Below are 144,179 nucleotides of genomic sequence, written 5' to 3'. Positions count from 1 at the left end.
AATTTTATTTGCTGGGAGCTTAAATTTGTCATTTTTACTTTCATTACCTTTTATTGTTCCACCTGTTCCACATTTTCCTTCGTCTATTTCAGTATCATGTTAAAGATAGAGATCAAAGTTTTTGCAGGTTCTTATATTTATTTAAAAAAAATCTATTTCTACAGAAACATGTTTTTGATGATGAGTTAATCTAATAGTAAGAATTTACAAAGTTTGAAAAAACTTTATATTATTTGGAAAAAATAACTCTAAAAATTCAAAATTGTCTTCTTTTTCATAACACTGCAATACAGTTTGTAACTCTTCATTAATATTGTATCAATATCGGGGTGCCTGGGTGGCTCAGTCGGTTAAGCGTCTGGCTTCAGCTCAGGTCAGGATCTCACGGTTAGTGAGTTCAAGCCCCACGTTAGGCTCTGTGCTAACAGCTCAGAGCCTGGAGCCTACTTTGAATTCTGTGTCTCCCTCTCTCTCTCTGCCCTTCCCCCACTCACTCTCTGTCTCTCACAAATGAATAAACATTAAAAAAAAATTTAAAAATATTGTATCAAGATCATGGTATTATTTCCCAAAGGGCTTGGGGATGAGGCTACGTAAACAATTTGATGATGACAAATTAACATTATACAGTACTCTCAATATGGAAGGCATCATTCAGATCAGTCTTGCTCATCACAAGATGTCTCCATAATAAAGCAAAAAATGGACATAGCGATGTTCATGAGGCAAATAGGCCAATCAAAACTTAAGGCACTTCCTCTGTGGAATGAAGAAATGTTACCTACCCCCAAAATCTTTCAAATAATTGCAGCTTAAAAAAATGTTGAGGAAGGGAAAGAACAGATGGGTTTGTAAGCATGGAGTGAACAGAGTGAGCAAACCCAGAATTAAACCCAGAATTAAAGAAGAGGGCCTTCAAATCTGTGCAAGATTTATAGTGGGAAATTTGTTAACTTTTACTGAGAAGCATAAAATATACTTGAATGAATACAGGAAAATTAAGTGGGGATGATCAGTGCTATAAATCAATAATCAATGCTTTTCAATATTATAGGCTTTAGTTGCCTTGATAACTCAAATAGTACCCCTCCATACCACCCAACATATCCTGTGAGCCTATGTTCATGGGCACTCATTCTTCTCCTTTTATATTATAGGGGATGTTCTTCCTTGGCAAAGTTGCCTCTTTCCCCCTTTTTTTTAGCAGATTCTGTTCTCTTCTGTCTTTTCAGGGAGATTTAACTATTGAATATTCTTTCTGTTACTTGCCTCTCAAAATAACACTTCCCCTTAGCTTTAAAAATACTCAGTTCCTCCCATATAAAGAAAAAAAAACACTTTATTCTGACTTTTTTCTACTTTATAGTTAAATTCTTGAAAAATCTTCTTTGAAAATATCTTTGTTTCCTTAACTCCCATTACTCATCCCACTCGAACTTAGCTTTCTTTTCCCACCCTTCATCGCTCTTGTTAAGGTCACCAATGACCTCTAGGTCTCTGAAACCAATGACCTTTTACATGAAACTATGTTGCTGCCACGCATTCCCTTGAGCCTTTGTAACTATTACATTTGGCTTCTTTGACCATCTCTATGCCTAATATTTCTAAATTTGCATCTCCAAATTTCTCACTTGAATTATAGAGCTGTATATTAAATTATTTTCTCTCTTTAAATGCCCAAAGGTACCACAAACTCTGTATGTCCAAATTAATGATCCCCTATCCTACTCTATCACCACATGTATTTTTTAAAATTTCTGTTTATTTATTCATTTTTCATACCATAGTGTTCAAGAACATAGGCTCTTAGCCAAATGTCTGAGTTCAAGTGCTAATTCTACCACTTAAAAGATGAAAATCTTGGATGATTTATTTAATCTCTGCCTTGGTTCTCTCCTTTGAGAAACCTTCAAATTCATTTTCAAAATTAAGTGACTTAAAGTAATTACAGTTGAGAACATTATCTGGCATAATAAATATTTTATTTTATTTTTTATTTGAGAGAGAGAGAGCACATGAGCAAGGGAAAGGGGCAGAGGGAGAATGAGAGAGAGAGAAAGAGGAAGAGAGAGAGAGAGAGAGAGAGAGTGAGAGAGAGAGAGGAAGAGAGAGACAGAGAGAGAAAATCTTAACTAGGCTTCACACAGGGCTCGATCTCACAACCCTGGGATCAGGTCCTGAGCTGAAATTAAGAGTTGGATGCTCAACCGACTGAGGCACCCAGGTGCTCTTAATGTAATAGCTGTTTAATAAATATTACTTATTATTAGTTCCTATTTCACCTTTCCTATGCTTCTTAGCTAGTTACATGAGAGAGATCTGAGAATCATGTTTGAATTGTACCAACCCTTACTTCCGTAGCAATTCTACCACCCAGCCTCAGGATTTAATGCCCTAAAGAGCTCTCAAAAGTGTCCACTTCACTCTCTCTCTACAAATCCTACTGGAGTACAGCCATTATAAGTCACTTTATTCTTTCCTATTCTTGCCAAACCCATTTGCATTTTCCGATCAGAGTATTTCTGGAGGAAATAAAATCTATTCACTTTGTATGTCACTGTGAGGCCAATGAAGAATTCAATTCAAAACTCTATGTAAGCAGTGCAAAATTATTTGCAATGTGCAAAATTATTTGCATATAAGGAGCACCTACAAAGAAAAACAAAAGATTTTTATAGTCGAGCAATTTCGAAAAAACGTTGTATACTATTCCATTTCATAGAGATTCACTATCAGTTAGATCTAGAAGAGACACTAATTACCTTTGTGTGACCTAGTATTTCCCAATGTGTTTGGCTATCATACTTTGATGTGAAGTAATACTACAAGAACATGTTGGGAGATACAACTCCATATAATCAGGATCTATAAATATTTTAGCAGGGAAGGGACAGGAATAGAATCGTGTTTTAGAAAGACAACTGGTATGGTCCCTGCCTGGCTCAGTTAGTAGAGCATGTAACTCTAGATCTTGAGGCCCACGTTGGGTATAGAGATTACTCAAAAATAAAATCTTTACAACAAAAAAAAGGGAAAAAGAGAAAGACAACAGGCAGTAACATGAAGAATGAACCTGATGCGATATAAAAGATATGTATATCACCAAAGGCAGCATTCTATACTTTTCCTTACACACTTTCATGTAAACTACCAATTCATCTTTTTCAAATGCCACCCTAAACCACTTTCTCAGGCACTATATCTGGATTCTCCTGCACTTTCCAGATACTTCCCAATCTCACTGCTGTTACACCCTCCAAGCTCTCATTACCTTTAAAAAAGGCATAATTAGCATAATATTCCAATTTCAACCTCTATTCATATTGTACATCTGAACTGCAATAACTTTATTAAGGCAGCTACTAAATAGATAACTTCCCTATAAATATTGCAAACGGCTTTTCAAACTTAGGCTGTGGGAGGAAAGCAGGTGTGGGCTGTAGGTGAGGAGTAAATCACTTTTGGAAGAGGCTGACTATAAGGTGGGAGTGGGGCGGTCAAGAAAACACTTCAAGCAAATTCAGTGAAGGCTAGCGAAATGTCAGAAAAAGGAATTGTGAATATTGGCGTTCTGGAAGAAATGCATTCAAATATTTATATCTAGTTATATCCCTCCATCTTCTACCTTACTGCCCCTTCGAATGATAATGCTTCCATCCCCAGAGTGTTACAATGGTACAAAGAGCAGCTTCTGAGGCTCAAAAACAAGTGGGCTGCCATTGCTTGTGAGATCAAGATCCCTTTGCCCAAGAATCAACGTTCACCACAATCTAGCCACAGTCTAACGTTTTAGCTTATATTTTCACAGTGACAGAGCACGAACTCCTCTCTCTAGCCAGTTGTATATGTCCACAGAATAAAAAAGTCTAGAATGCATCCACATCCGGCTCTCCTTTCTTTCTTAGTTTCTTGGAAGATGAAGCTCCCCAGTGTTCTTGATAGGCAGGTCATTGCAACAAGTTGTGGCCAATGAGTTGTAGGTGGAAGTGATGTATATCAGTGCTAGGCCAAGCATGAAATTGCCAAAGCAGTACCTTTCAGTTTCCTCTCTCTCTCTCTTCTCTCTCTCTCTCTCTCTCTCTCTCTCTCTCTCGCTGCAGGGACTGAGAAAAACACCTATTCTACATAGCCCAACTTCACGATGGTTGAATTTTGGCAGTCAGCATCCATGAGTAACACTGTATAGCAGAATCCCTTGTCGACCCTTGTGGGACACATAGATTAGAAAGAAATACATTTTGTCCTGCTTAGCCACTGAGATATGGGAGCAGTTTGTGATCTCAGTGGAATCTAGCCTACCCTAATAAAAGAACTTTATTAATACCACCTCTAAATTTTTTTTAGAAAATGTGGCTACAAATTATTTGCATCTCTTCCCCCGTAAAACAGACTCATGTGATTTGGGGCAAGGAGAAATAGGTATCTTAACTCAGAAGAGAAAATGTAACACATCATATTAAAAAGAGTCCTAAGATTATCCTGGGAAGTACCCTCTAGGAAAGGCCGGTATATTATCAGTAAAGAAGCAACGTGAGTTCTTTTTTTCTTGTCTTATTTTTTTTTGTTCTGATTCTATATGGCTACAGAAATGACATCAATCTTAACAATATCAATCTTCAAAGTAATCAATTCTACCCGTTTTATGATAGTCATTTTACTTAAAGAAGTTAGTTCTTAAAAATATCTGAAAGAAAAAATGCTCACAAGAGACACATCAGAAAAATGTCAAAAAGCCAGATACATGAAAAAAAGAAGACTCTTCTCTGTGCTTATAAGAATGAACCCTACACCTTCTTTCCCGAGCTTTAGGACAGTTTAAAGTCGGTATGGTTTTGTTATCAAGGACAGAAGACTTAATTCTTTTCCTCTGGTGATTTAGGTGGCGGTGTTTTGTCTGACATGAAGCCGATATTTTTGCTTCTTATTTGTATTTATCATAAGGATTCCTTTTGTACTTAATTATTTGAAGTATTTGGGGGGCAATGTGATTTGAAAAGGATTACCACTCAGTCTTTCTTCTCTCTGTCCTATTTCTTGGAGTCCTTTGCTAGAACTAAAATGGCTTCACGCCTTTCAAGTCTGAAATGATTCTCAGCCCACCTTTTAAAAAAATCCACACTACTTTATTGGAAATTGCTTTATTTCCATTGCTCTGCTGTCATAATTTTATGTTCGACTACCTGAGCTCCCAAGAAAACCAGCTGGGCCATGCCCTAGATGAGATAAAGAGAGACCACTGCATGCTTCCGTGGTTTCTCATTTAAGGATATGGGGAACAGAGAAAGTAGATCAGTAGCAACAACGTATAGGCAGATGAAGTAGGGAAATCGTTTCTGGTGCAGCAGCTCCAACGGTCTCCTCCATATCTGGATCCTACTAATTTGCAAAACTCTACAGTGTCCCTCCTCACTCATCCAGGGCAAAACTGGGTTGGATTATTTTGAGAGAGAAATTCTCCTCATATATGAATATTGAAACAAAATTGGGTCATTTTATAAATCTCATTTGGCTTTAATAGCCTTAGGTTAAAGATGAAAATTTAAAATATGGCCTTGGCTTGACCTTTGCTGTCTTATTTCAGATGGTCATTGTGGAAGGTTTTAAATAAAAGATGATCATATTAACTGAGTCTTCTTCAAAGGTCAGCTTGTCTATTTGTCTGAATAGTATTGTTATTTTAAGAGACAGTCATGTTTTCATTTGGGGGCCATCCATATGCATGGCTAAATGGTATCCATTGTTTCAAAATTGTGATTCCATGGTTTTGTTTAAAATATAAAACATCAGTTAGAAAAGTCCAATATGCATTTCCTGCATTCTTTGCTGCTATAGGAAAAAGCTTAGGAAATGAGGAAATAGTGACTTCCTTGGGAAGCAGAGGGAAGTGCTCAAAAGGATGTGCAGGGAGGGTACAAAAGGAGATTTTGCCTACTTCTCAGTTCTTTTCTAGGAATAGTTCTCCCCACGTTAACAGTGTTTCTTTATATATACTTACATGTAAATAAGTTGAGATTCACACAATACAGAATGGCTGAAACAAAGTCCAATCTGAAAATTAACTCCATATTAAAGGAAATAGGACCATGAATGGGCTGGAGGAGAGACAAGTTGACTTTAAAATACTTGGTTTGTGACTATTGACCAGAAATATTTATTCAATGTCCCCATGAGCATGAAGCTGTGGTAAGTTAAACACCATGTGGGGGGAAAGGTAGGGAAGAACATATTTAGCATGGTTTTCTGAAAAATTTCCTTGAAAGGAGGAACCTCACGTAATTCTGCTTTTTAACCAAAGGAAGCAAGTAAGATTATATAACTACAGTAATACTCTCTTAACTTGAAAATGTTACAGTTTGGGTTTTATATATTTCCATTCCATTTAGGAAACACTCACCAGTGCTGTCATTCAACACATGGAGTCAGGGGAGAGAGGTGCTCAGAGATGGAGAGGACTGACTTCCCTCAAGGCACTTCGAGTCAACAGTACCAACAGCCATGGCCACATCGACAATAAAGGACTGTTATTTTCAGGTATATGAGTTCATCTTCCATGTGTGAGGCTTTTATTACTATGTTGTGAGCTCTGGGATGCATCTTCTTTTAAAAGTATGATAACTAAATCATTCTAAACCCATCTTATTTGATTTAAAAGAGCCTGACCCAGCAAGACGGAAATAAAAAGAACTGTAATTTTATACTGTTTCAAAGTGCTTTCTGTGACTGCAAAAGTGCCAACCTGAGAAGTTAGAATTGATTTCCAAGTGACTTCATATTTTATTCTTCTTATGTTCACATAATGTTCTAGGTCGCAGGAAGGGAAACAAAATGTGTCAGAAAAAAAATTTTTTTTTAAATCTATCTACCCATACTTAGTTTTAGGTGGATTAAACTCTACTCCGTTTTGAGGCGGGTATCAATTTATGGTGTGTGGAAATCATCTATAACTAAAAATGAAAGGTATTTTCATGTTAAAATTACAAATAAAAATTTCTTACACACCATTCTTGAATTTTATACAAGGTGGGCTTCTTATATGCCTAGGATACAGGGCTAGGGAAAATCATTTCAGCTTTCTTTCTTATAGTAGTACAATATAAATGTTTGGCTCAAATTTTATTTCAAGCCCATTATATTTTCATGTTACATATTTGTATTATACCTTATACACATTTATAAAATCGTTCAGTGTGAGTGAATCTATAGTAAACTGCCATTCTGAAGAATAGCACTGTTAATCAGTTCAGGAAAGGTCATGCTTTGTTTGCTTGTTCTATAAATCATGCATACATTTCTTCTAAGTGGCTTAAAAATGTGCAAGGCCTCAATTCCACCAAGCAAAGTAACTGCATATTTTTGAATGAAAATTTTCAACAGCTATCATGGAAGAAGTGACATGGTTCACATTCTACATAAAAACAACATAATAGAACTTTCAAGGGCAAAATCAGCCTGTGAAGATGAAACCAAAATGACTGGAAACAGAAGGCACACACTAAGTTAGTCATTGATTGATTTAGTTGGGAGGGTCCCAGTGAAACGCTGACATTGATTTATCTTTTAATCTAACAGAATAACAACAAATCTTAAAGCAATCAGTTTTAATGGTCTTAATAACTCCAATCAAATTATTCACCTTCCACATTAATATAGGAGGTTGGCTTCATATTTATTAATCAGATTTGTCAAATAAATATCACTGTGTGCCAAACTAAACCCTAGCCCTTCAGTTCTAATAGATTCTATTAGCGTTCCATTTTTAATTGCCATCCCCTTCACAATTAAGATGACCAGAGGTCTCAGTTTTCCAGGCATGGTCATGGTTCTGGGTTATGCTCTCTGCACTGGCGTAATTTTAAGAGACTCTCTCCATTTTCTGAAGTGTGCTGCTTTGAAAGATAAGCTCTTTGGCCACCATGATCAGAAACTCTGCCTTTATTATTCCCTGTGTCTGTAGGGTGGATTAAAGCTAAAATTCTTCTTTAAGATCAGTGTGAGCAAATGTGTGAAAAGACCAACACCTACCAAATCTGATATTTCCTCACCTACCTAAAGAAGGATCTTTTCTCAGTCCTACCACATGTCTGAGTCCTCAAAAGAGAGTAGCCTGGCAAGATAAAACTTTGCTGACAGGCTGCCCGAGAAGCTCTTCTTTTCAAGGACTCTATTTGAAAAATAAAAGGTTTTGAGATTTTTTTTTTTTGTCCTCTGACAATAGCAAAAATGGTCCTTGTGAATGAATTTAAAAAAAGGAAAGTGCTTGATTTTGTTTATTTGACCTGAACTTTCCTCATGTTAACTTTAAATATCTAAGATGGTGATGTAATGAAATCTTAGCACTGTTTACTAATATTGATTACATTTTGCATTGGTTTTATGTTCTGTAACTCCAGGGGTTCTATTTGTGATGAAAATGGTGAGCACACAGGAATTTTCAGGACACTGCAGGAGTCACACTGAAGCTTTCACCATCAAAGTCATGGTTCTACTTAGAGATGTGCTAGAGGGGACACCTGGGGCTCTCTAGGAGGTTTATAGGTGAGTTTATAGGTGAGTAAAAGGGACAGATGGACAGGAAAGAGGGTGGGCTCAATGGATATAAGGCAAGGTTGATACCGGGAAAGAGAAATCAATGCCACAGCAATACAAACTTCTTCAGAGTTTCCAACCTAATGGATTTCTCATTTAGCTAGATTGTAAATTTGATCCTGTGCAACACTTACTTTCTTTATTTAGATCAGGATTAAAACGGAACACCTAAAAAGGCCACGTAGGATAAAGAGACTGTGAAATGCCTTCAAAGGGATAAACATTTCCCAGAGGATAAAAATAGATTGTTGTTTTGATCCATTTAAAAGGTCATTAGTCAAATGTTCTGTTTCTTTCTCTCTCCCTCTCATTTCTCTCCATCTCTCAGGCACAGAGGCATACATTAGGAAAAAAAAAATCAAAATCGACAACCTATGCATAGTTCTAACAACAAAATACACGTTTGGAATTAAATTTTTAAAGGTTTCAAAATTCAAGTTCCACATGCACTTTAGATAAAATAAATCTTTTTATTTAACTAAAATGCACTTAAAATGATTCCAAAATTAAGGATATAATGAACAAGGGCCCTCTTTCAACCATAAAAACTTGAGAAATAATGTTGGCAACTTCTATACTCTTTTTAAAATTATACTTTAAAAGATAAAGTGATTAACTTGAAGTGTTCTCCTCCTTCATTTACATTTTATGGAAAGCATCAAATAAATAAATAAATAAATAAATACATAGATACATACATACATTTTATATAAAAGATTTAAAAAAGTCCTAATAACTGATAATCATTAGGTTTTACCTGGCTTAGAGATGATTTTGAGGTGCTTTAGGCTCCAGTGAGGAAATCAGTCCTTGGTTAAATAAACAAATCATTAGGTTTGCAGTAGAATATTTAATATGGACACACAATACAAAATGGATAGTCTCATCTGCAGACTAAAATATTGCTCGGTGAATGCTATAAAAATTATATGAACACTATGTCAGGGAGGATGGGCAATGCCAAAAAAAGAAAAGATATAGTCCTTGACTTTGACTTATTTATATTTAACTGGAGACACATGCATAAAGCAACAGAGAGTAATTCCAAGTGAACTATCCTTTCACTAACATTTGATTATAAGCCCCCAGTGTGCATGACCCATGTCTTAAATAAACATCATTTAATACTTAACAAATGTTTATTAGCTATTTGTTATCAGGCACCACTTTGGGCACAGGTGTTATGTCAGCAACAAAGATCAAGTCCTTATTGAGGAACTTATCTAACCTTAGTGGAGAGAATAATGGCCAACAGGGAGCTTCCCTGTGGAGGTAACACACACACTGGGACCCTCATTGAGGAGGGGAGAAATCAGAGAAATAAAGAGCGTTCATGGCAGAGTAAAGGAAGGACCAATGAAGTATACGATTTCCCAAAGGTGAGAGAGCACGATTAGTGCAACAGAAAATTTGACACATCTTGATAACAGCCTTGAAGGGACACAACATGTGCTTTTGTTTGTACTGAGGTGCAGAGCAAGGATTATAGTATAAAGTAGATCTTCAAGGAAAATGTTTGAATTAAATTGTGACTTTCTATTTTAAAAAGTACCATGTAAGTTCTATGGATACTTTAATTTTTTTTTTTTACATTTTTTGATTTTTTGAGAGACATAGAGAGACAGAGCACAAGTGGGGGAGGGGCAGAGAGAGAAGGAGACACAGAATCCAAAGCAGGCCCCAGGCTCCGAGCTGTCAGCACAGAGCCAGACACGGGGCTTGAACTCATAACCGGTGAGAACATGACCTGAGTCGAGGTCGGATGCTTAACCGACTGAGCCACCCAGGCGCCCCTATATGGATCATTCTATCCTGCCCTGGATGGTGGCATTCCCAAACCCCCTCCCATGTGTTTTGTCCCATACAAAGCCACCTTGTTTTCTTGATCCTTCTATAAGCCACATATAGCCTCCTGACTATCCCACAGAAGTACCAGTCTTGACAAGTCTAAAAACTGGGCTCATCATCTGTTACTCCAAACCTGATCCTTCCCTTGTTTCCCATAAACTGGACATAAACTATAAGAAAACTTATATTCACTTTGAATCTGAGCAGAGAGCCAGTAATCTTCCCAGGCTCTTCCCTCTCCCTTGTCTTGCCACATCATGGATCACAAAATTATTTCAATTCTACCTCTGAAATATTGCTTCCATTAGGTCTTTTTCTCTCCATCTGCACCGACTACATTGGTTCAAACCTGGTGTCTATGATTGTCTCCTAAAATTTAATTTTGCCCACTATTTTGCAATCTACCCTGCTAGAAAAATCTTTCTAAAATGTAAACATGATCAAGTTATTTGTTTGGTGAAAGGCTCAGATCTGTGCAAGATCTACAGGATTCTATGCTGGGGTGCCTGGATGGCTCAGTGGGTTGAGCGCCTGACTCGATTTCAGATGAGGACATGATCCCAGGGTCATAGGATCAAGCCCCTTGTGGCACTCCACTCCGAGTGCGAAGCCTGATTAAGATTCTCTCTCTCTCTCCCTCTCCCTCTGCCCTTTCCCTCCCCTCATGCTCACTCTCTCTCTCTCTAAAATAACAATAACAATAATAACAATAACAATAGTAATAATAATAATAATAATAGAGGATTCTATGCAGCCTCATGATTCGAATGCCACAAGGCATCAAAATGCTATAGCTTTTCACACCCAGGTCTCCTTACCTAGAATCTATTGCATCATATATGACACAACTCTATATACTTCTATCATAACAGTAATCAATGGGTTCATTTGTAATTTAAAAAATTTAAAGTATATTATAATTTAATTTAATTTAATTTATTTAAAAAACATTTTTTAATGTTTATTTATTTTTAAGAGAGACAGAGACAGAATGTGAGTGTGTTAGGGGCAGATCAAGAGGGAGACACAGAATCCAAAGCAGGGGCCAGGCTCCGAGCTGTCAGCACAGAGCCTGACGTGGGGCTCGAACTCACAAGCTGCGAGATCATGACCTGAGCTGAAGTTGAACACTCAAATGACTGAGCCGTCAGATGCCCCAAGTATATTATACTTTAATTTTAAAATGTAAGGACAAGTGACAAGAAAAATATAATATTCATTAACCAAAAACCTGACCACTTGAATTTCAATATCTTTCTGTATTTCTTTCATGACTTTTATTAATCTGAGTTTTCTGGAGAAACAAAACCAGTAGGATAAATAAGTAGATAGGTAAATAGATAGATAGATGATAGAGAGATAGATAGATTGATAGATAGATATGAGAGAAAGAGAGAGAGAGAGAAGGGATTGGTTCATATATTTATGGAAGCTGAGAAATCCCAAGGTCTTCAGTCATTAAGCTGAAAAGATCCAGGAGAGCAAATGGTATGGCCTTTTATGACTTAGGCTCAGAAATAACAGAACAATTCTGTCATATCTTTTTAATTGGTGAAGCTGTCATAGACCTACCCAGATACAAGGGAGAGGATAGAGACGCAAAATCTAGGTGGAGGAAATGCCCAAAAAAGTTGCAGTTGTATTTTAAAACTGCCAATATTGACATGTCTCTGATTATGAATGTGAATCTTCTTATAATCTTCATATAATCTCCTCTATGTATTCATTCTTTTGTAAATTGCCAATTTATAGAGCTGCTCTTTACTATTATTAGGTTGTTGTTTATTTCATTCGTTAATAGGAATCTTTATTCCATATGAGTTGGGAAGGAGACTAATGTAAGTATCTTCTTTTTGTATATTAAGTTTGTTTGTGATGTCTTCTCTGGCTTTAAATCCTTTAAGGATTATACATTTTATAGCTTAACTTTCCCTACTCAGAGGTAATAAGGTTATTTTATTAAATTCAATATCAAAATTTTTTTATGTTTTATTTAATTTATTTTTATGTTTCATAGGCTCTATCTTCTGCTTCTTTGGTCTATGAATTTCTCTCTCTGTCTCTCTCTGTCTCTCTCCGTCTCTCTGTCTCTGTCTCTGTCTCTCTCTCTCTCTCTCTCTCTATATATATATATATATACAATATCAGTACATGTACACATGAGAGAAAGTGTGTATATATACACACATACATACAGTATGTATAGCTATATACACACATAATATGTGCATACACATATGCATGAGTGTATATTATCACATGATGTGTATTATTATGTGTAGTACAGGTATATACATATTTGTGAATGCATATATACTTCTGTATATATGTATATGTGTATCTTTGTACTAATACTGTATCTTTATCATAAGTTTTGCTACCTGATAGTGCAAATAATCTTCTTTTATTCTTTAAAATTATCTGTACCCTTCTCTTTCATATTAATTTCAGGATTAAGTTATCTCTGCCTATTTAGAAAAAGAACTCTGTTAAATTTTTAAAAACTAATTACATTAAAAATATACATTAATTTAAGGAGAATTGACATATGTGTGGTATTGAAACTTCTCATCTGCAAACATGGCTTATCTTTTTATTTACTAAGTATCTTTCAACGAAGTTTTACAGTTTTCTCCTCCCAGATGATTTTGCATATTATGAAGAAACATATTTTTTGAGTAAGGGGATGTTTTATTATTGCTAGTATTTAAAATTGTCTAATTATTGTACTTGGTATTAATGCTATTCACTTTCGCATACTGATTTGGCTAAAGTCTTTTATTAGTGCTAATAGCTTGTGTGGCTAGCTTGGACTTAAGCAGACAATCCTTTATCTGTGAATGATGGCAATTTCACCTCATTGTTTCCTATCTTAAAATCAGACCCGCTTTCCAGAGGCATCATTCCATATTACACATGGTATGACCCTTAGAGTTATTCATTGTGGCAGTACTGATTATAACTTTTTTTTTATTTCTTTGTTCTTTTGTTTTATGGTGATAGATAAGATTCAGTGATACTAGATGCTATTGTCTTGGCCTTGACATTAAACAGATTACATCTATGGATTCACCACTGTCTATGATGAATTGCTAGATATTTTTTATAAAAAACCTTCATATAGTTAAGGAAATTTCTGCCTTTTTCTATTTTTCTAAATGTCTTTTTGCCTGAATGTGTGTTCTCCTGTATCTAATAAGATTTTTTTTAATTAAAAAGTTTTTTTAATGTTTATTTACTTTAGAGAGAGACAGAGAGACAGAGCACGAGCAGGGGAGAGGCAGAGAGAGAGGGAGACACAGAATCTGGAACACGCTCCAGGCTCTGAGCTGTCAGCACAGAGCCCGACGTGGGGCTCGAACTCACTGCGAGATCATGACCTGAGCCGAAGTCAGAGGCTCAACCGACTGAGCCACCCAGGGGCCCCTCTAATAAGATTTTTAATCAATGGAGATGATCATTACTTTTCTTCTTTTAATCTATATAAATGAATAAACTGCATTAAAAGATGTGAAACCATCCTTGTATTAATGGAATAAATGCTACTTAATCAGGATATAAATATACCTTTTATATATTAGGAGATTTAGTTTGCCAAAAATCGTATTACACTTTTATTATTTCAGATTTCTGAATCTTGGAGCCTCTGGGTGGCTCAGTGGGTTAAGCATCCAACTCTTGATATCAGTTCAGGTCATGATCTCACAGTGGTGAGACTGAGCCCTGCATTGGGCTATGTGCTCAGCGTGGAGCCTGCTTAGGATTCTATCTGCCCGTCCCCCACTTGCGATCTCTCTCCCACCTGTCTCTCAAAATAAATAAATAAACTTTAAAAAATAAAATAAGAAAGATTTCTGAATCTTTGTGAGTCTGATTGGCCGATATTTTTCCTTTCTTGCACTTTTCTGTGCCTGTTTCTGGTATCAGTGTGGCCTCATAAAAGTAACTGGGGAGATTTTTGTCTGCAAATTTTTTTGGAAATATATAACATTAACAACAACAACAGCAACAACAATAATAGATATACTTTCCCGGTTCTGATTATGTGCCAAGCATTCTAAGCTTTTTATATGTATTACTTAATTCATTCAATCCTTATAAAAATCCTCTGCCTTCTATATTATTATTATGCCAATTTTAAAGATAAAGAATATAAGGTACTGAAAATTTAAATAACTTGTCCACGATCAAATAGATATAAATTCAGTTCTCCAACTCCAAACAATCTTGTTCCATAATTTATAGAAAAGAGAAAGCATTACCGATTGAATTACACTAGGGTCCTTCCGGTTCATAAGAGTTAGCTCCTGGAAACTGATTGGGTCACTCCTTACTTTTTTCTTTGTGATCTTGTCTTAAAATGGTTGCATTTTGTCGTGATTTCTGAAAGATAGGTTATGGGGCTTCTAAACTTGTCTGGCATGTCATTTTTTTCTGGGAACATTGGAACTTGAACATTACTACTTTGGTTTATGGCTGTTAAAAAGTCAGCCATTACTCAAACTGTTACTGTTTTGTTTTTGTTTTTGTTTTTGTTTTAATATAATGTGCCCTTTCTCTCTCTCTCTCTCCTCTCTCTCTCTCTCTCTCTGTTTTAATATCCTTGTTCTATTTCACATTTCCAAGTTTCACCTCCTGTACTGACATATAAATTTCTTTTACTTTTTACTCTTTGGTAAACATTGTGCTTTTTATGTTTGGTTTATACCTGCATTTGTTACATAATATTCCCAGCAGTTATCACTTTGAATATCGGTGTCTCCCCATTCTCTCCCCCTGCTTTTTTTTTAAGGAATTCCAATTAGATATATGATAACTTTTGTCAATCTAACCTTTCTATCTTTTTTTTAAGTGTTTATTTATTTTGAGAGAGAATGTGTGTGTGCATGTGTGGGCAGGGGGCAGAGGGAGAGGGAGAGGGAGAGTGAGAATCAGAAGCAGGCTCTGAGCTGCCAGCACAAAGCCCCACCATAGGGCTTGACCCAGGAACTGTGAGATCGTGACCTGAACTAAAACCAAGGTTGGATGCCCAACCGACTGAACCATGGAAGCATCTCAAATCTTTCCATCTTTTAATCTCCCTTTTTAGGTTTTCCATCTCCTTATCTCTGTGTCTTACTTTCTGAGCTATATCTTCAATTTTATCTTTCAGTTTGCTATTCCTTTCTTTACAGATGTCTAATCTGTTCACCACATTCATTGATATTATTTTTAATTTAAGAATTATAGATTTTACAGATAAAATATATATGCTTCTTTAAAAAAAATCTACGTGGGGGCACCTGGGTGGATCAGTCGGTTAAACCTCTGACTTCAGCTCAAGTCATGATCTCGTAGTTCATGGGTTCAAGCCCTGCGTCGGGCTGTGTTAACAGCTCAGAGCCTGGAGCCTGCTTCAGATTCCGTGTCTCCCTCTCTCTCTGCCCCTCCCCTGCTCGCTCTCTCTCTCTCTCTCTCTCCCAAAAATAAATAAACATTAAAAAAATGTTTTTAAATCTCTCGGGTCATTTTAGACAGTCTCTAAGTACCCTGGTTATTTTTCATTCTGCTTTTTCTTTCTGCACACTTGAAAAACAGAACTTAATGGTCTATACAATAATTTCATTATGAGAACTCGTGTTTTGTTCTGCTGAAACTCAATCAGGATAGCTTTCCTTCTATGTTTGGTAATTGTTTTTCTCACTGGGAACACATATTTGGTGGAACACAACCTGTGGGAATCTGGAGAGCCCTTACACCAGCCAGGATTTGTGCTGGCCTCAGCTTAATGGCAGATAATGCCCCCAACCTAACACCATGTTAATTTAATATCTCAGCTTGAGGTTTCCCTGACTAAACAGTTAGTGTAAATTTGAACACCAGACTTAAATGAGAGCAGGCTAATGACTATAAATTGTCTGTAAAGAGTGCTATTAATAATATTTTCCCCTGTAGCAACCTTGGAAATGACAAGTTTCCTGTTAGATCTATTTTTTTCTACAGACTTTTTTTTTCCCTAGCCCATTATTTCACTACAGGGATAGCCCCATGGGGCGTCCAGGCCTAACTGAGGAAAGGCTTGAATCTTCAACTTTGCATGGACTGCAAGGCTTGTCTCCAGTTTGTCATGTTTTCAAAGTCATCTATAGTTCACATCTCTATTTTCACCTGCTTCCTACTTTTTTATTTACGCATTTACTTGTTTATTTTGGTCTCTATTGAGTGCGGATACATTGCTCCTACTTCAGCAGTGAATTGAAATACGATCCTGAATCTATTTACATTTGCAGCATGAGAACATTTTTGAAGATTCTAGCTTGCTCTGTCACCAAAAGCTCCTCTATTTTGAGTTCCTCCAAGTGGGGGACTATATTTTGTTTTGTTCTGTTTTTTAGTAGTATTTCTAGCAACGTGGAGTAGAGTGAAACCAAAACAAGTTGAAATATAGAAAGAAATTTATAATTTCTTAACCATGTTTTAAAATCCAATTTAGAAAAGTTTTACCATGTTTTAAAATTCTTTTTAAAAAAGTTAACAGCTTTACTGTGTAATTGACCTATAAAACTGTTGTTATTTAGGGGCGCCTGGGTGGCTCAGTCAGTTAAGTGTCTGACTCTTGATTTTGGCTCAGGTCATGATCTGACAATTTGTGAGACAGAGCCCCGTGCTGGGATCTGTGCCGACAGAATGGAGCCTGCTGGAGATTCTCTCTTTCCCTTTCTCTCTCTCTGCCCCTTCCAGACTGGTGCAGTGTGCATGCTCTCTCTCTCTCTCTCTCTCTCTCTCTCTCTCTCTCAAAATAAGTAAATAAACTGAAAAACAAAACCTGCAATTATTTAAAATGTACAATTTGATAAGTCTTGACATATGTGCACATCCACGAAAACATAACTGCAATTTGGATAATGGACATATTTGCCACACCTTAAAGTTTCCTTGCGTAGGCACGCCTGGGTGGCACAGTCAGTTAAGCGTCCATCTTAGGCTCAGGTCATGATCTCATGCTGGTGAGCTCGAGCCCCATGTCCGGCTCTGTGCTAACAGCTCAGAGCCTGGAGCCTGCTTCGGATTCTGAGTCTCCCTCTCTCTCTGCTCCTTCCCCACTCACACTCTGTCTCTGTCTCTCTCTCTCAAATATAAATAAACCTATGTTATAAAAAAAAGTTTCCTTGTGTAACCATTGATCTATTTTCTGTCCTTTTATATTAATTTTATATAAATAGAATCAGCCAGTTGAGTTTCCCCAACATTGTAGTGTCAACTTCCTTCATGTTTGTTGAGGAGTAGGACCCCACTGTAGTAATATAACAGAGTATGTTATATTAAATTGTGCATCCTGGGTAAATTCTAAGGAGAAGAGTGGCTAGATCACATGGTGGGTGTGCATTTAACTTCATAAAAGGCTATCAACCTGTTTTCAAAACTGGTTTTTATCCATTTTATTCCCCCCAGAAGAGTATGAGGCTTCTAATTACTTCACTGCCAAGAGAACACTTGGAAGGGAACCATTGGAATAGATATGTAGTTATGCCTCTCTGTAGTTTTAATTTCCAGTTCCTAATGATTAATGATGTTGAATATTTGAACATGGGTTTGATCAGATGGCATTTGCCATCTGGATGTCTTCTTTGGTCAAGTGTCTGTTTAAATCTTTTTACTCATTTTGTAAAATTTTACTTTAAATTCCAGTATAGTTAACATAGAGTGTTATATTAGTTTCAGGTGTAAAATAGACTGATTCGACAATTCCATACATCACCCCAGGATCAGCACAAGAAGGGGACTTCTTAATCCCCATCATGTATTTAACCCATCTTCCCACCCAACTCCCCTCTGGTGCCTATAACTTGTTCTCTATAGTTTGTCTGAGAGTCTGTTTAATGTTCTCTCTCTCTCTCTGTTTCTCTCACTCCCTCTCTCTCTCTCTTATTTTTGCTAAATTTCTTGTTGTTTTTTCTTAACTTCCATGTATAAGCAAAATCATATGGCATTTGTCTTTCTCTAACTGATTTATTTCAATTAGTATAATACTCTCTAGCTCCATGCATGTTGCAAATGGCAATATCTCATTCTTTTTTATAGTTGAGTAATATTCTATTGTGTATATATATATGCAGAAGAGAACACAGGCCGTAATTTCTCTGACATTGACTATGCATAGCAACATTTTTATAGATATGTGTTGTGAGGCAAGGGAAATAAAAGCGGAAATAAACTGTTGGGATTACATAAAAATGAAAAGCTTTTGCACAGTGAAGAAAACAATCAACAAAACTAAAAGGCAACCTACTGAATGGGAGAAAAGATTTGCAAATGACATATATGATAAAAGGTTACTATCTCAAATATATAAGGAACTCATACAACTCAACACCCCCAAAACAAATAATCTGATTGAAAATGGGCAGAAAAAGGGTACCTAGATGGCTTCATCAGTTGAGCGTCTAACTCTTGATTTCAGCTCAGGTCATGATCCCAGGGTCATGGGATCAAACCTCACATTGATCCATGCTCTACAAGGAGCCTGCTTAAGACCCTCTCTCTCTCCCTCTGCCCCCTTCCCCAGCTCATGTGTGTGCACACTCTCTCTCTAAAATAATAATAATTTTAAAAGGCCAGAAAAAATCAACAGACATTTCTCCAAAGAAGACATCCAGATGGTCAACAGACATATGAAAAAATGTTCAACATCACTCATCATTAGGGAAATGCAAATCAAAACCACAATGAAATGTCACTTCACACCTGTCAGAATGGCTAAAATAAAAAACATAAGAAACAAGTGTTGGTGAGGATGTGGAGAAAAATGAACTCTATTGCACTGTTGGTAGGAATGTAAGCTGGTGCAACCAGTCTGGGAAAAAGTATAGAAGTTCCTCAAAAAGTTGAAAATATAACTACTTAGGGGTGCCTGGGTGGCTCAGTCGGTTAAGCATCCAACTTCAGCTCAGGTCATGATCTCAGGGCTGGTGAGTTTGAGTCCCGCATTGGGCTCTGTGCTGGCAGCTTGGAGCCTGGACCCTGCTTTGGATTCTGTCTCTCTCTCTCTCTGCCCCACTCCCACTCCCCACTCCCACTCTGTCTCTCTCTCTCTCTCAAAAATGAATAAACATTAATATATATATATATTATTAATATATTATATATATGTGTGTGTGTGTGTATATATATATATATATATATATAAAACTACCTAGTTACATTCTTGTAACCATACTATTAAACTACTATAAATACCCCCAAAATCTCATTTCTTATTAAATTCTTTTCTTGTTAAATTTGAGATATTCTTTTACATATGCTATAATAAGTCCTTTGTCAGATTTATTACCTGTAAATATTTTATCCCATTTTCTCGTTTCTTTGTCTGTCCTATTAAAAATGTCTTTCGGGGCGCCTGGGTGGCGCAGTCGGTTAAGCGTCCGACTTCAGCCAGGTCACGATCTCGCGGTCCATGGGTTCGAGCCCCGCGTCGGGCTCTGGGCTGATGGCTCCGAGCCTGGAGCCTGTTTCCGATTCTGTGTCTCCCTCTCTCTCTGCCCTTCCCCCGTTCATGCTCTGTCTCTCTCTGTCCCAAAAATAAAAAAAAAAAAAAAAGTTGAAAAAAAAATGCCTTTCAAAGAGCAGAAGATTTTAATTTTAATGAGATCAGGTTTAATAATTTGTTCTTGTACGAATCATACTTTTGGTACATATCTAAGAAATCTTTACCTAACTCAAGATCATCAGAAATGTTTAATTTTAAATTTTGCATTAAGCTCATGATTATTTTAGTTAATATTTGTATATGGTGCAAAGTATAGATCTTTTGGTATGTGGATATACAATTATTCAAGCAATATTTTTGAAAGATGATAGATAAACCTGTTTTTGGTGATACAAAATTACAATGGAAAATAAGGACAATATTATTTGCTTTACATTCACATCATAGAAACTCTTGCCAGAAGATATCTCTTCCATTAAGTAAAATGTATGTAGAACTAAGAATTGTCAACAAAAGCTGTGATCCTTCCAGAGAAGATCAGGGAGAAGTCTATGTTAAGGGAATTTGAATTTGCCAAAAAAAAAAAAAATGTATCTCGAATCACTGCTACATATGGGGGTTTCATCCTAAGTTCAAAACACTAATTTTAGATCATTTTTAGAAGAAGACGTCTTAATGATTATGTCATTTCCATTTAAAAATTAAAATCAGTAACTTTGCAAAACATCACTTTGTTTCCTGCATCTTTCTCTAATTTTTTTCTATTATATTCATCAGATTGGAGCTAGTATCACAGACAATTTTTTTTCTTGCTTACAAACATCCACACTTTGCAGAAACCATACACTATCTATCTACAATCCATCCATGTTAGAAAAATAATGTGTCTCAGATGTTAAACTGCCTGAAATCACACAGTCAATTAATTATAAAATAAAGATTAAAAGCCAAGTGTAATAATGTAATAGGACACTTAGAAATAGTATAGACTAACTCTTCTTTTGTTTTTACCCAATTTTATAGAGATATAATTGACAATTAATATTCTGTATGTTTAAGGAGTACAGTGTGATAATTTGATACATTATTTTGTATAATTGTATATATAATTGTACATAATTGCATATATTATATGCAATTAGTGTGTTTTTATGGTTTGTGGTCTATTTTTTAAGCAACTTTCAGTTATATAATACAGTATTGACTATAGTCACCATACTGTACATTAGATCCTCTGAACTTACTCATCTCATGACTGGAAGCTGGTACCCTTTGACCAATATCTCCCCACTTCTGCCACGCCCCAGCCCCTGGTAGCCACCAATCTACTTTCTATTTCTATGAGTTCGCTGTTTTTAGATTCCACTGTATAAGTGAGACCATACAGTATTTGCCTTTCTCTGTCTGAATTATTTTACTTAATACCCTCAAGGTTTATCCACATTGTCATGAATGGCAAGATGTCCTTTTTCTTTATGGTTGAACAACATTCCATTAAATGTGATATATATATATATATATATATATACACATACATATATATTTTATGAATATATATAATATACATTATATACTATGAAATTACTATTTTGAAGAGATATCTGAATCCCCATGTTTATTGCAGCATTATTCACAATAGCTAAGACATAGAAACAATCTGAGTGTTCATTGATATATGGACACACACACACACATACATATATATACACACACACACACATATATACATATGCATGTATATATATATATCTGATATGTATATACACCATATATGTGGTGCCTATGATATATGTTACATATATATATGTGTGTGTATGTGTATATATATGTATATATGTATATATGTGTATACATATAAGATATATATACATGTAAGAGAGAGATATATTTCTTTGTCCATTCATCCACCAATGGACATTTAGATTAGTTCTGTCTTATATTGTGAATAATGCTGCACTGAACATAGGGGTTCAGATATTTTTTCAAGATAGTAATTTCATTTTTTAAATTTTTTTAATGTTTATTTATTTTTGACAGAGAGAGAGAGAGAGAGAGAGACAGAGCATGAGAGGGGGAGGGGCAGAGAGAGAGGGAGACACAGAATCCAAAGCAGGTTCCAGGCTCTGAGCTGTCAGCACAGAGCCCAACGCGGGACTTGAACTCACAGACCGCGAGATCATGACCTGAGCCAAAGTTGGACGCTCAACTGACTGAACCACCCAGGCTGAAAAACTTCATTTCTTTTGGATATATACCTAGAAGTGGGATTGTTGGATCATATGATAGTTCTATTTTTAACTTTGGGGGGAACCTCTACACTATTTCCATATAGGTATTATCAATTATTTTTCCTTCATACCAATTTTATAACCTAATAAAGCTTTTTTGGTTAGCTACTAACAATCAAATAAAAAGAAATTAAAAAGAGAAACAGCTGAAGATATTGATTAAGACTTTCTGAATATTCCTGAATTTCGAAATAAAATAAAATAAAATTTCTAAAAAAATTAATTATCTGTTATCACTATACCTCTCTTTGGGTTATTTTAAATTTGTTTAATATATATTTTAATCTTTTTAATTTAAAAATCATTAATAAGTATTCATTATTTAAAATGTGTGTTTCAAAGCATTATTTTATTTTAAGAAAGTCTATCAAATTAGTAAAACACACAAATGAAAATGTATTTTCTTCAAGATTCTGGTTATTTATCAGAAAAATCTGAAATAATCTGTTATACTAAATTTCCTAGGGCTTTTATAATTATCTTAATTAATATGAACAACACCATTCACTCAATAGATTTTAATGTGTGCCTACTGTGTGAAAAATTCTCTGTAGGATAATATGGGGCAATTCAAATTACAACAACATCTCTGTCTTTGAGGATGTTACAGTTCAAAGGACAGATGAAACAATTTCATAAATGGCTGATTTGTAACACAACATGTGGTTGGTAGCAAAAGAAAAGGAGAAAACATCTTGTGGAGGCTTTGAAACGAAATTAATGAAGACTTCATAATGGAAGAGAAATTTATTTCTCTTTACACTTAAAGTCCTTTCATACATTATCTATACCACCTTGAGGAGTCACTGAAGAATCTTTGGTATGACCAAAACCCTAACAGAAACAAACCAACTAACTAATGAGAAAAGAAAGAAACCGTTGCTGTCGGTGCACTGTGCCTATGCAACACTGTCTCACCCACAAAACCTGTCCTCTAAACTTATTCAGAAGACCCAAAATCAGAGCCACTATTTAGATTATATACGTACTTCCTCCGAATTTATTCTCCCCTATTTTTTTTTTTTACATTGTACAGAAATATTTCTACAAAGATGATATCAGGAGTGCCTGGGCGGGTCCTTCAGTGAAGCGTCCAACTCTTGATTTTGGCTCAGATCAAGATCTCAGTTTGAGAGTTTGAGCCCTGAGTCAGCCCTGTGCTGATAGCATGAAGTCTGCTTGAGATTCTCTGTCTCCCTCTCTTTTGCCCCTACTCCACTCCTCTCAAAAATAAATAAATAAACTTAAAAAAACAAAAAGACAAGTGTTATCAGGAGATATCAATATTCAAAAATGATATTGTACTCCATTACTTAGTCCCAAGTATTTTCTATGTTTTTAATGGTTTGCCATGTGGACCAGAAGTGTGACAGGCCAATGAAGACCTTAGAAAAGTACTTGTAATTTGCTTTCTGTCCCAATGCCTATTAAAGGTCTGTGTATAGTTGCAAAACACTAGACACGTTATAATTCCACAGATTTCTTTCCAACTCAAAAATGGCTTATTAAAACACAGGTAAAAGTGATGTGATCATAGGAGTAACCTCGGGCCAAATTTAATTCGTAAAACTAAATCATTTAAGAAAACTTCACTTCTTTACTATTGATAACAAATTACTTACGATTTGTTTCACAGATGTTAGAACACACCATTTCAGAGTCACTGCTGAGAGACAGAGGAAGGGTGCCAAGATCAGCTGGGAGACTGTGCCCAGAGTGAACTCACAGTACTCCAGTGTCTGGTACTCTGCCTTGCATGTCTACAAGCGTATTTCTTAATTTTTGTTAATGTTTATTTATTTATTTACTTTGAGAGATGAGAGAGTACGAGCAGCGGAGGGGTAGAAAGAAAGGGAGAGAGAGCATCCCAAGCAGGTTCCGCGCTGTCAGCACAGAGCCCCATGCGGGCTCAGTCCCACAAACCGTGAGATCATGACCGGAGCCAACATCAAGAGTCAGATGCTTAACAGACTGAGCCACCCAGGGGCCCCTACAAATGTATTTCTAATTAATGTCCGGAGGATATTGGGCCTAGGGAGAAAGAAGTCATGTTAGCCTCTCTTATAAGAGATTGGCATGTAAAGCCAAGAGTCAAATGCCCTTATTTACAGAAAATAAGCTCTTAAAGGATGATCTTACTAACTTCTTCACGGGTGCATATTTTCCCCCATTTTATTTTACTTCTTTAAGTTTTTATTTATTTTTTTTGTTTTGTGTTTCAAGTTTTTATTTAAGTTCCCTTTAGTTAGAGTACAATATCATATTAGTTTCAGGTATAAAATTTAGTGATCCAACACTTGGTGTTCATCACAAGTGCAGTACTTAACCCCATCACCTACGGAACCATCTCGCCACCAACCTCCCTTCTGGTAACCAGCAGTTTGTTCTCTAGACTTACAAGTTTGTTTCTTGGTTTTCTTGTCATTTTTTTCCTCCTCTGTTCATTTGTTTCTTAAATTCCACATCGGAGTGGAATCATATGGTATTTGTCTTTCTCTAACTGATTTCCTTTGCTTAGTATAATACTGTCTAGCTCTACCCATGTCATTGCAAATGGCAAGATTTCATTATTTTTTATAGTGAGTAATATTCCATTTTATATAAACCACACTTTATCCATTCATTAGTTGGTGGACATTTGGGCCCTCTCCACCATTGGTCTATTGTTGATAATGCTACTATAAACATTGGGGTACGTGTGTCCCTTTGATTTAGTATTTTGCTAGATCATAAGGTAGCTCTATTTTTAACGATTTTTTTAATGTTTATTTATTTTTGAGTGAGTGAGAGAGAGAGAGAGAGAGAGACAGACAGAATGCTAGCAGGGGAGGGGCAAAGAGAGGGAGCCACATAGTCTGAAGCAGGCTCCAGGCTCTGAGCTTTTAGCACAGAGCCCGACGCGGGGCTCAAGCCCACGAACCATAAGATCATGGCCTGAGCCAAAGTGGGACGCTTAACCAACTGAGCCACCCAAGCACCCCTATTTTTAACGTTTTGAGGAACTTCCATACTGTTTTCCAGAGTGCGTGCACCAGTTTGCATTCCTACCCACAGTGCATAAGAGTTCCCCTTTCTCCACACACTTACCAACACCTGTTATTTGTTGTGTTATTAATTTTAACAATTCCAACAGGTGTGTTGTGATATTTCTTTGTAGTTTTGATTTATATTTCCCTGAAGATGAGTGCTGTTGAACATCTTTTCATGTGCTTTCATTTTAAAGTAACTGATAAACTGATAATAATCCAAAAGCTGCTTGCTGAATGTAAATCAGAGGAAGGGTAAATTATCAGATCAAGGAAACATATGATTAGACTTTCTGGTCTTCTCAGTCCAAACGTTCTTATTATCTAGCAATATTTTTATCCTTTTGATTCAATGTCTCCTGTTGGATAAAAATAAAAATATTTATTTTACTGAATTGGATCTTCTACATTTTCAAGTTGACTTAATCAATATATGTAATCAATATATGTATGTAATCAATATATGACTTAATCAATATATGTAATATCATGTATCAATCAAATCAATATAATGTAATATCAAAGCCCTCTCAAATATGTGTTCCTCACAGTTCCTTTCTGGGAATGTTTGTTGCTTCCATAAAAAATTTTACAATTGGAAAATTATCTAATTGCGTACGATTATGGTCATTTTTGTTAATGTGTCTTGCGGATACCTTACGATGAATTTTTTAACCACTCTCTGTCCTCTTCGTTCTTCAACATATTGCCAACCTGCTTGTACTCACCTGTGAATGCTAGTGGATCTTGAGCTATTTTTATTAATGGTCCAAACAGAAAAACTAAATCTACATCCAAAGATAAACAAGTATAGTTTTGTATTCCAAAGCCAAATGTTTTAACTTCTCTAATTTTTTTAAATTTATATAAAAGAATACTACCATCTCTTACCATACGTAACAGAATATTAAATATATTTCCTTTTTATGGGCTTAATGATGACCAAAAGAGTCTTAGAAAAGTTCAGAAAGGGGCGCCTGGGTGGCGCAGTCGGTTAAGCGTCCGACTTCAGCCAGTTCACAATCTCGCGGTCGGGGAGTTCGAGCCCCGCATCAGGCTCTGGGCTGATGGCTCTTCAGCCAGGTCACAATCTCGCGGTCGGGGAGTTCGAGCCCCGCATCAGGCTCTGGGCTGATGGCTCGGAGCCTGCAGCCTGTTTCCGATTCTGTCTCTCCCTCTCTCTCTGCCCCTCCCCCGTTCATGTTCTGTCTCTCTCTGTCCCAAAAATAAATAAACGTTGAAAAAAAAAAGAAAAAGAAAAGTTCAGAAAAAGACTAACATAGCCCTACTCTAGGAGATCTGGATTCATGTGCAGCCTTCCTGGGTGGGTTCAAATGAAGGTTAATAGATCACTGAATGGCCATGTATCTTGGGTGGATTTAGAAAGTTACCAAATCTCTCTTAGCTGAAGTTTCTTTACCTATTAAAAGGAGATAATAATAACATTACCATCATTAACATTATAAAGATTAAAATAATAACATATATTGAAGATTTAGCATTTAGCATAGCATTCAACAAGTGCTAGTTACAATCATTAAAAGAAAATTACACAAAACAGTTTCACAAATTCACCTGAATTTCAAATGTTAAACCATGTCTTTAAAGACTTAAAACAACATATTCATGGTTATCTGTTAGTAAGCCCTTTACTGTTAATGAGGAAAGAAAAAATATGCTTCCCTCACAATATAAATCCTTTGGCCATAAATAAAGCAGAATCCAGGAATAAATTTCTTTTTATGCCTAACTTACTTTGATCAAATAGTCACTAACTTAGATAAAGATTAATGGTAAGCGATGGAAAGAAAATATGAGTGAATAATATATCCTGAAAGCCTACTAATTAGTTCAGAAAAATATAACTTCTCTTTAAATTTAATAACATGTTTGTAAAAATGACTAAGGCACGAAGCAGTCATATATCTAAACTATGTTCCATATTGACAGGATACATAATCACTATGCACAAAAGAAACAAAGCATTTTGTAAGAGGCTAAATACTTAATTTCTATTGTTCTTTCTAAAGGAAAAGAATTCCCAGCATTAAATATTTGTATATATTGCTTAGTTACAGAAAAATCTTCATGTGAGCCAAAATGTAAGTGCTTAGAAAGTGATTAAATGCAAAGCAACATGAAGACAAAGTAAGAAAGAGTCCTAAAGAAAGAGAAACAAAAGATTTCCATTTAATCCTTCCTTTCAAAGACTGTCGAGTCAATATTCCTGAAATTCTTTAATCACCAGGGTAGATGATTTAAAGTGAAAAATATGATAATGTTCACAGTGACTCGTAAGAAGTGTCTACTTCTATTCTTTAACATAATTTGGCAAAACAAATCTAAAGCCCCCATGCCTGTCAAAAACAAAACCAAACCTAATTTGATGTAACATAATAGAAACACAGCTTTAAATGATTTTTCTAGATGTATGTGTCCTAAAACATGAAAAGGTTTCATTCTCTTGAAGCCTTTCTCACAGTCTTAGCTCAACCTTCCTGAACCTTTTCATTCCTATAAGCAGCTCTAATTTCCCCTCCAAAGGCAGATGACACAAGTCTCTACATTCCAATTTGCTCTTTCTCTCACTGATGGACGCGTTGAAATAAAGATTTGGGATCATGCTTTCCCTAGAGTTATGTTTGGGCACAGCCATAAGTTTGCCTCATAAGAGCCCACTAGGCAGGCAGTTTTTCAACATTTCCACATGAAATCCACGGTATACTCCTTTCTCCTCCATATGTGATAAAGACAACCCTTGAAACTGAAAAAGTCTTGGAAGAAGACTTATCAATACCCCTGCCCACGGTGCCCATCATGAAAATACCAAATTCCATCCAACCAAGACTGCTATCTCTGGATACTCTAGAAACTAGCAGCAGTCAGATGTCAGACCAGTCTGAGTATGGAGCAAGTTTGTCTCCATATAGACTCTGCTCTGGAATTTAGAAAAGTTCATGAAACCTTAGATTTATAGTCCAAAAAAACACATAATTCATACCTTTGGTTTTATAATAGCCCTCTGAGGCTATACACAGGTGGAAGGAAAGGAGGAATTATGCGTATTTCAACTAATAAGTCAGGGTGGGGAATCCAAACCCATGTTTTCCTTTTTTTTTTTTTAATTTTTAATGTTTATTTTTGAGAGAGAGAGAGAGAGACAGAGCACAAGCGGGGAAGAGGGCGCGAGAGATGGAGACACAGAATCCAAAGGAGGTTCCAGGCTCTGAGCTGTCAGCACAGAAACTGAAATGTAGCTCAAACTCACATGATCATGACCTGAGCCGAAGTCTAATGCTTAACTGACTGAGCCACCCAGGCACGTCCCCCTCCCCACGTTTTCCATTTTTAATGTTTGTTTTCTTTTCACCTTTGAATAAACTAAAATGTATTAGTAGCTTGAATAACTTTTTTTTAAGTTTCATTTTAGCAAAATTGTGTTCAGAAAAAATTCATAGACATTTATCATTTAAAATAACATAAATTTACCACATTAATATATTAAAATTTTTCAGAAAAATATCTTGATGCCAATAATTAATAAACTTTTGCCAATGTAGTATTTCTTCTGACTTTCCAATATGTCAAAATTTTTAAAAATAATTTTCAAAATCACTCTAATGTTTTTGTTATAATTTTTCTGTGAATAATTTTAAATGTGTGTAAGTCATTTAAATACTTTGTTGAATTAAATAACTTTAACAAACTTCATCATTGTAAATTATTTAGTGTTAATGAAAATTATACCTTTCCTTTATAAAATACGAGGAAAACTCAGGAAAAAAATTTAGAACTCTAACTGATTTAGATACCGAGTTCCAAAACATGGCTTAACCATTTTATTAAGTCCTTTTACACTGGAATAGAGAATATAGAAGCATTCATGCTAATAAGATTAAACGGATATGAAACCTTAGGAGACTATTGTTAAAACAAACAGAAATATTTTAAAGTACAGACAGAAAACTTGCTTAATCTCATTTTATTATACTGTAACTTAGAGAAGGAGTAGAATTTTAGATTAATCACCAAATTGTAGCTATCACAGATAATGACTGTCTATTGAACTATTTATGGCACATTAATAGTGGCTGTCTAAAATCATAAGAAATTGAAAAAAAAAATTTCCCCTGAGGGTGAAATAAAGGTACTAGTGAAAACAGAGAAAGGAAAACAAAAAAGAAAGTGAGCACGTTTATTATAAATAACTGAGTAGGCAGTTGTGTCTGTGTAACAATGAACAGTGCACCCTTGTCTCAAATAAGTACCCCAGTGACGTGTTTTATGATCTGTAATCCTACTATTAGAAATCTGTGGTCCGAAGATCTTAAATATATTTTCCTATTGAATTAGAAAACATCCTTGAATGTAACAATTTAGTCTTTATTAATATTTTTACCAGAGGCTCAGATTATTTAGTGAGGACCCAGCCGTGCGACAATGAATGTAATGTATCAAATAGGAAGGATGTCTTCCTAAGAAGCAAATAAATGACAACAGCATTTGATGCAGTTTGCTTCTTCAAGTCTGTCCTCTGAGTTCAATTATCGTATTAATACTATAGAATGTGTACGATGTGAAAGTCCACATGCTAATCCTCAGCTAGATGAAGGAAAACACAGGAAAAAAGCATGTCTTCCTAAGGAATTTACTTCCGTGTTGGAACGATAAGATACATACATCTGAAAAAAGATCTTGGCAATAGTAGACATTAACTGGTAAGTTATGGCAGTGTTCATGGACAATAATAACTTTTAAGAATTGAAAGGCATGTCTTATTTGCATGCATCTGGAATACCTCATTGCAAAAAGGGAAACAAAAGTGATCCAGTGCTAAATGAATTTAATTTAATTTAATTTAATTTAATTAATTTATTTATTTATTTTAATTTTAGAGACAGGAGGACAGAGGGGGAGAGGGAGAGAGAATCTCAATCAGGGTTCGATCCCACAACCCTGGGATCAGGACCTGAGCTGAAAACAAGAGTTGGATGCTCAACCGAGCCACCCAGACGCCGAAGCGTTTCTTAATTAATTTAAATTGTGGTAAATGAAATTATTTAGTATGATTTAGAAGATCGTGTACCTATATAGATATCAAGATACACACATGGATTTAGTATAGGTATTATGATACAGATATAGAAACCAAAACAAATGCATCTATGGTAATTCCTACATAATCACATTAGCCCAAGGTCAGAGGATCCTGTTAAAACTCTGATGGCTTAAACTTGCATTTCTGGTTTGATGTCAAAATGAAATGACCTCCTATGCCCTCTTGCCCAGGGAAATGTGATTCTTGAGGGAACAGGTGAATCTTGTGTTTCTCAGTTTTTCAACATGTCTATCTTTGTTTTCCTAGTGTGGATGCTGCTTTAATTCTTTTTTTTATTTTTTTTTAATGTTTATTCATTTTTGAGAGAGGGAGACAGGGCACAAGTGGGAGAGGTGCAGAGAGAGAGGGAGACACAGAATCTAAAGCATGCGCCAGGCACCAAGCTGTCAGCACAGAGCCCAACGTGGGGCTCAAACTCAGGAGATATGAGATCATGACCTGAGTCAAAGTCAGATGCCCAACTGACTGAGCCATCCCGGCACCCCAAATTCTAACATACTTTCCAAATGATAAATGATAAATTGATAAATTGATAAATGTTATTACTACTGTTATCTATAAATGCCAAGGTCTGATGGGCTTTTGAAACTGAGAAAATAACTGATTATAGATCGATGCAGTTAAAAAGTGAATTGGCACCCGAGATAGCTCCACATTGTACTGGCACCTTCCTTCCTATTTTGCAATCTCACAATAGGTGTGAATCACTACTGTCTAGTTTAATCAAATCCCACTCAAATATACCTTGCACAGTTTTGGAGAGTTGATATATCTTACAAAATTGAAACAGTTCAGGTCTAATTTGATCACTTTAAGTGGAAAATCAGCCATCACAAAAGCAAAGCACAATTGAATTCATCAATAGGATGTTTTTTTCAATATGGACAAAATAATCACTTGTCATCCTAACTGAAGCCATATTAAGTCAAAAGCCTAACGGTGTTTTTTTTTTTCCTATTAGTCCTTCAGCTGTCTTCCCCCTACACTTTATAACTCGATTTTTCCAGTTGAACATATTCAGAGTTTGCTGCAAACAAAACTCTAATTTGATTTTCATGGCACTTCGTTTCCAATACTAGAATGTTGGATCTGCTATTGCTAATATTGACTCCAAGGCTAAAGGTCATAGTGGGGTCTGATTCTTGGTAGAAATGCATCATCTAGGGATGAACAAGTATCTGGCATTTTCTTCTATGAAATATGGCCAAAGCATGATAGATCCTCAGTGAGTTCACATGAAACACTGACACGCAGGGAATTCATCACCACACTTCATTTAACATGGGGGAAAAAATGTTGTTGGGCCCTAAATTCATAATTTTGAAAATGCTAGGATTTATTAAAAAGTTATTGTATGAAACTTTCATATATTTTCAACATGACAGCATAACTCAATGAATCATTATTTTAAATCTAAGTTTTATTGTTTTCATTGACAAGTTTGTATCAATAAATAACTAGAGCTTGCTAAAAAAAAATTCTGTGATAAAGGAAAAATAGGAGAGAAGAGAGAAATGCATTTAAAACATTTTTAATCCACATATAGTATTAACCTACCATCAAGATTGTAAAACCAGACTGGGGGCTTAAGTGGAAAAAAAGAACATAGATATGGGTGAAGAAAGAGAAAAGAAAGTTGAAGGCTTTATTTTGTTCTGTCATGTTTTTCTTGCTGTTATCATTGTTCCTTTTTCTTTTCTTTTTTTAATGTTTATTTATTTTTGATAGAGAGAGACAGAACGTGAGCGGGGGAGGGGCAGAGAGAGGGAGACAGAGAATCCCAAGTAGGCTCCAGGCTCTGAGCTGTCAGCACAGAGCCCGACGCAGGACTTGAACTCACAGACTGCGAGATCATGACCTGAGCTGAAGTCGGAGGCTCAATCGACTGAGCCACCCAGGCGCCCCATTGTTGTTCCTCACTTTTAAGAGCTGAGATGCTAGAACTTGATTTTAGCCCAAAATAAAGGAGAGAGAAGGTGAAAATACAATACAAGGAAGGTATCATTAATGGAGCAAGGCTCTTGGGAAAATGAGCCTAAAGAAATCCATTCGGAAGGATCGGCCAGGTGCAGGACAATGACCATCTCTCCTGTGACTGGGACAGAAGGGATGGACAGCACTATGGACAGAACACTAGGATTTGGGAAAGATCATGCATTTGAACAGGTTCAGTTTGACAGTCTCATGTTTTAAGAAATCAAAGCCAAGTTCAAGTGCTAAAAGAAGAAAAGTAGAAGTCATGTTTTGAAGTCTTTAGACACATAGTAAAAACATAAAATAGGTCTTGAAAAGAATGGGAGTTGGCTATAAATAAAAGATTAAAAATCATACAAAATAAGCCACACTGCTATTTCAAAGGAAAATACGATAAAGTCAAAGAATTGTATCCTTGTATAAGTAATAGAATCAATGTTAACGACTAAGTAAATATTTAGGTACTAGAACTTCCTGCATAATTGGAACGAATAGAAAAACAAGTGATAAAGCTATTTAAAGGCAAAATATTTTCAATTTTTAAACAAGCTATATTTATGTTTTCTCTTTTTTAAATTAATATATAACAAGGAGAATAAGAGAATGTCAGTGAGAAAAGCATGGAATTTTAACAGAAGGCACCAAGATTTTTCACATAGTTTATAATTTTCATAGTTTTATATTCTTGAGTCATTTATTTACACTCTCATGGTGCCCAGGTTCTTAAGCTATAAAATTAAGAAAACTTCCACTCTTCAGCCACTACATAAGGTTATGGTAAATGCTACAGTGTAGCCTAGAGCTTCACAAAAATTGAGAGGAAAATTTCTTGTAGGCTCATTTTAGGCTTACAGCTAATTTGGTATTGCCCTCTGTACTCTGCTCTTTACTGTTTGAAAAGCCTACTTAAAAGATGTTGTGCAAATAAATTTTATTACATATGTGATTTTTGTGGTAAACAATTAGTATAAATACAGATACAGTAAAATTCTAACTTTGTAGTGTGAAATTGTCCTCTTAGCGTAAATGCTCTCCATGAATTATTTTTTGGAAACTGGATTAAAATTTAAGTGCATCAGACTGTTTATTAGAAACATTATCTCTATGACCAGAAAACAAAAAGTTTTGAAAAATGGCTCTTTCTCCTCCCCCTTTCTCTTTTGGAGCCCAGAGAGAAGGTCAAGTATTTATTTCAGCCATGTGATAGGGATACAGATGATTGGTTTTTATTGAGGTGTAATTTGCATACACGGAAAGTCACCCTTTTTTAGTGTATAGTTCCTCACGTTTTGACACATCAAGATATGAAATAGTTCCATTACTCCCAAACATCTTTATAGCCAACCCTCATCCCTTATTTCCCAGCATCTGCAACCACTGATTTGCTTCCATTCCTATAATTTTGCCTTTGCAGGAATATCATAAAAATAAAAATCAGTCACATATAGCCTTTGAGTCTGACTTCTCTAACTTAGCATAACACATTTGAAATTCATCCAGGGGCGCCTGAGCAGCTGGGTCAGTTACAAGTCTGACTCTTGATTTGGCCTCACGTCATGATCTCAGGGTTGTGAGATGGAGCCTCCATCGGGCTCCACACTGGGCAGAGAGTCTTCTTAAAATTCTCTCTCCCTCTCCTTCTGTCCCTTCTCCACTCGCACACTCTCTCTCTCTAAAAAAAAAAAAAAAAGGTGAAATTCATTCATATCATCAGGTGTATTAGTAGTTCATTCCTTTTTATTGCTGAGTAATATTCCATTGTCTGGATATACTACATACAGTTTGTTGATCACCATTTGAGGGATATTTGGATTGCTTCCAGTTTTTTGCAATTACAAATAAAATCAATGTGAATATTTGCATAAAGATTTTTATGGAAACATAGATGTCCTATTTACTGATTTATCCCTTCATTTTTGGGCGTTTTTGTTCCACTTGGATAAATACTTCGGAATAGGATTGCTGGCTCCTACAATAAATGTACGTGTAATTTTACAAGAAACCATCAAACTGCTTCCCAAAGTATCTATGCCATCTTACAATTCCACCAATAAAATATTAGAGCTCCAGTTGCTTTGTACCTTGTCAGCACTTGCTATTGTCAGTTTTACTTTTTGGAGACATTCTTATAGATATGGTCAATATAATAGGTTTAACTTTTAAAGCTAGTTCCATAGGGATGCCTGGGTGGCTCAGTCGGTTGGGTGTCTGACTTCGGCTCAGGTCATGATTTTGCAGTTCGTGGGTTCCGGCCTTGCATCAGGCTCTGTGCAGACAGCTCAGAGCCGGAAGGAACCTGCTTTGGATTCTGTGTCTTCCTTTCTTTCTGCCCCCCCCCCCACCTTCTCTCTTTCTGTCTCTCAAATATAACAAACATTAAAAAACTGTAAAAAAAAAAAAAAAAAAAAAAAAGCTAGTTCCATAAACTCAAGCCCCTCCAGTTAATGCAGAAAAATTATCGGGACTATTCAGTGAGGGTACTATTTCCAGGTGCAGTGAAATGTTAATGATCCCTCTTGAAACATGACTGGAATGCCAGACAAACTCCGTTTTTCCGTAGTTTGTCGTGCAGTGATTGAGGCACCACATATCTCGAAGGACTAAAGCTGTTATATCTGAAGTGTGGGTTTAGTTCCTTCTTAGTCCAGTTGAGAGAAGCAGTGGTTTCTTGTAAGTACTATGTAATGACACAATGTACCGAATACATAGAAATGGAGAAACTTTTATAGCCAAAAAAATTAATTTCTGATTATAAAATTCAAGAAGCATAAACTATCACTGAACATAAACATTAACTCTGAGCCTTCTATCTCCTTTTCCCAGCGAGATAATCACAAAATATTCTTTAGAATATTCTCTTACATAGTAAACATTCTTATATTTGCCTTACATCTCAACATGAGATATGCATAACTTTTAAGCAAAAGTCTGCTAACATCTCCTTTGCACATGCTGATACAAAGAGAACATTTTCTGTGGAGTATCAGTACCAGAAGGCAAGTTGCAAAGATTTGGGAGCCTCAAATAATGGAAGGATGAAGGAGAAAATGACAAAGTAATCAGTCCTGTGTTAGTTTTCAACTATGACTTAAGAATTTGTTATGGCCTTAATGACACATTACGGCAACTATTTATTCATCCGGGATCTACATTAATCAATTTCTAAGTGCCTTATTTAAACAGTCAGGTCCATGGATTTCAGGGGGTTCATAAATTCCCTGAAATCATACGTAATATTTATTTTTGTGTATATGTAAATTTTTTCAGTTGGGGGGGGTGGTATTTATTTGTTCCTGGAGGGAAGATTCTTAACTGTCTTGAAAGAAGTTAAAAATCATTACTTTAGAAAATATCAAGGCATATTCACATCATAACTTCCCAAAGATCTAGCATTGCATTAACATCCAAAATGTGGTGAGAGCAGTATTATGGGAGGACTGGAACACCTATAGCAAACCATCCAGAGAGTAAACAGTCTTTCATGCCTGAGCAGCAGAGAAAAGAAATACAATGATGGTAGGCACTGTCCATCTCTCTCTCTCTCTCTCTCTCTCTCTCTCTCTCTCTCTCACACACACACACACACACACACACACACACACACTGTGGAAGTTTTCCTTCTTTTCCTGTTTCTTTCTTTGTTTCTTTTTTTTTATTTTTTATAACTCTAGCAACCATTAAACAATAAAACAAGGAAGTATAGCTAATAAGATGTTTCTTACCCCTTTCTTTTTGCTTTCTTAGGTCTGTCTACCTGGAATAAATTTTTCTACTGCTTTTTCTTTTCCCTACCACCTCTATACCTCTAACCTTACTTTGGAATTTCAGCCGTTATACATATATAAAAAATTTCATATTGTCTGTCCCCAATATTGAGTTATGTGGCCAACCATACTTAGTGTTCACACCTGTCTTAGGGACTACAGCATTATTATAGCATTTTCTTTGATGATCTAGACACTGCAGTAGGTACTGGTGTGTGGCAGTGAACAAGTTAGAAAGAATTGCTATTCTCACACAGCTATATATTCCATGAGTAAGAACAAATATTAACTGTGTGATAATTATAGCTAAAGAGAATTGCAGTGAAACTCGTACTTATTTATATTTGTTTTCCTACTGCCTAGTCCATTTTGAATCATAGGAAATGCTCAGTAAATAATTATTGGCTGATTAAGGAATGGAGGGATGATTTAAATGCTGTTCCCTGGGAAGGTCTTCTTTGACTTCTCCAGGAAATATGAGCTTCCACAGCCCTTTGTTCATGTCACTTCTTAATAGCCTTTATCATCATATTGATGGTAATTTATCTGCTTAAATAACCATGAGCTACTTGAGGGCAAGTTCTGTACATTTTCTATGAATAATCTGGATATCTCCAAATTAATAAACATTGTGAGCTCACTCTTTCTTTATTATTATTCTGAATTGCTCTGACTGATTTTTCGAATAGACAACCACCCTTGTGTTACTGAAATAAAGTCTAATTGTTCATTATGTTTCATGGTTTCTATATATTGTCAGAATCCATAATAAGTAAGGAATTTTCTACTCTGTTTTTTATTCCAAGGAAGAGTTTGTGTAAGATTGGTGTTATTTCTTCTTTAAACATTTGGAAGAATTCACTGAAGACAGCACATGGACTTGGAATTTCCTTTGCAGGAATATTTTAATCAGGCTTTCAATTTTTTTAGTAAATATGAGACTAATTACATTTCTGATTTCTTATTGTATCAGTTTTCATTTTGGGAACATTTTAGCTTCTGAAGAATTTTTCCATTTCATTTAAATTGTAAAATGTATGGATATGTAACGGTTTATATTATTTCTTAAGTAATATTTCAATTATTGTAGAAACTTTATTGATCTTACTTTTTTATTTCTTTTTTTACTGAGGCATAATTGATATATTGTTATATTATATTATATTATATTATATTATATTATATTATATTATATTTTTCCTGTTCTTTTTTCCTAATTGTTAGATTAAGTTCTAATGTGTGTATATTATATTATATTATATTATATTATATTATATATTTATTCCTAATTGTTAGATTAAGTTCTAATGTGTGTAGGATATAAATTGCCATACCTAGTGACCACTTCAAATACTTCTGGACATTAATAGCCTTGGAAATTACTTTATAAAGAAATCAAATTAAACTAAGATAAAAGGATCCTTCATAACTTCAGTGATTGAAGATATAGTTTGGTAACATCTACCTGGGATGATACTGCGTGCTTGTGAAGACTTAGGAATAATTTGTTCAATTTACCACACATTTAACTTCGATGCTAAAGGAATACAGGGCCCAATAAAGAACACACTCTGCTTTCCCAATCTGAGTTCTAAACCATTAGCTAAATGTGAAAAAGAATTAAAGTAGATAAAGAGCAAAACAGGATTTATTATCAATGAGGACTAGGTTACAGAACATGGCAAATGTGTATGTTGCAACAATAGCTTCCTAATGACAAATGGTATAATTTGACAGACATTATATCTCACATAGTCAATGCCATAAAATTCCTCCCTAACTCCTTTTGTTTATAAAACTTACTAAAGGTACAGTGTGGTGGAGCAGTAGCTATTATGTGTATGTAGCCAAAGACCTTGAGCTGAAGCGAGGGAGGAAAAGGCTGATCTACTCGTGCACTGTTTATCTCTTAAACTCCCTAATAAGGTAGGTCACTTTCTTTCCCTGGGAGAAACCAAGAGTTGTAGATCCCTCTACACCAACAGAAACATCATGTGTGACAAATAATTACTGTCCTCTTACAGGAAAGTGTCTTTTAAGCTCTGGTAACCCCAAACCATGAAGGAATGGCGTTCCCAACATAGCTGTAGACCCTCGCTATGCTTTCTCCCAGTACAATATTTTAAAAAGTGTTTGCAGACGTAGGAAGAAGAGGAAACTAACCCTAGAGCAGCTGAGTTAGCTACAGTCACCAAGTATAACCACTTCTCCTGGGATTTGAATGATTTGAGAGAGCAGCTGCTATGTTATTCTAACATTGGTCTAAGAACATGGGTTCAAGGGAAAGTCAAGAAAATTTTCTCTTTTGAATTCTCCAAGGAAAACTCATAGCTAGCATCTTCCTAAGCTTGAAGGGAGGGGATAAGGATTGTGTTCCTCAGACTGAATTAAAAAGTGTTCAATCTAGATATTCCTATAAATGTCTTTCTAATATTTGAAAACATCTACCACTTTTTTCTCCTACTGTTTAATCTGAGTATTGTTTCTTACATTCAAACCTATTACTTTGCTGCTTTGCCTTGGTAACTATAGTAAATGCATGTTTTCCATATCACCTCAAAAACAAAAACAACAATAACAAAAAAGACTTTACAGGCTTGTGGGTTGCTATTATGCATCTGTGTGGACATCTTTCCATTGCTCATATCATCGCTATGCTGTACTTTCTGTTATCCTAAGAGTTCATAAAAACATTATTAAGAGAGTTTGGTGAAATACTATATTTAGGAACATAACATTTATTTGTCCATTCTCCACATGGCTGTTTGGTTGTTGTTGTAGTTCAGAGTCACATGTGTGTAGATTTATATCATACAGTAGAAATGCTGTGAAGAGTAAAAGGACTGATAGAAACAACCTAGACAAAGGAATTAAGGTGGGGGTCTCAGAAATCAACAGGAATGTTTCCAAATTATTTTTGGCTTCTGTTTTTAAAAAACTTATCGGTTACTATTAAAAGGACATTTCAACACCGTTGCCCTAAGAAATACAAAAATTGAAACAGAAGATAAATGTCAGCTAGAAGGTGACAGATTGACGTAATGTTCTTAGTCAAGATTAGTATAAAGACAGTTGTGCTGGTATAAGCAATCAGCTCCCTAAGCAAAACCAGCCAACAATTGTTTTAGTCTATTCCTTGAAGATCCCATCCGTGAACTCAGTGTCCAGGTACTATCCGTTCTATCCCCTGTCAACCATTAGCTTTGTTCTGCTTCATGGAGCCTGAAAAAATTAGGCATGGATCTCTAAGACCTGTAGTCTGAGAAATGTTTCTAAGAACCATTGGCTCAGTTGTGATCATGTGACATTTGGGATCACAAACTACTTGTATTGCAAGACCTTGCTTGTTACCTGCTGGGATGAGCACTGAGTGTTGTATGGAAACCAATCTGACAATAAATTATATTTGATATAAAAAAATAAAAAATAAAATAAATAAATTAAACTTATTAGAAATATTTGCTTGTCTGGTAGAATACTCACAGATCAAGTTACTTGCAATGCAAGGTTTTACTGTAACTCCCATGCAATTGTTTCATGGACCAAAATACATATTAATATATGAATTAATATATGAATATATGAATTAATATATGAAGATTCTGCTTCAACTCATGCTTTTGGGAAACAAAGAGACTCATTATATAAGAGAAAGCTGTAATTAACCTATCTGACTGATTTTGTGAGAATGCATAAATAACAGAGAAATCAGGAAAGAGCTTGGTTAGTTTGAGTAGCATAAAATCAGACAATCAGAAAGATCCTTGCCCAGTTGGGAAATGGCTCCTTCAAAAAGAAGATACGCTAAAATAAGGGATAGTCTAACACTTCCCAATATTCACATTACATTCGAAGCATAGGTACCCCAAGGTGTGCTGAAACTGGCCTGGGAGTGACAATTGTTAAATGTTCAGAAGTGTGAAGACCAGTTGGTGTCACTTTGTTATCTCAGAGTAGGCCAGAATGGGAATATCTACATCTTGGGGGAAAAAAAAACAAAAAACAATACTATAAATATAGGCCAGAATGGGAATATCTACATCTTGGGGGGAAAAACAATACTATAAATCAAGGCCATTTTCTTTTTATGAGAGCTGGTTGTTAGTGGCACCTGGGTAGCTCAGTCAGTAAGTATCCAACTTCAGCTCAGGTCATGATTTCGCTGTTCATGAGTTCAAGCCCTACATAGTGCTCTGCATTGACAGTGTGGAACATGCTTGGGATTCTCTCTCCCCCTCTCTCTCTGCTCCTCTCCTACTCCTGCTTTCTCTCTCTCTCAAAATAAATAAACTTAAAAAAAAAAAGAAAGCTGGTTGTTAAATACTTACCAGGATACCAATGGTAATACCCTAACCTAAAACAATTAGTTATTGTATTCATTAGGAGAATACATAATACCACAATATCTACAACATAACAGCTATGTTAAATAGCTAACATATGTGTTTTTGGTTGGCCAACAAAAAAAAAGGAATATTTGGTCCTTCCTCAATATCAGCGTTAAAATTGGCCCTATTCAGTCAAAGAGAGGTACTAAATCATGTAAGAATATAATTATAAAACTATCTAAATGTGTTAGAAAATAGTTGACTAAGGTAAAATAGGAAGAATGGTACCCAGTGGGAGTATAAATAACACACTGTGGAAATGTTACAAGGCTTTACTTGTGCCCCTCCCTCAGGGGTAATGAAAATATGAAAAACAAATACACCTGCACACGAAACTATTTGATCTAACTGTTATTAGGAATTAAATAATGCTGAAACCCAAAGATTGTTTTATCTGGATTTTATCCTACATGTAATAGAAACAGAAGATGCTTTGTCAAGTAAAAATAGCACAAAGCAATTAATTTATAAGAATAATGGCATAGAATAAATATGGCAGTGTTGACTCTCTCAGAACAAGTCACTTTCTTACAAGTCATAAAAATTATGCAGAAATATTTTACCTCCTGAAACCCAGAAAATGCCAGAAAAGCTTGTAACCTGAAAATACACTATTGAATAATGACTAAAAAGTAAATTATTTTATTAATCTCAACTGAACTGCTACATAAAAGTGAAATGATGACTATTCACAAGGATAATAAATATACTAAGCTGAGAAAATATTTAAAAATGTCTTTTGATTCCCTTTTAAAGTCATGATTTAGGAGCAAGCCCATTTATTAATAGAATGAAATTTATCTTGAAAGAAGAAGAAAATATTGCAGGGGCAACATACATTTTGAACAGTTTTACTGTTAGGTGCCTATTAACACACTGTATAAACTATTAACAGATTCAGACTCTATGCCCAGTATATTTTACTGAATATTATTAAATTAGCATTTATTTTGGTAGTTTAATAAAGTTAGCCAACTTTGTGCCAATAAAAATGAAATAATAACAGGAGAAAGAACTAAACAATATGGAAGAGTATAAAAAATAGGCCGAACTCCCTCTATTTTAAGATTACCATAACTATATGTACATGAATCTTTTTTAATGTGTGAACATATACATACACACATGCTTTTATGCAAATTATTATATGTGTTTTTCCATGTAGAACTTTGATTATATGTAATTTTTATTAAGTTTATTTATCTTGAGAGAGAGAAAGTGAGAGAGAGAGAGACAGACAGACAGAGCATGAGTGGGGCCAAGGCAGAGAGATAAAAAGGGAGAAAGAATCTCAAGCAGGCTCCGCGTTGTCAGCCCTCATGGGGCTTGAACTCAAAACCCAGGAGATAATGACCTGAGCCAAAACCAAGAGTTGGGCACTTAACCAATTGAGCCACCTGGGCACCCCTACTTGTATGTAATGTTTAAGATTAATTAAAGTCCACAGTTCACATGAGAGTATGCTTTTTGTGTCAGTGTCATTGTATTAGTTTTGATAAGCTTATGTTTTATATCCATCGTCCCAGTATCGTAGAGAATTTTCACCAGGTTAAAAAATCTCATGTTCCACGTTTCAATCTTCACTTCCTTTCCCAAGAGTCAAGCATGTACTTTTAAATGTTTCTATATTTTTTCCTTTTCCAGAATAACGTATAATTGGAATCATATGGTAGGTGACATTTCAGACTTGCTTCTTTCAGTTAGCAATGTACATTTAAGCTTCCTCCAATTTTTTTCATGTTTGGTAGTTTCTTTTTTTCTTTGTTTTTTCTTGTCACCGAATTACATTGTGTTGTGCAGAAAGATCAGTTTGTTTTATCCATTCAACTACTGAGGAACAATGTTGTTGCTTCCAGATTTTTGGCAATTACAAGCAAAACCACCATAAACATTTGGGTGCGGTTTCTGTGTGGACTTACGTTTTCAGCTCCTTTGGGTAAATATCTGAGTGCAATTGCTCATCATATGATCAGACTATGTGTAACTTTGCAAGAAACTATGACACTGTCTTCAAAAATGGCTGTGCCATTTTCCATTCCCAGCAGGAATGAATGAGAGTTTCTGTTGCTATGCAATCTTACCAGCATTTGGTATTGTCATTTTTTTTTTTTTTGATAATAGCTATTCTAATAGATGTGTAGTGATAGCTAAACATTGTTGTTTGAATTTGTATTTCCCTGATGACATGATGTGGAGCATTACCTCCTATGCTTTGTACATTGCCATCTGTACATCCTCTTTGGAGAAGTGTCAGTTCAGAACTCTTACTCAGTTTTTAACTAAATGTTTAAGAGCTAAGTTTTAAGAGTTACTTGTATATATTAATAACAGTCATTTATCAGTGGCCTTTTGCAAATATGTTCTTCCAGTCTTTTTTGTCTTTCATTTTCTTAAGTGTGTTCTTCACAGAACAGTTTTTATTTTTATTGAAGACTAACTTTTAAATTGTTTCTTTCAGGGGCGCCTGGGTGGCTCAGTCGGTTGAGGAGTGTCTGACTTCGACTCAGCTCATGATCTCACAGCTCGTGAGTTCGAGCCCTGGGTCGGGCTCTGTGCCGACAGCTCAGAGCCTGGAGCCTGCTTCCGATTCTGTGTCTCCCTCTCTCTCTGCCCCTAACCCACTTGCATTCTGCTCTGTCTCCCTCAAAAATAAATAAACATTAAAAAATTTTTTTAAAAAAATAATAAAAATAAATTGTTTCTTTCATAGATAGCTATTTTGCTGTTTGTACCTAAAAAGGCACATTAAACCAGAAATAACTTAAATATTCTCCTTTATTATCCTTCAAAGTTCTATACTTTTGCATCTTATATGTAGCTCAATGTTCCATTTTGAGTTATTTTTTTTAAAAAGTGTGAGATGGGTATCTATCTATCTATCTATCTATCATCTATCTATCTATCTATTTTTTCATGTGGGTGTCCAGTTTTCCCAGCACCATTTCTTGGAAAGATTATCTGCTCTCTAAGAATTGCCTTTGCTCGTTTGTCAAAAACCAATTGGCCCTATTTGGGTGGGTCTATTTTTAGTCTCTATACTGTTACATTTGTTTCTTTATTGTTCACCAACACCACCATTGTCTTTATTAATATATTTACAGTAAGTGTTGAAGTAGGGTAGTGTCAGCCCTCTGTTTTTGTTCTTTCTTAGTATTAGGTTGACTATTTGGATCTTTGCCTTTCCATATAAACTGTAAAGTAAGTTTGTTGATATCCACAAAATAACTTGCTAGGATTTTGATTGTGTTGAATCTAAAGCTGTAGTTAGGAAGAACTGACATCTTAGCAATATTGAGTCTCCTTATTCATAAACATGAAATATCTCTCAATTTACCTAGATATTCTTTGATTTATCTCATTACAGTCTCTAACAAATTATACTTACAGTTTTCTGGTGTTAATATAAATGACACTGTGTTTTTAATTTCAAATTCCTATCATTCATTGCTATCATATAAAAAGCAGTAGACTTTTCTATATTTGTCTTGAATGTTGCAACCTTGCTATAAACAATTCCTAGCTCCAAGAGTAATTTTTTGTTGAGTTTTGGGGATTTTCTACAATGAGAAATATGTCAGCTGCAAATAAAAATAATTTTATTTCTTTCTTTCCAATCTGAATATTTCTTTATCTTATCTCACTAGCTAGTCCTCACAGTATGATGTTCAATATGAATGGAAATAAGAGATATCCTTGCTATGTTCTGGACATTATAAGGAAATTAGCATCATTGAGTATATTAGCTGTAGGCTTTTTGTATATCTTCCTTATCAAGTTGAGGAATTCCCATTCTTTTCCTAGTTTACAGAGTATTTTTTTTAATAAATGGTTTGAGGTAGTCTCAAATGATTTTTCAGCACCTTTTAATATTATAATTTGATTTTTCTTCTTTAGCTTGTTGGTGTGTTGGATTTCATCATCTGATGTTTGGAAGTTGAATCAGACTCACATACCTGGAATAAATGCCACTTGTCTGTGGTGTATAAATTTTATACTTTGTTAGCTTTGATTTGTTAATGTTTTGCTGGGGATTTTTACATTAATGTTAATAAGGGATAGGTCTGTACTTTCATTTTTTATAGTGGCTTTATTTGGTTTTATTATTAGAGTAATGTTGGCTTCATTGAATGAGTTACAAACTCTTCCCCCTTCTATTTTCTTGAAGAGATTGTAGAAAATAAGTATTATTTTCCCTTAAAAATTTTGATAGAATTTACCGGTCAAACTGCATGAGCCTGGTCATTTCTTCTGTGGAAGGTTATTAACAATTATTTGATTCCTTTGATAGATGTGGGCTTTTAGGGTTATCTATTTCTCCTTGTTTGAATTTGGTAGATTGTGTCTTTCAAGGGACTTGTCCATTTCATATAGGTTATCACATTCGTGGGAATAGATTTTCATTCTAAGGACTATCTGGTTGCATCCCACAAATTTTGACTTTTCATTGAGGCAAATGTATTTTAAAATTCCTACTGATATGTAGTCTTTATCCATGTGTTATTATTATAAGCTTTTTTTTTTGAGAAAGGGAGAGTGCGCAAGCAGGGGAGAGGGGCAGAGGAAGAGAGAAAAAGAGAGAGAGAATCTTAAGCAGGCTATCTCAATTGCTTAACCAACTGAGCCACCCAAGGGACTCAGTTATATATTTTATAGTTGGGGAACAAATCATAGAAAATCTAAATCATTTATCAAAGTCAAATAGTAACTGGAAATAAAGAATTCTAACTCAATTAGTAAAATTCAACAATGAAGCACTTAGTTGCTAAGCTAATCATGGAGCAAAATCCTGGCATATGTTAAACTGTAGGCTTTTTGTGTATCAATAGATGCTTGTTTATTTGTTCTATCTTTATGTAATGATTGAATTGATTCATGGAACAATGTCAACCTAGAAGAGGAAATCTATCAGCAAACCACAGTACTGTCCAGTTTAACACTTGCATTAACTAGTTGGATAAGAACACAGAGGGGAAGAAGTTAATTTTACTGGAAGGTATTAGGACATGAAATGAATGGAGTTTATTCAAATGACAAAAAATAAAATATTGCTGAGATATCCAGGGTTTGATGTCATAAATGAAAGTAGATATAGAACATTGTTAAGGAATCATAGGTTAAATTTGAATGCATGTATCTATACTCAAGATTACTAAGAACAAATAAACAAATTTCAACTTTATTTACACACCTTTGGCAAAAAGATTAAGTGAAAACCAGACAGGGAACTTAAATAATCTCATTAATCACTCTAGACATCTTTGATAATGATATGACTCGTGCAGGAAACATATTTTTCAATTTTTAAAGACCTTATGTGATTCACGATATACTATATAATTAAAGTAGATTAGTTTCTGTAGACAGAACTATGTGACATATTTCAACTGAATTCACAGTATCAAAAGATTCAGAATCAAACTTTATAGGAAACTCAGCAAATTTTATGTGAGAGAGTTGAAATCATTTTGTAAGACACAATGGGAAATACTGTGACCATATGTTCTAATGCATGTTCTAATATTTTGCTGGTGGGCCAAGTAACTCAATGGGGTCAGATAGCAGCATGGACTAAGGGCTAACTTAAGTTCTCTTGGTCAAGTCTCTTGTCTAGAAACTTATATTTCAAATAAACTAAAATGTTACGAGAAATTTATTTTAAATAGATTTCATTTTTCAAGAGTACCTAGCTTTTGGTTTTCCCTTTTATACATAGCAGAACTTAAAATTAATGATTTTACCATCCTTCTATGAAAGACCTTTGAAAATAGTAAAAAATTACAGGTTAATGATCTTGTACAGGGAAGGTCAGATGCCAGAAACTTTTTATAGCACTTTCTAAAAACAACTATATATTACATCAAAGCACAGTCAATGAAGCCAGCCCATAAATTTGCAAGGTGCCTAGGTTCAACAGACTGAAAATCAATAAAGCCATTGAAATCAATACACTGTTCTCATGAATACAGTCTGTTAACTAATCAGGGTTTAAGTGATCCTGCCCACTGGAATATAAATGTCTCACTACTTTAGATGTAATATTTAGATCAAACCTTTATTCATTAAACATGCCAGATTCATTAGAAATATCTATTGATTCCACAATCAATAAAATATATTCCCAAATTCCTGAAAGAATTATTTATGAAAATCCTTTCTTCTAGACAAATTCAGTGATCCCCGACCATTTGGGTAATGAGTAAACTAAAGGTTTCCATACTTAAAGTCTTGATATAGTGAAGAAATAATTTGTTACCAGTCTTCATATATCTTCATAACCACTATTCTGATCCTAAATGTAATAAATTTTGATTGCAGAATTTCTCTTAAATATATGGAAAACCATAAAAGAATACAAAGCTTATGAATGGGCTCATCACATTTCAAGAAAATGCGCATACATACATACATACTTACGTATAAACACATAGATGTTTATGTGTATATAAATGTTTGTATGCAGATATATACTTTAAACCAACTTGACAATATATTTCATATATTTAAAAAATAATAAAATAAAATAAAATTAAGTCAACATAAGATTTTATTCATTTTTCTTAAAATTAATACATAATTCGCAAACTCACCTCTAACTGTCCTAAACAGAAATTAAGACTTAATTGAATATAATCAAATTCCTCATAAATATTTTATTAATAATATGTTAAATGAATTTTTGTAATGAAATATTTCCATATATGATTTCCAGTGGTTGCACAGTATTTACACTTAGGATTACACTATAATTTATTTAGCTTTCCCTATTGTTGAGCATTTCATTTGTTTATTTTTCACTACTTTACATTCAGTTTTGATCTATATTCTTGTCATTAGACCTTTGCACATACTCATTATGATTTCCCTAGAATAAATTTCTAGAAGCAAAAATTCTGGTCAAAGGGCACACTAACTCTAAGGGTTTTTTTTTGATATATATTTGACATCAGGGTATATTTAAAATGAAAAGGTTAATATTAATGGATTAAATGTTGAATTATTCATTAAAGGAAAAATTCTGACAGATAACTTTTAGATTGAATATCTTAGCTTTTTAAATATGGCATGGCTTGTGGCTTGAAGGAATGTTTGCATTTCCTTTATGATGTGTGCATTTCTTGGGGAAAAAAATTAGACTATTTAAATTGTCTTTGCAAGTCTTAACTAATTAGTTTTCCCAACAAACCTATTAGCTAGGCAATATTATTACTAGTCTCCCATCTTGAAACCATGTTAATGAAATAGTAGAATTGACTGTCCCGGGGCCATATCCTATTGATCTTTTAATGCAGATGATCAGAGCACAGAGATAGACCACATAGGAATAAAAACTTCATAACTGGTTTTTAGATAGGCTTCCACAAAGGAGAAAAACAAAAAGAACAGCCAGAGCAAGGAATTGAATTGGATTTGCTTATCAGATCATAATAATTCATTCATAACTAATAAATAATCAAAGTGAGAGGAGACTTTTAAGCTACAGACCATAGGGATAGAGGAGAAATGTCCTCAACACCTTAAAAAAATAATAAAATACATAAAATGTAAATAAAGCATCAGTAATTTTGGCAAAATTAGTTTTAGCTATTGTTCCGAACAACTTATTTACCAAAGTAATTTTTAATAAAAATGTTCTAAAAACTTTAACCTCTACTATGTACATGTAAGCATAAAATATAGCATAAAACATTAGATTTGCTTCAGTATTTATCAGCCAGTTTTGGGTGACATGTTTCAGAATAAGAGAGTGAATAGTTTGTGCTACTTTCTGTTCTTGCTAAACTTTCCTACAGATTTCTTACAATACTGCAAATACATCTCCCTAAAACGCAATTAAAAAAATAAATAAATAAAACACCAGAGAGACTAAATGTTCCTTATAAAATTTGTGTAGGAGTCACAGGGAGCAGGTGGCTGATTCAAAGAGCCTTACACTTGTGTATTAAACTATGAAGTAGTTCAGGGATACACAAGGGGGTCAGGGATGAGGGGCTTCTAGAAAGCCAAAGGAAATAATTTACGAGAGGTGGTCAACGCCCTCTTGGGCAGGCGACTTTGTAAGTACCTATTACTGCCTTCTCCTGGTCACACAAGTAGAATAGAAAACAGCCATTTATAAACAGAGATTAGCATAACCCTTTAACCTGAGGAAGTGTGGGAAACTAAAAACCAGATACTCATTCATTCTCCACAGCCTGTATGAGAACAATATGACAAGAGGGAAAAATAGAGTCAGTCTGAGAGGAAGGGGCAGGGTTTGGCCCTAGCTGTGATTCCTTGAGAAAGACTGGAAATTAACACATTTCCTCACATAAATATGATGTAGGCTAATACCCCAGTACACATACATTTTGGAAGACAGACTGAGTGCAAGCAGGGGAGGGGCAGAGAGAGAGGGAGACACAGAATCTGAGGCAGGCTCCATGCTCTGAGCTGCCAGCACAGAGCCTGATGTGGGGCTCAAACTCACAAACCGTGAGATCATGACCTGAGCCAATGTCGGACGTTTAACTGACTGAGCCACCCAGGCACCCCTGAAAACATTTTTTGAAAGGCTGAAATTACATCATTATAATGAAGATATTCTAATTACTTGAATCAACCTGATTAGCATTCAGTGTGGGTCACCCTAAAAAAAACTTGCTGAGAATTTAGATTCCATTCAACCAAGTGAATGCAGATGACTACAACCCCACTCAAAATTACCAGTTTAAGCTTTGGATATACCATTGTCAGGACCTTAATTTTATTTGATTTGTATGAGATTAATCTAAGTGAACAAAAAAAAGGCAATAAATTTTGAAACCTTGGGCAACAAAATAAAATAAGGTAACATTAATTGAGTATAGTGAGTTTTCCTCATTGTAACTGGACTCTAGGCATCCCCCAAATATTTATTTTGAAACCATTAATAAGGATGCAGTTCAATATCTATCATATCCCTAGCACAAGTTGGAACTTCTATTACCTTTTATGGACTATTTCAATAGCTGTTCACTTTACTCTGATTCTGTTGTTCATATAATAGTCAGAATGATCTATTAAAAAATGTAAATTAGATCAGTTAAGTCCCTTATTTAATGTCAGCTACTTTGCAGGGTTGTTGTTAAGATTAATTAGGACAATATGTAAAAATTGCCTATCAGGGTGTCTGGTACACGATCATGGTGACAGTCATAGCTGCTGGGATGGTAAGGTTCTACCGTTGCTATCTTCACATCATCATCATCATTGCTGGCACTTACTAGTAGCAGATTGTTCTAGGGGCATCTTAAATTAAAGCAGTATGTAGGGTCCAAGGTTTTCTCTGACTTGCAAGCTAGCAAGTTAAGCTGTTATTATTTCAAGGGTATTGGGAAAAGACATGAGATTCCTGGATAAGAGACAAAAGATTTTATTAATCATAGCATTTTTTTTCCTTTGACAGTTCCTTATACTCTCATGCTCAAATTCCACAGGACCAACACAAAGGGCCTATATTAGTCTGCTCAGACTGCTATAATAATATACCACAGGTTGTGTGGTTTAAACACCAGAAACTTATTTTCTCATACTTTGGGTGGTTGAGAAATCCGAGAACAAGATACTAGCATGGTCAGTGTCTAGGCAGAGGTCTCTTCCTGGCTTTCCTTCTCCCTGTGTCTTCACACGGCGCAGAGAAAGAGCAATCTCTCTCACAATTCTATCAAATTAGGTCCCCATCCTTATGACTTCATTTAACTTTAATTACCATCTAAAGACCCAATCTTCAGATATAGTCATATTGGGGGTTAGAGCTTCAGCTGTTGAATTTTGGAAGGACGCAATTCTATCCATAGCAAAGTCCATAAAAGATATCTTCACCTACAGTGGGTTGCATGGTAAGAGAGAACCACTGACAATGGAGGCTCTATTCCTTTTAAATAAATGGAAGGAAGGCTGTTCTGTGCCTGGAGATAGATGTCACCTCATCCCAAAGAATGCTCACTGCAAACACAACTCTGAGAAATGACTCAGGAAAAGAGCATGGTCAGGTCTTGGCATTCCTGGCTTACTTACCAAGAATGAGAAGGAAAGACCAGGGCTCATGAAAGACCCTTTTCCAATACCAAGCTGGAGTTGAAAGCCGATGCTTGTGTTTCTGCCTCCTTAGGATGATCAGTATAGTCCTGGCTCTACCTGAAACCATTCTGTCAGCAATGCATGTCTTTATTGTTTTATGAAGGAAAGAGGAAGATAAGCATTACCAAAAAGTTAACTCTTCCTAGTGCCAAATAGTTAGTAGTGATTCAGTGAACAAAGGATGACTCAGAAAGAACAAGGGACGATAGGAGAAACAAGTGTACTCTCTAGTCTGTCATTTTGTTCATTAAACAGAAGACTTCTCTTCAAAGAGAAACTGCTAGAAAGGAAGAAGAGAGGTGTGTAGCCTGCAATGGCAATTTCTTTGTGTGTTATATGATTTCTTCTCCTAGACTGTTTTATGCGAGTCATAAAGTTTCTGGTCTCAGAAACGTGATCAGAAAAGTGATCATTCCAATTAGCATCTGACAAGATACTGAAAGTAAAATCACACATAGAACTGAAATAAACAGATTGGTAGGAGAGCCAATTATCTTTGGTTATTATGGTTTCGTTCTTAGCAATGATTTAAAAGCAGTGAGCCCTACTTCTGATGAGCACTGAGCGTTGTATGTAAGTGGTGAATCACTAAATTCTACACCGGAAACTATTATTACACTGTATGTTAGCTAACTGGAATTCAAATACAAACTTGAAAGACTTAAATAAATAAATAATAAATAAATAAATAAATAAATAAATAAATAAATAAATACTGTAAGCATTACCACACGGAGTATTGTATGGAATTGTTGAGCCACTATATGGTACACCAGAAACTAATATTACTCTGTATGTCAACCAACTGGATTTTTTTTAAATGTTTTATTTATTTTTGAGACAGAGAGGGACAAAGCATGAGCAGGGGAGGGGCAGAGAGAGAGGCAGACACAGAATCGGAAGCAGGCTCCAGGCTCCGAGCTGTCAGCACAGAGGCAGATGCAGGGCTCGAACCCACAAGCCTTGAGATCATGACCTGAGCCGAAGTCAGACGCTTAACCGACTGAGCCACCCAGGTGCCCCAAGGGAATTTAAGTATAAACCTTTAAGTATTTGAAAACATGTTAAGCCTAAAAATCATTTTTCTAAATTTAAAAATGGTTGTTATAAAAAAAACCTTATTAGTGTATCTTTAATGAATATAAGCCATTATTTATTATCTAGTGCTCATTTACACACAAATCCTTACACAGACAGGGTCAGATTATTGGAATAGAAGGGTATTAAAATGAGTGGAATTTCTTGTTCAATATCATCTTTTTGAAATCTGACCTTTTTACTTGTTTTTTTATATTTTATTTAAATATAAATGCTTAAATTTTAATAATACTTTATTGTGCTTCTCTATAAGTTAATAGGAAATATAAAATATAAAATTCCATTTTAGTGGTGTTATGCCATCATCATCATCGTCATCTTAACATAGTAGTGATGTGTCTATAACATTAATAGAAAAATTATTCTTGGGTGTTTACACTTTCCTGTTTTAACTTACTTTTTATGTTGAGCTGGCATTCGTGGACTATTTTTGCTATTGTGATATCTCTGGGCTCAACATTCACTATTTGATTTGGATGCTTATTTTTCTATCCATTGATCGCTAGCAATGTTGCTACTCTCCAAATGAGAAATTCTAGTTCTAGTGGTCACTCTATGTGCAAGCTGAGAAAAAAATCTCTCTGAGGATGGGTGAACTGTAACATGGACTTGATTTTTTGACAAAAGTACTGTGTCTAAAGTTATTTCTTTTCTCTTTATTTTTTTTGAAGTGTTCTTCTGTGTTTCTACAAGTTTTATAAGAATTAAGGCCATATTCCTCAAATAATTGAATCTAAGTCTTTAATGACACAAGCTAAATATAGTAGTGATCACACAAAGATCACCATTATGGGTATGGTATAAGCATGCAATGAACAATTGTTTAGTTGTATACTTTAATAGAATTTTAAATTTAAGTTAAAAATTAAATGCAAGAAATTATTCCCATAAAGATTCAAGACCACTGAATTTATAATTTACTTAAAATATATACACCAAAGTACTAGTAAAAGTATTTTTTATAAAATTCATAATAATAAAACTTTAAAATTTTTTTTCAACGTTTATTTTATTTTTGGGACAGAGAGAGACAGAGCATGAACGGGGGAGAGGCAGAGGGAGAGGGAGACACAGAATCGGAAACAGGCTCCAGGCTCTGAGACATCAGCCCAGAGCCTGACGCGGGGCTCGAACTCCCGACCGCGAGATCGTGACCTGGCTGAAGTCGGACGCTTAACCGACTGCGCCACCCAGGCGCCCCTATAAAATTCATAATAATAAAACTTTAAACAAAGTTTTTAATTATAAGTGGAAATACATATTGGTGTAGTGTTTTATTTCTACTACATGACATGTTTAGCTACTCTGAGAAAAGAAGAGATTATCAAGTAATATTTTAGATATATCAGAAATATTTTATATATACATTTACTTTTTATATATGTTATAATATCCCTAAATTATGCTTTTTAATATCTAGAGAAACCATACATAGACACACACACACACACATACAGCCTAAAAAAGTCAGTGAATTGAGTTTAAATTATTCAAATGATTCAAAAGAAGAGAGATTAACAGGACACCTGGATAGCTCAGTAGGTTGAGTATTCGACTCTTGATTTTGGCTCAAGTCATGACCTTACAAACCATGAGATTGAGCTCCATGTTGGGAGAGTCCCTGCTTCAGATTCTCTCTCTTCTTCTCTCTCTGCCCCTCATCCTATCACTCTCTCTCAAAATACATAAATAAACATTTAGAAAACAAAGAAAGCAGGAAAAGAAACAAAATTAATATAGTAGAGGGACAAAGAGAAGACTAATTAATACTAATGAGGCACACATGAATCTAATCATATATAATTACATTAAATGTAAACGATTTTAACACACTGATTATAAGACATGTTTCAGATCAGATAAGAAAGAAAACTAAATCCAGCAATACGCTGCCTGTAATCCAACAATACGCTGCTATACTCAAAACATAATGATGAGCAAAAGTTAAAAACAGAAAGATGGAAAAAGAAATATCTTGCAAATGCAATTTGTAAAAGAAAAATCTGAAGACAAAGCAGGCCTCAGAACAACAACAGCATCAAAAAACTATCATTAGGAATAAAGATACTACAGAAGGATAAAGGGTAAGGGTCAATTGTCAAGTTTTCAAGAAGACATGACAATCTTGTAAGTATGCACATAATAACAGAGCTTCTAAATACATAAAAAATACATAAAACACAAAAAGTAGGAGGGAATGAATACATAGACAAAGACAAAGCTTAAATTATAGACTCTAGCACCCCTGTCTCGGTAACTATAAAAGAATTAGAAAGAAATCAGTAAAAATAGAGGATATTTGAACAATACCATATAGATCACTCACCTAAGACGACTGAAATTCTTTCTACATGCACATGAAGCATTCACCGAGTTAACTTATATTCTGAATAACAAAACAAGCCTTATGAAATATAACATGCTTGGAATTATTCAAAGTATGTTTTCAACCATAACAGAATTAAACCAAAATTAATTCAAGTATTGGAACTTAAACGTCATACTACTAAATAATTTATAAATAAAGAAGACTCAAGGGAAATCAGAAAATATTTTTCAGCGAACTAAAATTAAAATATATCATCCAAATTTGAGCGACATAAAAATGTTTTAAAGGCTAAAGAAAAGCCTACAAAGAAATATATACTCATTAATGCTTATACTGGAAAAGAAAGTTCTAAATGAATAAAAGAAGTTCCACCTTCAGAAACTTAATAAAGAAGAACAAACTAACACCAAACACCAGAAGGGAAGGGATTATAAAAATAAAAGGAGAAATAAATACATTTAAAAACAGGATGATAATAGAGAAAATAATGAAATGAAAAGGTAGTTCTTTGAAAATATCAGTAAAATTGATAAGTCTTCAGCCAGACAGACCAAGAAAGCAAAGAATAATTTATTGTTAAAAAATAGAGGAGATAATGCTACTAAATCAATAGACATTCAAATGATAATAAAGAAATAATACAGACAACTCTATGCACATAAATTCAACAACTTAGATGCAATAGACCAATTTGTTAAAAACTACAAGCTATGGAAACTCATGCTAAAAGAAGGAGATAACCTAAATAGTAACATAGCTACATAAAGAGATAGATAAGACAAATTGAATTCACAGTTGAAAGTCTTCATAAAAATAAAGAAAACTCCAGTCCCAGATTATATCACTCATAAATTCTGACAAACGTTTTTTTAAGAGTTTTTTATAATGTTTGTTTATTTCTGAGAGAGCGGGAGAGACAGAGCTCGAGAGGGGAAGGGCCAGAGAGAGAGGGAGACACAGAATCCAAAGCAGGCTCCAGGCTCTGAGCTGTCAGCACAGAGCCCGATGGGGGGCTCGAACTGAGGAACCTTGAGATCATGACCTGAGCCAAAGAAGTCGACTGAGCCACCCAGGTGCCCTGTAAATTCTGCCAAACATTTAAAGTGAAAATGACCACTAGTTCCACAAAATCTCTTCTAGAAAATAATACTTAAAACATCCCAATTCATTTGTAAGGCCAATTAACTTGATAGCAAAACCAGACAAAAAAATGACAGGAAAAGAAAACTTCATAGAGGAAGAAAGGTTGAACAAAAAATATTAGTAAATTAAACCCAGAGGTATGTGAAAGAAATATGTATCACAAGCTAGTAAGGTTTATCTCGGTAATGTAAAGCTGCTTCATCATTTGAAAACCAACCAACATAAGTTACCATATTAATAGCCTACACAAGAAAAACCCTATGATTAATAAATCAATACATGCATGATACACAATTGACACAATTTAATACCTCTATTTTACTTACTTATTTTTTTTAGAAAACTAGGAATAGAAAAAGAAAACTTCCTCAATCTGAAAAAGAACATCTACAAAATTCTACAATCATGTCCTATTTTACAGTGAAAGCTGAATAGGCATAACATTTGGAACTCTGTACAGATGTTCATTCTTAGCATATCTATTCAATAATGTACTGAAAGTTACAGCCAGTGCAATAAGACAAGGAAAAGAAATGAAAAATATTCCCATAGGGAGAAAAAAAGGTAAGCAACGAAACTGTTCTGATTCTCAAGTGAAATATTTGTCTTTGTACAAAATCCCCAAACATCTGCAAAACAGCTTTTAGAACTCAATCAGCTTAGCAATGTTGCAGGATACAAGATCAATATACTTTTCTCTATAGTAGCATTGAACAATTGGAAACGAACATTTTTTAAATACCACATAATTTATAGTAATTTTAAAACACTGAAATTCTTATGTGTAATTCTTAAAAAAACAAAAACAAAACAAACAAACAAACAAAAAAACGTGTTCAGTCTCTATATACTGTCTACCAAGCTACTTCTGGAATGGTACTGTGGGAATACAAATAAGTAGTTTAAAAATAGAAAAGTCAGGATTTTTGAATGGCTAGATGAACTCAAAAAAGATAGGGAAAGAAATCAAATGACTAAATAAAGGGATAAAGGAGAGAAAGAAAAATCAAAAGAATGTGATTTTTTTTAAGAGTTTGAGAAGGTTTTTCTTTAAAAAACAGGGACATGGAGCACCTGGGAGGCTCAGTTGGTTAAGTGTCTGACTTCGGCTCAGGTCATGATCTCAAGGCCCATGGGTTTGAGCCCCGCATTGGTCTTTGTGCTGACAGATCGGAGCCTGGAGCCTGCTTTGGATTCTGTGTCTCCCTCTCTCTCTCTCTCTCTCTCTCTCTCTCTACTCCTACCCCGCTCATGCTCTGTCTCTCCCTGTCTCTCAAAAATAAAATAGAAAAACATTAAAAAATATAGTAATAAAAATAAAACATGGACATGAAGAGGAGGGGGTCCTTTCTGTTGGCAGATCTAAAGAAAATAAGTGGTTTAATTTTGGATATTTGAATTTGGATTAACATAAGACATCTGGATGAAAATGTCTGATACATAGTGATACATAGTTAAAAAATGGGCATTACATGGCTTGAATTACATAAGTATCTCCATGGCAAAAAATAGAAGTTACTCATTTTCTTTACCTTTGTATCTCTAAGATCTAGCTCCGTATCCAAATACTGGGCTCCTAGTAGATTCTCAGTGAACATTTGTTGAAAAGAATTACTAATTTTCTAAAATTTTTTATAAAATATTTGATGTTTATAAATATTGAAGGATATTTGCTTTGTGAATAACTATGTAATTCAACCAGACATTTAACTGAAAATACTTCACACCTTCAAGGCTAAGATTATGAAGGGTGCTTATAGATTTTTTTGAGAGGGAGAACCTCTCTAAATTAAAGCACAAGAAAGGATTTGTACATGAGAGCTACCACATTTTTATCCTGCTGTGACTATTAAAAGCTTTGAAGATGAAAGGTCTTTTCTAAACAAAACACATTTATTTCATAACATGATTATTATGCATAATACTTTCTTTGTTTATTCTTAAAACCTCTGAGTAACTCTTTACAACAGCTGCTTATGAAAGAAGTATTAATATAGGATTTTGCTTTTAACTTTTTATTGACACCACAGAATTTTTAATGCACCATATTAGCACTGAAGGGTTTCCTTAAATTATACTACGTAACAAGTGTAAAATATGTTGCATAATTTTTTCTTAGTATTTTACTTTTAAAGACATTATACCTTATAAAAGGTGCTTTATTTATTCAGCTTTCTTCTCTGTGGACGGTAATTGGTTTAAGCATTGTGCCAAATTATATAGAGAAGAAAATATCTGTTCCTTCCATGGCTAAATTTATTTCCTGGCATCACTTGGACACTAGAAGAACCTGGATCATTTTACTAAGTGCAATAATACCCAAAGGAAAAAGTTGGTAAATTCCCATCATGCCGTATTTCTAAATAGTTTTCAGGAACATCAGGAAACCGATCTTCCTTCCTTTACTTCTCCTGCCACATCCCCAAAGGAGGACCAATTAACTAACCAGTCACCTGGAAATGTTCCAGCATTTCTCTAAGTAAGTCCCGCCCTGATTGCAGTTATGAGTGGTAAGATTATGCTAAATAAAGGTCCCATGCTCCAGGAGCACGTATGACGACACTTAAAATATGTTTATGTCCCTTTAATTGGGCTTTCCTCCTTGCAGGAGGCTGGCATTATGCAGACCAAATTAAGTCCCCTCCACTCCCCCAACAAAAACATGCTAGAGTTGCCATATCCCAGAAATTACCTAATGAAAGCAATTATCAAACATTCCTGCATTGGAACACAGCTTCAGTCCTGTATTTCTTTGGAGGCTTGGATGTGGTTTTCATCTAGGCTACAAGTTTTTCTTTCTTATTTAAATTGACCTTCTCAAGATGACATCCCATGATGATATATTACATTACACAGAAATATTTCTACTGACCTTAGCTTGATGAAAAATAAACATGTTGATTTTTTCATCTGGTTTAAATACTATGTATCTATCAAAGAAGTTACTTTATTGGCACATTGCTCTTTTGGATGGCATTGGGCCACATCAAATCAAATCCCCCCTTTTTATGCTAATAGATTAAAGGAATAAATCATATTTTAAATTAATCCAAGAGAAAAACTAGCCAAGACATTTGTTTTGGTGTTTTGTCAATGACTTTAAAACATATAAATGGTCAAGCATTTTGTTTATCAAGTCAATGTTCTTAGAATCATTTCTATTTTTGTTTTGTTGTGTTTGTTTTGTTCTTTGAATATTATGACTTATTATATTTGAATATATCTAAAACCATGAATACATATCTTTGTTATATATATGATTCTTTTTGTTATATACGATGTTTAATGAGGTAACTGGAAGTAAGTTACATTAAAGCTTAATTTTAGCAAGGCACAAACATTAAGTATGAGTTATTGCTCAATATGATTATTTTAATTTTTTTAACATTTATTCATTTTTGAGAGACAGACAGAGACAGAGCATGAGAGGGGAAGGGGCAGAGAGAGAAGGAGATACAGAATCCGAAGCAGGCTCCAGGCTCCGAGCTGTCAACACGGAGCCCAACGCAGGGCTTGAACTCACCAGCCGTGAGATCATGACCTGAGACCAAGTCAGATGCTCAGTCGACTGAGCCACCCAGGCACCCCTCTCAATATGATTATTTTAATAACAATTTATCTACAGGCATAAGAGAATTCTCTTGTTTAAGAATGCAAAGCAGGACCCAGTTCTTAGTCCCCCAGGACAATTTAACAATGCTCCAAAGTTGTGGGGAAAAAAAAAAGGATAATAATCTGGCATTCACTAGAAATGTTAGAACAACACAGAGAACAACTTCAATTATTAACCACTTCAAATTCTACTGATTGATTGATTGATTGATTTAATTTATTTATTTTAGAGAGAGAAAGAGCACCTGTGTTGGGGTATGGGGGCAGGGGGAGAGAGTGAGAGAGAAATCCCAAGCAGGCTTCGAGCTCAGTGTGGAGCCTGACACGGGGCTCAATCCCATGACCCCAGGATCCCAACCTGAGCTAAAATCAAGAGTCGGACGCTCAATTGACTGAGTCACCCAGGTGCCCCAACCACTTTACACTCTTATTGGGAAATCAAGTGGAAAATAAAATGCACACAGAAAGACTGAAAGATATGCAAAAGACTTTAGGGAAGAAGACAGAGAAGAGGGAAGAAAAGACAGAAGAAAAAAAGGAAAGAAGACCTCATAATTTTCCATCTTAATATTGATGTTCACATCCAATGTACCCACCCATGAAAGATTTCTCACCATAAACCCAGTCCAAATTAGAAACCTCATTGTCATTCTCAGTATACCTGCTTCCACACCACCAATCCTTTCTAAGTATGCAAATTCTCCCATTTCTATCACTGAAAAGCTTGTATAACTGCTCTTCTTCCACTTTTTCAACTTATTTCGCTTTAAATCTTGTGATCTATCTCTGCAGACTCTTAAGTGATCTCCTCTTTTACTACAAATTCAATCCTGTCCCCACTGCTATCTCCCTAAATATGCACTTGATCATGTTATTTGCAGACCAAAGACTTTGAGAAGGTACCACCACCCTGCTCACCTTTTCCATCGTATTTCCTCCAATTTCCTTTGTCCCTGGTGTGTTAGCCAAATCACAAAATCTCAGCTCTACTTCAGTTGCTGTCCCATCTAATTGGTATGCTTGTCCATATTTCTCATCACTGGAGTCCCCTGGTCATCCTTCAAAACTTAGCCTCGGACTCAGCCAGCAAAACCAAATTCTCCTTATTCTGTACCTCAAATCACTTTGATTTTTCCACTGATATATTTTTTTCATCTTTTAGTAAATGGAAATGGATCGTGAAACTGTGACTTTGGAGCGTGTGTAAATATAAAATACTCTTTCTCTAATTACTGACTTCCACCTGTGCTATGTCACATCTTTCTTTCCTGTCTCTTATATATCAAAACATATTCCATATTTTCCTGGTCATTTTGGTTGTTAAAAGTGTATATCCAGTCTAGTCCAGTTCTTCAAACTTGTATGTGATTTAATAGCCATCTGCAGCCTATCTCCTTGCCAGATCTTGGCCCAAGGGAACTCAAGTAGGTTATAGAGCTTGATCTGCTTTTTCATTCTTTCCTCCTCTTTAGGTCCTAGCTCCTTGGTGATTTGGGCCTGTCTAAAAGGATGGGATGAAAAGGTCAAACAGTATTTACTTAACGGGAATAAAATTGCAACTGTTGCCTCTCAACTATCGTTGGCTTGCCGAGGATACTCTTCTTTAGGGGAAATCTGTGGTGCCTTCTCCATTGCTTAGCTCACTTGCAGGTAGGATTTTTTCTTCTGACTTAATCTCTTGCACCCTCCCCTTGGAACTGGTACTGAATTTCATGGGTGGGGTAAGGGCAGCTTAGCCAACGACTTTCCACAGAGAAACTTATGAATCTTTGTCATGCCAAATGGCAGTGCAGAGGTAGAGAGGAGCTTGCTGCTCCTTTTCTGACTTTTTCTTTCTTACTTCCCCTCTGTCTCCAGTTTTCCATTTTCTCTTTCCAGTGTTTATGTAGGCTGAGAACATTCCACCAGGTCTGCTACATGCACAACTAGGGCTTCAGTTACAAATCTTCCTTCATGCATAAACACATAAACTTTACAAATGATTAACGTGCATACTCTTTCCTGAGTTTTGGTATAAGAGGGAAGTATCTCCCTCCTCTCTCCAAACAACTAGCACCAACTCCAATTCAGTAATTCAAAACCCTGATAGAGTCCTCTGATCCGTAGAAATCCCCATACGTAGTCTTCTAGTTCAGATAGACAGGGAAAGAGAGGATTTAAGGAGTGGGGGTGGTGATTTGGGGAGCAGAATTCTGGAGATCTCTTTTCTTCCTTACAAAATGAAATTACTCCGCACTTCCTATTCTCCGAAATTCCAATATCATTTTCTATTTCTGAAAAAAAAGGAGATTTTCTACTCAGCAACCTCATCATAGGCAATAATTATTTTTTTCTATGAATCAATGAATGGACGAATCTGTCAATAATCAGCCTTCTAAGTTTCAATCCTTAGAACGCATACTTGCAGAATGGAAGTTAGTACAGGGAATTGGGGAACTCATGGAGTTTCTGAAGTGCCTAGGGAAATGAGCTTGGAGGCTATACAAAACCAGGAACAACACAGACATTAAGTAACCAATACTGCTTTCTTGAAATTGTCATAATAGAAACCCACTGCCAATCTGCAATATCTACCACAAAACAAATCTTTGGTTACTCACTCCCAAACATACCCATCTTCCCATATTCATAAGCCAATTAACAACTCTAGCAAAAACCATGTGAACCTGCCTAATAGATTGTAACTATTCATCATAGAAATGAAATATCTGTGGAAATTCTCATCTCTCAAAAAAAGTGTAGATCCATACATAGTCTCACTACATACCACATCCATTGTTAGTTTTTGTTTGTTCAGTCACAATCTTGACTTGCTACCCTCTAGTCACTGTACTAAATTATATTTAACTTTTGTCCACATAAGGAAATACGTTTGGAAAAATATGCATACACCTAAGTGTATATATAACCGAGTAAAGAAGAAATTATGGATACCTACTATGACTTTAATTTTTGGAATTTTTCACAAGGGTATGGTTTGTATTTATAACTTTTTCCCAGTACACTATGCATTTTTCATTTGCTCTCAGGAAACATCACTTGCTAACTAAATCAAGGCTTTTTGCCTGTTGGTTCAGCCAACTGATGGTGTGAAAGGCCAACAATTGGCTCGTTGATTTTCTCGACTACCCATTCAATTGCAACGATGCATCCATTGTTAGAAGTATTGATTCCTTGTCTTCAGCAACTTCATAATTAGCACTGTATTAGGTCACAGGAATAGGAAGCAAACATTTGAGCAGTGGGTCATTTTAGTGCTATGGGGAAAGTATCATGAAAGTGCCACTCTTTCTTCCATTCGTTAGTTTCAAGACTCATGCATTCTAATTGTGGGGAAAATATTAGCATATATTGTTTGCTGGCTAGGAATCTGTTCTGCACTTTGTAGGACAACATAAAACACTTTAATGCATTGTTTCCCATCTGGCTCCTTATTTTTCTTAAATAAACATTTTATTTTCTATAAAGCAATTGGTAACTTTGTGATTGAATACATTTTTTTTTATTTTTTTTCAACGTTTTTATTTATTTTTGGGACAGAGAGAGACAGAGCATGAACGGGGGAGGGGCAGAGTGAGAAGGAGACACAGAATCAGAAACAGGCTCCAGGCTCCGAGCCATCAGCCCAGAGCCTGACGCGGGGCTCGAACTCACGGACCGCGAAATCGTGTCCTGGCTGATGTCGGACGCTTAACCGACTGCCCCACCCAGGCGCCCCTCGAATACATTTTTTAAAAGTTAAAATTAATCCCATGGGCACTTAAGAGTTTCCTTCTTTTGTGGTAAAATGAATTCCTTGGTCGGAAGTTATGTTTTGTTTTGTTTTGTTTTGTTTTTGGTGACCAAAAAAATAAGAAAAGAAGTAAATCCATGAATAATATTGCTGGCAGAAACAAGTGAGGAGGAAAGAAAAAAGCAATACCAAGAATAAGTCAATTTCAATGAGGACAAATCATTGTACTTTCAAAATAGAAACGTCCAATGTAACTGAACTTCTCCCAAATTTTTAGTTGGCCTTTCCAAATTGTTATGCTATATTAACTGTTCTGTGTATGTCCCTGCTCTTGGCAGGTTGGACACTCAAGAACAGTAACATAAATAACACCCATGAAGAGGAGAGCCTCAAGTTTATAAGCCTACCTCGATACTTTGCCCTGGCTATCATGGCGGTTTGTTCATGATTACATAGAATAAAAACTGGGAGAGTACAGAAAGAGATGATCTGACCAAAAAAAGTGAATCTTCCAACAGATGACTGAGAGATTCCTCTACAGACAGGGTCATCTGCTGATCATTCACATGGGGCACAGATATTTCAAATTTGGGACCCATTTACATAATTTTCCTTCAAACCTTGTCATTAATCTTCCAAGTATATTCCTCCATCTCCCTGATCATCTATCTGGCCAAAAACTAGCTACAGCACATGAATTTAAATGGTGCCACACCCTGTTCATCACTCCTAATCAAAGTGGAAAAAACATCTATATTCAAAGTGTTGCCTACTGGAAGGACTTTTTTATACACTGTCTTTCAGAGACAATCAGAGTAAGAATAAGACAATTGTATGTCTATGTTCTCCTCTTACTCTGAATTGGTTGCAGAATACCATGCAGGGCTGTCTACAACCAGGTTTCGAATCCATTACCTTCAGTTATTAGACATGGGGAACTCCCTGACGCTCTCGGTAGAGGTGGAGAAGGAGATGACAATGGAGTGGGCATTGGCGCGTGGAGGAGATGAGCACCTGCTCATAACCCTTCCTAACACCTTCATCCCATACATACCACTTCTAGGTTTGCCCAAAAGGATACTTCTGTACACTAAATCACACAGACCACAATGAGAAGCTCAGGTCACAAGATTACTTGGTGTTTTATGAACAACCTCAGAACATCTAACAGGGGCAAGAGCTATTTCTCACAATACTATGGTACACACCCCAGCTTTGCTTCAAAACCTAGGAACTGAGCTATGATTCTCTTACTGGAGCTTATTACTACTTCCTTTCAACATCCCAATCTGTCACAGACATCTCAAGCATCACTGAATCTGTTGAGTCATAAGGGCTAAGTGTCAAAACTGCTTATATGACTGCCTGAATAAACTAGAAAGTCTTTTTCTGTGTTTAGGCCCAATTAAAAGCTGATAGCCTAATTATCCAATAAATAGGTTGAAATTACACAAATGCCAAATATCACATATGTTGCCTCTGAAATCCACACTAGCTTACTTTTCAAATACTAGACAGAGCAAAATATAGTGGTTTTACTTTGAAAACAAATTTTCAATATGCTCCAGAGTACGATATCTTGGAAAATTTGCTGGGCTTTTGAGACTTTGAATTTCCTTAGTGTATATCTCCTTTTTCCTGCATGCATATGTCTAATCAAAGCATCTATGTACCTGCTATTCCTTGCTCCCTAGATTCTATTCACATGTGTCATCAATGAAAAGGACTGATTTGATGGTCTGGGAGACGTTGGAATGATGAGGCTCTCCACAGATGAAATTATGGCTCAGAGTTAGAAAAATGACATCTATCTAAAGTTAGACACTGAAGGCTTAGCATTTTCCCAGCCAAGTGAAATAAATTCTTTCCAGTATTCTTGACTTATTGGAATAGAAAGGTGGCCAAATCAATAACTGTATATCAAGTGCCAAGGTGCATGATGATACTTATTTGTTTCATTAAAGGGTCATGTAGTACATAATTTTTAAATGTGTTATTTTACAATATTCTACTCCCATTCTCTAAGACCAAGCTGTCTCCAAAAAACCAAGCAGGTGACTTGAATTGGGAAAGATAGCTCAAGAGTCATACATCATGTGAGCCAAGGCTAAACTTTACTTGTATCATTAGCTCTTCCTGAACAAGAGAAAAGTTACTTTCTTGGTATGCAGAAATTAGCAATAACTGTGTCCAGTTTCCAACAGTCAAAAACATTCTAGTTATATCTCTTTCCCACTGCACAATTATTTTGATAAATGGTTGGAAGTTCTTTTGAAAGAGGTTAGGAAAAGATCTTACTTTATTTTTATTTGCTAATGTTTGTTTATTTCTGATACAGAGAGAGACAGAGCATGAGTGAGGGAGGGGCAGAGAGAGGGGGAGACAGAGAATCAGAAGCAGGCTCCAGGCTCCCAGCTGTCAGCACAGAGCCCAACACAGGATTTGAACTCACAAACCATGAGATCATGACCTAGCCAAAGTCAGTCTCTCAACCAACTGAGCCACCCAGGCATCCCAAAAAGATCTCATTTTAAACACCTGTAATGTTTTGAACATCTTCATCAAACTATTGTGGATTTGAAATTTGTTAAGCAGCCCTGTATTTCTAAACTTACTCAGTCCTGGCAATTGAGTACATGGCAAAATAGACTATTCTGTGGTTCAATTCAGGGTCTGTTTCTTGCTAGACCTAAAGTAGCTTCCTTTCCTTTCCCTTTTTTTCTTTTTCTTTTCTTTTCTTTTCTTTTCTTTTTTTCTTTTCTTTTCTTTTCTTTTCCTTTCTTTCCTTTTTTTTTCTCTTCTCTTCTCTTCTCTTCTCTTCTCTTCTCTTCTTTTTCCTTTCTTTTCTTTTCTCTTTTCTTTTCTTTCTCTATTTTAAGTGAGGGAGACACTTATAGAAACCAGGTAGGATGTTAGGGGCCTGCCCATTTATTTTGGTACCAAAGACTCCATGATAAATTAACGGTCAACAAAGACCTACATGGGCCAAAGTATTTTGATTACCATTCTTTCCCTGCTGCCCATCATTATAACCATGCCATCTTGTCTGGCACTGCAATACTGATATTTAGCCTCTTCCACTATGAAATAAGAAAATCCACTTCAGTGGCAGCATTTCCTCCCCTCATCCCAGGTTACAAAGGACAACTGCTATAGTACTTTTGAAAGATACTGGTGCTCTACCAAATGCCTTGGAGAGCAGCATATCCTTTGGGATATCATGAGGACAGTATTTGAAGGTAGATGGATAGGATGTACATAACAAATTCCCATTTCTCTAAGTTGTTGCATTCTTTCCTCTGCATTCTTCCATAAGGAGTTTTTGTTATTTATATTTAATTTAGTACAAGCCTCTTCTGAGACCTAATACAGGTCAAGTAATTAAGCAAATAGAATCCCTCTCAGCTGCTCTTTCTAGAACAAGGGGAGCAGAATCTTTGGGAAGTACCTTATAAAAATAAATTCATTAGTAGTATACTTCTCTGTCTTTTGCCTCAGAATCCATTTGAACTTCTACTCAACATATTTTTGCAGATCTTTCCCCACTGATGCATTAAGTTTTCCAAGGATTTGAATTCAATCAACCAATCATTGCAATTTAGCAATCTCAAAATTAAATTCTACATCTTATTTTTGGTGACATCAGTGTTGCAATTTTGGAAAATAAGAGATTTATTTCTATTTCTTCCTCTTCCTTCCTTCCTCACTTCCTCCCTTCCTCCCTTCCTTCCTTCCTTCCTTCCTTCCTTCCTTCCTTCCTTCCATTTTTCCTTTTTTTTTTTTGTTCAATCATGAGAAACTATTTGATAATTATGTTTTTTCCCATAAGGTCCTTACGACACTTAGAAACAGCCAACTTGTGGCACCTGGATGGCTCAGTCGGTTAAACATACTGCTCTTGATCTTGGCTCAAGTCATGATGTCACAGTTTGTGGGTTGGAGCCTTATGTTGGGCTCAGTACTGACAGGGAAGAACCTTCTTGGGATTCTCTCCCCTTCTCTCTCTCTGCCCCTACCCACTTATGTGCTCTCTCTTTTTCTCAAAATAAATAAAAACACTTTAAAAAAAGCCAAATCATGTCACAATATTTGTCTTCTTCCTCCCTCTAAAAATGATCTGTCAGAGTTTCCATTCAGTCTGCTAAAGGTCTTAGCTTTATAAGGAAATTCATTCAAAATGTTGAGGGGGATAATTTAAATAACTATGTGACCTTGCCTCTCATGGAATGCCAGTAAATCATCCAATAGTACTAACTGAATTCTCAAACACAATCTAGGTTAGAAAACCAATTCTAACGTTCATATCTTGAATTATATCATTTGTAAAAACTTCTATTTTGGTTAGGGTTCTTAGCTGCAGTTTATTAAACAAAAAAAAAATCTCAACTGAGTAAAATTTAAGATCTAATTGATTTTATTAAAGAATTCATGAGGAGCGCCTAGGTGGCTCAGTCAGCTGAGTGTCCGACTTCGGCTCAGGTCATAATCTCACAATCCGTGGGTTTGAGTCCCGCATCAGGCACTGTGCTGACAGAGCCTGGAACCTGCTTCAGATTCTGTGTCTCTCTCTCTCTCTGCCCCTCCCCTGCTCCCGTTCTGTTTGTCTCTCTCTCAAAAATAAATAAACATTAAAAAATTTAAAAAAAAAAAAGATTTCTTGAATCAGGCAGCATCTAGGAAATAGAAAGAAGCTTCACTGATCTGTAGAAAAGGAAAGATTTTTAAAGGTAGAGAGAGAGTGGGGGGGGGAGGTAATTATTTGCAAAGAATGCATTTTTAGGAAAGTTGCCCTTCTCAGAGAAATGGAAAGGTTCTAGCAATAAATTTCTTGGTACTGGCCAGGAAATTCCATGTTGACTGATTAAAGTTTACATTCCTCAGGTGATTAAAACTGCAGTTTGTTTAGGTATTAAGTTTTGGTTTGTTGACATGGGGCCTTAACATAAGTGACTCCATTTGAGGCCTGTGTTTGTTTGTTTTGTTGTTAACAAGACAATAGTATGCACCTTTTTATCTTAATCTAAAAAAAGAAGTTTGTTAAAGCAATCTCTATGTCTAGTGTGGGGCTTGAACTCATGATCCTGAGATCAAGAGTCATATACTCCACTCACTGAGCCAGCCAGGTGCCCTACAATGGTATGCACTCTTGACTTAGCTTAAACTTTCTAGGGGTTATTAAGAAGTTAAAAATATAGGGGCGCCTGGGTGGCACAGTCGGTTAAGCGTCCGACTTCAGCCAGGTCACGATCTCGCGGTCCGGGAGTTCGAGCCCCGCGTCAGGCTCTGGGCTGATGGCTCAGAGCCTGGAACCTGTTTCCCTATCTGTGTCTCCCTCTCTCTCTGCCTCTCCCCCGTTCATGCTGTGTCTCTCTCTGTCCCAAAAATAAATAAATGTTGAAAAAAAAATTAAAAAAAAAAATCTTAGATGCCCAGGAAAATCAACTGGGTTTCTACACATTCAGAAAGGTGAATGCCCCCACTAGTTCCGTAAACAACTGTTTAGCATCTATACTACTGGGCCCTAAGTTTGGACAGTAGAAATGCTAACAAAGCTACTCCAAATATTTCCTTCTGAGGTGTGTTTATTTATGTATCAGGTTGGCTAGGGTAAGGTGCCTATTTGTTTGATTACACATTATTCTAGATGGTATTTTTTAGATGTGATTAACATTTACAATCAGTTGACTTTGAATAAAGCAGACTACCCTCCATAATGTAGATGAGCCTCATTTCATCAGTTTAAGGTTGTATAAGCAAACACAGGCTTCCCAAAGAAAAGGAAATTCTGTCTCAAGACTACAATGGAGAGGGACACCTGGGTGGCTCAGTCAGTTGAGCATCAAACTCTTGAATTCAATTTAGGTCACGATATCACGGTTTGTGGGATTGAGCCCTATGTTGGGCTTTGCATTGACAGTGCGGAGACTTCTTGGGATTCTGTCTCTCTCTTTGCCCATTTCCTGCTCTCTCTCTTTCACCATAAATAAATAAGCGTTTAAAAAAAAAAAGACTACAATATAGACATTCTGCTTGAGCTTCCTGCCTGCTGCCCGTTCTGCAGATTTTGGACTTTATATTGCAACATCAACTCTTACATGATTTCTAGTCTACTGACTTACCCTACAGATTTCAGACTTGCCACCCTCTACAATTATGTAAGCCATATATATATATATATATATATATATATATATATATATGCAATAACCTAGCTGCAAAGCAATTCAGAAAATGCACCTGTTAAAGGAAACCTTCTTGTACTGTTGGTGGGAATGTAAACTGGTGCAGCCACTCTGGAAATAGTATGGAAGTTCCTCAAAAAGTTAAAAATAGAACTACCCTATGATCCAGCAACCACACTACTCAGTATTTACCCAAAGAATACAAAAACACTAATTCAAAGGGAATACATGCACTCCAATGTTTATAGTAACATTATCAACAATGACCTATTTATGGAAACAGCCCAAGTGTCCACTGATTGATAAATGGATAAAGAAGATGATCTATATGACATGGAATATTACTCAGCCATACAAAAGAATGAAATCTTGCCGTATGCAACAACATGGTTGGAACTAGAGAGTATTATGCTAAGTGAAATAAGTCAGTCAGAGAAAGACAAATATCATATGATTTACACATATGTGGAATTTAAGAAACAAAACAAATGAGCAAAGAGGGAGCAAAAACCAGGGAGAAAGGCAAACCAAGAAACAGACTCTTAACTGTAGGGAACAAACTGATGGATCCCAGAGAGGAGGAGGGTGAAGGGATAGGTTAAATAGGTTATAGAGATTAAGGCATGCACTTGTCATGATGAGAGCTGGGTGATGTATGGAAGTGTTGAATCACTATATTGTACACCTCAAACTAATTTATATTAGTTTGTATGTATGCTAAGTAATTGTGATTTAAATAAAAACTTCTTAAAAGTATACCCCTATTAGCTTCCCAGCCTCTTAGAAGAAAAGACCACATGGAAGAGGAGTGGGAATGGTAGCTAGTGCTTCAATCTCTAGTATTGCTACATAGATATATGATTATTTATTTATATATCAGCTTCCCCTGGTAACCAGTTGGCCTTGAATCAGTATTGTAACCTCGCACCACCCATCAAATCTGGCCATATACTTCATAACATACAAATAAATAAGATATCCTAGCCCCCGATTTGTCATTTACAAATGATTTAAACATTTAATTAGTTTCTGTGTGTTTACTTACTTGATGATATTATGCCTATATATCTTTAAGAAAAAGAAAATAAATAAAATAATTTATAATCTCTATTTTGAGAAAACTGAAGGAAAAAGGATGACTCATTTAACCTAAGTCATTTGACAATTCAACTTAAGGAAGTAACAGAGCCTGGCCTAGAATACAGGTTTTGTGAGTTCTTGATTAGTGTCCTTTCCACTCTACCGTGCACAAATAAACATTATAACCCACAAGGAAATATTCACCTAACTACAGCCTGACTTGCCCATGTGTAAATAAACCAAGGCAACAGGAAGAAATGTGGAGTTGAGGCAGGGGAGATTGCAAACAGACAAAAGCTCTCTGGACAAACCTCAAACTTCAGTGCTTTATGTAAGGATGAAACCCATAGAACATATTCTTTTCCTCAAATGTTTAATTTGTTATTCTTTTATATGTAGAAATTAGACAACATTCCGAAAATCTAACAGCAGTCTGTGCTCTTTCTCTGAATTCAAATAGTCCACTTTTATTGAACATTTTACTAAGCTTAGATAAATCAGAGAGATTATCCAAACGCATTCAGCTCATTGTAAAAAACACCAGAGAGACCTTTAAAAGGATTGTAAACACTCTCAATCAAACTAGTTCTCACAGAAAATGTGTTAAAGGACATAGGACACAGTTAAGAAGCTGGAAGCAGGATCTATTTCCACAGCTACCATTTAAATTCACTCTTTTGTTACCTCCATCTAGAATTCTTTAACAGCACTCCCAATGGCCTCCCCTTTCTAATCTTCCTCCTCCAGTTTGACCTTGAAACACTGTTTTTAGATTAGTCTTGAAAAAATATCATGCCATTCTACTGTTAGGCAAAGTGATGAAGGACTGATAGCCAAAAAAATCTTGGCTTGGGCTCCTAAACTCTGGTCTTGGGCAAAATATACTTTTCCTGAAAATACTATTCTGAGCCTGTGTCTCTCTGTTTTTCCGTCTCTCTTTCTCATCAACTAAACTGTTTCATAATCCCTTCCAAAAACATGGTTCATATTATAATTAAATCAAGTGATTAATTTGAAAAAATGTTAAGCACTTTTAAATATTCCAAAATAGAAAATAATAAAATATTTTGAGGTTATCAAGCCAATAATCTAAACTCAAAAGTCAACAGATAGGCTATATAAATTTTAATTGTGACCATATTTGTATTCTGATACATCATTTTCTTTTATTGGTGAACATCTGTGAAAATAAAATTAATTTTGTCCACTTTTAAATAAAACATGATTTATTAGTTCAAGGTCAAATTCCTCAAATTATCCATTATACTCATTAACCATTAGAAGTCTTATTTTTAAAACATTCAGTCTTTATTTTAGTGTTCCTTTTTTTTTTTTTTGCTTTTCTATTCTCTCCACAAGTACACACGCGCAAGTATACACACACACACACACACACACACACAAAATCCTCATGTTAGTCATAATGCATTTATTAAATAAATGATGATATAATCTAAGTATTTGAAACATAATAGTAAGAAATGTTTTTAAATATTATTTTAAAAAGAGAACTTGTTGACTGTTATGTACCTATGATATTTAAACAGTCCTAAGAAGTTCAAAGGGTGAAATGATTGCACTGTGTTAGAATTCTACAAATCAGAGCAATATTCTCCAATAAAATAAAGGTGCTTCTTTTTTTTTAAGGGTATTTATTTTGAAATAGAGAGAGAGGCAGAGACAGCGTGTGGAAGGGCCAGGGAGAGAGGGAATCTCAAGCAGGCTATGCATTGTGAATGTGGAGCATGTGGGGTTTGAACTTACAGTAAGATCATGACCTGAACTGAAATCTAGAGTCAGACACTTAACCAGCTGAGCTACCCAGTTTACCCAAAATAAGTAAATATTATTGTAATGCCATGTTATCAGTAGCTTTATTATTATCCATCTCTTATTCTTCCATAAAGAGCTCAGACCACATTGTCAAATTCTACAGCTAGGAATGCATCTTTAAAAACACATGTAAGGTGGTCAGCTATTATTATGTAAATAAAGACATCCATATTCTTACTTATTCTACACTTCACCTCCATATACGATAAACTCAACTTAAAGAAAATATGTAGCTAAGATTAGCATCCCTAGATTCTTTTATGAAATTGATTCAAGCTACTGACCAAAATAAATGGTCTGCTTCAATAACATGCCATTACTTTTCAATTGTACTGGTCCCAACTTGTTCTTTTTATTAAACAAAATAAAAACTTGTTTATCAGATGAATTGATGTAGTTGTATATAGCTCTAATACATTTTTCATGGCTGACTAGTATTTCCTTACATGAATATACCACAATTTACTGGCCTATTCACTTATTGATAGACATTTAAGGCATTTCACTCTTGACCTTTATGAATTTGGTGACATGAATACTTTTGTGAGGGCCTCCTGGTACAAATGTGCCAAGATTCTCTAGGGTAAATATGTAGGCATAGAATTGCTGAGTCATTGAGTATATGCATTTTCAGATTTACCAGGCACTGCCGAATGTGTATGTCCTACTTTGTGTGACTCTCTCAGAACTGTCTATTCATCTCAGGTCAAATCACAGGGGGCATGGCAGAGGCCCTTGGGGCCAACCCGCAACCTTGCTTGCTTTGTCTTATTTGGGTTGATGATTTCCTTACATTCTGGCCATGGAATTTTTTCAAAAATATGTTTATTTGTCCTGCATGTTATATACTACTGTGGGAGAGTTTTAAGTTTGGTTGTCTGTTTGCTTAGTTTACCCTAACCACTCTGCTGAAAATGTAAATTTAGGTACAGTCTAGTCAGCTCCTCTTGATTTATCTTTATCTTGCATCACTTTTTGCCCTCACAGATTATCCGGCTGTCATTTCTACTTTTAGTTTTAAGATTTTTTGAAAAAAAAATTACTTCTTTTCTTTCAGATTCCATCTCTAATTCTCACTTTCTTTTTTTATTTGTTCGGTGGCTTGCATTACTCTTCGATGCGTATTATGCAAATTCTAGAGTTGCTCTAACTCTTTCTTCGTTACGAGGAACAAGTATCATAGATTATGTGGTGATAATTGGCAGTGGGCAGAAGAACAGTCATTAAAAACAAATACAAAATGTAACAGCCACAGTCCAAACAGGAGATAGAATCCACATCATAATTTGAACAGTGAATGTTTAAAATTAAGAATTATTGGGGCGCCTGGGTGGCGCAGTCGGTTAAGCGTCCGACTTCAGCCAGGTCACGATCTCACGGTCCGTGAGTTCGAGCCCCGCGTCGGGCTCTGGGCTGATGGCTCAGAGCCTGGAGCCTGTTTCCGATTCTGTGTCTCCCTCTCTCTCTGCCCCTCCCCCGTTCATGCTCTGTCTCTCTCTGTCCCAAAAATAAATAAACGTTGAAAAAAAAATTTTTTTTAAATAAATAAATAAAATTAAGAATTATTAACTCTAACAGGGCCCTGGCACCTAAGGAGTATGGATAACTTTAGACAATAAAGCAATAGCAGATAGAAGAATCAGCCTGCACCTCTGGGACTATGATAATGTGTGCAAAGAAGAGGCTTCACATCCACAAGTGAGCTCCAGAACTTGGTGAAGAGGGTCTGGTCAAGGTACCTGAATGACAGAGAAATCACTTTGAAACTATACTAGAGGGACTTGCTTGAAATCTGCCCTCTGGACCTTGCCCAAAGTCTCCTGTGTTGCAAGAAAAGTTGTTTGGGGTAGGGTGTCTTGCTGGAGACATTCTGTTACAAAACTGTCCAGAGAAGGTGCAGGGGGAAGCTGTTTGCCATTGGCTGTTGCTGATCCTGGGGCACTGAGTTCTCCCAACAATCAGTAAAAGGACCTTGAGTTCAAGAACAGAACACAGCCCTGCCACCAGCAAGACCGTAACCTTGTCGAACCCTGAACAGTGGACCAAGTTAAGCTGATGGACCCAAACTCCTCACTCATAGAAACTATGAGACAACAAATGTATGTTGGTTTTAGCTGATACGTTTGGGGTAATTTATTATGCAGCAATAGTTATTCTTTGGAAGCAGTATTTTGACCCTCTGTAACATTATTCCTGGAGCCTTGGCTAATCTTGAATGTAGCTAGTAGAGAAGAATCCAGGTTTTGCCACAAGAGAGGGATGCATCTAGAGTGAAAGATTGTAAATATAAAGGCATCAAACACAGGGCGAATTTTCCCCATGAGACATATACTGAATTATGAAGTTGAGTAAGATGGGAAACTCAACACTTAAACCACAATTCTCTAAAATACTGAGCTTCATTGATGGCAGTCTTTCATATTAAGAAGCAAAAAACCACTGAGGAGATGCTTCACAGTCATAACATGCTGTAACTTGAAGTTCCGGAAGAGATATAACCTAGAAAAGGGGACAAAGAAATATAGATTGACTATTACAGCTTACTCTGATTAGATTGAGATGGTTAGTCACCTACTCTGTCTGCTAGGAAAATAAAAATGTGAAATTCCTTATGGTAATGTAGTATCACGTGAGGTCTCTACAAATGTTTTATGCAGTTTCTGGAGTTCAATTATAGTAATTTAATTTTTAAAATTCATGTCAAAAGAAAGTACAGAATTATTAAGCAAACAAACCCAAAATAAAACAGATTTACAGATGATCCAGATCTAACCAACAAGGATATAATTACGGTTAATTTGTTTAAGAACATACAGATAAAAAAGGATAAAACAGGGTAAAATATTGAGAATTTCATAAGGGAATTAGAACCTAAAAAATATAATAAAATAGAACTTACAGAAATAGTAATAGAATATGTGAAATGGAAAGTAGATTATTTTAATAGCATAATAATCTAAGAGAAAGAGAATTAGTCAACTGGTCAAAAGAAAATATTTACGCTGACACAGAGAAGAGTAAAAGGAAAATACAGAGAAGAGTGTAAGAGACCAATGGAATTTAAAAGAGTTGCACTAGCTGTAATTGGAGTTCTAGTCGAAGAGAAAGAATTGGGCAGCAGGAAAAATTAAAAAGAGAATGAGTCTTAAAATTACTAATGATACTAAATCACAGGACAAAAATCTGTGCATATACCCAGAAAGATGTATAACAATCAAAGCAAATCAAGTAATACACTTCAGTACATCATAGTGAACATAATGAAAAGGAAAAGGAAAGAAAGAAACAGAGAGAGAGAAGGATAGAGAGAGAGAACATGTTAAAAGCAACCAAAGATAATATAGTCATAACATTCAGGCACCTGGGTGGCTCAGTTGTTTGAGCATCTGACTTTAGCTCAGGTCATGATCTCAAGGTTCATGAGTCTGAGCCCCACATCGGGCTTTCTGCTGCCAGCCTGTCAGCGTAGATCCCACTTAGGGTCTTCTGTCCCCCACCCTGCTGTCCTCCCCCCACTGTGCTATCCAAAAAATAAATAAATATATTTTTTTAAAGAAATAGATGAGGGGCGCCTGGGTGGCGCAGTCGGTTAAGCGTCCGACTTCAGCCAGGTCACGATCTCGTGGTCCGTGAGTTGGAGCCCGGCGTCGGGCTCTGGGCTGATGGCTCAGAGCCTGGAGCCTGTTTCCGATTCTGTGTCTCCCTCTCTCTCTGCCCCTCCCCCGTTCATGCTCTGTCTCTCTCTGTCCCAAAAATAAATAAACGTTGAAAAAAAAAAAAAGAAATAGATGAAACACTCAAGAGTAACAATCTGATAGGTAGCTGAAATATTATAAAAATGTAGCAGCCAGTAGACAACATGTGGCATCTTTAAAGTGCTGAACACAAGTAAATGTCCCTTCAAAATCTTCTGCACTGTAATTATTTCTATAAGTATGAAGACAAATTAAAGATATTTTTGAATAAACGAAAACTGAAATAAACTGTCACCAAGAGACCTGTATTTAAAAAACGCCAAGGGACAGAGGAACAAACTGAGGATTGCTGGCAGGGAGGTGGGTGGGGGTATGGCCTAAATAGGTGATGGACATTAAGGAGGGCGCTTGTTGGGATGAGCACTGGGTGTTATATGTAAGTGATGAGTCACTAAATTCTATCCTGAAAACATTATTACACTGTATGTCAACTAACTTGGATTAAAATAAAATTTAAAACAAAAGAAAGAAAAACACATTTTAATAAAATATTAATAAATAAATAAACAATACATTCATACATACATACATACATACCTCAATAAAGCTAACGGGCATTATTTACTCAGAAGGAAATGATACCAGAAGAAAAGACAGAGAAGCAGAAAAGAATGAATAAAAACAGCATAAAATAGAAGTTAAGATTGTATAAAAATGAGTATGCTGTATAGAGTTTTAAATATATACATAATACAATTCTTGAAAAGAAAAACACTAAATAGGGGATGAGGATAAATGGAATTTATAAAACTTATCATTTATATTAGGTTATGAGAAGTCAAGTGTGCATGTTGTAATACCTTGAAGTAAAAATATTTAGTGTAAAAAATTTCAGTAAACTGAAAAAATAGTGAAGAATTTTATACTAACACCTTAGTAGAGAAAAAGTTAAACAATAACAATAAACATTACCTTAATACAAAAGAAAGCAACAAAGGAAAGAAAAAAGGAATATAAAGCCCCTAGTAAAAATAGGAAACATGTAGTAAAATTTTAGATACATACCCAAGTATATCAATAAATTAAATGTAAATGATCTAAATATACATACAACAAGGGTTTATATTAAGAATCTATAAAGTACTACCACAAATCATAAGGACTAGATAGAAAACCAAAAAGATATGTACAAAATATTTATATAAGACAATCTGTGCTATGCGACTTTGTTAAGTTTACTTAAATATGCCATTGATAGAGTTCTAGAAAGATAGTCATCAAAATCTTAGAGGTGGTTTCTACTGTGTCAACATTTAAATGATGTTAATGTATTTATTATGCAGTTCTTTACTATATTATTTCTATATTAGCAATATATACTTTTTTATATTTTGGAAAACACTTATTTTTATTATATATTCACCTTGTAGGTCTTGTCTTCATTTCCCAACAGCTAAACTTGTGTCAGGGCTACGTAGGAAAATTATTTAAGCCTCTTCCCTCATTAATAACCCCTTTAAGTTTCTAAAAAATTCAATTCTCCTTCCCAAGGAATTAAATCGGATTCAATAAAACTGATTAGCACCTTACTGAACATATTGTACTTCCATTTTAAAGATGCAAAGTACCTGAGGCACAGAATACCTTCATTAGAGCTGCGTTAGTGACAGAATTTGGTTAAAAGCATTGCATGTATTTCTCTTGCTTAGTGTGAACCCAAGTGCTGTGAAACATGGGATAAAAATGGTTCTCTTATAAATGGAAATAAGCTAAGGTAGAGTAAAACCTATGGTCAAAAACTTACGAGTACTCCAGAGTGAAGTTGAATTTCCTCTCTATAATCCTTTACTGATAGGTTTATATATAAGTTTATTAGGTTTATCAATCTTCCTTAACACAGTTACATGCTATAAAACATCTGGTAAGGAAAAACAGAACACAGTATTTGACTTAATGCTAGTACAGTCAGGATATATATTTCTTATTATATTAGTAACAGACACAATTCCACAATACAATAAGTAAAAATGTTTCCCCTTAAAAGCAAAGTACTCCCTTCTTGGAAATAAATTACCCTGGCGAGGACCATCATGGGGCTCCCGAGAATAGGTAATTCACTTCAAATGAATGAACCCTCAACCAAAGGGAGAGTGCTTCTCCTGGTGAATTTTAAACTGTCGTTTCACTTTCTGCCTCAGTTTCCTTATTTAAAACATATGGTAATACACAGCCCTTTTACAAGTGGGGATAATACGAGTGTATTAACAGGCAAGTTATGAATATATTGACACAGATTTAAATCTCCCCAAATGACAAATCCCATACACATGCTGAATAACAGACTCCAGCGTTAAACTCATCTGTTTTTTTATTCACACTAACTTCTCAGCATTGTCTGAAATACACCTATGTACTAAACAAAAATCTCCCTGTATTTTACCACCTTAGGAACATCACTAGATGAGTATCTCTTGAGCTGAATACAAAGTATTCTGGGGTTGTTGGGCTTTTTCCCCCTACTATAAAAAGACAATAACTGTTGGGGTCCTTTCGGTTAGAATGAGCAATTGATGTCTTTTTCAATTGTGCCGTACTTATAAAATTGAGCAGTTTATATTCATCTGGGTGCTTTGTTTATTCACTTCTGTGTGAGCTGTTGTGAACTGGAACTTTAACATGTAGTTGCTTTTCCCATTCTTTAGTGAAAAGATTTGTAATGTGCACCTCCCCCACAGTACTTGAAAAATATACACTTTATTGATCTATTATTGGATGTTTTGTGGTTCCTGAGACGATTTTATATAATTACATTGTGAATTCTGGCTTGAGTTCAAGCATCTTTGAAAGTGAAGTTCTGATTACTGACTTGTATGCATAACATAAGTAGCAGTAAATGAACACCTCCCTCAACCTTCCCCAGACACTCAGGTCTAACCTCATCTCCCCTTTCCTTTGCTTCCCTTTGAAACATGTAGAGTAAGGTCAGATTGTATTTGAGCATTTGGTAGTTAAGGATGTGTTTTATTTCCTTCCTCATTTGGCACCATTTGTTGTATCTAAACAGGTAATCTTTCCTCTTTGAGTCACCAGAAACAAAACACAGCCTCTCAGAAAGCGTTGGAGACTTTTAAAGGACCATTACTCTTCTAGACAGTGAATACACTGCTTCCGCAGAAAAAGAAAAGTATCTTGTCTCTCCCTGTCTCTCTCTCCCTCTCTCTCTTCTTCCTCTCTGTCTCTCCTCCTTGTATCTCTCTTTTGCATTGTATAATAAGAAATACTGGTGTATTATATACACTGATGGACCTTTCAGTGCAGAAAGGGAATGCAGGAAGAATCCACCAAATGCTGAGTGCTAACTAAACAGACCTCATTTCATCAAAAGGTTGCAGTTAATAGTAAGAGACTCACTAAGGTGTGGCATATGGACTCAAAGCCTTTGAGCAGGATGAAATTGAGTTGAATGTCAGCTGCTTTGCTTGTGGACTATATGACATGCAACTTACAAAGAAACGTAGACGTGAATCTCAGTTTTTATATCAATAAAATGGGAATAATAAATTCTGCCTTGAATAACTGTTTTTCTTTGACACTTCTTCCTCGTAACTTTTGAACATAGACGTTCCTCAGACAAGGTGTCTCATGTCTCTGCGTGTATTCTGACCTGCTGAAGGATATCGTCCACTCGTGATGTTTTGACCCCATCTTTACACCATTAACTCCAAAATGTGTATCTACAGCCCAGACATCTCCAGACTCTGCCTATGTATCCCCACCAGCCTACTTCACGTCTCCTAAAATTCTTAATTGTATCTCAAACTTAAACCAAACTATGGATCTCCCTCCTGACCTACAGCTGATTCCCTTCTGGGGCACCTGGGTGGCTCATTTGGTTAAGCATCTGACACTTGATTGCAGCTCAGCCCATGATCTCACAGTCATGAGTTTGAGCCCTGTGTCAGGCTCTGCAATGAGCATGGAGGCTGCTTAAGATTCTCTCTCCCTGTCTCTTTGCCCCTCCCCCACTCGCTCGCTCTCTGTCTCAAAAGTAAATAAATTAATTAATTTAAGAAATGGATTACCTTCCAACATTCTTTTCCTCAGTGAAGAGGAAATCCTCCAATACTTAATTCAAAAACTGGAGATAACTGGAGTTATCTCGGACATTTGTCTTTTAAATGTCTCTCAAAATCTGTCCAGTTGTGTCTGTCTTTCTTCCAACAAACTGATTCCAAGAATCATCACTCTGTGCCTCCCTAGAGAGACACAACAGGTGTTTAACTGACATTTTCATGCAGTGGGTTTTTTTGGTTTAGGGGGTTTCTTTTATTTTAGAGAGAAAGGGGGAGGGAGAGTGCATGCTGGCGAGAGGGGAAAAGGAAGAGAGAGAGAGAGAGAGAGAGAGAGAGAGAGAGAGAGAGAGAGAGAATCTCAAGCAGGCTCCATGTTCAGCACAGAGTGCAACTCGGGGCTCAATCCTATCACCCTGGGATCATGACCTGAGATGAAATCAAGAGTCAGACACTCAACCGACTACACCACACAGGCACCCCCACATAGTTTAATACTCCTTACAATAGAGTGATCTTTTAAAATGCAAACCTGATCGTGTTATATTCTGTCTTAAAATCCAATTGTAAAATAGTTAATGTGCATTGAACATTCAGTGTGTTCTAGATCTTGCCTTAAGGATTTTACATAAGTCACCTCATTCTATACATAAGATGGGAATTGTTATTATTACTAAATTGTTATTATTATATTCATTTTATAGCTGAGAAGACTGAAACACTAAGAGACTAAGAAACATGTTCATGGAAACCCAGCTGCTAAGTGGAAGAAGCAGGTCATAGTCTAGGTTTAGAGTTCACATCCCTAGCAAGACACTACACTGTTGCCCAGTATCTCCTGTTCATTCTTGAGAATAGACAAAGATTTAAGAATATCTAGCTACAATGCTCTTATTAAACCCATCTGGCAATGTGTGTGATTGACTTGTAGATTTCAAGAACCCATTGATAAATTTTCAGGAATATTGCAAACTTATTGGTAAACACAGCCATTATTAAAAACTAAATTTTATTAACTTACAATTAAATACGTTTTCTTAAAACTGAAGGCAAAGATAATAATTACTCAAAGCTCATCACTTCCTGCTTATCTTTTGCTCTTGAGGTTATGTCTCAGCATAGTAAAAATACAATATAATGGTGAGCTACTGGAAATCTCTTCCCAATTCCGTGTTCATATGATACTGCTCATGGTTGGGGCATTAACTGCATAAAAACTGTAAATGCTTCAAATCAGGACTTTGTTCATCATTTTTGCTCTAGGCTTAAGAAAATAATGGAGAAAAATATTAATGATAACTGAGTAAACTTAAAATGTTTGCTGACTATTGACATTGTATTGTGACCAGCACAAAAAAATTGAGGAGATACACTTTCAGTATTCAAAGATTAGTATCCAAATCAGTAAAGGTGTTTCTCATACCATTAACGAATGAGTGAAGTTCGGACACGCATATTTGTTTCATTTCCATCTTGCTCTTTCCTGTAAATGAAAACATCAGCTAACAGTCACGTTGGAATCATATTCTCTCATCAGTTGCAACTATGGTCTATGGACACACTAGATGGGCAAAAATCAATAAAAGTATTCTGTGAAAATCAATTACATGGAATTGATTTTAATATTATCTAAAACATGTAAGCTATTCTATATACATTTAAATATAAAGCACTTTACAAATTCTGAAATACTGTTCAGATAACCTAAGATGTGTCTTCCTTTTAATAAATTTGACAAAATTGGTAAATCCTTACTGCAAGGTGTTTTGAAAGCTATAAATCATGCACTTTGTAAACAAAAGAGACTCTTCTTTTTATTTTTTCATATATCCCACAGATTTTTATAGAACTTATAGACTTGATAACTATGTGATATGTTCCAAAGTATTCTATAAACTTGACATGTTCTTGTTTGACATTGATCTCCAGCAAGAAACCAGGCAGAGAACTTAAAGAGATGATTTATGAGTATAGAAAAAAATGAATAACCATCACCAGAAGACAGCCTGTGTTTATTTGACTCAAGTAATGGCAGACTAACCATATTCAAACACTTTGAAAAGAGATGAGACTCTTGTATTGTTGAAATGCAATATTTATGTAATATATATTTTTGTCTCAATAAAGCATTTGACAGATTCAAGACACTGGGTAAACAAAATGTTGAAATATGGATTGAATAATAGCACCAATGAACATAATTAGGAGACATATCAAATCAACAGTAAGCACTTTGCATGAGTTGAACTTATGCAAGAAAATAGAATGAGTAGACCTGATGAGGAGGGGATTTTCTATCACCAGATGTTTATTTCACCAATACATGCAGGTAAGCTGGACATACCTATATAATAGAAGGGTTAAGAAGGTTGGATGAGGTTGGCCTAGAATCCATCTCAACGGGCCCTTTATGTTCTTAAGATGGTTTCAAATGTCTTTGTAAATTGTAAAATATTTATTTCTAAATTAAGGTGTTTTAAGTTTTTTCTATGAAAACATTATGATAGCTAAAGATGTATATAACCCCATTCTAGAATTTGACCAAGTAAATTAGTCACTGGGTTAGTTTTAAATGCTAAGCACTGCACCTGGTATCTCAAAAGTATCCCAGATGATGAATATATTATTCTCAAAAGACAAGATGGGAATCAGATCAAATGTTATTATCCTTATATAAAAATAGACTCATTTTTATCCTCTAGGATTCAACAGGGACTTGGAAGTCAGTACACTATGCTTCTGTTTTGTTTGAAGCACTTTCAACACCTTGATTTGATAATCCAGGAGTTGTATATTCTTGAAACATTTTACTCTTGGAAAGAAATGCTCACATCAAATTACTAATTTTGGATTACTATTTATCATAATCTGTACCCCCCCCAAAAAAAGAAAACACTGGAAGGAATTGAAAGTACCAAATATCATAGAAGGCCTGTCAATGGAAAAGGACTACCATTAAATTCTAAATGCAGAAATTTGTCATAATTACTATCACTATGAGAAAATAAAAGTAATAAAAATAAGTGCATGAAAGTGAAGCATGTTGTAAAACATCTCAATCACCAGAAAATATTAAAAGGTAGAAATAATAACACCATATCTTGGTGCTGATTAGCAATTAGATTTCACAGTTTTTAAACTCCATCTGGTCCTAAAGTGTGGGTAACTCTAAGTTTCGATTACTTAGAACCGCATTCAGCTTCAAATAATAGAAAACCTAAGCAATGATTTGTCCACAAATAGAGATCTGTCTTTCCAACAGAACAGAATGTCCAGAGGAAGGAAGTTACTTGTCTTGCTTTCTTTGTTCAGTGTTGCCATCAAACACTCTATTTCTCTGCTCTGCTACCTCAGTGTGTTGGCTTCTCATTCTCTTGAATTGTATCTCATAATCACAACCAATCAGCCACAAATCTCTGCCTAAAACTTTGTGCTCAAAATTTCGAAGTACAAAAAAAAAACAAAAAACAAAAAACAGGCTAAGAATTCAGGGCAAGTGGGAATTTAGTATTTCCTATTAATAGAGAGGGTAATGATTTTTCTAATATTGTGAAAGTATTTTTACAGAAAATGGAAAATAAACAAATACTTTCAATTTGATAGCAGTTGGTTTCAACTGCATAGTAGTTCCAGTAAACCATCATCCTTGGCTACAGAATCAATATGTTTTAGTTCTGGCATGAATCTCATGGGTCATCTGGCCCAGCGTCTTACTTTAAAGATAAAGAAAGCTGGGATAGAGACAACTTAAATTATTTGTTCAAGATCATACATGCTACAAAGTTGTGGGTAAACAGCAGTCACAGATTGCTAGCAAGAACATATTTTTTAGGTACCCATAGAGATCCGTACACAGACACATAAAAAGACTCACAGTCTAATGGCTGGATTGGAAAGCATCCAGCGTATTGTAATGGTACTGAGATCTATGTGGGAAACATATTCAGAATTTCTTTTTATCCTCATCCAGATTTTAATACTAGATTTAAACGTTCTGCATTAAATAATTGATTCCCAGTCTTTGCAGGTGGGATTTAGTACAGTAACACAAAATAATAGGGAAACGGCATTTAGCAGCATCATTGTTATTTGCCTTTCAATTTTTTTTTCATTTGAGTTGATCTGTGTTTTTAAATGTTACCTTTGGAAAAGCTGTCCACAAAGCATTGGAAAAATAAGGAACTATATTTAAATGGTATAATTGTCAAGGAACCCATGTGTAATTGTGCCATACTAAAGCAGAAAGTATTGAGTCACATCCACAGATGATATTCTATAATAGGCATTAAGAAATTTAAAAGTATGCAGACTTATTGGCAGCAAATTACCCATAAGTTGGAGGGGATGATTGGCTCAGAACAAAAAGGTCAATTGTGCTTGGAAAACACATCCTTCCCGTAAGACAGCCCCCGAGTAAAGCCACAAAGCAGACATGTGTGAACCTTGAAATAAGCAGTATTTTCAAATAAGTGAAGTAACTGTATATGAATTCATTGTGTACATAAGTGTAGCACCCTACCTGTATTACAACTGAGAGCTATAAAACCAGAGAGGCATGTTATGGAATCAGAATAACCTGAAAATGGGTTGACGGTCTCAGCTGCCTCGTGTGTAAACTGGGAATAATAACAGTATTTACTTCACTGTGCTGTTATGAGAACAAAATGAGATAAGGCAAAGCAAAGCACCCAACACAGGGGCTGGCATATAGTGAGCACTCAGTGACTATCAGTGGTTACTATTACAAAGCCATATCCTTCCCTTCCCAGGGAACCAATGACACAACCTGGAAAGATGAGCTGCTGGTAACTCACAGACATGAAAACGTGACACACCGGATCTCGGCACCCTTGGCGTCTACCTAAAGACTTTCTACATGTCTTAAACATCACTTCCTTGTTTACAGGTGCTAAGGGACAGTAGCATTGAAATGGTATTCAACAGTGTCATAGTCCTGTCATTCTATTAACTGTCTTTAAGCCAATGGGATTTATGGAGGATAGAGAGGTTTATTATCTTATTATCCAAAATATATTCCATGGTGTGTAAGTCAAATTTACAATTTGAGCATCAAATAGTGTTGGCTATTCTTTATTCTCATTTTATTCCAGTGCAGAGTATGCCAGATATGCTAAAAGTACTGGCCAGAAAAGCATTCTATTTAACCAGCGTTCTCATTGGAAATAGTGATCCTCCAAATACAACTCTCCATTGATTTTTACCACCACAGTGATAAGTCATCAAGTATCAGTGCCACTTAGGTGGTGTGACTGTGTGTGTGTGTGTGTGTGTGTGTGTGTGTGTGTGTGTGGTAATGTGTATGTGTATGATTGAGGGAGAGAGAGAGAGAGAGAAGAGATTGAGAAACAGAAAGAGGCATTGAGTGGGGGGAAATCTGTGTTTATTATATTATTGCTTCTTTCATCCTGAGATGACTCCGTTTGGTGCTGTGAAATTTTTAAGTGCCAACCAAGATGCAAAACCATCACTGTCACACAGAATAAACCCTTAAAAGAGCAGATGCAGTTGCGTTTGTCTGATATGCTATTATTGATATGTCATTATTTCTGTCTACCTTTCTCTCTGGGCATTGATCACTTTTGCTCAAATTGAACACTCTTAATTTGTCCTATTATGCCATAAGAAACAGCAACTTACATCACTTGCCCTTCAGTATTCCTGAGCTAAGCTTCATGTCTTCTAATAAATCATTCTTCCTTGATGGGGGGGCATATTTTATTCATCTTTGGGTCTGCAGAGCTTGGTATAGTGCTGCTGGTTCACAGTAGACACTGAATGACTAGCCACCATATTGAATTGAACTATACCATTTAAAATTGTCTTTAGGCAAGGGTTTTTTATATCTACCCCCTCTGGCTTTTCTAATTGAATTCAAATAATTTGAAGTGAAGTTTCATGTGTTGTAGAGGGGTGGCATTTCCATCCTTAATTACCAGTGACCTACTCTTATCTATCGATGTTAACTCTGGTCTTTTAATGTCAAACATGACATTGATCCAGAAGCCAAATGTGATTCCTTCAGTTTGGATAAGAGCCTGAACCTACATTGTTTTGGATGACATTATCATACATGAACCTTAAACATGCTCATTATGGTAATGCAAACTTCCTAGTCTAGAAACTCTAGCATAGTTTCTACCTTAGAGGCAAGATGGAAACATCATCTTTACTGTTGCATCTTTCATTGTTTCAACATCTTTAGCATGGTAAATTTATGCATGTTCTTCCTATTTTTTTCTTTCAGGAAAGGGGCTGTGGAAAAGGTATTTTAACATTCATATTTTCTAGTGAATGTTATTAAAATTCTATTAATTCTAATATTTATTATCGTTGTAGTAATCTTTTATAAATAAATAAGATCAAATTGCAAAATTTAATGATTAATTTTCTCCCCTAATTTATTAGACTGTTAACAAATTGTCATCCATTTAACTCCTTTCCTTTTTTCTTAAAAATCCATCCTCAGTAAACATTATAAAACCAATCATAGAGTAATGAAAACCTAGGAATATTATAGTATAACTTGTAAACTTCAAGTGTAAATTCTTGAGAACTGATTATGGTGAGTTTTTAGATTTCATAACTTAATGGCACTTTAGAAATAAATTGCCCTAATTCCTTCGTTGTTGAAATAAGGAAGCTAAAATTATGTGTCAGTTAATGATCGCCCCCAGTCATAGTTGGTGAGATGCTCAAACTTGACAGAAGATTTTCTCACTTTAGGTCTAAATATTTTATTTTTAAATCATTTGACCTCTGACTAATCCCTTTATTTTTTTTTAACGTTTATTTATTTTTGGGACAGAGAGAGACAGGAGCATGAACAGGGGAGGAGCAGAGAGAGAGAGGGAGACACAGAATGGGAAACAGGCTCCAGGTTCCGAGCCATCAGCCCAGAACCTGACGCAGGGCTCGAACTCACGGACCGCGAGATCGTGACCTGGCTGAAGTCAGACGCTTAACCGACTGCGCCACCCAGGCGCCCCTGACTAATCCCTTTAAAAGGGAACTGAGTAGAGAATGTGTATGGGTGCCATTTGCAGACACGTAGAGCCACATACTCATTGTTGGCAGGTAGTATCAATTACTATGCAGATAACTGTATATATACCATGGTGGTATATCATCAATTCAAATATTTAGTGACAATACCAACTTAATGTCTTATTTGAAAAAGCTACTAAATGTTAAAAAATCAAAAACCTGTATCATCAATTGCAATGATGCCAGAAAGAGGCATGGAGCATGGAAAGGTCACAGTTTGGGGGAATGTGTTTGACTTTTCATACCAGAGCCCATACTTCATACGAGATATATTCATACGAGATATATTCATACATCATGAATATATTCATACGAGATATATTCATACGAGATATATTCATACATCATGAATATATTCATACGAGATATATTCATATGAGATATATTCATACTTCATACCTCATACGAGATATATTATTAATTACACCTATTTCATAATATCTGCTATATCATACGATTAGTTTTCCTTATTAACAACATTATGACCAATTGTTACCATTTTTGAGAAACTACTTAGAGTCAAGTTTTACTACATCATTCAAGAGATTACAACATGTCCCATAAGTGGAATCTAAAAAAATAATAATAATAAATAAAAATAATAAACAAACAAAAAAGCAGAATCAGACCTATAAATACAGTGAATAAACTGATGGTTGCCAAAGGGCAGGGTGGTAGGTTGGGCAAATTGGGTGAAGGAGAGTGGGAGATACAGGTTTCCAGTTAGGGAATGCACAAGTCATGGGAATAAAAGGCATAGCATAAGGAATACAGTCAATTATATTGTAATAGCAATGTAATAGGACAGATGATAGCTACACTCGTGGTGAACATAGCATAATGTGTAAACTTGTCAAGTTACTAAGTTGTACACCTGAAACTAATGTAGCATTGTGTGTCAACTCTACTCAAATAAAACCATAAAGAAGATGTACAACAATTCTGCAAGATAGATATGATTGCCCTCATTTTACCAAAACAATATTGTTACCAAAAAAATACCAAATTGCTAAGAGAAATAGAATGAAAAATCCAGGTACACCATAACAACCTCTACCAAATCAATCACCCCAAGTAAATAACTCTTGCTCTCTTCCCATAAATCATTCTTCCTCCTTGTGCCAGTTTGGATTCTTTGGAAAGAAAATGCCAAAGCAGAATTTGCAGTACGAAAGATTTATTTCAGGTAATGTGTGTGACAGCTAACAGAAGAGAAAGTAGAAGTGGGCAAAGCTCTCCGACTGTGGTGTGGGTCTGACACCTGTGGAAGAAAGGGGGGACAATTAGGAAGAGAGAGACTCAGGCTTTGGTATAGGTGTGAGAAAGTCTGAAGCTCAAAGGGGTCTAAAGACTGTCAGTAGAGGAATCCTGCCTTCAACAGAAATAACAACATCCCGCTCTATTATGCTTGGGCATTGGTTAAAGCTGCCTAAGGAGAACATATCCTCACCTTGCTGCAGTCAGAGATGGTCCTTGAGGCAGGATGTCTCTTAAACGGTGATTAGAGTAGTGCACGCCTATGGCCAACTTCCTTTGTAAAAGTCCCTTAGAAGTTCTTAATTTCCTTGACTAAAATGGGGACACTTGATCTAACTTAAAGTTTTAGCATTTGTTCTGCTAGTAACCAATTACTAGAAAGCATCTAGGAATTTACCAGTACATAAAAAGCACTCGAAATATTTTCATGAAAATAAATGTAGGGCATTCAATAACACGACTTTTAGTATTTTAAATACACTATCTCTACAGTTACTGGCTAATTGGGTAGAAAAATAGAGAAATGGTCTTTCAGAATATATCATTTTAAGTTTATCATTCTCAACTCTGGATTTGCTTTTGCCAGTGCTAGGGATAACCCTAACCCAAATGCATCAACCATTAAACATCTATGGCCAGCCACTAGTACTATGGAAGAAACATCATTCCCGAGGGTAATATTCCTGTTACTATTTTATATTATCACACTCAATTAAAAAATTCTAAAGTAAAGTTCATTGCAACGTGATTGCTCAACTCCCAAGTGAATTGAAGACTGTTAACTTGGCCAAATGAGATAGGTCTTTATTTTCCAGCCCTTATCTGGATAATTTAGGCAGAAAATAAAACCACTGAGGAAGGGCTGAAAGATTGTTTATTTTAGAGTTGATAAGATTATGGGAAAATTAAATTAAAGAACTACTCAGTGTACACCAAGGAAGATATTTTTCATACTATGAAAAATATAATGACGGAGCATATTTTCTCTATCTTCACTAACAGTCGAGCAAAGGAAAATTAGTGCTACCATAACAAATCTATTTTAGAGTATAAGAAAAATTATCCTATATTTGGGATTTTTATACTACAGAATAAGTCACTAAGGTAGGTAATATAAATCTTTCTATGGGTGTACTGATTGATTTATTAATTCATTCATGCATTCATTCAATATTATTTTTCAATATTTACTATATGTAAAATTTTAGGCTTTACAGTGGAATATCATGAAACATAGTATGAAATACAAGTCTAGACCACAGTAAGTGTCCATTCTGTCTATAACTTAAAATCAATATCAAAAAGTAAGCCAGAGTGACATCAGAACATTAGAGTAGCAATTTCAAAACTTTGTCTCATTGCAAAAGCAAGATATGAGCTGGCAAAAACTGTCAGAATTAACTTTTTTTTTTTTTTTTTAATTCTGGAATCAGAACACAACAATCAGGGGAATATTTAATGAAGAGAAAAACTGTTGGATTTTGGTAAGAGAGCTCTGGGGCACTTTAACTCATGTGGTTGCCATCTGCACGACTCAGTTTAACAGCAGCAGCCTTGAGATGGCAACCTGTGTTGCTGGTGCAGGTTATTGGTACCAGAGGGATCAATAAACACCTTGTTCTTAAAGAATTGTGGCTGTGTGTTTTGGCCTGTCTAGTGGATGTCTGAAGGATCATCTCAAGGGCTTGATGTGTTTCATCTACCTCAGAGCTGTCACAGGATTGTGACAGCATCCCCAGCAGTGTTTGCTGAAAACATGTAAAGGTAAATGTATTAGCCATGGCCACTTGGACCAAATTAGAATATTTGAGACAAACAAGAGACCAAGAAGCTTGGGAATAAAGAGGTTGGGGGAGGAGAAACAGGGAGGAAAAGCTTTGAAAACCTCCCACATAGTCTCAAGTATATAGATGGTCATGAAAATGGCTAAGTTTGAATGCACGCTCAGAAAACACCTGAGAAGAACCTAAGTTTTCACCTCTGGCTGAACTTCAGGCTCTGTGTGGCAGGAAGTCAGGAAGTGAAGACCACAGCAATCTTATAATTACCTGGCAAGTGGGGTGCCTGGGTGGCTCAGTCAGTTAAGCATCTGACTCTTGATTTTGGCTCAGGTCACGAACTCACGGTTTGTGAGTTGGAGCCCAGTTTGTGAGCTTGAACCCCACATGGGGCTCTGTGCTGACAGCACAAAGCCTGCTGGGTATTCTCTCTCTCTCCCTCTCTGTCTCGACCCCTCCACTGCTCACACTTTCCCTCTTTTGTCTCAAAAACAAAACAAAACAAAACAAAACAAAATAAACAAATAAAAACTACCTGGCAAATCTTGGAGTGCCTGAATACAGAGTCCATCTGAAAAGTCAAAGAGAGGTGGTTGTTGTTTTTTTCTCCTTTCTTTTTTGGTTTTAAGTACTTAAGAACATCTCTGTCAAATCTTTAGCTGACTACAAAGCTGAAGAAACAGAAATGTCAGTGGCCAAGACAAAGAATGTATATTAACAAAATTAGTTTAGGAAAAGAACTAGACAAACAACCCACCAAAACAAATTGTAACAACAAACTATGGGGAAGGAGAAGAATCTGATTTCTAGAGTTACCACACTGCAATGTTCAAAATATCCATCTTTCAACAAAAAATTATGAAACAGGCAAAAAAAAATAATACACATGAATGTTCATACCACTAACAGGAAAAAAAATTAGTAGTAACTGTCACCAAAGAACCCCTGAAATTGATCTGACCTAACAAGTAATTTAAAATAATTGTTTTAAATATGTTAAAGGAGCTAAATGAAACCAAGAGAATGATGCCTCACCAAATGGGTAATATCACTTAAGAGATGGAATTTGTTTTAAAGCCATATAGAAATTCTGGAGGTAAAAGGTATAATAACTAAAAGAAAAATTTCAGTAAAGCAGTTCAATAGCAGTTTTGAATAGACAAAAATAATATCTGTAAATTTGAAGATTGATTATTTGAGAGCATCCAGGGTGAAAAACAGAAAGAAAAAAAAATAAAGAAAAACAATAAAGAAAGATGAGACTTCTGGAACACCATCAAGCATATCAATATAAACATAACGGAGTCCCAGAAGATGAGGAGAAAGAGACAGTGGTCAAAATAATATTTGAAAAATTCACGGCTAAACACTTGCTAAATTTGTATACTGAATCTACACATCTAAGAATTTCAACAAACCCAGCTTGAGTAAACTCAAACAGTTCTACACTAAGACTTCTTAAAAATTGTTGAAAGACAAAGAAAGAATTATGAAAGTAGCAAGACAGAAGTGAATTGTCTCATACAAAGGAAACTTAATAGTATTAACAGCCATTTCTCACCAGAAACTATAAAGGCCAGAGGGCAGTATGATGAGATATTTAAAGTGTTGAAAGAAAAAAAAATCTGTTAGCCAAGAATTCTATATCTGGTAAATTTCCTTCAAAAATGAAGCCATTCTTACATAAATAAAACTACAGAGTTCAGTACTAGCAGAGATGTCTTGTATGAAATGTTAAAGGAGGTCCTCAAAATGAATTAAAAGGACTAGAAGTAACTCAGAGCCATAGGAGAAAAATAAAAACCCTGGTAAAGGTAACAACATAGGTAAACACATAAGCCAGTATTATTGTATTTTTTATTTCTTTTTCCTCTTTTCCTCATTTTTTTCGTCATTTTTAGCAAATTTCTTTATAATTGTAGTTGACACAAAATGTTATATTAGTTTCAGGTGTGCAGCACAGTGATTTGACAAGTTTATATATTAGGCTATGTTCACCATCAGTGTAGCTTCCGTCTATCACCATACAATGCCATTATAGTATCATTGACTACATTCCTTATGCTGTGCCTTTTATTCCCATGACTTATTCATTTGTAACACCTCTTTTTAGCCTATACAATTTAAAAGAGAATTGCATAAAAATAATTATTAATCAATGTTAATGGGCACACAATGTGTAAAGATATAATTTGTGACAATAATAATATAAAAGGGTTGGAGTTATATAGAAGCAACTTTGTATACTATTGAAACTAAGCTGGTATTAATTGGAAATAGAATAAGATGTCAATTGTATTCCCCAAGGTTACCGTTAAAAAAATAACTAAAAAATATACAGTTAAATACCATGGGCTCCACTAATATCATATAAAATAGATTGTAATGCAAAAATTGTCCCAAGAGAAAAAGAAATACTGTATATTACATACTACATATTGATAAAAGAGTCTGTTTTTAAGAATTTTTAACAATTACAAACATATACCCAGCTAACAACAGGGCCCCAAAATCTGTAAAGCAAAAACTGACAGAGAGAAATACAATAGTTTTAAACTTCAATATCTCCCTTTCAATAATAAATAGAGCAACTAGACAGAAAATGAAAAGTAAATAGAGTATTTGAAGAGCACTATGATGCAATTAGACCTAATAGACACATGTACTGCAGAATATACATTTATCTGATATGGACCTGGAAGATTCCCCAGGCTACACTATATTCTACTCCATAAAACAAATCTCCATAGATTTTTAAATAGCTAAAGAATAAAATATGTTTTCTCCAACTGCAATGGAATGAAACTGCAAACTAATTATAGAAGCAAATCTGAAAACAAATTATGGAAATTGGACAACATAGTTTAAATAACTAATAGTTTAAAGAAGAAATCACAAGAAAATTTTGATAGTCCTTTGAGACAAATGGAAACAAAATCCCAAAATAATGAAACCTGTAAGATGCAGCTACAGTAGTTCTCAGAGGGAAATTTGTACCTATAAATCATACATTTAAAAATAGAACTATCTAAAATCAATAGCCTAATTTTAAACATAAAGGAACTAGAAAAGAAGGACAAACTAAGTCCAAAGCTAGCAGAAGAAAGGAAATGAGAAAGATAAGAATGAAGATTTAAATAAATAAATAAATAAATAAATAAATAAATAAACAAATTATGGAATAAGTGAAAATAAAAGTTGGTCCCTTGAAAAGATCAACAATACTGACAAACCTTCAGGTAGACAAAGAAAAAAGACAGATTATTCAAATTACTTAAATTAGAAGTGAAAATGGGAACCACAAAAAAATGAAAATGAGGATATTGTTTCTGGCCTTAGATAAAAATATTATAAAAAACTTCATAAACAATTGTATGCCAAGAAATTAGTGCACTATATTATTAGTTGAGTTTATATGTTGAATCACCCTTGAAATTCTTGGGTAAATCTCATTTGGCTGCAGTGTATAATCCTTTCAAATGCTGCTTGGTTCAGTTTGATAGTATTTTGTTGAGAATTTTGCATCTATTCTTACAAAGATGTTGTGTTTTTCTTTTCTTGTGATGTCTCTGGCATCACGCTAATGTTAACTTCACAAAACAAGTTAGAAAGTGATCCTTCCTCTCCTATTACTTTGTAAGAGTTTGAGAAAAATTCGTGTTAATTTTTCTTTAAATGTTTGGTAGAGTTAATCAGAAAAAGTGAGATTTATCCAAGAATTTCAAGGGTGATTCAACACATTAAATCAATCAATAATATATCACATTACCACAATGAAAAAAATGCATGATTATGACGATTGATATAGCAAAATCACCTGACAAAATCCAGCATCCAGAATGTATAAGTTACACTTAAAACTCAACAACAAAAAGGCAACCAGTCCAATTTAAAAATTGGCAGAAGACATGAACAGGCATTTCTTCAAAAAACATATACTGAAGTATCCAATATGCACTTGAAAATGTGCTAAATAGCATCAGTCATTAGAGAACTGCAAATTCAAACCACAAGATATCACTTCATAGTAACTAAATGGCTACAACAAAAATACAAAAATTAAAAAAAAACAAACAAACACCAGAATGTAACAAGCGTTGGCTAGTAACGAAACATGGAGAAACGAACTCTCACACATTGCTGGTCAGAAAGAAGAGTGCTACCACTGTGGAAAACATTTGACTCTTCTTCGAAAGTTAAACACAGTGTTCCCATAAAACTCAGCAATTCCTCTCCCAGATATATATCCAAAAGAATGAAAAATAGATGTTCCAGCAAAAACTTGTGCACAAATGTTCAAAGTAGCACTATTCAAAATTGGTCCAACAATGGTAATAATTCAAATGTCTATCTGTTGATGGATGGATAAGTAGTGGTATATCCATAGGATAGAATCTTAGTCAACCATAAAAAGGAATGAAACAAGGATATATGCTACAACATAGGTGGATATCAAAGCCATTATGCTAAGTGAAGGAAGACAGTCACAAAGGCCACATTTTGCATGATTCCCTTTATATGGTATATTCACAGTAGACAAATCCAGAGAGACAGCCATCTTGTGATTGCCAGAGGCTAAGGGATCAAGGAGTAGGGATTAAGGAGTGACTGTTTAATGGTTGTGAGGGGCTGGAGAGAGGGGGAAATGAATAGTGACGGCATAATGGGTAAAGATTTTCCTTTGGGGTAATATCAATATTCTGGAACTAGATGGTGGTGATGTTGTACAACACTGTAAATGTACTAAAAGCCACCATGAATTTTATCTCAAGTTAAAGAAGTATAAAGTAATGGGCAGCATAATATGATCCTACGAAAGATGTCATGCAGTGGTATATAATTCCTACCAAACAGATGAGACAAAAAAATGTTCTGAAGGAAGGTGGAAGGAGAGTTCAATAAGCTTCAGAAGGGGAAATGTTTACTAGGAGAATCAAAACTTCCTCTGAACTTTCAAAGAAGTTAGGATAGAGATGGCTAAGGGGGGTTTGAGTGAGCCACGAGGAAGTGGGGAGAAGTTCAGAAGCAAAAGATAATGCTCTGCATGGGGTGGCATAGTTCTGCTATCACCTGAAAAAAAAAAAAAAGAGCCATTTTCTGAAACATAAATGGCAAATGGGTAACTCAAAAGTCACATGTAGCTCATCGATGACAACTGTTTGGTGCACATAGCTATTTAAAACTGGGAAAAATCCACTTAAAATCTGGATTTTGAACTTTTCTTAAAAATGAAATATATAGGAACGCCCAGGTGGCTCAGTCTGATGAGTGGCTGACCCTTGATTTCAGCTCAGGTCATGAACTCGTGGTTTGTGTGTTCAAGCCCCACATCAGGCTCTATGCTAACAAAGGCAGAGCCTGCTTGGGATTCTTTCTCTCCCCCTGTCTCTACCCCTCCCCTGCTCAAGCTTTTGCTCTCTCTCTCAAAATAAATAAATAAACTTAAAAAAATAAAAAAAAATTAAATATATATATTTAATATATACGGCAATGGACTCCCTATTCTTAAACATTACAGATTTACTGGAGCAAAGCAATGGTGGGCCCTTTCCGAAGGAGTCTGAAAACACTCAGTTGCATTACTTATTTCCTAGACATTTAAATTTGAAGGACAGAATCAAAATTTTTAACATCTTTTTTAGCTTCTACAGTACCGTAATTCTAAAGTAAATTTGCAAGAATAACCTTTCCATGAACCTTAAGAATCTAAGTAATAATTTTAAATTTTTGAGTCATTATGCATCCCATAGAACGCAAGGTGCTCTGTGTTACAGACATCCAGTTTTAATTTTACATCAAGCCATCCAACTCTCCTTATGAGATGAGCAGATTTATTATTTCATAATCTCATTTTAGGATTTTATAGACCAAATGGGACACATGTCCTAGGAAATGTTAATGTGGAAAGGATTTGTTCAGAAATATAAATTTTCTCTATTTAAAAAACAGAATTTAAAGAAAGGATATATTTTTTCAATCAGTTTTATAATGGCACCCCCACGCATATTTTGCACCTTCAAAATATCCCAATTCTATATATTTGTAGCTGAATATATTTTTGTTCTGACACAGCTGGAAAAAGCTTCAATTTAGCAATTTAGATTTAGCAAACAATTTGTGCATAATATGGCCCATTTGCTTTTGGTGTTATTTCATCATGATTTTAGAGCCAAAAATACTGCAATATAAAAATCAGCAATTGAGTATGTGCAGTGACTCTGATGAACTGGATTTTCAATAGTGTTTTGTTTAAAATATTATCCAGCCTGCTTAGAATGTATAATTTCAAAAATGTCATGGCTTAAAAGGTAAGATGCCCCTTACTGGGTCTAATTTCCATTACAAATCAAGAGGACACAAGCTGTGATATCACTCACGGCCTATGTGAGAAGAACTTAACCCGCTGACCCACCTCATTCTTCTCTGTTCTTGTGAACACTGAACCAAGGCTATGTCTGATAAATTTATAACTTAATTTGTTTTGAGATTGTACATCTAGATTTTATGCAGTTTCTCAAATGGGAAGCAAATTATGCCCTACCTTCCAAGACTCTTGTCCTCTAAATAAAAGAAAGAACAAGACTCAGTTGCACTGAAACTAATCAGTGTGGGCTTTTCAGGATCTTCCAGGTATGGCCAGTGGGACACTGAAGCCCCATTTTGTTCAAGTTTGGTTCAGGAGAAGAGGTTATAAAATCCATAGACACAATCGCAAATGCATGCACACATACACACACACGCAATGGATGAGGAAAGGTGATCTCAGGATCAGGACCTCCTGCTTTGAGTTTCTAGTGGTTATTTGGAGGCTAGCAACCACTTGACCTCAGAGCACTTGTTTTCTTGCCTTTAGGATGAATGTTCTCTGGTGCCTCCCTGATTGTACACAGCTTGACTTACTAAAAACAGCTGTGTGTGTACTGCTCTAGAACTCACTCAAGTCTAGACTATTTTTTTTTATTTTTTTAATGTTTATTTTTGATTAAGAGAGAGACAGACAGACAGACAGAACACAAGCAGGGGAGGGATAGAGAGAGAGGCAGACCCAGAATCCGAAGCAGGCTCCAGGCTTTGAGCTGTCAGCACAGAGCCTGACGTGGGGCTCGAAGCTACAAACCGTGAGATCATGACCTGAGCCAGAATGGGACACTCAACTGACTGAGCCACCCAGGCGCCCCAGGGGTTTTAATGAATAGGATTAATGAAGGGAAAGAAGATGGTGAGGATGAGGGGACAAAAGGAGGTAAAGAAGAAAAGTACTGCATCCGGAGGTAGCAGAATAAGGACATGAGAATGAGAATCAACATACCGTCGCAGGGGACTACAGGCTTCCTCATGGTGCCCAATTAAAAAGTGGGAGCCAGAGATCATTCGAATTGAGGAAGGAAAAGTAGGATGAATTCAGATGTCTGCAGGCCTTAAATCCCAAGATAACCCTGGGTCCTAGCATTCTACCAGATGGCAGTAAATATCCTTCAAAATTAAGCTTCTAAACAACTATACACTTATTATATTTCTTTCTTAAGGTGAATATTACCTTAATCATTATTTCCCACACTTCCTTTATGAAAAGAATCAGTTGGAGTTGTAAAAAGCCTCACATTATGAGGCCCCTCTGGAAGACTGAAACAATACTGTCTGAGAGGGTGCAAGAATCTGGATTCTTCACAGTAATCTTATGGTCAGACATGTTTGAAAACGCTAATGGTGGAATTTCCTTAGCAGTAATTTCTATCAAAAGATAATGTGTCAGGGGTGCCTGGGTGCTTCAGTTGTTTAAGTGTCCAACTCTTGATTTCGGGTCAGGTCATGATCTCTGTTGTGAGATTGAGCCCCATGTAGAGCTCCCCACTGAGTATGAAGCCTGCTTAAGATTGTCTCTTTCCCACAGCCCCTCCCCCACTCATGCTCTCTCTTTCTCTCTCAAAAAAAACAAAAAACAAAAAAACAAAAACAATGACAAGATAGAAAAAACCACACCAGAATGTGTCAAATTTGATGTTTTCTTTTTAAATTTTAAATAACATTAAAATACAAGGAGGCTATTGTATACATTGGAGAGAAATCAGTATTATAATAAAAAAATTATTTAGTATGTCACAGTTAGTAAGATTTAAATTTGTTATTTCAGAATTGTATGAAGCAATTTTATACCATTGAATGACTCTGAATTAATGAACCATAAAATGCTGATAACCAGTTTTCTTCCTATATTTTCTTTTTAAAAGGAAATGAATGAAAATACAAAGAAATGATAATTATAGTTTTATAAATTCCAAAGATTAATTTCCATGTCCAGTCTAATTTGTGTGATAACGACATTCTGTCAACCTTAATTTTTACTCTGAATTTTCACTTGGTCATGGTATATGTATTTGCGTTTCTCTTTATGCTTTGCTGGGAATTCTTAAAATAGGTGACATTTTAATCCAGGGGTAATACAGAAAATATATATGTGATATAAGCTGTGTGATATGTTCATATAGCTTCCAAAGTACCTTGCAATTCATCTACATGACAGTTGTTATTGAAGCTTAAGATCATTAGCACAGGAAACTTGGCAAGGACATAAGACTGGGTTATAAATATTGGCTTCAGATGTCATTTTAGGACAGAATTAACTTCTCTCAGGATGTAGTAGCACGGATTATACAAGAGATCTCAGTTGAATCCAAAGTTATTTGTGAGATTAATGAATTAGACTGAAGGAAAAACATAGAATACAATTTGAATTCATGTTGCTTTTGATTAAAAAAAAAAGTTTTGGGGGCACAAGTGTGGCTCGGTTGGTTAAGTGTCTTTTTCAGCTCAGGTCACGATCTCACACTCCATGAGTTCAAGCCCCACATCTGGCTCTGCGCTGACAGTGCAAAGCCTGCTTGGGATTCTCTCTCTCTCCGTCTTTCTGCCCCTCCCCTGCTCAGGCTCTCTCTCTCTCAAAATAAGTAAACAAACTTTTAACAACAACAACAACAAAAAGTTTTGGTAGCAAAGTTGAAGAGTTCAATTTTTGTAACTTATACATTATCTAACATGAGGAAAGTTACCTAACTTCTCTAAATGTAGTTTTTGTCCTGAGTCAAATTCAAGTAGATGGAAACTGTTTTTTTTTTTTCCTATGGTTCTTGGCACATGCTAGTTCTTCTCCTTCCTCTTTCTTTTCTATACTTCATTTTCCTTCATCTTCCTCCTCTTTTTAGTCTATTATCATTAGTTTCATCATCACTTTTACACATTTACTGACACATCCCTCTACCTCTGTTTTCTCAAGATTCTTTAGTTCCTTGAAAACCTTGCAAAATTACATTTTATCTATGAGAGTAGCTGTATGTAGAGCAAAAATGTACATCCGTAACATACAGTTTGAAAAATAAATACTATTTATTCAAATATCTATTGTAAAATGTATTAGGGCTGTTTATAAAATTGCATGGATTCTGACAAGATAAAAAAAAATAAATGATGAAAATAAGAAGGGAAAGAATGAGGTGAAGTCAGAGGAAAGTTTAATACACCAAGGAATTCCATAAAATAATTTGTAAGAATTTGGGCTGTAAATTTGCTTTTCCCAAAGCTAATGCATACAATAATGATGATGGTAATAACCAAAAAAGAGACTAAGGAAAAATTATGTTTCATAAGTTACAGAGTTGGCAAGATGGGATCACATCACCAAGACCAGCAGTGGAGGGCAGTGATAACCACTGCTGTTACTAAGAATAGAGACAATTTTTTCCTTTAGTCCTCATGAGGTAAGTACCGATTGGTAGAAAGGACAATGGCCTTGGCATTCCTCCAGGAAATGAGTCTGTCCCAGAGGGCACTGGTATCACCAGCATTTGGAATTGAGGCATTGACATGAGACCAAAGTAAGGTTCAATGAAAACTACCCTACAACTAGCCAAAATAGTGTTGTTCCATTGTGGACCTCTATGATGGTCTGACATGACAGAGGAGTAAGTTGTAGAATGCCTTAGAGAGATAGTCTTGGCATATTTTTCAATCCTCAATAAATCCCGTAGACCTAGGTAAAAATTGTGGGGTAGTAAGTTTAAAGTTGTATTCTGATTAGTACCTGGATAGTAAAGACAATACATTGTCAATTTAAGGTGGATCACATGACAATCACAGGCCTGACATCTTCTCGTGAACTGCTAGGAACTAGCAACAACATATGAACAGTTGGAAACTCATTCCATTTCTACACAGGTGTGCACAAAGGAGATAACATATTGTCAGAGTCAACATTTTCCTCAGAAAAGGAATCCAGTTTTGCTTTAACACACAGGAAAATGGCCTGTGATGGCTTCCAGTCGAATCTTATTGAATGTTGTTATAACCTAAGGCACAGATTTAAAAACTGATTTTAGGGGAGCCTGGGTGGCGTAGTCGGTTAAGCGTCCGACTTCAGCCAGGTCACGATTTCGCGGTCCGTGAGTTCGAGCCCCGTGTCAGGCTCTGGGCTGATGGCTCGGAGCCTGGAGCCTGTTTCCGATTCTGTGTCTCCCTCTCTCTCTCTGCCCCTCCCCCGTTCATGCTCTGTCTCTCTCTGTCCAAAAAATAAATAAAAAACGTTGAAAAAAAATTTAAAAAAAATTGATTTTAATTTATATCAGTTTAATAATTATTTACCTGAAGAAATATATATCCTAATATATGTGTGTTTAATTATTTAATGAAACCTTACAAAATGCATCTGGAAATTCTCATGGTTTTGACATATCTGTTAAAATATAGGAGTATACCTGGACTCAACATAATCACCCTTTTATTGAGAGAGGTGGCGTAATATTATGGAAGGTGTTGGAGACTTAAAGTAGAGAGACCTATGTTCTGTTCCAGAATGCACATGAACTTTCTGTGTAACCACGATGGTGTTCAGCTAAGTTTTCTTTTTGGTGAAATGAGAGATTGGTAACAGATAAGTTCAAAGATCCCTTCCATGTACAGATTTGAAGGGATTCTCACTGACTTTAACGTTTAAGCAGTTGTATGTCGTTATCCATGTTAAAAATTTATTCAGTTGCTAAAACAGCTCTTTCATCTTTCACCAAATACAGCTGAGAATTGTCTCCTCAAGCAGGAGTGAAACAATTACTCAGTCAACAAATCACTAACTACTTAACAAACATCCACAGGTTACGTCAATAAGCAAAATAAGTAATAAAAATCATTCCTATCACCTAAGACATACAGAATAGTCCTCATTTTAGAAACATAAAAACTAGTGACCAGAAAATGTAAGTAGAGTTCAAAGGCTGTACACCTAGCAAGATAGAATTTGAGTTTTGATGTTTCAACTTCAAGAATTATGATCTTGTTCTAGTAAGCCATGCTCTTGATGACATGACAGAGATTCGGGTTATAGAGATAGATAAGCCAAGACATTCTAAAGAACAAAACAACAGTACTCAGTGATAAATTGTGTCAAAATTATTCTTTGAAGATTATGTTAGTTTTTCCATAGAAAGCATGCATCACTAACAAGCACAAATCAAGTCACTAGGCTGATAAGATATTTAAAAAAAAAAAACCCTGAAATGTGGGGCACCTGGCAGGCACAGTAATTAAAGCATGAGACTCTTGATCTTGGGGTCGTGAGTTCCAGCCCCACATGGGAGAGTGGCAAAGAGTACTTAAAAAAAAATTTAAACGTGAAAATGCTCAATTTAATTTATAAACACCCATTATTGGAGACTCAATACATTGTATTTACCTTTACATAATTGGAAAAGAAGCATGTATGCCATTTAAAAATTTTTCTGTCATTAAATTTCTGGAAATTGTCAGCTGGGCTTTAAAGAAAGAGGAAGACCAAGAAGATTTTTTAAATAAATAGTTATAAAAAGTATCCCTGTTTCAGCACATGACCTTTGCTTTGTCACCACTTTCCTTCGGAAAGACAAAGGGGTCACTAATGGGGTCCAGGATATACTACCCCCAAATATGGTGTCTGGGCATATTGATTACTTTAAGCTGAAGACATTTGAGGAACAGCCAGAACAGGAAGGATTTTCCCTGAATCAGTTCATAAGATCTTTATGTGAGAAGGACCCTCTCTCCTCCCAGAGGAAAGGATCATCCTCATCTCAAAAAAGAAGAGTGAGATAAATCTGAATGAACAGGTTTTGCTAACTTTCCCTCAGTTTACTACCCTTAGCTCATATCCTTTTCGTTCTGCCACATTTTTCTACCACTTTCTCCTCTTCATCAAACCTGGTATAAAGACACTCAGAGTAACTCTATCTTTCTGTCTTCATTTCCATATGAAGTGCCCATGTCAGGGAAAATTTACATTAAATAAATGTGCGCACTTTTCTTAATTTGTCTTTGGTCACACAGACCCCACTGAGAACCAAAAGGATAGGAGGAGGAAGGTATTTTTCTTTCCCTCCAGAATAATACTTTCAGACTTTAGCTTTCTCATACGTGAGACATAGAGACTTGTCAAAATAGTATCTAAGGTCCGTTCTGGTCAATAACATTCTTAGAGTTTATTAAAATAATTAGTTGTAGGGGTGCCTGGCTGGCTCAGTCAGTAGAGCATGAGACTCTTGATCTCAGGGTCATGAGTTCAAGCCCCATGTTGGGCATAGTGCTTTGTTAAAAAAAAAAAAATGTAAAACAGTTAACAAGTAGCAGCAAAAGAGAAAGGAAGAGAAGAAAAGGGTAGTGTGATTTTACAACGTATAGTAAGTCAAGAAAAACCAAATTTTTGACTAACAATGACTTTGGGATTTTTTTCTTTGTAGGAAACATCTCAAAATAGCAGAAGATGGCCCAAAATGTGAAGAAGATTTAACATTTATCTCATTCTTAGGCCTTGAATCACTGCATAGAAACCATGATAGTCTAATAATTTCCATTAGATATTATATAATCATAAGGATTTGCGGTTAAATATATGGACTACAAACTTTTATAAGCCACATTTTAAAATGGGGTCAATATCATTAAATTTCAAATACAGAATGTGAAGGAAGTGAACTACTTTACGTTTCAAGTGATATCCTTATTATGAAAACATGAATCTAAATCTGCAGTTGTACTAACCTATTGCCTAAGGCATTAGAAAGAAAATACCAGTATCTCTGTGTATTTCCACAGTTAACTGTTGTACTTTCAAAATAGTGCACTATCAGGGCGCCTGGGTGGCTCGGTCGGTCGGTTAAGCCGCCGACTTCGCCTCAGGTCATGATCTCTCGGTCCGTGAGTTCGAGCCCTGCGTCGGGCTCTGTGCTGACAGCTCAGAGCCTGGAGCCTGTTTCAGATACTGTGTCTCCCTCTCTCTGACCCTCCCCCGTTCATGCTCTGTCTCACTCTGTCTCAAAAATAAATAAACGTTAAAAAAAATTAAAAAAAAAAAAACAAAATAGTTCACGATCAATATATAAATTATAAGGTATTCACTGTAATTTTTATTTCTTAATCTTCATAAATTCATTAACAGTCAAGATAACCAGTACCTGGGACAATCTCAACTCAAAAACCATGCAAGGAGGAACCTGAAAATATTTCACGTTTGTTAGATTCTGAATATTTGCATTTAAAAATAAGTATCACAGGGGCCCCTAGGTGGCTCAGTCAGTTAAGCATCCGACTTAGGCTCAGGTCATGATGTCACAGTTTGTGAGTTCGAGCCCTGCATCGGGCTCTATGTTGACACCTCAGAGCCTGGCGCCTGCTTCAAATTCTATGTCCCTTTCTCTCTCTGCTCCTCCCCCGCTCATGCTTTGTCTCTCTCTCCTTCAAAAATAAATAAAAACATTTTTAAAAATTTAAAAAAAAAAAGCATCCTAAAGATTTAAGGCCAAAACCAAAACTAAAATAAATCAAACAACAATCACAAAAATCGGTAAACATCAGACTTTCAAACGGTAACTAAGACCACCAACCAACATAATTTAGGGTTGGAAAATCTATAACCCACAGTAAAAGGTGTGTTTAGGTTAAAAGAGTATATGTTATTATCTCCAACATGAATTTAAAATGGAAAATTAAAATGAGTTGCTTTTGATAGACCCTCATTTTCAAGATTCAAATCTCAAAACATTTCAGAATGACATATTTATGAAATGCTCATCTAACGAAAGACTGTTGGATATTTATATTGTTGTAATCTTATTAAGTTTGTAAGTAAAGGTTGGGAATAAAGTGCAAAACTTTAAACTGGACATCCAGACGTCACTGCTAACCACAGACTTACATTCTTTCTCTATTTATACCGTTTGTTTACTTTTTGCATTTCCTCAGCTTGGACAGGGACTTTCTGCTTCTAGTCAATTTCACTCTTATTTTTGGCACGTAAGTAAATTTTCCAGTACTTCTGGAAAATGTTACATCTAAACAATCCTTAGCAAAGAGATGATGGAAACATTCCTATTGGGATTTAATAAATTGGGTGGTGATAGTTGTCACTATTGTCCCAGAAGATATCCACGGTAACCCAAAACAGGTCTCCCAGTCATCTCTAGGAGGCTGACAGCAGTAATAGTTGGTGACTTCTCTCCTTCATCCCTCCCCAACACTACAACCTAAAACTACTATCCCAGTGGAAAACAAAAATGGCCTCCCAGGTTAGCCTGGCAACAACAGTACATATTCCAGCCCCTCCTGAGTTTTCTGAATGATTCATTGAGAATTTCTGTCAATATGGTAGTCTGGAGAACTTAAGGCTGGTCTCTCGTGAGTACAGTTAACTCCACTCTCCTGTCAGTTACCAAATTCTTTTCCATCTAATCACATCATGTGATTTAAAACTAAACTTTGGAACACCATAAACGTATACTCCCCCCCCCGCAAAAAAAAAAAAAAAACCTGTCAAAAGACAAGGGGATATTTTGTGTATAATAACTTACAGCTTTTATGGATTACCCATACTCTGTTAAAAGGGAATCGTCAAACTAATTTCCAGATCAATACTCCGACACCTTCATTTGTATGCTTGCAAAAGAAGTTGCCTTATTCAAATCCCAGGGCTTTCTGTTATTATTTTAACTGGGGCTCTCCACTTTATCTACCTGCTGGTGAGAAGTAGATTTTACTTGTTTTATTGCCCAGTCAGGAGAAAATTTCCACACCAGGGTAGCCAAACTAAAAATGAAGAGGAAATTGTAAATACAGCTTGAGGAGGAAGGAAAGACCACTTCCTTTCAGCCACTCTCGATTTGGCCTGACTGTATTATGACGAATATCGTGCAGCCTCAATATAGAAAGGGCTCCTATTGTAAAACCCTCAGTGCCGCCTCCAAACAGAACACAGAAGCAGCTTCCCACCAGGAACTCCAAGGAACACCCTGCATCCCGAAGGTAGTTTCCTATCTCCGTAACTTTCAATCTCAGTCAGAGTCTTTAGTTCAAAGGTAACAATTGCTGCTTATGGCACAAACGTAATGATTAACAAGATTTCTATATCGTGGTAATGGATGTGCCTGTGACCACTTCGGGGTCTATGTTAATGCCCTTTGGAATCAGGGAATGACTCCCCAGCTCTTGCTGAAATGTCCTAATACATGTCAGGAAGGGAATAGAATAAACAAAGATTATGACTTACTTGGATAGGAATCTAAGATATTTTACCATTTATCATTTCTCCTGTTTAGTTTACACAGAGAAATTCTAAATATTTCCTGGCATACCTGCATTTTCAAAGTGACCCGAAATGAAAGAAGAAACATAGCAATTTTATACAATGTAACAAATCTTACATGTTATCTTCTAAAATTAAAATTTTACACTTTAGGGGCACCTGGGTGGCTCAGTCGGTTAATTCAGCTCAGGTCATGATCTTGCAGTTTGTGGGTTCGAGCCCCACGTCAGGCTCTGTGCTGACACCTCAGAGCCTGGAGCCTGCTTCAGATTCTGTGTCTCCCTCTCTCTCTGACCCTCCCCTACTCGTACTCGGTGTCTCTCTCTCTCAAGATAAAATAAAGACATAACAAATATTTTTAAAAACTTTACACTTTACATTGAAATCTAAGACCATTTTGAGTTGATTTTTTATGTCGGGTATGGAGTTTAGTTTGAGGTTTAGAGCCTGGTGAACAGATCTGGGACATGACGGCAAAAGCGTGGTCTATAAAAGGAAATAATCAATAAATGGGACTGCAGCAAAATTAAAAATGTCTGCCCTCCCAAAGACCTTATTAAGAAGATTAGAAGACAAGCCGTATAGACTGAGAAAATATTTGCAAACCACGTATCTGACGAATGACTTCTATATGTTATACGTAAAGAACTCTCAAAATTCCACATTAAAACAATAATCCAGTTAGAAATGGGCGAAAACAAAATAGAGAGTTCACCCCAAACGATATACAGACAGCAAATAAACTTTTGATAAATGATCAATATCACTAGCCATTAAGAAAATGCAAATTAAAAGAACAAATAAAATATCACAACACACCTTTCAGAAAGGCTAACATTTTTGAAGTTATAGCACAAAGGGCAAGCCAGGAGGTAGAGAAAGGGATCTCTTCTTCACTGCTGATGGGACTGTAAAACGTCTTCCAACAAAAGCAAGCTATAGTGGGGGTAGGGGGGGCGGGGGAGTAATCCCTCCTCCATTAATAAGGTCCAGACAGGACCTTGTTCCCTATCTGCAGTGATCAGTACCTGTCCTAGGACGGCCAATAAAAAGGCTTCCTTCCCCTGACCAGAGCAATTGATTTAGGCGTGAGAAATGTGACCCATACCACGCAATGTAAGTCCTTCTGAGATTAATTCATGAAATCAGGAAAAACAAAACAAAACAAAACAAAACATATTTTGACTTCATTTACAGTCACTCCGATGATATGGTACTTAATTCAAGAATATGTTAAAAATCTGTCAACCTATGAAGAAACTAGATACAGAATCTTTTTAAATGTTTATTTCTTTTTTGAGAGAAAAAGAGAGAGAGTGTGTGCATGAGCATGTATGCAGGAGAGGCAGAGAGAGAGGGAGACAGAAGATCCAAAGCGGGCTCTGCACTGACAGCAGAGAGCCCGATGTGGGGCTGGAACCCACCAACCATGAGATCATAACTTGAGCCAAAGCTGGAGGCTTGACCAACTGAGCCACCCAGGCACCCCGATACAGAATAATTTTAAAGGAATGTTTTGTAGTTTGTACATAAAATGTTAGCTTTAAAGGAGTATAAAATTATAAAATATTGCTGATATATTCATTGGGCTTCTTTTCTTTCATATTGACAAGCTATGCCGAATACAGCCATTTACTTTAGAAATGTTGCTTTAGCTCCTTTTTAAAAAAATAACTTCTTTCTTTCCTTCAATATCCTGGCCTCTGCCCCCTTACATCTCTGAATATGAAGTATGTCATCGTTAAGTTGCAATTCTTATAACTTCCTCAAATTCCTGAAAGCCATCTCCCCCTGGGAAAAACAGGAAGAAAGAATTGAAAAGTAACAGCAAATGAGTTCTGATTAGCAGATCATCTCTGGGGTTCAAAGCTATACCCCTATGGCAGCTTAAACACCGCAGAAACTCAGTAAGAATTTTTATCACCATATCATAACATGTATAAAATTGTCCTTTAATTTTTATCGAAGTTTGTACGTGTGTGTTTCATGCAATTTATTATTCAAACCAAAATTGAAAACTAGAATTAGTATACACAGAAAACAAACTGACTAGGAAATGATGCATTTTTGTATTTTTCATTTTACCAGGTCGAAAATTAAAAAGTAAAATGACTTTTTTTTTAATTGAAGTCCACACAACATAAAATTAACCCTTTTAAAGCTTTCAACAGAGTGGCAGTTAGTGCAGTGAGGATGTTGTACAACTACTATATTAACTTTCAAAACATTTCCATCATTCTCCCCACAAAAAAAAAACAAAAAAAAAAATAAAAAACAAAAAAACAACAAAAACAAACATCCATTAATCAGTAATTTTACATTATCCCTTACCTTACCCCCCCCCACCAGCAAGCACTAATCTCCTTTTTGTCTCTATTATTTTAGCTCCTTTGGATATTTCATATAAATGAATTAATACACTATGTGACCTCTCATGTCTGGCTTCTTCTATGTCTGGCATAAAGTTTTCAAGGTTCATCCATGTTGTAGCATGTATCAATACTTTACTCATTTGTATAGCTAAATAATATTCCATTGTATAATGCTACATTGTATATCTCTGTTGATGGACATTACAGATGTTTCTACTTTTTAGTTATTATGGACATCGATACTATGAACATTCATATGGAATTGTTGTTTGAACACCTGTTTTCAATTATTTGGAGTATCTATCTGAGAGTGGAATTGCTGGGTCATACGGTAATTCTACCTTTTACTTTTTAAGGAACTACCCGATTGTTTTCCACAATGGCTGCTCTCTTTTACATCTCTACCAGAAATGTAATATATGAGTCTCCACTTCCTTGCCAATGCTTGTCATTCATTGGTTATTATTATCTATTATAACTATCCTATATTGTATATTATTAATAATATATATTGATAATATAAAATATTATTTTATTATTATAAAAATTGAGGTATCATTGAAATACAACAGTATATTAATTTCAAGATTTGTTGTTTTAAATTTCATTTCTATAATGTCTAATCATTTTAAGAATTGTTTGTCATTGATATATATCTTTTGTTTTGGATACTTCTTTTTTTTATTTTTATTTAACTTATTTTTTAATTAACATCCAAGTTAGCATATAGTGCAACAATGATTTCAGGAGGAGATTCCTTACCCATTTAACCCATCCCCCCTCCCAAAACCCTGCCAGTAACCCTCTGTTCTCCATATTTAAGAGTCTCTTATGGTTTTGTCCCCCTCCCTGTTTTTATATTATTTTTACTTCCCTTGCCTATGTTCATCTGTTTTGTATCTTAAAATCCTCATGTGAGTGAAGTAATATTATATTTGTCTTTCTCTGACTGACTAATTTCGCTTAGCATAATACCCTCCAGTTCCATCCACATAGTTACAAATGGCAAGATTTCATGCTTTTTGATTGAAATGAATAAAACTCCATTGTATATCTATACCATGTCTTCTTTATCCATTCACCTATAGATGGACATTTGGGCTCTTTCCATACTTTGGCTATTGTCAATAGTGCTGCTATAAACATTGGGGTGCACGTGCCCCTTTGAAACAGCATACCTGAATCCCTTGGATAAATCATTAGAGAAATGTGTATTCAAGTTCTTTGCCCACATCCTAGTTGAATTTTTGTCTTTTTGTTGTTGAGTTGTAAGAGTTTTTATATATTCTGAATATCAGATACTTAATATCTGCCCTTTTTCTGTTTTGGGGGTTTTCTTTTCACTTTCTCAGTACTGTTCTTTGATGCCAAAAATATGTGAATTTTAATGAAGTACAATTTACCTATTTGTTTTTCTCCCATTGCTTCTGCTTTTGTTCTCACATATAGAATCCATTGCTTAACCCAAGGTCATGATGATTTACCCTTAAGTTTTTTGCTAAGAGTTTTATGGTTTTAGCTCTTACATTTAGGCTATTGATTCGTTTTGAGTGAAGTTTTGTAAATGGTGTGAGGTAGAGGTTTTGTAGCCTTTTGAGCCTCATGAATATTTGAGCCCCTGAAAAAAAACAATTCTGACAACATAAAAGAATTATTTTACTGTGATTTGCTATCCTTGATTAAAAAAATTATTAATGTAGATTTTGATGCATGTATGGTCCTTACAAAACTTAGAATTAGTTAATACTACTCCAGACATATCCCATATTTGATTTACTACCTACGTTAGAGTTACTGTGCCTTTCTTATTTATTACTGCTGGCAACTTTATCACTTGAGCACTAGTCAAACAGATCTGGCAGTGACAGGGAAGTATCCAAAACTATAATGTCCAGAACATGTCTGTCAATGTTCCTAAGGTCCTCAAATGTGGTGGTAGGGGGTGGGGCTGTAAATCTCCTCTGTGATTACCACACCTCATACTTATATAGGGCTTTCCATTTTATAAAGCACTTTCAGCATAATATTCTATTTGATCCTACTAGTCTCTTTTGAAATAGACAGGGCATGTGCTTTTTCATTATTTTATACATATGAAAACTGAATCTTTGAGAGCTAAATGATCTTCCAACGTCAAATAACAGAACATACCAGATTAGTACTCAAAACCCAGTCCTTAGACTCTGGGAAATTATATATATATATATATATATATATATATATATATATATATATATATATATCTTTTCCTTTGCCCTACTGTGATGAGTCAGTGTGATTCTGAAGCAAATTTATAAGAGGGGTTTATCAAAAATTATTTTAATTTTTATTGAAAACCAGGTTTAAAAATGTTAAAAAGCTATAAAGTGTCATTTCCTCTCTAAATGATTGTGCAGTGCATATTTATAAGCGTTTATACAATAATTTGATAACCAAACAGCTGCTGAAACAATGAATTTTTATGACCAGCATCTCAGTTAGTGTTTTTCTCCTAAGCATGATAAAATAAAGTTTGTGTGATACAATTCATCTCTTTCAGATGCGTTTAATGTAAGCACCAGCAAAAGGATAATCAAGAGGAGAATCCATGAAATAAAATCACATGGGCAGTAGAGTAAAATAAAAACACATGTCAGTTACCTATTTTTTTTTAACTCATGTGTGTGCCTGATCATAGAGAACACTACTTTTTGAGATTCTCTAAAAGAAATCAAAACTAGGCCTTTTTAGAGCTGCATGGTGTAGACAACCATCCTTAGCTCATCATCACGTTGCACATACTAAGTGAGCACCTTTCATCTGGACAGCCCCATGCTAGATATTATAATAGGATAACAATGTGAGTAAGATTTAGTCTCTGGCTTTAGTTTACAATCAAAGAGAAGTGACATATATGTATCCAGCTAACTAGATTGTAAAAGAATATGCCACAGCTAAGGTAATGAGCTGCCCTGCAAGGTAATGAATTTCCTCTCCCTGGAGGTGTTCAAGCACAAGCTGGCCTTCCACTCAACAGCATTGTTATAACAGAAGCTGATGCCTGGGTAGAAGCTGGCAGTGAATCACTTGTTAGAGCACTTCCAATTTTAATATAAGCTCTAAAATAATACAGTTTACAGTTAAAGCTGTAAAATAAACCCCTTCTCAAAGCATTAGCTTGCTATTGTATTAATGTTTTTGGCCTGCTTATGATTTTCTTTATTCATTATTCATATGTACTTGTGAAACATTTTTATTACTTCTTGAATGAAACATTTTCTACAAGAGAAATAGCCTGGTGTGTCTTTGGTAATAGCAATTCCATCCAAGATAAGTCTTACAGTTATTCCAAGTGACTTTTTGTTTTTTTTCCTTAAACAGCCCTCTAACATTTGATAATGTTGATTCCACCACCAGAACTCTCTGCAGTTAATGCTATCACATTACTATTATACAGTGGATCAAAGGATTGTGTAAAAACTGAAATATAGTGTAATTAGTAGCTTAAAGCCCAACTAACAAATGTAAAATAAATTTTAGAGAAATACAAAGTGTTATTTGGCACTGATCACGACCATATAAAGCATGTCAAATTAAATAGCATCCCAATATGCTAACAATGTGTTTTCTAAAAGGTGAAGAGGTTAATTGTGTTGTAAAAGGAATTTCCAAAAGAATGCATCATCTATTTTACATTGAAACCCCAATTTACTATGGCAGGAAACCGTATTACTGAACTTTGCAGATTAGCAAGTAATTGACCAAACATTCAGAAATAGTTTTCCCTAATTGTTGGTTGTTGGAGCAGTATATATTATTATATTTAGCAATCCCAATGAAGTTGAATAAATTAAAGTGATCTTTGTTGTGAACTAAAATTTGTATTATACATTTTTAAGTTAATAAACTTATATGAATTTGCTCAAAGATTTCTGTGATTACATTTGTCATGGTTGATATAAAACTGCTCAGCCATTTGGAGGAAATGAATTTTTTTTCAGTGTTTTATGTTTAGCAAATGAGAATTGCTGATTATTATTCATCCTAACAACATTCACTTCTCAAATTATGAATCGAATACATCTTGATTGTGGCTTACGGTAATATGTAAAAAGTTTAATTAGTGTATACAAATGAGTTGGGCTTTTTTTCAGTAAATCTTATAGGTTTTGTTTTTACTTAGAGTTTTTAGTTTTCAACTTGCCCAGCTTTCGAAGGAGTAGAGAACCCAATGAAAAGTGATGGCTTCCAGATAGCAACCAGCATTAGTAAACGCTCTCTCTCATGTATGTCCTTCTTTTTAAAGAATGTATCATCCTTTAGCTGAAGAAATACCAGAGTGATTCTTAAAACGTAAAGGTATTAGTAATGGACAACATTACCCAGTGTTTGTATATATATACACACACATATATACATATATATACATAGCAAAACCGGTGCTAACTTCATGTACTCTGCACAGGCACAGTCAGTCCTGGATAATGTGTAATAGAGATAATTGGTATTTACAAATGTTTGTGGATAGGTGAAAAATTAATATAAGATTTAGGTAAAATTCAAAAGGATTCTTATATTTAAAACCTGCTGCATATTATCGTTATTTTAAAAGGCAGAGCATGATTAATTAGTTCACAAGCACTTTAAAGAGTCACATTAAATAAACAGCAGACCAAATTGAGGGAGGAAGCCACTAAAAATTAAGTCGTTATTATTGTTCTACTCTTTTATATGAGCATATAATCTTTCAGTCGCTGTAAAAACAAAAATAACACAAAAACAAAAACAAAACAAAACAAAAACGAACAAACAACTCAAGGCAAAATAGCTCACACTATAAAGGAAATGTATTGGCTCATGTGACCCAAATGTTCTGTGCTTACTTTTATCCTTTCAAAGAAGCTTGCTTTGGTAGTTCAAATGCTGTGACCAGAGTCCGAGTCTCTCTCCTTCTCAGTTCTGCCTCTTTGGGTGGGCTCTGTTCATAGCAACCTCCTGTCGTCATGGCCTAACATTGGTTCCCAGTGGCTCCCAGGTCGTTCCTCTTCCTCCTTAATGTCATATAGAGAAGATAACAAAGTTCTATAAGAAGAATTTTAAAAAGCATCTTTTCCAGAAATCCTAGGGAAGGTTACCCTTCAATTCCTTGGGTGCATTTGGAACAAAGGCCTTGCATCAATCACTCTGGTCAGAGGAAGGCATGTGATGATTGCCTTAAGCCAATAATGAAGCTATAGTTCTGTGGCTGAAAGGGGTTCCACTTCCCCTGAAATATATGGCCTGTGTCAGGGAGGACAAATCCCCACAAAAATAGAGATAAACTTTTATCAAAAGAAGAGGGAAATGGACACGAGCTAGCCACCAGAAAATGTACATGATACTTGTGTTGTACGTCTCTGCCTTTCTACTGATCTTCTCCTTGCCTTCAAGTAATTAATAGAAAAATGATTTTTTTGTAACGATCAAAGATCATGAAACTGGTGAGCCAATTATTCTCTTTCCTCCCATTTAGAGCTCATTACCAAATGTGTTTATTATAAGAGGCTGCCTCCCACCCTGCTTAACATCTATGGAAAAAAAAACTAAAGACACTGCTGAATCATAGTCCCTTTTGTAATATACCTCACTGGCTAATTCTTCAATAGTAATCATAAATGTAAGTGATCTTCTCTCCAAATGTAGAAAAATGTGAAGATGCATAGAGTCTCTCCACTATTAAATTATATTCCATAATTCCCTTACCTTTCCAAAGAAACCTGTAGGCCTCAGTTCCTCAATTACAAATTCTATGGTTGTCAAATTGGGCCCCTGAGTCAATCATATAAATCCAAATAAAAGTTAGTGGAAAAATAAAATATGTGGATATATGAAAAGACAAATTATTACCCTGGCATTTGGATATTTGTAGATGCAGGCTCCCTATGCCAAAATCGTATGTGATAGGGCTCTGCTAAATAGGAGAAAGGCCATTGTCCAAACTGGAATGGTGACAGATTGTCATCTATATTCTCCTTCATATTCATGCTCCACCTTGGACTGTGTTCCAGTAGCTAACCTGTCTAAACTGCTTAGATTCCCTGGTTATCTCTGATTTATGGCTGGGCTTGGCCATTTAAAATTACCAGTAGGAGATAAGTAGAAGGATGGAGAAGGATTTTGTGAAATTCTCTCCCCAGCTCTCTCTCCTCTAGTAATTCATGGTAGGTTGGTTCTGTCCATCTTTAAGACCCCACAGTTCTTTTTAAGCAGTCTCCCCCAAAAAGCTTTTCTCCCTGGTTCCAGTAACTGTTCCTTTCCCCTACACTTTCAGATATTGGGATGTTCAGAACTATGACAATCTGAGGGTTGGATTGTTGGATTCCTTGCACTCACTTTTGTATTTAATCCAATAACTAGGGTCACTCCAATATACCCAGTAGAATATCCTATTTCTTTCCAGGACCATGACTGATACCAGGGCCAACAGGGACATGGGAATAATATAGGAAAGAACAAGTTGTTCTCAGCAAAAAGTGGGAATGGTTCAAATACACTAGAGAGAAACCTTAAGGAAAGTGCGAAATAAAATAAAGAGGGGGCCAGATGATATAGAGCCTCTAAATCCAGTGGCCTTTATAGAGTTTGCCTGACAAGAATAAAAGAACTACAAAGTGTTTGTGAGAATGATCAGGTATGCTGAAAATATCAGTTTGGCGGACTGGAAATTGAAAAGACTTAAAATAGAAGAAAGTTTAAAGGACCATAAAGATATCTGAGCAAAGACAGATATAAGCCTGAGCAGAGAAGTTGGTAAAGAGGACAGGTGAAGAAAAATGGATGCATAGAATCTTTTAATTATGGAGAGTTGAATAAGGAACATGAGACGTGAGATATGGAGTGTGATCATATGATTTACCATCCAAAGAAGGACACCTTTAGAAGTGATAAAAGTTGTATTAATACCTAAGGTAATTAATGCCTACCAGGATTAGTCCCATAAAATGGAGGCATATAGTCAACCTAGAGATAAACAAAACATTTCATGATAGCAAACCTGAGTTCTTTAGAAACTGATTGCTTTTGGTGAGGACAAGGAAGGTAAACAAAAATGCTAAATATCTAGCTAAAGCTAAATATGTGGGAATGGGGACAAAGATAAAGGGTCATTTTTGTACATAAAGTTGAAAATGCCCAGATAGCATTTGGCAGTATAGAACCAAACTCATGGTCAATTGAGAACACAGGATAAGAAATATGGATTTGAATCTCTTCCATATAAAGAATGAATCTGTTCTACCAAAGAGATAATTTCCCTGACAGAAATCCCTTCCCTCTTAACTATTTATGCCTGTGAATTATTACCTCCACAGCAGTCTAGGAGCCTGAAGGGCAGGGCCAGCCTCTGATTCACTTTTGCAAATCACCAGGCTTAGCACCCTGTTGTATATCCGAAAGAAACTAATACATATTTTGTGAGTTAAAGACTTGTTTTACTTAAGCCACTTGAATAGCATATCCATTACCATGGTTCTGTCCTGCTACTACTCTGCCGTACCTCATCTTTTACCTAAACAATCCTGCTGCTGCTCAATCTGGTTTGCCATGTAAAAATAAAGAAGAGTTTAAGAATCGGTGTCTCGCCAGGGACTGAGCTATGGCAAGATTCCTGTGCCGCTTGAAAGTAAGCCAGAGCATAAATTAACTGCGTTGTACATAAAAGTCTTATGTCTTGTCTGGGCAACTGAATGGACAATACTGTCACTGGCGTACTGGTTAAACAGTGTTATATATTTAAATGCTAGATTTTTCTTACTCTCTTCTTCATATTTCCTTTTGAGGAGATGTTTTTGAGGTTTTAGGAGATGTTATTCTTTTTTTTTAATAAGATGAATGGGGGAAATTTTCTTTGTATTTGTAACATTTTGATGTCCCAGATCAGTATTTGACCTCCAGTAGGTCACGTATACTCTTAACTGCCTACTTATTCTCATGTTTTTGGCAACTGGTTTTATAGATATATCCATTTTACTTTTTTAAAGTAGCTGCCATTTCTTCTTTTGTCATAAAATCAATTTCCCTGCTCTGCATCCAACAAATATGAAATCCATGCTGATAGAGTTTTTCATTCATCATTTGGCAAAAAATTTACCAAATGTTTGAAACAGTGCTGGGTAAAACACATGAGATATGGATTTTGTGGGTCGGGAAACACAAAACTAAATTAATAAAACATTGCCCCTGACCTCACACAATTATAAATTTTTATGGTGACTGAATTATGTGATTCTTTTGTCACAATATTATTTGACAGAAATAAAAATGTCTGAAGTCTATAGAATCTCTTTCTCTCCCTCTCTCTGTTTCCCTCCTGCCTTCCTTTTTTCCTCATATTTAAGACAGCTATTTTCAAAGCATGTCAATATTGAATATTCATTAATTTTCAAAGTCCTGGGTTTTTGCCAGTTTAGATTTAGTTGATGTTCCATTACACTGTTGAGCACATTTCATGGTTCTCTAATCAAATTAGCTCACTTCTAAACACAAACATTTTTATAAGACTTGCCCAAAGCAGTTGTGACTTAGCTCCCATCTTATTTTTTTAAATAAAAAAAAAAAAAACCAAGCAGCAGGTTATTAAGTTCGGCACATCACCTGCTGTGCAAAGAGACCAACACACAAGAAAAGCAGCCAACCTTCCTACAGCACATACTGTAGATCACACAGTGTAACACAGACTGTAGATCAGAGAGTTGTTACATCACTAATATTCAAAGCCCCTTGAATTTCAATTATACTTTATTTATTATCTTAGCTGCTTCACCATTTGTAATGCATAGTAATCTTCTACACATTCACTGCTTCCACCTTGATGGTTGCGAAGTATCTTCTATGATGCATTTTGTCATTTAATATTACGTTTACTATGCAAAACACAGCTAAATCTTGACAGGCCCCATAAAAACCCATCCTAAATGAACCATTATATTGTATGCTGTCAACGTGGACTAAAAAAATACAGTGCCACTCCACCAAGCTTGCAGAAGCAGTGGAAAATAGGGAGGGATGTAACTCCCAAAAAGAAGATAGCAACTACATATTTTGCACCGGACGGGACATAGGCCGGCGGGAGATGGGGTAAGGATAACTAGGGAAATGGCAATAATTAATTAAAATTTGATGCCGTTCAGGAAGTCTATTTTTGAATTCTTATGGGCGACTCAATGTCTAACAAGACCTCGATTGTCTAGAAGTTCAGCCAATGCAGGAGAATAAGAGGTACATACGTGACTGTAAAACAAGGCCACTGTCATGCAGGACGTAACAAGAGCAGACGCAGCAGACCATGGCAATAGAGAGGAGGGAGTGAATTGCTGTCCCTTGGGCATTTGGGGAGCGACGCGCTCATGACTCCCAGGGCCTGTTAATCTTCTCAAGGGTTCCGAGATACAGCGCAGTCAGCCTGCTATGTTGGAATCATGGGGACCAGTGAGTTCTGGGATCTTTGGCACCTGACAAGTTCTAACAGGCAGAGAGGTGATTCCCTAACTAGTCTGCATGTCCAGCTCACCATGAGAGTCATGAATAAAGGGATTCTTCTGCCCTATCCAAGAGCTGCTCTACTGAAGTCCCAGAGTAGAGTCTGTATTTTTCAAAAGTGTGCTGGGCAAATCAGATACGTAGCAAGGCACTGAAGACACAACTGTGCATCTGTGACTTGCTAGATGTTAGAGCTCCTGCCACCTGTGATCAACACTGAAATATGTTTTCTGTTCCTTACAATCCCTGGCCTGATAAAAACCACCCGTTTATCTCTCACCCTTCAGCAACCAATTTTTGTGGCCAAGCTAACAACCAGGACGCTACAGTGTAAGAGCTACATACTTCTTTAGCTTTATCTCAACCAGGGTTGTTTTCCCTCCAGGTAATTCAGCGTCTTCAACCAAAGGGAGCCAAAACACTGCTGCATTGAAAATAATATTTTTATTAATAGGAGTTAAGGCACAGAATTAGAAATTAGTTTAATCTTATTATCTATAAACATGTGCTATTTCAAAGTTATCAATACACAAATATTATATGTATAATATACATATATACATATATATACATATACACATATATGACATGTGTATGGTATAAAACATATCTCATGTGGACTTGAAGATAGTGGAGTTGTATACATTTTTTTTTTTAAGAAAACAGAAGTTGGAAAACAAAAGTTACCTCCAAGAGGTAACTTATGGAAATCTAACAGTAACATTATGTAGAAAATTACAGCTTTTTTTTTTTTTTTAGAGGGAGACAACAGGCAGGGAAGGGGCAGAGAGAGAGGGAGAGAGAATCTGAAGCAGACTCCACACTCAGTCTCACAACTCTGAGACCATTACCTGAGCTGAAATCAAGAGTTGGATGCTTAACCAACCGAGCCACCCAGGTGCCCTGAAAATTACAGAATCCTTAATATCACAATTTAAAAAGTGAACGTTATGGTAAAACTTTTATACACTAAGTGCAAAGCTCCACTCCACGACTCCACGACATGGCATGATGAGGTAGGTGCTCTTTAAAATCTATCTGCACCTTGTTGATACTAAGATTGCACCTTTACCATATATTTAACCTGTATTGAGACTTCAGAGTATATCCTGTGGTAATCCTGAAGTTGCGTCCTAACACATGGCTCATGGCTTTCAATGGGCAGATTTAGACCTGAAAAGGGACCTTGAATATCATTTTCCTTCTATTTATGTTTTTATTTCATTTATTTTATTTCAGTGTCTTCCTTTTACAAAATACCTGGAAATTCTGGTTAAAATAAAAACAAGCATAGTTTTCAAATTAAAAAAAAAAGAAATTAAAAAGTCTAAATTTTTATTGGAAAATTAAAAGGTTTTAGGGTGCCCAGTTAGGCAGGTACATTAAAGCTGCCATAATCCATCCTGTTCCAAATAATCTAGAATCTTGATTGTTAAAACGAAGCCAGAGAATAAAGTCAAGACATGAGGACTCAAGCGTGGAGAAATGAAACTGACCACCTGAATAAGTTAGGACATTAGAAGCCTTCAACTTCAAATACAGAGACGCACTAGGAAAAGTTCACCTTCTGGAAAGGAGACGTGACAAGAAACTTCTGTCTTAAAGAGGACTGTGGGTGGGAAAATAAAATAAAATAAACTCTCCCCTAAAAGTTTATAATTTGGGCCTGTGTTCACACCAATGGAATTTGATTTTATATTTCTTGCAAGTATAAGTTAAAAATTAAGAAAGAAATTGAGTTATCAAACTAACTCAAGTTTGTCCTGTGCCAGTAAGCCCTAAGGCACTCCTGTAAGGATTCATAGCCACTCAGATTTCATATGATGCAAAGAGATAAAACTCAGCTGGATGTGAACTCCCAATACAGAAAGACATATGTCAACACGAGGAAGAGTAAGCAAAAAGAACACGCAGTTCAATTAGATAACCAAGGAGTTTAGATATTCCATCTATTGCATACAGATTTTGGAGGAAGCACAATTAAACTTTTTTTATTTTTTCAAATGAGTGAATCTAGACCATAAGTGAGAAAGAGGACCCGATCAAACAAAGCCAGATGGATTAAAAAAAAGAATGAAATAGTATCTGTGTATAAGATTATAAAAAAATATGTATGTCCATATCTATGTAACCACCATACAATTTTTAAGAAAGAGAATATTTCTAGACCTTAGAGGATCCTTGTGATACTTGCCAATCAAGATCCTTCCCTCTGAACCATAGTTACGACTGCCTTGATTTATAAAAAAATTATTCCTTAATTTTACTTACTTGTCTTAAACACTATAATATTTCATTTTGTTTATATCTGAATTATACATACGTAAAGTTGCACTTTATTCATTTGGTTGCCGTCTTACTTCCTTCAAAATTACTTTTGAAATCCTTTTGTGTTCAGTTATAATGCACTCACTTTTATTAGCCTGTATTAATTTGTTGCATGCATATGCCACAATCAGCCTGTTAATTCTAGTACTCATGAACCCAAACAGAATTCCACGAGTAAAAATATAAACATCAAAAGGAATTAATTAAAATTAATGTCATGTAATTAAAAGTAATGTTACATAATTAAAAGTGTTATTAGGGGTGCCTGATGGCTCAGTCGGTTAAGCATCCGACTTTGGTTCAGGTCATGGTCTTGTGGTTAGTGAGTTTGAGCCCCCATCAGGCTCTGTGCTGACAGCTCGGGGCCTGCAGCCTGTTTCAGAATCTGTGTCTCCCTCCCTCTCTTCCCCACTCACACTTTGTCTCTCTCCCTCTCTCTTTCTCAAAAACAAATAAATATTAAAAAAAATTAAGTAATATAAAACAAAAAAAATTGATGAATAAAAATAGATAATTTGTGAAGTGGAAGAAAGGTCAACAGGAATTATACAAAGTTCATTAAACAGAAACACAGTAAAGATTAAAAGCCACAGAGAAGAGAATGAAAAGGTGGCAATATATCTAATCAGACATCAAGGAAGAGGATGAAGATAATGGGGGAGAGGAAGAATACTTTAAGAAGAGAGTTCCCCAGAAACTAAAAAAATAAATGAATATTTACATATAAGATACACAGCAAATGACCTATCTGGTAAAGGGTTAGTATTCAAAATACATAAAGAGCTTATAAAACTCAAACCAAAACACCCCAAGTAATCCAATTAAAACATGGGCAGAAGACATGAACAGACATTTCTCCAAAGAAGACACAGAAGGCAAACAGATAATGTGGAGGTTCCTCAAAACATTAAAGTAGAATTACCATATGATCCAGTAATCACACACTGGATATTTACCCAAAGAATACGAAAATGCTAATTCAAAAGGATATGTGCAACCCTATTTTTATTGCAGCATTATTTATAATAGCCAAATTATAGAAATATCCCAAATAGATGAATAGAGAAAGTGTGTTACATATATATATATATATATATATATATATATATATATATATATATATCACTCTTCTTCCAGTATATATAATGCATATATATAATGCATTATATATATAATGGTATATTATTCAGCCATAAAGACAATGAAATCTTGCCATTTGTAGCAACATAGTTGGACCTAGAGGGTATAATGCTAAGCCTAATAAGTCAGTCAAAGACAAATACAACAAATACCATATGATTTCTTCATATGTGGAATTTAAGAAACAAAACAAGCAAACAAAGGGGGAAAAAGGAGACAAACCAAGAAAGAAACTCTTAATTATAGAGAACAAACTGATGGTTATCAGAGAAGTGGGTGAGGGATGGGTGAAATTGATGAGGGGGATTAAGAGTACATTTACGTGATAAACACTGAGTAATGTATAGAATCGTTGCAATACTACCTTGTACACCTGAAACTAATATCACCCTGTATGTAAAGTACACTGGAATTGAAATTTTAAAAAAAATGTGTACAAGAAGCAAGAATCTTACCAATTATGGATCTTAGTAAACAGAAATTCTAAAAGACATAATTTAGAAACAAAGGAAATAATCCTAAAAGGAAGATCTGAGCATCTAGAAGGAATAGTGAGAAAAGATAATGCATATATTTGGGTAACCTAAACAAAAATTTAGTATATACAAAATAGCAATGCTTAATTTATGAGATAAAGAAAAAGTCAAATTAAAATCCTGCACAAGATTAACATTTATAATGTGAGGAAATGAGATTATAATTCAAGTGTTCTTTAATCCTTGTATTATTCAAGAAGTATGTGAATTTAAACCTTAAATTAATGTTGTTTAAATTGTAATATTATAACTTCCAAACCAAAGTTGGTTGAAGGAAATGTAATAATAACAATAACAATAACAACCACAGCCGTAATAGTTAAAAATAGTCCCAGGATGGCAGGAAGTGAAGTAAAATGACCAAAAGTGTATGTAAACACATAACATAAAAATAGTTCAAAATATATCAGTAATCAATAAAAGTAAGTTGACAAATCAATTACCAATACTTGAAGGTAGGTTGGAGTTAAAAGTGGGAAACCCTGCTCCATGGTATTTATAATAGTTCCTCCTAATAACTTTATATGTTTTGAAGGGCCTGCCTGGCACAGCCAGAAGAGTGAGAAACTCTTGATCTCAGGGTTGTAAACTCGAGTGTAGAGATTATTGGGTGTAGAGATGACTTAAACAAACACACAAAAAAACATTGCAATAAGTTTTAAAGTAAAAGAATGAAACATATTATACAGTTAGGAAACACTAAACAAAAGACAGCTGATATGGTTGTTAATGGGGCATCAGCAGGGGGATTGAATCTCAACACGTAATGTAAAGAATGGATTCATCAGGAGCTAAAAAGTTCTCAACTCATTTGAGGGAATAACCTAGGTTCAAAACACATGAGGCAAAATTGATAAAATATAAAGAAAATTTAACTCACTTAAAACTTTAGTGAGATTATTTAACACTCTTCTTCCAGTAATCTATGTTTGCAGCAATAGGTAACAATATAGTTTTGATAACAGAATTAAGTAACTGTGAATAGACATATATATAACTTATAAAATTAGCATTCTTCTCCAGCTCACGCAGAGCATTTATGAAACCTGCCAAGCTACTGGGACATGTGGCAAGTCCTGTATTGTACAGACCAGAATCTTCGACAAAAGAAGAAATGAAAATCATCATCATTGATACACTGAATAGCAACAACAATGGCAACACAAGCCTTAGGAAGAGCCACAAGCCTGGGTGGCTCAGTCAGTAAAGCGTCCGGCTTCGACTCAGGTCATGATCTAGCAGTCTATGAGCTCGAGCCCCACGGCCGGCTCTGTGCTGACAGCTTGGAGCCTGCTTCGGATTCTGTGTCTCCCTCTCTTTCTGCCCCTCCCCTGCTCATGCTCTGTCTCTATCTCAAAAATAAATAAAAACATTTAAAAAAATTTAAAAAAAAGAAAGAGGACAATTTTTTGAAGATTTTAGAATGTTTACCAAATAGCAATAGCCAACTAATTAACCCTAATGAAAACTTGAAAAGATTTAGAAGTCAATGAAAATGAAAATATTATATATGGGGCTTGTGGGATAAGGCTAACATAGTTTTCAAAAATAAATAAAGCTTAAGTGATTCTATTAGAAAAAAAGAAAAGGCCAAAATATAATTAATTAAATACCTGCATTAAGTACTCTTTTACTCAGCACCCCAAATTCATCCTGGCCTAGAAATGTTAGTTTCCCTTTTTGAGTTTATTTTTGTGAATGGTGTAAGAAAGTGGTCTAGTTTCATTCTTCTGCATGTTGTATGGGAACCAATTTGACAATAAATTTCATATTTAAAAAAATGTTGGTTTCCCTTTTTCCCTTTTGTGATCTCAAGTTCCTGGTCCTGATCAGACTTAGCTTATACTCAAACTATTTCGTTCTGGCCTGATAAGGTCTTAAATGGACTTAGTCACACCCCTTCACTGGACTTCACAGCACAACCTTTACCCAGTTGTACAATCTCAGCCTTTTACTGGATAAAATCAAATATATGAACCACTTGTACAATCAACCCATCCTTTTCTTTCAAGAAATTTACACGTGCCCGTTCTTTCTTGGGCCTTAATAATCTGGCAACAACACTGATAGCAGTGTGCAAAGAAAACATCTAGAGATGAAGAAATGAGCCAGCTGAATTTACATGTGTTCATTTTACTGAAGAGCATAGACTCCTGAGGCTTTGTGTTCAGATGTTTTCTTTGTGGTGATAAGAACATCTTTCTCTGTATTTAAGAAAAGCTAGATGACCCTGCCTGAAGATCTCACTGCACATAGACCTTAGAGTAAATTCAGAACCTACCACTAAGTTCCAAACTGTCACCTCCTCATATTTTTTCTCACCATGTCATCCTAAAAGGACTTTTTCTCTCTCCAGTAAACATGGAGGACAAACTGGTGAGAATTTTTTTCTTTCTTTCTTCTTCTTCTTCTTCTTCTTCTTCTTCTTCTTCTTCTTCTTCCCACCACAAATGAAGATATGAAGATACTGATCAGTCATTGAATATGGGAACTCATCTTGCCTTCTTAAACTGAACTGGAATAAAACTGATACACTAACCAGAAAACCCTAAGTAACTCTCTCCAAGATCTCCAAGATGAGTTTGTCTGAGAAAATTTAATCACATGCCTTGTTCAATTAAGTGTTATATTCTATCACTTGCAGAAATCTAGATAAGTTCCTGGTGAGGGGATTTTGTTGTATTGTGTAGGCACGTATACTAGCCATTTCCTTGAGAGGCTATGTGACCTATAACAGAAGAGTCCCCACATATCAGCTACTAAAATATATATTCCTCTACACTGAATAGTAGCTTCTATTTATAGACAAGTTCATCATCAGGAATCACCCCCAGTAATCTGCATATATTAATTTTATTTATTCCTGAAAGAAATCCTATGGGATAGGTACTTTTATCCTCATTTAACTATTTGAGACACAAATAGTTAAGTAGAAGTAATTTGACAAAGGTGAATGGAAAGTGAAAGGGGGGGCGGGGGTGCAGAGAGAGAAGGAGACAGAATCCGAAGCAAGCTCCGGGCTCTGAGCTGTCAGCAGAGTCTGAACCGGGGCTCTGACCCACAAACAGTGAGATCATGATCTGAACCAAAGTTGGGTGCTTAACCTACTGAGCCACATAGGTGCCCCATAACTTATACAAAAGTTTCTAAGATTCATCCTGTGCTACAATCCCCCACCTTGCCCAACTATACTTTTCATTACTATACTTTCCATTATTATACTTTCATTGTAAGCCACATAGTGTCTGCCTTTACTGGGGATTTCTTGTATGTAAAATGTTATTGTTTATAGTTAAGAGTCACCATTATGTGAACCATAATATGATATATTTTATTGATTCCTCCAACTCTATTCTGAGTAGCATATGAATAAAGGCCTGAGCTTTGGAATGAGATTGTAAATTTCAAACCAGATCTATATATTCTAGCATATGGGGAGGGGGTACAAAATAGCCTCAATAAGCATCAACTTCCTTTTTTGTAAAATACTGATATTAATGGTACTAACTTCAGAGAGTCGTGATGAATAAATTAGATAACATATAGAAAGAATTTGAATAAATTTTATGTGACTCATTAAGTGCCCAGCACTTTACAAAATTAATGATTCAAGGATGCAATTGCTGAATGATTTGCAAAAAAATACATGATGATGATTTTAGAAAATAATTAATATTAAAGTGATTTATCATTTAAATTTTTGCTAGGATATCCAACCTAAACACTTATATGCATCTAGAGTGTATTTATTATAGGAAGCTAGTATGAATTTCTCATTTGTTAGGTTTCAGACACCATAGTTTAATGTTTTAAACATCTTAATATATTCAGGAAAGCCAAGAGAAATTGGCAAAGGTTCAGAGAAATCAAATGCAATTAAAAAAGAAAAAAAAAAGCACCTCTTAAAGTACTAAGGAAAGTGAGGTTATTGAATCCGCATTACCCCGATTCGATAACCTACTATGATTCTGGTGAAACTTGAGTGACAACATAGAACAACATGCTCTACAAAAATTATAACGCTCCGGAAGAGGGTTAGAACTAGAAAGTGCCATAAATCTTTGGAGGATACCTGCCTTTACACAATTTGGAAACCGGTTATTTAGTGAACTTCAGCCAAACTGATCTAATTTAATTTTTCCTGTGCTAATAAACACATATTGGATCAAGGGCAAATCTGGGATGTGAGAAATTATAGATATCTGTATGTGTTTTGAAAGAGATTTCTTTTCAAGCAAAAGTATAGCCCAGAGGTGCTCCTACTGGTACACATTTTCGCTAAATGAAGAGTGAAGCCAAGATTACTATTATCATCTGAATTTTTATTTAAAAAGTGAAATTTTAAGCAGAAATCAATTTTGAACGTTATGGCTTGGGAAAAATAATTTCTCACTTAGATTGCCCTTGCAGTATATAATAAGGATTTTTGGTACAAGATGATGCGTTTACCTAAGGGCCTTGGAAGAGTCGCATATATGGGTGACGCCTTGTTTTCTCTAATATTTTCATTTCTAAAACCTTTAAATTATATGTATATGCTTTATTATATCTCAATCAACATTGATCTATTCTGCAAAGAAAACTTTGCAGTTTTTCTTTCTTATATTTTTGAAGGGTCCAAGTTTACATTTTTCTTTTAAGATTTGAAGATCTACTTAACATTTTCCCCCCAGGCCTAGTGACGTTATTTAGGTCTCCTTAGTGGAATTAAATAAAGAAACTTTAAATATAATTTTTAAATTGTAGTTAAACTTATTCTGTTGGATGCTATAAACATCAGCAAAACGTTTAGATTATGGCATAATATAATCTCTCCTATTATAGCTTAGATTATTACTCAAATTTTATTGACATTTATGGATATAAAGATATATATATAATCTCAAAAAGGATAGAAAGTCTCCCAGTATAAATACGCTTTATGATATTGTCAAAACATGTTGTATTTGTTTGAGAATTCTCAGTAATATTTATACATAAATTATTAGCTTTCACAATCGTCAGTAATTGTGGAAATATTAAATAGACATTTAAATACAACTCACTAATAGAATATTAACATATAAAGCATATGATTTTTATTTCAAATTACAGATACAATCCTTACCTATACATGAAGGTATTATAAGTTATTAACCTATAAGATATAAGTGAAAGTCCAGATGGAATATTCCTAGTAGTACTATTTTTTTAAGTTTATTTATTTGTTTTGAGAGAGAGAGAGAGACAGAAAGAAAGAATATGAGCAGGGGAGGGGTGGGGGGGGGAGAGAGAATCCCAAGCAGGTTCCTTGTTGTCAGCCCTAGAGCCTGATGCAGGGCTCGAACTCAGGAACCAGTGAGATGACGACCTGAGCCAAAATCAAGAGTTTGAGTCTTAACCAACTGAACCACCCAGGCACCCCAGTATGACTACTACATTTATGCTGATTAAACATAACACTACCTAACAAAATTAAATGAATGTGATTCCCAGTTTCCAAGATACCACAAAATAAAATGAAATTTGCATTTGGTCTTCAGCTTTCCAAATGTTCAATCTGAGGCTGAAACACCTGAACAAATGTTTGAAAGAATCTGAGTCCAAAGTCAAACTTCTGTGCATTTGTAGCTGGCGGATAAAATACTAGTATTATCAATTATCAGAACTAGTATTTTAAAATTTTTATTGCAGCATCTTTTTTTTTTCATTTTCTTTTTCCCTTCTTCTTCATAGTTCTATTTCTCTTTCCTTCCTTTCCTTTTAGGAAGGGAAGGGGTGCTGGAGGAGGGTAGATGCAATGGCTAGAGCAGGTTGTCAGAGTCCAAGAAGGTGGGAAGGATATTTATGTGGAGAGTGACCTGGCATGGGACGTCAGAGTCCAAGTACATAAGAAGGATGTCCCCATAGAAGGGCAGCCTGGTATGGGGCCTCAGTTAAGGTGAGGAGGGCATTCTTGCAGGAGAAAAGCTTGGCTTGAGGTGTTAGTGACTAAGAGGGTGAGGAGTGGCCTAAATGGAGTGTCAGATGTAAGGTCAAAGGGTTTCTCTTCCTTGGGACCATTACTGATTCCTTTAATTCATGTTTATGTAATAGATACCCCTCCTTTAACAAAATGTGTCCTTTTTTTTTTTTAATGTGTATACCATAAACTTCCACAAGGATTTACTTACAAAAGACAAATTAAGAATGGGTAAGTTTACATAATGTTTTTATAAACATCAAGGCTCAGGTATTCCTTTGAATTAGCATTTTTGTATTCTTTAGATTAATACTCAGTAGTGTAGTTGCTGGATCACAGGGTAGTTCTGTTTTTAACTTTTTGAGGAACCTCCATACTGTTTTCCACAGTGGCTGCACCAGTCAGTTTGCATTCCCACCAACCGTGTAATAGAGCTCCCATTTCTCCGCATCCTTGCTAACACTTGTTGTTTCTTGTGTTGTTGATTTTAGACATCCTGACAAGTGTGAGGTGATATCTCATTCTAGTTTTGATTTGTATTTCCCTAACGATAAGTGATGTTGGGCATCTTTTCATGTGCCTGTTGGCTTTGTATGTCTTCGTTGGAAAAATATCTATTCATGTCTTCTGCCCATTTTTTAATTGGATAATTTGTCTTGAGGATGTTGAGTTTTATAAGTTCTTCATAGATTTTGGATATTAACCCTTTACCAGATATGTCATTTGCAAATATCTTCTCCCCTCCGTAGGTTGCCTTTTAGTTTTGCTGATTGTTTTCTTCGCTGTGCAGAAGCTTTTTATTTTGATGAAATCCCAATAGTTTGGTTTTTTGCTTTTGTTTCCCCTGCCTCAGGGGACATATAGTAAAAAGTTGCTAAAGTCAATGTCAAAGAGGTTACTGACTGTGTTCTTCTCCAGGATTTTAATGGTTTCCTGTCTCATGTTTAGGTCTTTAATCCATTTGTGGAATTTAAGAAATGAAGCAAATGATCACAGGGGGAAAAAAGAGAAAAATCAAACCAAGAAACAGACTCTTAACTGTAGAAGAACAAACTGATGCTTACCAGAGGGGAGGTAGATGGGGGGAATTGGTTAAATAGGTGATGGTAATTAAGGAGTGCACTTGTGATGAGCACTGAGTGTTATATATAGTGTTGTACACCAGAAATTAATATCACACTGTATGTAAACTAACTGGGGTTTAAATTAAAACTTAAAAAAAGTAATAGGTAAGTGATTCAAAGGACTGTGAGACAAAAGTCTGCACTTCTAATTTGTGTTTATTGCGTGATTCTGGAGAGCTACCTTAGCCTCCCTTTATTTATGTTTTCTCATTTGTACAATTGAATGATGTATTTTTTTCTTTCCTGATCTGCAAAAATACTAAAGACTCTCTCTTTCCTTGGAGAGATCTTGACACTTGATATAGACTTCATAGTAATATACAGTCTTGGGAAGCATTTCAGCCATTGTGGAAACTAGTACCATTATTGATTCTGGATCTATGAGACATTTAAGCTAAAATCCAGGAAACAGCCAATTTTCAGAGTCACCGATGCACATTCATAGCTTGGTAGAATAAGCAAAAAAAGGGAACTTTAGTTCATAGAAATGGTGAGAAATTATGATTTACATTTGTGTTTTCTGACTTATTTTTCTTAAATCACTCTTCTGTGCCCATTCAATTCATATGGATTACACCAACCACGTGAGATTTTTATCTGAAGCAATTCTTTAACGACTGATTTATTTTAACTACATTAATGACTTTTCTACATGTATGATGCAGTTTTTTTCCAATTTAAACTTAAAGCTAGGCACTTAGTAACAACGGTTTAAACTTTTCAGGTCACTGGAATAGCAATGTCCTGGAGCTGTGCCACTTACAGCATACCAAGCACTCACTGTGGGAGTTGCCGGATGAAAATCCATAGGCAAGTTCCTGCCCTCATAAACATGTACTTGGTTTGGCTGACAAAGTATTTAACCAAAAATTGAATTGGACTTCTGATAAGGGATGCATGATCTCTTCAGCTCAGCGCAGGCCCACCCTTGCCTGGTCCTTCTCCCAGATCTAACTCAGACATTTATGTACTGGTCTGACCTGGCAGGTATTCGAGTTTGCTCATGATTTAACATAACTGCCAAAGTGACAAAACTTAATGAAGTATGGGAAATTAAGCAGGCTGCTAAAATGACTTGAGTAATTTGAAACTATATATTTTCAAGCATATCCTTAAGTAGGTGACAATTATGTTCACTGACTACTGAATCACAATAGAACACGTGCATGTGAAAATAACATGATTGTGTGCTATTCTTGCTAAATGTCTATACTCACTCTGCATGAGAGTATCAATAATTTTTATCCAATAAGATTATTATATAAGCAAAAGGTGAACATAGTTGCTCCCAAGTCAAAGTCAGTAGCAGATGCAAGGTGCCTCATTTCCAATGATATCTGCTAAAAGAAATAGAGCTAACACTATATAATTTGATTCATAGAGTCTTAATTACAGGATATAAAATGTTCTGTAAATGAGCCATTATATGTTTTCCATTTTGTTAGTTACTTCAGTAAATAAAAACTTCAGAACTAAACACATTTTTAGTTGAGATGCAAGTTGCATGTGCTGAGAAACACAGTATTTAAAGAGTAGTATGCCCTTGTTTAGAAGCCCCAGATCCTAAATCCTTTTAGTTCAATGGACTTCCTATATGATCTCAGGCAAGCCTCCTCTCAGCACAGAAGTCTTTACAGCTTATAAAATGAAGACTAATACCTACTGTAGATTAATCCCAACAATTATGTAGATTTAGAACACTGATTTATAAAGGACATTGGGCTTTTTCAAAGCAAATGGAAGACAAAAACTTACACATGTTTTTATTGTTATTGCTATAAATTCTATCATTATTTTGGTCAAAAAATTTCTTAATGATAGATTTATGCAAGAAATTGTTATTTGGAAGAATTGTGTCCACGCTAAAAGTCTATTCATTTGTTGAGTCAACCACCCACATGACAGTTCATTTTATCTATAATTTGTACATTCTTTGAGTTCTTTTGAATTACTGAAAAGGAAATATTTTCTTTTTTTCATGTTTGGGAATACATTATTATAAATCCTATTCCACATTCCTCCCTTCAAAGTTAAAAAGAAAAGAAAAGGAAAGAGAAAAGAAACAAAAAGAAGAGAAAAGATCCTAAAGTATATTCTAAATGAGATAACTTAGTCTATAAACACCCATCAAAATATTTTTTTTTATTTTTGTTTCATACATGAAGTTGCACAGGATATGACTCAATTTACTCTGATTTTAAATAATTAGAAGTGGAAGGTAGTGTTTTTTTCATAGAAAAAAAGTAAACAAAAGGCTTAAAATCTAATTTATCCAGATAAATAATCTGTGTATATAGGAAGGTGGCTGCATTTACATTTTGGGATGTTGTGTCCATGAAGGTCCCTTTCATCCCAAACACTTTCCATTAGTTCACCATCAAGACAGGTCATAAGTGGTTGCAGTTGGGTTTGTAAGCTTATTATATTTTGGGAGCAAATGACCTTGATTTTTGCCTATTTTTCCTTTTTTATTGGTTTATCACAATAAGAGATAATCAACATTTCATGTTATAAAAATCCTGTATGAGCACAGGTACAGAATTAGCAGTAAAAAGGTCAAGGCATATATTAAATTATAAAATAACTAAAATAGTGATATACTATAGTTCACACCCACCTGTGTCTATCATTAACAGTTACAAAATGAGCAAATTGATTTCATTGTTGGAACGTCCTGAGTATTTCACACCATCATTTGATGTGTACATGTGGGTAAACTCGTAAGAGGAAATGAGGAAAGGCAAATAATGTAGTAGTGATAGAAAATAATCAGTTCAACAAGTGGATCCAGCTGGGTACAAATTGAAGTTACTTGATTCTTCCCTTTGTCTCTTCACTCTTTTTCTTTCATTTATATTCATTGACTGAGAAGAGCCCTCAAAAAATCATCTCATAAAGCCACAATGAGATAATATAATCAAGATAATTCCGAGAGTCAGTATCTAGTAATGAAATCTGCCAGGAAGTATATTCAGTGTTTCATCGTTTTGACTCATGAAATGGTTTTCCACATGTCGTTCTGAGAACTCTCCTTGTAACATCAGAACCTAAGGACATCAGTTCACGTTCTTCCTTTCATGGTCATACTTTCTCTTATCTCTGTTATGTGCTGGTTCCTGTCCTCCTCCCAAAATTCATGTGATAATTGATGACAAGGGCTTTAGAGAGATTATTAAGTTGAGAATAAAGTCTTTATGGTAGATTTTAGTTCCATGTGACTGGTGTCTTTATAAGAAGAGGAGATTTGGATGCAGGGACAGAAACACCGGAGACTTGCAAGCACAGAGACAACCATGTGAACACAAAGCGAGAAAGCAGTCATCTACAAGTCCAGCAGAGAGGCCTGGGAAGTAACAAAATCTGCTGGTACTTTGATGTCTGACTGCTAGCCTCCAGAACCGTGAGAAAATAAATTTCTCCTGTTCAAGCCACCCAGCCTGCGGAATTTTATTATGGCAGCCCTAGCGAACCCACAGAACATCCTATAGCCAACTCTGGGTTGTATCCACTTACTGGTGTAATGGGATGTCTAACAAAGCAGAGAGTCAATGAGATTGAGCATTTACTTTGAAAGGAGATCTTAGAAATTAGGCTATTTGATGTCTAAAGATAAAGGAGACAGGCCAACCAAATTAGAAAAGCCATCCTATGAAATTCCCTTCTCGGGAAAATTGTAAGCAATTTTTTTTTTAACATTTATTCAGTTTTGAGAGACAGGGCTTGAGTGGGGGAGGGGCAAAGAGCTAGAGAAACACAGAATCTGAAGCAGGCCCCAGGCTCTGAGCTGTCAGCACAGAGCCGACCTGGGCTCGAACCCACACACTGCGAGATCATGACCTGAGCTGAAGTTGGATACCTAACCGACTGAGCCACCCAGGTGCCCCAAGAAATTTTTTTATTCCAGGAAAAAACACTATTCTTTTTCTTAGCACTTTAGCAAAAAATGTCTCTCCCTTTAGTAGGTATATTTAATCACAAGTGAGTAAGTGAACAGGTGTATTAGATCCTCTGGGTAGGAAGAGACCAACATCCTATTGTCAACTATATATTTAATATATTGATGTCAACGATGTTAGCTCAATAAAGACTTGATGGTAGTAAAGGGCAAGGCAGTCTTGAAATTAAACAATCTCAGGAAAAGAAGTAAATTGCTTGTTTAACACAAAGGCCTGAATGTTTGAGAGGTACTTTTGCCTGCCTCATTTCAATATACAGAATGAGTGTGATTTTACACTGGATTTATCAAATGAAGAAATTAGCATGAGTCACCTTGCCCAGAGCCTTTTGATCTTTGGACACCACTGCTTACCTAAGCCTTGGTTATTTATTAACCATGTCACTCTGCCAATGGTCTCCTAATGAGAATATGAGCCCCAGCCGTAACAAAGTACACATATTATTCAGTTAGGCCTAGCACCTCAAAATTAAAAATTTAAATTTTCCCAGGACAACAATTAATATGCTTTCAGTCACTAAATACTAGTTTGTATTTTCTAGAGTTTGATACGAATGATATCAAGTGGTATCAGCCATTTGACTTTATTCTTCCTTAAATTTTTTTTTTCCGTTCGTCTAGGTCTTTTGCATGTTTCTATCATTTTTGGAATCCATTCATCAATTTCTGCACAATAGCCTTCTGCGATTTTGATGGGGATTGCCTAAAGTTTTATCAATTTCAGGAGAAGTTCTATCTTAACAATATCAAGTTCTGATTAGTGTCCTTCACATAAGTCAGTTCCTAGTCTGTTCCTAGTTTAGTATCAGCTGTGGACCTGGGATTACATTAAATGAGAGTCCTTTTGTCTATTGTGATGATCTCATGTTTTTGTTTTTTAGTTTTCTCATTTGATTGATGATATTGATTGACTTTTATTTTTTTTTTATTTTGTTTTTACATTTATTTATTTTTGAGAGACAGAGCACAAGTTGGGGAGGGGCGGAGAGAGAAGGAGACACAGAATCCGAAGCAGGCTCCAGGCTCTGAGCCATCAGCACAGAACCCCACACGGGGCTCGAACCCACAAACCGCGAGATCATGACCTTAGCTGAAGTCCGTCGCTTAACTGCTCAACCCACTGAGCCACCGAGGCGCCCCTATATTGATCGACTTTTAAAACTAACCTTCAACCTTATGTAATCAGGCTTTTATATTTTTACATCCTACTAGATTCAGTTGCTAAATTTTTGTTAAGAATTTGTTCTATCTATATTCGTGAAGGATATTAGTCTGAATTTTTCTTTTCTCTTGACATCTATGTTTGTAGTTTAAGAATTGGGATAATGATGATTTACAGAATGTATTGTTAAGATTTGACTATTTAACTTTCTAGAAGCATTTGTTTAGGACTGGTATTATTTTTTTCCTAAATACTTAGAATAATTCAGCAACTAGGTGATCTGGGTCTGGAGCCTACTTTGTGGGAAATTTTGCAACTACAAATTAAATTTTAAAAAATAATGCCATTCACATTATCTATTCACTTAGAGAAGACTTTACTAAGTGAGCTTTGAAAGTTTGTGTCTTTAATGAGTTTAACACATTTCACCTAGAGTATGGAATTTATTTCCATAAAGTTGTTCAGAGTATTCCTTTATGATTCTAACCATACATAACTTACAGAATTTGTACTGATGTCACTTCTCTTGTTTCTGATATTGGCAATTTGTGCATTTTTCTCCCTGTTTGGTGGGTTAGGCATTGATCAATTTTATTGATTGTTTCATAAAATTGTTTTTGGTTACATTGACTTTATTGTTTTTATTGTTTTCTATTTCATTGATTTCTGCCCTTATTTTCCCACTGTCATTAATTTGAGTTCAATTTGCTCTTCTAGTTTCTTAAAGAAAAAGCTATGCACACTGATTCAAGACTTTTTTTCCCCTCACGTCCATTTGGTGGAGTAAATTGCAAAAAAAAAAAAAAAAAAAAAAAAAGACTTGTATATTATTGATAAATCTCAACTAATTATCCAAGGAATTATTTTTAATTCCTACCTGTCTTTTGTTTTAGTTACATTTGATTTGTTTAAATGGTACTTTTTTAGTGAAAGTGAAACTCAAATAATAATCAAAATAATAATATAATAATAATTTGCAAAAGAAAGTAGAACAGCAGGTGCTGTTATTTTAGGAAGCTTTATTATTTGGAATCATTTTCAGCTATGGAAAGATTCAAATCTCAAAGTCTCAACTAATGAGGGAATTTTTGTTTATTAATTTCTTCTTGCTATAAACAGTGATCAAAATCTTACTCAGAAAAGAAGCTGATAGCTCCCTGGAGATTGCACATTGTGGAATAAAAGTTACTATTATTAAGTAACATTTTCTTGAATGTTTAAGGATTTTTGAGAATAGAATAAGAGTTACCATGGGTATAATATTCACAAAGAATTTGATAGCTCTCTGGAGATTGCATACAGAGAAGTAAACATTTTTATTAAGTAACATTTTCTTGAATGTTTCAGGATTTTTGAGGAGAATGAGAATTACCAGGAGTACAATATCTGATACATATTCCACTGGTTTTTAAAATAGAACCTAACAATCATTGCAATGTCTTTAAAGATTATTTAGGAATTTTGCTTTCAATTCTGACATGTAAAAGACTTGTAAGTGATCACTCCTGTTCTTAGAAGCATTGAGCTAAACAAAGTGAAAGCAGTGGCCTTACTTGAACCCATCAGAAGAGTAAGGTGCTGGGGCAAACTGACCTCCCCAAATCTGGAGAATCAAGAGAATACAGAGAATCACAGCAGCGATCAGCCTACCTGACACAAAAGTACATGAAGCCATAATCAGGTAAGAAGACTTAACTGGTAATTTTGACAAATTACTGAAGGCTGCATATGAACTAGTATGAGAATGAGAAGCTCCTGGGAACTGCAGGGTTACGGGAACACCAACACTTTCATAGGTTTAAAATTCCAAGAACACCAACAGGTTCTCATGGTGAAGAATAAAGAAAAATCCCCTTGTTTTTCTGATAAGAGGAGAGTAAAGCAACCATTTTGAAATAGACCCAAAGAATTATACATAACATTCATCAGTGTACTCTCCAGAGTAGACTTTACCAGAGACGTATTATGCCTAAAAGATGGGCACTTCCCCGACTTCAGCATCTGATAGCCTTCCTGCCTTACCTAAAGGGAAGTGGCTAGGTAGGAACTAAAAAACACTTGTGAAGGTCATATACCAGGATCATAAGCCAACTAAAAGAATGAGACTTAATCACAAAATTATAGAATTAATTTTAGATATCTTGAAACCATCTTTGTGGATCATTCTGGTTGTTGTTCTCCTCTAAGCAGTATTTGTAATGATGTCAGTGAAACATCTCAGAAAATTGCATGTCAATCTTGGCATGGCCTGGGTTTGCTAAGGTAAATGTAATCTTTTCCTCCAAGTGAATTCCTTGAATTGGTTTGAAGCTGTACAACAGAATCATATAATCTCTTGAAATACCAAGGATCAAGGCAAACTTTCTGGAATTGTTTTCATAATACTTCCGTGTCTAACTGGGTGATATAACTGACTGTTCTTCCTCACATTTGTTTTATACTGATAACTCTATATAATATTTAATGAACAAAAAATCTTGAAACATTAAGTTTGATGACATTAGTGTTCCACTGATAAAGAACTAAAATGAAAAGACATTAAAGTTTAACTTTTCCCCCTAAATGCTAATAGAGAACATGAAAAAAAAAGGTTTCTTTAAGAAATCAAATATCATCTTCAAGGGTATGAGGGAGTACCTATCCTGTGGGCATCAAACCCTGGAATGCATAGAGGCATTATTATGTTAATAAAATACTTCCAATAAAATTTCATGGTGATTATTGTCTTTGACCACCCAGCACCACATTCTTCTTTCCTCTCATGACACAGTTTACCTTATCTCAAGCTTTGGCATAGTCACACCACGTATAATTACCTATACCCCTGTCCACGGTTTGGTCCAAAGATAGGTACATAAGACAGGTGAGACGATGGTTTTTGCAGGATCTTTCTGCTGGAGGGTTAAGTAGTCACAAAAGAACCTTTTCTTTCTCCATTATCATGAGTATATAAAATGTGACCACAGAGCTGACAAAAGTAATTCTCATTATGTAAGTATGCCTGAAAGAATTAGACACACAGGGGGAAAAAAGAGATGACAGATAAGAGATTGCCTCTGTTATACCCTGAGTTTCTAAGATTCCTGGAGCCTGGTAACTTTGCAACTTTTTTTTTCTTGACCTTTAAACTATGGTGTAGATATATAGAGAGATGATAGATAGATAGATAGATAGATACATAGATACATAGATAGATGATAGAAGATGATAGATAGATAGATAGATAGATAGATAGATAGAAGACGATAGGTAGATAGATAGATAAACAGATAGAAGATAGAAAAAATGATAGAAGATAGATAGATAGATAGATAGATAGATAGATAGATAGATAGAAGGAAACATACGTACATAGTTATACTATATATACTGATTTGACCAAATATTGAGGAACATTGTTAGAGTTGGAGTTCAGTCATGTACAAGGGAAAGGGTACTTAGATTCAGGGGATAGCATCAATTTACCATAATAACTGCAGTTTTCCTTCCTTGCACCAACACTGTGTAAGGTGTGTTGAGGGAAATGGTAAATAAGTGCTGACCTTTTCCCCAAAGAATTCTCCTCCTTGTTAGGAACATAAGAAGATCATGGATGTAACAAATAATAGAACTTAGAACATACTAGAGAGCTTTTGTGTGAGGAAATATAGGCTGTTCAGTGTGAGAAAGCACTAATAATTAGATTGTCATCTCTGTAAATATTTTGACAGTACACTTTCTAAGACCTGCACAGTAGTCCATTATATTGATAGATGTGCCATAGTTTGCTAAGGCAATTCCTCATTTAGGATATTTTGGTTGCTTTCCTTCTATTCCAGTGTTTCTCAGCTTCAGCACTATTGACATTTCGTACCAAATAAATCTTTGTTGTGGAGGCTGTCCTGCACATTGCTGCAGGCCTCCACTCACCAGATGTCAGTGGCATACCCTCTCCCCACAGCTGTGACAAAAATATCTCCAGAAATTGCCAAATGCCTCCTGGGGGACAAAATCATCCTTGATTGAGAATTACTCTTCTACTACAAATACATTTTCAGGGGCACCTGGGTGGCTCAGTCGGTTAAGCATCTGACTTCAGCTCAGGTCATGATCTCACAGCTCATTGGTTCAAGCCCCACTCTGGGCTCTGTGCTGACAGCTCAGAGGCTAGAGTCTGCTTCAGATTCTGTGTCTCCCTCTTTCTCTTCCCCTCCCCCACTCGTGCTCTGTCTGTCTCTCTCTCTCTAAAAAATAAATAAACATTAGAAAAGAAATTTATAAATAAATAAAAATACATTTTCATTGTTTTCCTGACATAAAAGTAATAAGCATTACTTAGAAAATTAATAAAATTATAGAAGGGGTGCCTAAGTGGCTCAGTTGGTTGAGTCTTCAACTCTTGGTTTCAGCTCACGCCATGATCTCGGTGTCGTGGGATCAAGCCCTGTGTCGGGCTCCATACTGAGCATGGAGTCTGCTTAAGATTCTCTCTCTCTCTCTTTCTCTCTCTCCCCTGTTTGCATGCTCTCTCTCTGTCTCTCTAAAACACATACAGACATAAAAATAAAATGGAGAAAGTAAAAATTATCAATTATTAGCATTTTATAAGTCACTTAACACTATTTTTGCCACATTTCAACATAATTTATTTTTGTCTGATATTAAACTTAAATCATATCTTATTTGGCATACTATAATTTTTATTCGGTGTTCCACATAAGTCATTAAATACTACTTAAGAATGTGGTTTTGATTGGTTATGTAGTGTCCAATTGCATGACAGATCTTTTTTTTCAAATTAGGAGAATTCTCCTGAGTTCAAGTCAAACTTTAGTGATGGTATAATGAGCTCTTTGTCTAATGAGAAAATGATTCTGAACAAAGAGCTTTTCATTATTATATTTAGTAAGGAACATATTTAGTCAACCAATTGGTCCTGTAGTGAATCAATACACTCTTATTTTTTTCAATTTTTTTGATGTTGGTAGTGTCCAGTTGGGTAAATTTCATTTAAGAATGTTTCAAATCCAAGAACACCTAAAGTTTTATTTAACTAGTGGAAGAACCTATACTAGTTTCAATATAATTATGGCATAGTTTTTACATATTTATGACACTGTGCTAAGGACTGAATTTGTAGACTTATCAAACAATTTAACCCCACCCGTAAGGTGTTTTAAAGGAATGAGACATACATAACGTCAATACACAATGTGACGTGAACTATAGCCCAAAAAGATGTGCAAAATGCAATGAAAATTCAGAAGGAAAGAGTACACTGGAAGAGATCAAGCTAGGCCTAGATGAGAAAGCAATATTTATGGGACATCTTAAAGAAATGATAGAATTCTGACATGCCAAGCAAGGGAAGGAAAGGGAGGCCATTCCTGACAGAAGAAATGACTTGAACATGGAAGAAGGACAAGAGTGGTAAGGCTGGAGGGCAGTGAAAAGGCCTGGAATTCTAGAAGAAGGTGTCTGGGGTGAAGAAGGAAAGAGCAGAAAGCAGATAGAGAAGGAGGAAAGGAATGGAGAGCAGGATAAGTTAATGACAGCCTGCTCTTGTCAGGCACAGTGGTTTAAGTTTTATTGGCATCGTTTAATCACTCACATCTCCTTGTTTCAAATGAGAAGACCAAGGCACATGGTTACCCAGCTATTACATGGCAAAAATGGTTATAGAGCTAACAAATGGAGGTGATGGTATTGAACCCAAGGATTGACTCCAGTTGTCTTTGATTTATGCTATGCCATCTTTCAAATGCCATATAGTCTATTACCAACATTTAATCAAAATAAAGCTAAAAATCCTTTCTTAAACCTTCCTTTGAAGCTAAATACATCAGTGGTCTCAGAGAACTCTGGCCACCTATTCAGCTGCTCCCACTATAATGCAGTACATTTACATATATACAGGTCTACCTACTTTCCTCAACCCACTGCTACAGTATTTTAAGTTTCATGAGTCAAGAAATCTTCTTCATCTCTTCTCTGATTTCAATGTCTGGAACAGAGCGTCTCAAAATGTTCACTGGTTCATAAAAATCCTATGAAAGTGGGGATGGGGAACACCCGCTTTGCTCAGTCTGTAGAACATGCAACTCTTGATCTCAGGGTTGTATGCTTGAGCCCCATGTTGGGTGCAGAGTTGACTTAACAATAAACATTTTTTAAAAAATGTTCATTAATTAGATAAAACCAAATCCAAGCAGGGATACGTAGAAGAGCATTTCCCTCTCCCCGCAAAATGTGGTCCATCTGCCTGTCTTTGGAGTAATCATAAAAATTGAGCAAATGCCTTTATCTAGTTCTTTATCCACATATGTGCCTAGTGGATCCTGGCTTGTCGGAGGGCCCCCAGTACAAAGAAAACCCGCTGAAGCATGTTTCCCAGAGAAGTGAGAGTGTTAAGTGTGCTTTAAATGTTAGGCTTAAAATTGGATTGATTTTTGCACTAACAGTGTAATTTCCAGGTATTTGTTTTAATAACAAACAGTATTTGAAATGGCTGCTGAATAGCAGTAAGTTTATCGCTAATTAGAGGAGCGTCTCACTGATGCAAGCTAATGAGAAGCAGAGCAATAACTGAGCAGAGTGCCAAAGTTTCAAGGGTAGCATCATAAATGCAGTTTGCTTAGTTCTGTAAATATATGTTGTTTGCTTTATTTACAACAGCCCACAGATTACTCAAGTGCATAATATGCTGGTATATTAGGTGAAATAAAAATCTCACGAACATGAGCTCTCACCAAAGTGCTCTGTCTGCTATTAAACTTTTATTAAGAACGGAGATAAAACAATTCTCTTTGGAGCAGGAATTAGAGTGCCTGCTGATGATCACTGAAGTGAATGAGGATGAGACAATAAGAGAGAGAGCCATGTTCTCAAGGAAATCCCGGCTGATCACGCCCATTGTGCTCTGACCTTGCTCTTACTATCCCCAGAGGTACTTCAGGTCACTTCACATAAATGGATAACAGAACAGCTAAATGTCCTGGAGTGAGTGCCGCAGTGTGTGAAGACACAAAGGCCACTCTTGGGATGGGTGTCTGAATGTAGGTTTTGTTGTTAGGACAGAAAGCAGCTTCAGAGCCAGAGAGCTGAGTACAGCATTCCATGGGGAGATGTGAGCTTTAGAAAGAGACACGTAACCCGCAGTTTCTGAGGGGCTGGTCGTGGGCTAGACAGACAGTGAACAAGTAATGGCAAGGGCCAGATGTTTGGGAAGATCCTTAGGGAGGAGCTGGAACCTGGAAAGTTGAAAGGAAGGGATATTTTCATAACCAAAATACATGGCCATGGCGTTAACCCAAACAAAGAGAGGACATTTCAATGGAGTAATTGTTTTCACTCCAGTGGTTCATTTCTGTTTTACTGGGAATGATCTGACTGAATCAGTCAGTTGTTCCAGCTTTGAAAAGACTTGAAGACGCGTTCAAGTTTCTTACCAAAACAGTCAAATGAAAACTTGCTGTGGACATACGATTGGAATGTTCACTTTTATATGTAATATTCTTACTTATGTAATTCTCACATATCATATGTCAAAAACAGCACAACAGCTGAAAACCGAGCCCATCTAAGAGTGTGCCATCAGCTCAGCCGAGAAACAACAGCCTTAGAAGCCAGGCCACACAGAGAAAAGAGCACAAACCTTGAGGTTAAACAAGTCCTGAGCTTAAGAATTGACATTGTCACGAACTGGCTGTGTGAATTTTGGCAAATTACCAAGGCTCTCTGACTTGCAGATTCCTCATCTACATATTCAGGATAATAATATGGACGGCTAGGTATTGCTTGTCTTGGTCTATTTGGGCCAGTATGACAAAATACCATAGACTGAGTGTCTTATAAACAGCAGAAACTTACTCCTCACAGTTCTAAAGGATGCAAGTCCAAAAACAAGGTGGCATCAGATTCACTGTCTGATGAGGGCTCATTTGCTCACTGATGGTCATCTTCTCACTGTAACCTCACAAGGCAGAATGGGCAAGGAAGCATTCTGAGGCCTCTTTTATAAGGATGCTAATCCCACTATGAAGTCTCTAATCATGACCTCATCACTTCTGACATAGGAAATAAGTAGGAATGGGGAATGCTCTGTACAAGATACCTACTCCTGGATCTTATAACATTGCTGTCATTCATTTTATGTATCCATATGCTGGAATCATCCCCAATACATTGTTGCAATGATTACTTTAAAGTTATTAGATCAATAAGGATAAGAAAATTATTTTTTGTTATGAGTATCCTTCTCCAACATTCTTCTTTTCTTTCGTAATAAGGATTCCTGATTATATCACGTATTTTCCTTCTCCTTGAAGAAATTCTGTGAACATTTCTTGCAGGGCAGATCTGACATGATGAAATCCCTGTTTTTGTTTGTCTGAGAAAGTCTTTATTACTCTTTCATTTTGAAGGATAATTTCTCTGGATATAGAATTCTAGACTGGTCTTTTCCTTTCCATTACTTAAAAACTTCACTTCGGGGTGCCTGGGTGGCTCAGTCAGTTAAGTATCTGACTCTTGATTTTGGCCCAGATCACGATCTCACAAATCATGAGTTTGAGCCCTGTGTTGGGCTTTGTGCTAATGATTCAGAGCCTGCTTGGGATTCTCTCCCACCCTCTCTCTCTGCCCCTTTCCCACGTGTGTTCACTCTCTGTCTCTCACAAATTAATTAATTAATTAATTAAATATAAAATAAATTAAGTTATATAAAATAAATACATTTTTAAAAATAAAATAATAAAATAAAATAAAATAATAAAATAAAATAAATAAAAATTTCACTCTGCTCTTGCTTGCATGATTTCTGATGAAGAGACCACTGTCATTCTTGTCCTTGTTCCACTATTTTCAAGGTGTTCCTCTCCTCTCTGGATTCTTTCAAACTTTTCTCTTTGTGTTTGGTTTTTGCAGTTTGATTTGAAAATCAAATTTTCGATGTTTATCTCATGTGGTGTCTTCTGAGCTTCCTGGGTCTACGGTTTGGTGTCTGCCATTAATTCTAGAAAAACCTTCAACCATTATTTATTAAATATTTCTTCCCTTCTTTCCTTTCTTTTCATGCTGGTATTTCAAGTATGCATATATTACGACTTTTGAAATGGTCCCGGTTTGGTCCTAGGGATATTGTCTTCTGATTTTTATTCTTTTTTTTTTTTTGGAATTTCATCTTGGGAAATTTCTAAAGACGTATCTTCAAGCTCACTGATATTTTCCCTGGTCATGTGCAATCTGCTGATGAACCATCAAAGTCATTCTTCATTTTCATTACAGTCTTTTTTATTTTTAACACTCTTTTTGATTCTCCTTTAGGGTTTCCATTTCTTAGTTTATATTACCCATATATTCTTGCATATTGTGACTTTTTTTGTGCCCTGTCTTTAGACTTCAAGCAATATGATATCCTGGATTGGATCCTGAAACAGAAAAGGGGGACAGCTGGTAAAATTCAAATAAGGTCTGCTGTTTAGTTAATAGCAATGTACAAATATGTATTTTGTAGTTTAGACAAAGGTACCACAGAAATATAATAACACAGTAATATCAGGAGGCTCTCACACCTAAAACTGGGTGAGGGATATGTGAGTACTCTGTACTATTTTTGCATAGCTAAACATACTCAAAAATAAAATAGCTATTTAAAAATTTCCCAGAAAACGAAGTCTTGCCTTCTCTTTCCTTCATAGCAGTTACTATGATACTTGAGCGACCTGAGACCCAGACTGATCTCACTTCTTTAGCCTCAGTTTACTTTTCTATAAAATTAGGTTAATAATAGTACTCATCTCTGATACTTTTTGTTAGGACTAAATGACAGAAGCCATGTGAAGGACCTAGCACAAAATCTTGAACCCAGTAAGCACCTGCTTAGCATTAGCTATTGCTATTTTTATTGATGAAATAATTGATTTTTCATATATTCCAGTCCCCCGGGACTCTGGACTCCTTAAGTGCTTAGCATGGTATCCGTCAAACAGACAATACTCAGTAAATATTTGTGGAACAAATATTGAATGAAAGTATAGATTCTAATATTTTTCCTCTTCTCTCCCTAGATATGCTTCTCCTAACATGACAGAAATAAATCCCTTGCCGGTTGGTTTACTTCAGTGATCAGAATTCACTACAATATCGCCCTCATTGGCTCTCCTACTGAACTTTTCCCCACCTCAGACCTTGAAAGAAACTGCATTTCATCTATCATCCCAGAATTCATGCCCTCTATTTATTCTACTGCACAAAAGAAATCTAAACTGCAGAAGTGTATTTTTTCAGCCAACACATCTTTTGGAAGTCAAAACTCTCCTTTTATTGAATTTCTAACTTTATGCTCAATAAGAATTCCTGACTTGCCCCTAGATAGAGATTTTTTTTCTTAGTGTTGAACAGTCTTCAGAATTAAAATGGATAAATTGTAGCTGTGAAGTGTCTTGATTAATCTGGAGTCATAAAACTTGCAAAGCAGAAAAAAATTTTAACCACTCAGAATTAATTCAATTAAGTCACTGAATCTCAAGCTAAAAAGATACTTCAATAACACATAATCTGAATGCTGCATTGCTTATCTGAACACAAGCAAGCAACGATTGCTTTCAAAACCATTGTTCCTTTTAGTGTTCCATACTTCCCCCCCTCATACCATTAGTGATCAAACCTATATACTACTTATTCTATTTCCTATTTATTTTTAAAATGCCAGTGTAAACTTCATTCCTCCTGGAAAAGCCTTAATGCACACGCACATACACAAATGGAGATACCACAAACATGCACGCACCAAAAAGCAGATTCGGTGTGCCTGCTATGTGGTCCCATGGCATCTGGTCGTCCTTCATCAAGGCACTTATTACACCTGTTTCAATTTCATTTTTAATTGGTTGTCTTGCTTGCTAGACTTTAAACTCCATGGTCAGATAACCATGTCTATCTGGTTCTTTGTTGTATTTCTAGTTCTAAGTACAGTGCAAATTGCTTAATTCAAACTTATTAAATGAATACATGAATGATTTAACGAATTAATTAAAAGAAGTTTTTAAATGTTGGCAATGTTGAATACCAGGCCCTAAATATGCTATTACTTTGACATTAAAATTGATTTTATAAAATGGATGTTA

The 144,179-nt window shown here is 35.6% G+C and overlaps 1 long non-coding RNA gene and 1 other non-coding gene across 3 annotated transcripts; one reads left to right on the top strand and one right to left on the bottom strand.

Moving 5' to 3' along the window:
* Positions 1–73,667: 73,667 nt before the first annotated feature.
* LOC109499928 lies at positions 73,668–137,157 on the bottom strand. Of its 2 annotated transcripts, none has more exons than XR_002742483.2 (6): positions 136,540–137,157; positions 117,234–117,312; positions 112,256–112,423; positions 80,756–80,893; positions 77,067–77,180; positions 73,668–74,066 (listed from the first exon to the last, which is right to left on the bottom strand). It is a non-coding gene; the product is annotated as an uncharacterized LOC109499928 (long non-coding RNA). The 2 variants fall into 2 exon arrangements; XR_002157510.3 differs by having other exon boundaries at positions 80,756–80,815.
* TRNAK-CUU lies at positions 101,953–102,025 on the top strand. Its single transcript has one exon. It is a non-coding gene; the product is annotated as a tRNA-Lys (tRNA).
* Positions 137,158–144,179: the final 7,022 nt, after the last annotated feature.

Source organism: Felis catus, chromosome B2 (genome assembly GCF_018350175.1).
Source record: "Felis catus isolate Fca126 chromosome B2, F.catus_Fca126_mat1.0, whole genome shotgun sequence".
Lineage (NCBI taxonomy): Eukaryota > Metazoa > Chordata > Mammalia > Carnivora > Felidae > Felis > Felis catus.
The sequence above is the reverse complement of the archived record's forward strand: the minus strand, read 5'-3'. Positions and strand labels throughout refer to the sequence as shown.